Source organism: Pseudophryne corroboree, chromosome 3 (genome assembly GCF_028390025.1).
Source record: "Pseudophryne corroboree isolate aPseCor3 chromosome 3, aPseCor3.hap2, whole genome shotgun sequence".
Lineage (NCBI taxonomy): Eukaryota > Metazoa > Chordata > Amphibia > Anura > Myobatrachidae > Pseudophryne > Pseudophryne corroboree.
This window is the reverse complement of record NC_086446.1, coordinates 23,833,609-23,954,192: the sequence shown is the minus strand read 5'-3', so window position 1 is coordinate 23,954,192 and position 120,584 is coordinate 23,833,609. Positions and strand designations below refer to the sequence as shown.

Genomic DNA, 120,584 nt, shown 5'->3' with positions numbered 1-120,584 from the left:
AGCATATCTCCGCCAGCAGGGGATAAGAATTTTTCCATACCTCAACAATCTTTTAATCCTGGTACAGTCACAGGAGTTGCTACTATGTCATCTCCAACAGACAATAGCTTGTCTGCAGAGACATGGGTGGCTCATAAATTCTGTAAAATCGACTCTAATTCCGTCACAGCGGATGACTCACTTGGGGGCTGTACTGGATTCAGGTCTGCAGAGGGTAATTTTACCTCGGAACAAGATATCCAAGGTCCAGTCAAGGGTTCAGGACTTGCTACACAGTCAAACGGTATCCATTCAAGCAGCAATGCAAGTGATGGGTTTGATGGTGTCGACTTTCGGTATGCACAATTCCACTTGAGGCCTCTGCAGCGTCTGATTCTTGCCAAATGGAATGGATTACATCAGACAAGAAAGAAACAGACTATGGTACTTTCGGTAAAAGTAATAAGGTCATTAGACTGGTGGCTACAGACATCTAATCTGGACAAGGGGAGACACTTTTGGATATCAGATTGGGAGATTCTGACAACAGATGCAGGTCTCCAGGGCTGGGGAGCAGTGTCCAGAAGATTGTGCTTCCAGGGACAATGGACCAGAGAAGAAAGTTGCCTGCCAATAAATGTGTTGGAACTTTGGGCCATAGGCATGGCACTGATTCAGGCAAAGGACAATCTTCAAGGAAAACCAGTCCAGATCCGCTCAGACAATGTGACGGCAGTAGCGTACCTCAACCATCAGGGAGGAACTCGCAGCCAAAAAGCACTGAAGGAGGTAAGTCACATACTAAAGTGGGCAGAACTTCATCATCCATCCTTGTCCGCAGTGTTCATTCCGGGAGTCCTAAACTGGGAAGCTGACTTTCTCAGTCGACACACCATTCAGGCAAGCGAATGGGCTCTACACCCGGAGGTCTTCCAGACTCTAGTAGACAAATGGGGATTGCCAGAGATAGATCTCATGGCATCCCGCATGAACAACAAAGTGGCTGCAAGAACAAAGGACCCCAGAGCAATCATTGTGGACGCCTTGTCGGTGAGATGGGACTTTCATCTAGCTTATATGTTTTCTCCGATCCCCTTGTTACCTAGGGTGGTGAGAAAAATAAAGCAAGGAAGGGGTGCCGTGATACTAATAGCTCCGGCTTGGCCCAGAAGACATTGGTACACAGATCTGCAGAGGATGTCAGTGGAGGTTCCACTTCTGCTACCTCAACATCCAGATCTACTGATGCAGGGTCCTTGTTATCACAGACATCTGGACCGGCTGTCTTTGACGGCGTGGCCCTTGAAACCTCTATCCTGAAGTCAAGAGGATTCTCACAACAGGTAATTCAAACAATGCTCAGAGCAAAGACACCATCCTCAGCTCGTATTTATCACCGAATATGGCAAGCCTATGGGGGTCATTCCGAGTTGATCGTTCGCTAGCTACTTTTAGCAGCACTGCAAACGCTTTCCCCCCCGCCCACCGGGGAGTGTATTTTCGCTTAGCAGAAGTGCAGCAGAGCGCCTGCAAAACCTTTTTGTGCAAAACAAGTCCAGCCCTGTACTTACTCTGTGTGCGTTGAATCTAACGTTGGAGGGTTGGCTTTTGACATCACACACCCGCCCAGGTTTCACCCAGCCACACCTGCATTTTCCCTGGCACGCCTGCTTTTTTCTAAACTCCCTGTAAACGCTCAGTTGACACCCAAAAATGCCCCTTTCCTGTCAATCTTCTTGCGGCAGCCAGTGCGCATGAAAGGTTTGCTAGATCCTGTGCAAAATCACAAAGGATGTTGTGTTCAAATGTCGTGCGTGCGCATTGCGGCGCATGCACAGAAGTTCCGGTTTTTAGCCTCATCGCTGCGAACAACGGCAGCTAGCGATCAACTCGGAATGACTGCCTATATTCATTGGTGCAGTGAACGGAAAATGGACCCTAAATCTTTCAGAGTTTCCAGGGTCTTAGCATTCCTTCAGGCAGGAATGGATAAGGGTTTGAAGGTGGCTTCCTTGAAAGTGCAAGTGTCAGCATTGACTGTATGGTTCCAAAAGAAAATTGCCAACTTACAGGATGTGCGTACTTTTTTCCAGGGAATGTTGCGCATTCAACCTCCGTTTGTTCCGCCTGCAGTACCGTGGGACTTATGTGTAGTCCTGAAGGCCCTTCAAGTTGCTCCATTAGAACCACTTAATAAAGTGGATCTTAAATGGTTGACAGCTAAAGTGCTCTTTCTACTGACTATGACATCAGCTAGAAGAGTATCAGATTTAGGGGCGCTGTCATGTCGTTCCCCATTTCTGACTTTTTATCTAGATCAAGCAGTTCTTAGAACTAGATCTGGGTATCTTCATAAGGTGGTATCTAAATTCCACCTTTAATGAAGAAATTGTAGTCCCGGCTTTTCAGATATCGGGACTTTCTGCGGGAGATGCATCGCTAGGATCTACGTGGATCGTACCAGTGCCATCAGAAAGACAGACTCTCTCTTCATTCTCTATAGATTTCACGAGAGGATGGCCTGCTAGTAAACAGACGCTAGCAAGATGGCTTCGGATGATGATTTCAGAAGCATATTTTCAGGCTGATCTCCCTGTTCCGGCTAATGCCTCTGCTCACTCTACTCGTAAGGTAGGTCCTTCATGGGCAGCACAACGTGGTCCTTCAGCAGAACAGATTTGTAAGGCAGCCACATGATCTTCCATTAACACATTCATTAGACATTATGCCTTGAATACCTTTGCCTCCCATGACGCTGAATTCGGGCGAAGGGTTCTCCTGTCCAATCAGGAGCGTCCCCACCACTAAATTGCTTTTGGAAATCCCATTGTTATCCTGTGGACCCTGCCAGAGAAAATACATTATGGTAAGAACTTACCGTTGATAACGGTATTTCTCCTAAGTCCACATGTACCACAGGGGTTCCACCGTGACGCAACTGATTTGAGGATCCTTCTACTCACTAACCTCTTCCTTCTTGTATGGAAGGGTGTGCATGTGTGTTCTTCTCGCCTGATTAGGGCTCTACATGATGCTCCTGCCTAGTGCTTTGGAATACAACTGATTTGCCTGATCCAGTGGGCGGGGATATATTGACGGGCCCATTGCATCCTGGTAGGCCAGAAAGCTTTGATCGATTGGTGCCAATCCGCTGACGCTCCATCATATCCCATTGTTATCCTGTGGAACCTGTGGACTTAGGAGAAATACCGTTATCAACGGTAAGTTCTTACCATAACGTATATTTTTTTGTTGTATTGGAATGGTGGATAAATGGTGACTCACAAACCACAAAGTAGTTCTCGGTGGGTAGAAACAAATGAAAGATGCAGCAGACAAGGAGTGAGGTTTGTATAGTGCATTATGACGTGGATTGGGAAGCCCTTTCACCATGTCACACATATATACACATTTTCGGCCATTGCTAAATATAGAAACGGGTAATGTAGGGCGACTGGGGTGGAGAACGGACTTTCCAGGTCTTTCGTTACAGACAGTTCGAGCTGCAAATCTTACATTAAATAAACAATTTCTATATCCTATGCCGAGATGCATCATATTATATTGCAGAGATCTTACTTCACCCCTAGATTATAATGTCTTATAGGTGATGCACCTACTTCTAGCTGCTATAAATGTGGGACACCATACACAGATATTGTACATTGCTTGTGGACCGGCCCACAACTACAAGTATTATGGATGGAACGCCAAAATTATATTAACAATATACTGATAATTGAATGTGTTGATGAAACGTGGACCTTCTGGGGTATTTACTCCAAGACAAATTCATGGAAATTAACCAAAGGTAACGGAACACGGCTTGTAAAATTGCCAGCCAGCAGTAAGAAGACTGTATTGTCTCAATGGATCTCTCCTGATCCTATCTTTGTAACCTTATACCCCAGACCTTATGCCTTGTTTCTTATGGACTGGACTGATGTATCCCAGCAAAAAGAATAATGGTGAAAAAATTCTTCTATATATGGCTTCCTTATGTTCACACTTTGTAGTTTTCATAGAAGCGCTGAGAAAATGTTTCCAGTCTACCTCATAGTATAACCTAAAGCAGTGATGGCTAACCTTGACACTCCAGCTGTTGTTGGACTACACATCCCAGCATGCCCTGCTACAGTTTTGTTATTTGGACATGCTAAAACTGATGCAGGGCATGCTGGGATGTGTAGTTCAACAACAGCTGGAGTGTCAAGGTTAGCCATCACTGACCTAGAGGTACTTACCTCTGGTGTAGCAGTGTAATGTATGTATGAGATATACTCCATGCTTCTTTCCCTTGTCCTTGTTACTATGTTTTTTATATGTAAGAACAAGGGGGGGTCATTCCGAGTTGTTCGCTCGTTATTTTTTTTCGCAACGGAGCGATTAGTCGCTACTGCGCATGCGCAATGTCCGCAGTGCGACTGCGCCAAGTAAATTTGCTATGCAGTTAGGAATTTTACTCATGGCATTACGAGGTTTTTTCTTCATTATGGTGTTCGTAATGTGATTGACAGGAAGTGGGTGTTTCTGGGCGGAAACTGGCCATTTTATGGGTGTGTGTGAAAAAACGCTACCGTTTCTGGGAAAAACGCGGGAGTGGCTGGAGAAACGGAGGAGTGTCTGGGCGAACGCTGGGTGTGTTTGTGACGTCAAACCAGGAACGACAAGCACTGAACTGATCGCACTGGCAGAGTAAAGGTGCATACACACGGAGAGATTTTGACTATGAGAGATTTTGACTAACTTTTCCCTTGAACTGGCAGTAGGAGATTTTGACTAACTTTACCAGAGATTTTGTCTAACTATGCAAGAGATTTTGGCTATGGGAGATTTTGGCTATGGGAGATTTTGACTATCTCATTTAAATAAGGGGATGAGTGTCATATATAGGACGATTTTACAGGGTGGCTGGTATTTAAATAGCTAAAAGTTAAAAAAAATAATTTGCGTGGGGTCCCCCCTCCTATGTAAAACCAGCCTCGGGCTCTTTGAGCCAGTCCTGGTTGTTAAAATACAGAGGAAAAAATGAGTAGGGTTCCCCCATATTTAGACAACCAGCACCGGGCTCTGCGTCCGGTCCTGGTTTAAAAAATACGGGGGACAAAAGACATAGCGGTCCCCCATATTTTCCAAACCAGCACCGGGCTCCACTAGCCAGGGAGATAATGCCACAGCCGGGGGACACTTTTATATTGGTCCCTGCGGCCGTGCCATTACCCCCCCAACTAGTCACCCCTGGCCGGGGTACACTGGAGGAGTGAGGACCCCTTAAATCAAGGGGTCCCCCCCTCCAGCCACCCAAGGGCCAGGGGTGAAGCCCGAGGCTGTCCCCCCCATCCGTGGGCGGTGGATGGGAGGCTGATAGCCTTTCAATAGTAATATTGTTCTTTACAGGTGGCCTACAGGTCCCAGCAAGCCTGCCCCAGCATGCTGGCACTTGGAGAACCACAAGTGCCAGCATGCCCGGACATAAAGGGCCCGCTGGCACCTGTAGTCCACCTGTAAAGAAAATATTGGGAAAAAAACACGACACATTCTTTAAAAAATCCTTTATTAAACTGGGTCTTCACCTGGGAGGCGGCGGCCTTTAAGCTCTTTCGCATGGCCGCCGCCTTCCCAGGACTTCCAGCATCTTCACCTGGTGGGCGGCGGCTGCTAAGCTCTTTTGCATAGCCGCCGCCCATCCAGGACTTCCACGGCGTCTTCAGTCTTCAGGAGCTCTTCTCCGCTCCTCCTCCGCCGTCGGACTGAAAGCCGCTGCCTCGCGCTGACTTATATAAGTCAGCGGGAGGGGGCGGGGCGATGACGCGACGAGCCGTGATTGGCTCGCGGCGGCCATCTTGAATTTCAAAAATGACGCTGAGGCGCCATTTTTGAAACTGGTACCGCTCCGCTGCCAAACTCTGCAAGATAAAGGTAAATTTCCCCCGCCCGCACCGCAACCCGCCGCCGCCCGCACCGCCGCCGCAACCCGCCGCCGCCCGCACCGCCGCCACAACCCGCCGCCGCCCGCACCACCGCCGCCTGCAACATCGCTATCGCTGGGAAAAATCGCTGGCCTCTTAAAGTATTAGCGATTTTGACTAACTTTTGCAGCGACATAGCCAAAATTGACTTGCCTGCACTGACTATTTTTCCCAGCGATAGCGACCTAGCGGGGACGCGCATCGCTATCGCTGCCTGTATACACACGGAGCGATCTGCACTAACTTTCTGAGCGATTTTGACTATATAGTCAAAATCGCTCAGTTATATCGCTCCGTGTGTATGCACCTTAAGTCTCGAGCTACTCAGAAACTGCACAGAGAAGTATTTTCGCAATATTGCGAATCTTTCGTTCGCAATTTTGATAAGCTAAGATTCACTCCCAGTAGGCGGCGGCTTAGCGTGTGCAATGCTGCTAAAAGCAGCTTGCGAGCGAACAACTCGGAATGACCCCCAAGACCAGTATTGTTACATCTTTTTGAATTGCCCAATGTTATGGTACTGGGGATACTGTAAATGTTTGTATCTTCCTTTCTTATACATAACTTTTCTTCTGTGTTATTGTCAAGATTATTGCTATATTCTTGTTGCTCAGATGTATATCTTTTGTTTTTATTGTATGAATTTGTCAAAAAGAAACAACAAAACTATTTACTTTCTTTACCGTCTCTTGCTATTTAAAGAAAAATAAAAAATAAATTTTTCTTGGGGAGATTGTCTTTGTCTTTTTAAGATAAATAAGCAACTAATGGAATTTTCTTCAGGAAAAAAACCAAGGTATTGTCTGGACACTGCATAGATAATACAAAATAAAGACATTTTCTGTCGGCACTTGTCACCACCACTGCAAGTCAGTATGTATCTAGCAAATGACAGAATGTTCATATTTGTTCAAAACATTTATAGCTTGGAGGCCAGCGTCCAGGGTTCTTTATCTGCAAGTTCCTACTATGTGAAATTTGCTTCATATCTGTTCCCGGTGGAACTAGGATCTTAGACATCAAGGTGTTAATATTTGAACATGAAAGAGTCATCACACCAAAAACCCAATACAACACAGTTTTATTAACAAAGGTTCAGTATATACTCAGGTTTGAAAATGGTTTTAGCATTCTGACATGATCAGATCCGAGAATATAATATTTCTCATATTGTATGTGTGGTAAAATGTTATTTTCTGTGTACTGTATGCCATTACCCTGTGCTAGGTTGTAAATACTGTGGACTTAACCCCAGGGGGCCTAGGAGGTTATCGCTCTGAGTGAATCTGACCAGGCTACTAGGTCCTGAAGCCATAAATGTGTTTAGTAGGTACAATAAAATGGAAGAAGAAATTAATGTTCGGCAACAGTGATTTTTCATCCTGTGCCAGTCATAAATGTTTGAGGGGTGGAAGACTGTATCATTCAGTCCCCATCTTTAAACAAACTGTGCAGGACAGCATTGAGCTGGTTAAAAACCCCAAGGCTGGGGGGAAGTGAGGGCAGCTGAGGGTAAGCTTGCATCATATCCCCTTTCTGGAAGAGATCTGTTCCTTCTGCTGCCACGGCTCCTGCAGAGTGTTGTTCCTGCAGCCACCTCTATGAGACAGAGAAACCCGCATCACATCCCCTTGCTGGGAGAGAGCGGTGCCTTCTGCTGCCACAGCTCCTCCATTGTTGTTCCTACAGCACCCAAAATCCAGAATCTCCCTCCTGTGGTGGTTACATACTTCTCACCTGGTAAAGGGTCGAAGGTTCGGGATATAGAATTGGATTCTGTTAACCACAGACGCAAGCCTCAGAGGTTGGGGAACAGTAACCCAGGAGGTGCAGTTTCAAGGATGATGGTCAAGTCAGGAAGTTGGCCTTCCGATTAAATATTCTGGAGCTCTGGGCAATCTACAACGCCCTTCTGCAGGCCTCATCTCTTCTTCAGAATCAGGCCATTCAAGGTCAGTCGGACAATGTGACGGCGGTGACGTACAGAGGGGCAAAAAAGTATTTGGACAGCCACCGATTGTGCAAGTTGACCCACTTAAAAAGATGAGAGAGGTCTGTAATTTCCATCATATGTACACTTCAACTGTGAGAGACAGAATCTGAAAAAAAAAAAAACCAGGAAATCACATTGTATGATTTTTAAACTATTTGTATATTCTTGTGGAAAATAAATATTTGGACACCTACCAAGCAGCAAGATTTCTGGCTCTCTCAGACCTGTTACTTCTTCTTAAAGAAGCTCTTCTATCCTCCACTCATAACCAGTTCAAACAGGTGCCATTAATACAGGTAATCTGTATAAAAGACACCTGTCCACACCCTCAAACAGTCAGACTGCTACCTCTCCACCATGGCCAAGACCAGAGAGCAAAATTGTAGAGCTGCACAAGGCTGGGATGAGCTACTCGACAATAGGCAAGCAGCTTGGTGAGATCAACTGTTCACGCAATTATAAAAAAAATGGAAGAAATACAAGATTACTAACAATCTCCCTCGACCTGGGGCTCCATGCAAGATCTCACCTCGTGGGGTATCAATGATCTTGAGAACGGTGGAGAATCAGCCCAGAACTACATGGGGGGACCTGGTCAATGACCTCAAGAGAGCTGGTCACAAAGTCACAGTCACAAAGGTTACCATTAGTAACACACTACGTCGTCATGTATTGAAATCCTGCAGCACCCGAAAGGTCCCTCTGCTTAAGCCAGCACATGTCCAGGCCTGTCTAAAGTTTTCCAATGACCATCTGGAGGATCTAGAGGAGAATTGGGAGAATGTAATGTGGTCAGATGAGAGCAAAATCGAACTTTTTGGTATAAACTCCACTCGCCGTGTTTGGAGGGAGAAGAATGATGAATGGCATCCCAAGAACACCATACCCACTGTGAAGCATGGGGGTGGAAACATCATGCTTTGGGGCTGCTTTTCTGCAAAGGGGACAGGACGACTGATCCGTATTAAGGAGAGGATGAATGGGGCCATGTATCGTGAGATTTTGTGCAAAAATCTCCTTCCCTCAGTAAGAGCATTGAAGATGGAATATGGCTGAGTCTTCCAGCATGACAATGACCCCAAACACACCGCCCGGGCAACTAAGGAGTGGCTCCGTAAGAAACATTTCAAGGTCCTGGAGTGGCCTAGCTAGTCTCCAGACCTCAACCCAATAGAAAATCTGTGGAGGGAGTTGAAAGTCCATGTTACCTGGCGACAGCCCCAAAACATGACAGATCTAGAGAAGATCTGCATGGAAGAGTAGGCCAAAATACCTGCTACAGTGTGTGCAAACCTGGTTAAGAACTATAGGAAACGTTTGACATCTGTAATTGCCAACCGAGGTTATAATACAAAGTATTGAGTTAAGGCCCATACACATTAGACGATGTCGCTCTGTGAGCGACATCGTCTAATGTTTCCCCCTCCCGGGCCGGCCGGCGGCCGACTATGCACACTGAGCGATATGACAGCTCATATCGCTCAGTGACGTCACGCCCCCGCCAGACCTGCATGAAGGTCGTGGACGACAGTCCACATCCTTCATGCATGCCCTACCGACAGCGACGATCATTGCCGACCCGCGGGGCCGCGCATCGTTCGTCGTTGGCGGCATACACACTTAACGATAAAATGAGCGACGTCGCTCAAGGAGGGGGAAAATGAGCGACGTCGCTCATTTAATCGTTAAGTGTGTACGGACCTTTAAACTTTTTGATTGTCCAAATATTTATTTTCTGCAAGAATATACAAATAAGTTGTTTAAAAATCATACAATGCGATTTCCTAGGTTTTTTTTCAGATTCTGTCTCTCACAGTTGAATTGTAACTATTATGGAAATTACAGACCTCTCATCTTTTTAAATGGGTAAACTTGCACATTCGGTGGCTGTCCAAATACTTTTTTGCCCCACTGTACATAAACCGACAAGGCAGAACGAAAAGTAGAGCCGCAATGTCAGAGGTGTCAAAGATTCTCCTCTGGGCGGAAAATCACGCGATCTTCTTTCCGGGAGTAGACAACTGGAAAGCAGATTTCCTAAGCAGACACGACCTGCACCCGGGGGAATGGGGCTTCCACCCATAGGTGTTCCATTGGCTGACGCATCGGTGGGGTTATCCACAAATCGACATGATGGCCTCTCGACTCAACAAGAAGCTCAAGCGGTATTATTCCAGGTCGAGGGTCCCACAGGCTGTAGCGGTCGATGCCCTGACAACTCCGTGGGTCTACTAACTGGTGTACTTGTCTCCTCCAATTCCTCTGATCCCAAGAGTTCTCAAAAGAATAAAAAGGGAAAGAGTTCAGGCAATCCTGATTGCTCCATACTGGCCACGAAGGGCCTGGTATGTGGATCTTCTTGATATGCTACTCAAAGATCTGTGGCCTCTGCCTCTTCGAGAGGATCTTCTGCAACAGAGCCCATTCATTTATCAAGACTTACCACGGCTACGTTTGACGGCATGGAAGTTGAAAGGCTGATTCTAGCCAGGAGAGGGATCCCTGACAAGGTCATCCTGACTATGAGCCAAACCAGGAAGAGGGTGTGACGGATGCAGCCACACCAGCGTCACGTATTTTTTGGCCAGCCTGTTCCTACATTCAGTATGTAAGTCCAAGATGCAGGATATAACTGAGTGTGACCCTCTACGGCCCACTGCCCGCATGCTCACTGGAGTGGTGTATCCCCTACTATTGTGGACATTGACAGGACAATATATGGTTAAATGCTGAACCTGTCATCTACTATATGTATTTAGTTAATTGTACCTCTTTTTATATGGTTGTGCCTTTCATGGAATATCTTTCTAGCCCTGATTTGCTCCCTACAAAATGCCTATGAAATGTATATGTGTGATTGTATTGTATTGTGCTTGTTGTCAGGTGTGTGCCCAGCCAGGTAAGCTGTCTATGACATCTGGCTGTGTGACGTACAGGAAGTGCAGGGCTGACCCCCTCTGTCGCCGCCCCCACCTTCACAGGAAACCTCAGTCAGCTGAAGGGCTTGTGACATCACAAATGACTACAAGGGGTTAATCGTGACTGATTATATTACACTAATGTGAACTCCCCCCTTATCAGCATAATTAGCTGGCTTTGTTCTACAAGGGCCCTTTCTAGACTCCCAGGCACCAGCCCAGCAGGGAGCCAAGCTGCTCAAGGGACGTTTTACATTTCTTGGATTCAAGAGCCAGCCAATCCCTGCACAGAACTCAGTGGACATGTACATTCTGGGATTCAAGAGCCAACCAATCCCAGAGAGAGAGAGAATTGTCTCCTATCTCCACCAGCATCAGAGGTTTTAAAAGGTCACGCGGAAGGGCTTTTGGAGTCAGTTGAGTGAAGCTCCCGCCTTGTGAGGAGTTTTGGAACGAGGCTGTTGCCAGGAGTCGAGAGATCCTGTCAGCCCGTTTGTGTGGAGACCTGGCACGGCGGAGAGGGTCCAGTATACGCAGCTAAGAGTTTGCTCCATCTGGAGCTGTCCCAGGTGTGTGACTGGTGTGCTGGCTGGAGCCAGGTGACTAGTCAGCATGCCCTACCTCTGCAGGGTAGAGGACCATCAGGCCAAAAGCGGCCAGGATCAGCAAGACAGACACCATCGCCCCTTCCAGGAGCCAGTATCCGCCAGGTGTCGCCAAACGCAAGTATTCCCATTATTAATGCTACCTGTAAATAATGTATAAAGTGTGGTTACGGATTTTCCTGTATAATTAGTAAGGTGCGTTTTGTACTTTGCTATGGTGTCCTTACTGTGTGATTCCTGACCCATACCGGGCACTGGGGTAACCGCACTGAGCTGTAAAGAGGACAACCTTTCTGAAGGCTGCTCCCATAGTAAGTGCACATAAACCCAGTGTCCTCACAGGGGGTAATGTCAAGACATTACCATCGTATCTGGAAGAAATATGTCTCTTGGTGTGAAAGCAGACAATGTTCTACGGTGGAATTTCATCTGGGACGTTTCCTGCTTTTTCTGCAGTCAGGAGTTGATGTGGGCGTATGCCTAGGCTCCATAAAAGTTCAGATTTCGGCCTTGTCTATTTTCTTTCAGAAACAAATTGGCTTCTCTGCCTGAAGTCCAGATGTTCTTGAAGGGTGTCCTTCATATCCAACCTCCCTTTGTGCCTCCCACGGCACCCTGGGATCTCAAGTTGGTTCTACGATTTTCCAATCAGACTGGTTTGAACCGTTACCGGAGGTAGACGTAAAGTACCTTACTTGGAAGACTGTCACACTGTTGGCCTTGGCTTCAGCAAGATGCATATCGGAACTTGGGGCGTTGTCTCACAAGAGCCCCTACTTGATTTTCCATGAGGACAGAGCTAAACTCAGGACTCGTCAGCAATTCCTTCCTAAGGTGATGTCGGCGTTCACTTCAACCAGCCGATGGAGGTTCCGGTTGTTACAGACACCTCTACTGTTTCAAAGTCCTTGGATGTTGTACGGGCTTTGAAGGTATATGTGAAGCAAACGGCTTGTACCAGGAAATTGGACTCGCTGTTCCTTCTCTATGATGCCAAGAAGATTGGGTGTCCTGTCTCAAAGCAGTCGATTGCACGCTGGATCAGGCTCACTATCCAACATGCTTATTCCACAGCAAGTTTGCCGATTTGAAACTCTGTTCAGGCCCACTCTACTAGGTCGGTGGGTTCCTCTTGGGCAGCTGCCCGGGGTGTCTCGGCATTACAGCTCTGCCGAGCAGCTACTTGGTCAGGTTCGAACACGTTTGCCAAGTTTTACAAGTTTGATACCTTGGCTTCTGAGGACCTTCAGTTTGGTAAATCAGTTCTGCAGGAACCTCAGCACTCTCCCACCCGGTTTGGGAGCTTTGGTACATCACCATGGTACTAAGGATTTCCCAGTATCCCCTAGGACGTAAAAGAAAATAGGATTTTAATTACCTACCGGTAAATCCTTTTCTCGTAGTCCGTAGTGGATACTGGCCGCCCACCCAGTACTTTGATTTTCCTGCACGGTTGCTTGTTAACTGTTGTTTGGTTCAGCTGTTGCTGTCCCTGTTTTCAAGCTATGGTTAGCATGGCTATCCTCTTGTTCTGGTTGTGCTGGTTCGAAATCTCACCACTTTACTCAACTATTTTCCTTCTCTCAAAGTATGTCCGTCTCCTCGGGCACAGTTTCCTAGACTGAGTCTGGTAGGAGGGGCATAGAGGGAGGAGCCAGCACACGTTATTAAACTTCTATAGTGCAAATGGCTCCAAGTGGACCCGTCTATACTCCATGGTACTAAGCTTTTCCCAGTATCCCCTAGGACATAAGAGAAAAATGTGTAAGATGGTGATGCCCCAAAGTGGCCCAGCCAGAGCAATCCTAGGAGCCCCATGCCCCAAAAGTATAATAATTCAGAAATCAATATAAGAGGGATGGTTTTCCACCCAAGAAAATACATTGGTGGTGACCTCCGTCCTTTTTCTTAGTGAAGAAGAATCCAGCGCCGGCTAGAGAGGTGGAAGTTGGATGAAACCCTTTCCAGGTTCTTTAACGTAGGAAAAAAGAGAAAAATAGGGAGAGCAAAATAGTTACAAATGTAAATGTACATAAATAGAATACAATAAGATACATGTACAACATAGATCAGAATATGACCACATTGTCTCCGATAATGATATAAAATCAGCACTGGGGGGTGACGGAAATATCCACTGACAGGTTCCAGACAATGTATCAGTCTCCACACTGACTACTTTACAAGAAGAGATTTGTATCAGGATAATAGCGGATGTTACAATGTATCAGTCCAGCTGCTGCCAGTAATCAGGATTCCCCTTTACCAGCACTGTAGCAGACAGATGTGACAGTATAGGAGGTATCAGAGCCTATTTATATCATTACTGGAGACAGGATTGTCGAGTGTGGATCATAGGGTGGGCAGTCTTTAGGTCGACCACTATTAGTCGACAGTGACTAGGTCGTCACGGTCATTAGGTCGGCATGAACAAGGTCGACATGAGGAGGTTTTTGTGTCATTTTCTTCGGAAAGTGACTGGGAACCCAATTACTGCACCGTGTTCCCTCGCTTCGCTCGACATGCTTTGGGCAAGGTGCCTTTCTCCGCTACTGCTGCGCTTGGCACAGGTTACTATTCCCGTGGATCGTAAAGTATGTAAAAGTAAAAAAAACAAAAAAAAGTGAAAAAACTGGATTTTGGTACTCACTGATAAATTATTTTCTCGTAGTCCATAGAGGACGCTGGGGATGGATATTACAGTGGGGTTGTCACGATCCTGACTGTAGTTCTCATATTTGGTGACTTACCTCTGCCATCTGTCCTGGATCCTGCATCTTTTCTGCTCACTGGGATAAACAGCTTGCCTGCAGTACCATGAGTTTCCTGAGTGGAGTTCTTTGCCTGGAAGGTAAGAGTTAATGAGCTCCACCTGTGGTGATTAACCTTCTGTGTGAATTCAGCAAGTCTCTGTATGCTGTGCCTACACAGCAATGATGTCATTATACTATATGCCTCTCTGACTCCAGTGGTCGCCAGATACATTCTCCACTGTGCTCAGCAATCTGTAGTTTAGGCCTAAAAGTCAACATCCTCTGTTCATTTGTAGAAGTTCAGGCTTCAGTGTTTTTTCGGCCTGCTAGGCCTCATTCCATATCAGTGCCTAACCTGGAATACTCATGTGACAGGGTCTGATCACCTGACCTGGAGTTATCCCATCCTGTGCCAGCCTGAGACTGTCTGAATCACCTGACTCTGTTCACCAATCACCACGGACCAGGAAGTATAAGTAAAGAGACTTGTGTTACAGAATCTGCCAGTTCTTTGTGTCACACAGCTCTGTGTGAGCGTCGCAGCTGAGCTCCCTAAAAGGTAACACTTTTACTTTGGTTCCTGTAAAACTCTGCTCCTTTGTTACCCAGTCTGGATTACAGTTGTGCTACCAGTTATATCCAGTATCAGTCTTGTTTTAAAGCCACAGTCGCAGTATTCATCAGTCTCGTCTTAAGGCCACAGCAGCAGTATTCATCAGTCTCATCTTAAAGCCACAGCTGCCATATACCTCAGTCTCGTCTTAAAGCCATAGCCGCAGTATCCTTCAGCTTCGTCTTAAAGTCACAGCTACAGTCTTCAGTGTCGTCTTAAAGTCACAGCTACAGTCATTGTTCTGCTTACAGTTGTGTTTCCAATTATATCCAGTACTAGCCCAGATTACAGTTGCGTTCCAGTATACCAGTAACCAGCCCGGTTCTCAGTCTCTCCGGTAACCAGTTTGGTTCAACATCTTCAGCTCTCCTACTAGTTCTGCGCAACTCCAGAGAACCTATTTCATAGTAGCCTTGAGTACACAAACACCTACTCCAGTGACAGTATATCCAGTTCATTCTCACCAATACATTCACCATCCTGCTATCAACACCAAGTCCCTGGTGATCCAGTGGTCAGGATACGGCTCCCTCTGCCGAGGCCCAGGTTCAATCCCAGGTCGGGGATTGCTCCTTACTACTTCTTCTCTCTGGTTCCTACAGACCAGCCAAACATACACATAGTCCTCCAGTTGCCCGCATGGAATTCACTAACACGCCGGGTTCACAAAAACCACAGTCATGACAGGGGTATAGACGGGGTCCACAAGCAGGGTGCGATATACATTTTTTAGTGCATGGCAGGCTCCTCCCCTCTATGCCCCCTCCCCCTGACCAGTTTAGAAACTGTGCTCAAAGATGGAGAGAAACATACAGAAATAGGGAAGAAGCCAAACCAACAGAGAAAGTCTAACCAGAACAGTAAAACTGGAAACACAACTGTAATTGATAACACCACCAAGAGAACCAAACAAGAGAACACAGCACGGGGCGGGCACCCGGCTTCCCCTATGGACTACGAGAAAAGGATTTATCAGTGAGTACCAAAATCCTATTTTCTCTAACATCCATAGGGGACGCTGGGGATGAATATTACAGTGGGAACGTATCAAAGCTCCCATCCTGGGTGGGACAGTGCTGTGGGTCCTGTAAGACAGAACGACCAAACTGAGAAGCAGATTCTGCAAAGTTTTCGAACCTATAAAATTTGATAAAAGTATGTCTACCCGCCCAGGTAGCAGCACGACACAACTGTAAGGCTGAGACTCCCCGGGCCGCCACCTAGGAAGATCCCACCGGACGGGTAGAATTGTGCTAATTTATTTTTATAATTATTCTGTAAATGTATGCACATATGCATGCTTTTTTATATATTTTTTATATATACATATGTGCGGAGTCTTTTACTGTTGGATATACATTTGTCTGTATGTCCCTTCTAATGTCCTTGCGAGGGACAAGAAAATTGTAAAATATATTACTCTTAAGATATAAACATCATTGTTAAATCAATGTTATATTAGTAGGTTTGAAACATTGCATCTATCCTTGAAAAGGACTATAATGTTGTTATATATACGATCTACGAGCAACACTCAGTCTATTAACTTAGCTTCCTATAAGAAACTTGTGAAAACAGTAAATATTCTTACCTATAAACAAAGGATATAAATGGTTTATGTATCTATACAGCCCTCTACACTGTGCGCTCATGTGCTCGAATACAGTAATTACACTAGAAACTATATATACTATACCTATAGAATAGAGCAGTCTATCTATGCTCATATATATATACATATATATATATATATTATATAAAATACATTTGTTAACACTCAAAAATAATAAATGAATAGATAACAGTTAAATGAACAAAAAAGCAGTAATAAAATATACTGTGAAACCACTCAAGTTTGGATGACAATCGTGGGGTTTGAACTTGTGTTGGTGCGCTCCTATTTGGGCTAGTTTGAGGGTTTATCCCATTGAGCCACGAGCGACACAGCTAGGAGAGCTGTCCTTTTATAACTTATATTTTGGACTACTGTATATCCCAATTTCAGCAGCGCCTCCAACTGATGCCTTTAGAAACTATGTGTTCTTTTTATATAGTATACTTATTTATGCACATCCAGAATCTGTTTAAATTTAAATGTATTAACAAACGCTCTCTCTCTATATATATATATATATATATATATATATTGTTTATCCTTATAGGTGGATTGTCTGTGGATTACACTGATGTGATCTACCAACTGCAACTAGAAATAGTAATTACATCTAGATACCTCTTATTGATTCCACCTGAAAACTATTCTACATCTCTCACCCTATTGGATGCTTTCCATTTAAATTGTGGACTTTCTGGTTACTTGGAACTTCCTTCTGATGAAACCGCTCGTACCTAGTAGCGGAGAAACACGTTAAGGACTCAGTGGGTTTCTTGCAGGACGCTGAATTGAGGACACAATTAAAACAGCAAAGTTCCTTGGCTACACGGCTCTTATCCACAGCCCTGATAGTGGCGCCCACCTCTTTCACCTGTACCGCAGTTATCCGTGAGCACCGGTGATCCTTCAGCATTTGCAGTGTGTGCCGAAATACGTTATTCAACCGTTAACTACACACAGATCCCCGTATTCATTTTAATGCTCAGATCAAAACAGCAGCGGTGAGACCTCATTCTCTGGTGAGAGATACACCCTAGGGCGATATGTTCTTCATTTGAGCCTTTTAAATCATATCTATAAGGAACTGTGAACTGTGTTATACTCTTAAGCTGGCCAGCTGAAAAAATAAATTCCTCGTGTCCACCATCAGCGGACTGCATTCTAAATACCCATTTAACTGTATATACCTAATCACCTTTTATGGTATTTTATTCCGATTATTTAAATAAATGTGAGATATATATTTTTATATTTGGGTGAAATTGCGCTCTCTGTTTATTGATTAGTTTTTAGTGTATTTTGTGATAACCACAGATTACCATATGGGAGCTGCATATATATTGTTTCAATAAGTGATGTGAATTCCTACCACTCTATTAGTAATACATTAATTGATTGCGCCTAAATTCTTACCCTGATCTCATTAGTGGTATATTTAGGATGAAGTTCTTGCCTGCTGAGGAAATCTGCCTCCCAATTGTCTACTCCAGGAATGAAAATAGCCAAGATTGCCTCCAGATGTTGTTCCACCCAGCGAAGAACTTTGGATACTTCTCTCATCGCCGCCCTGCTCTTCATCCCTCCTTGCCAATTTATGTACGCCACAGCAGTGGCATTGTCGGATTGAACTTGAACCGCCTGGCCCCTGAGCATAGGGAAGGCCTGAAGCAGGGCATTGTATATCACTCGTATCTCCAAGATATTGATGGAAAGAGAAGACTCCTGAGTAGTCCAACGACCCTGAAACTGACAATTCAGGGTCACTGCCCCCCAACCGCAAAGACTCGCGTCTGTAGATAGCAGCACCCAGTTCCATGTTCTGAAAGAATGGCCTGCCAGCAGATGAGGAGTGTGTAACCACCACAGGAGCGCTATCCTGGACTGAGGGGAGAGGCGAACCACCCTGTGCATCTGGAGGTGAGATCCCGACCATTTTGAGAGTAGATCCAACTGGAACGGCCTGGAGTGAAATATTCCGTATTTAATCGTCTCGAAGGAGGCCACCATCTTGCCTAGAAGACGAATACACAGATGGATGGAAACCCTGTGAGGCTGTAACACTTGTCTCACTAGAGCTTGCAGTGTTTGGGCCTTGTTCAATTGGAGAATTACCTGTTGTTCCACCGTGTCTAGGATCATGCTGAGGAATTGGAGTCTCTGAGTAGGTATCGAGTGAGATTTTTGAAAATTCGAAATCCAACCGTGCTGGATTAGTAAATTCTGAGTCAAGGCAATACTGTTTAGAAGTAGTTCCTGTGACTGGGCTCTTATCAGTAAATCGTCCAAATAGGGAACAATATTTACTCCCTGCGTCCGGAGCTGTCTCATCATCTCTGCCATTACTTTCGTAAATACCTGCAGGGCTGAAGATAGGTCGAATGGCAGGGCCTGAAATTGATAATGAGAATCCCGAAAAGCAAAATGTAGAAAAGCTTGATGTGGTGTCCAGACCGGAATATGAAGGTATGTGTCCTTGATGTCCAAGGACACTAGGAACTCTTTTGGTTCCAGTCCGGCAATCACAGCTCTCAGAGATTCCATCTTGAACTTGAAGACTCTTCGGTACAGATTTAGGGACTTCAAGTTGAGAATCGTTGAAAGGTGTGGGAGAACTTATTGGGTGCTAGAAAGGAAATGGGCAGCCTTAGATGCACCTACGGGGTTTTCCCTCTTCCCCAAAAAAATAGAAACGTAAATAAAGGTGTATAGTGGTGTATCTGGGGCGCCCTCTTTCTGTGGTTACGTGGGAAGACCAAAGCAATGGTTTCTTTATCAAACAGATGAATATAGGAGTCCGATAATGGGTGTGATAACAATTAATAACGAAGAACTTCAATATAAAAGCAAAATATTACACAAATGTAATATACAATGACATACATATAACAACTGAATAAAAGTGTACCAATGAGGTAGCTAAGGAGCCGCAGGTGTTATATAAGGCAGGATGGTCCAAGCTTCACCCTGCTATGGCTCCCAAGCTTAACGACTGGTCATATCCACTGAATAAATGATGGTATCGCAAAAGTGTTCAATATTCAAGAAACTCAAAATGTACTTTTTGAAAGGTATAAAAGGAAAGCATACCAGAGAGGTAGCTAAGGAGCCGCAGGTGTTATAAATGGCAGGGTGGTCCAGACTTCACCCTGCTCTGGCTCCCAAGCTTACCAACAAGGTCGGTGTCCTGTTGATGAATGATGGTGATTCCAAATATGTCCAATAACCAACGCGTTTCGAGATCTATAATCTCTTCCTCAGGGCATAGAAGAGATTATAGATCTCGAAACGCGTTGGATATTGGACATATTTGGAATCACCATCATTCATCAACAGGACACCGACCTTGTTGGTAAGCTTGGAAGTTCAGAATCGGCCTGACCAAGCCATCTGGTTTAGGGACCACAAACAAGTTTGAATAGAATCCCTTCCTTTGTTGCTGATAAGGAACTTGAACGATTATGTTTGCCTGAAGCAACCTGTGAACTGCTTCCTGTAAAATTATCTGTTTTTCTGTGAAAGCTGGTAAACTGGAGATGAAAAACCGAAGTAGGGGTTGTATCTCGAAGTCGATTGTGTATCCTCAAACAATGAGATCCCCGACCCAGGTGTCTTGACATGTCTGTTCCCAAATACACCTGAAATTCCTGAGACGCGCTACCACTCTGGGGTCCCCCAGGTAAGAGGATAGACCGTCATGTAACAGGTTTGGTGGTAGGTTTAGGATCCTGTTGGGAGGTAGTCATGGTAGAACGACCACGCCCTCTTGCACCTCTGTTAATGGAAGAGGCTGTTCTTGCATGACCCCTGAACTTTACAGGGCGATGAAAAGATTGAAAGGACGGCCCTGTGTAGGGAAGTCGCTGCGGAGGCGCTGCAGAAGGAAGATAAGTGGACTTACCTCCTGTAGCCTTAGAAATCTATTTATCCAGCGCCTCACCGAAAAGGGATACTCCATCATAAGGTAGACCTTCAACCCATCTCTTGGATTCAGTATCCGCCAACCACTGTCGTAACCACAGAGCTCTGTGTGCTGAAACTGCCATAGACTAAATTTTGGAAGACAGCATCCCTATCTCCTTCACAGAGATATACAGCTGACTCCTAAATTTGTTGCACCAGTATTACTAGTTCCTCCGCTGGGAGATCCTCCTGAATTCCTGACACCAACTTCTGTGCCCAGGCCTCAATTGCCCTATTCACCCAGCAGCTAACTATAGCTGGTCTAAGGGTTACTCTGGCTGCTGTATAAATAGATTTGAGAGTATTTTCCAGTTTCCGGTCCGATGGCTCCTTAAGAGCGGTGGCCCCTGGAACTGGGAGGACGATTTTCATAGATAAACGAGAAACAGACGGGTCTACTGTCGGTGGGTTTTCCCATTTCCCTCTGTTATCAGCAGGAAAAGGATAAGAAGATAAATTTCTCTTAGAAATCTGAAACTTCCTATCCGGATGAACCCAAATCTCCTGAAGAAGGGTGTCCAGTTTTTGCGCTACCGGAAAAGTCACTGAAGACTTTTGCCTAGGTCCGAAAAAGGAAGGCTACACAGGAGCTGGATCCGAATCAGGAATTTTTAAGATATCTCTTACCGCCAAGATAAGTGCATTGATTCCTTGCGAACTCGAATCGGACTCCTCCTGAGGGTATTCATCTACCGACTCCTGGACGAACTCGCCTTCTTCCAGTGTTGGCATATCATCATCCAATACCTCTGATTGTAGCACCAGCAGGTAACTGGCGTATCTTAGATACCTGCTTAGAGGGAATGGAGACTTTTTGTGAAGAACCCACAGCAGAAGCTCAGTTTTCCACAGCTTTACCTAAATTCTGAGCCCACACTGGCTCAGGTGCTTGTTTCAAAGCTTCTCTATCTTTTCTTGCTGCGTCAAGTTCCGAAGATAAGGCGGACATTACCCCAGTTAAAAGAGATAACCAAACCGGCGCCGTCTCCTGAACATTTGAAGCGGGCTGTGATGCTGACTCCTCTGCACATTGATCACAATATAAGGAATTTTCAGAAGAGCACTGAGTAAATTTGTTTCCACAGCCTTTACAAGTAAATAATTTCTGTGAGCCCTTAGATACAGCTCCTCTTCCAGTCATGTTTCCAGTCTCACTGCACCACAGACTTAGGTGTAACAAGAAAAAACTAATTAGGAGGAGAGAGAGAGAGAGGAGAGCCCTAGAGGGAAGAGTTACCACCTATAGTACTGGTCTATGCACCCAGACAGTATTAATATAATGTATCTAACAGCAGGATATTATATATTATAATAAGCAGTATATATCTCCCCCTCAGCAACCCCACTATAATGGAACCTGGGGTTGTGCCTGCAGAGTCCCGTGCACCTGCTACACGCTGCTTTCAGGCCCGTGGAGCGCTAAGATGGCGCTCCGGCGTCTAGTGTGCAGATGCTGGGTTGCGCCTAAGCTCCACCCCCTACCGTCATGGCGCCTTTTTACCTCCATCCTGCTCCTTTAACTGAAGCACTGTGGGGACTGTGGAGCCGCCATTGAGTGCTCCGCTCTGCTGCTCTCCTCGCCGCCGTCACTTCATACAAAGCCGCCGTCTTATTCCTCCGAGCCGGTGGCGGCGGACTGCGGGGGGCTCTCATTGCCAGTTCTTATGCAGCTGCAATGGAGACTCCCCAGGACAGAGGTCCAGCAGTCGGAGACCCAGGCGCCGACTCCCTGCTCCATCGGTGCAGGGAGTCAGGGGCCAGCTGGCTCCCTGTTGTATCAAAATAAATTAAAATGAAATGAAAAGCAGCTGCAGAGAGTGCCTGGCTCTAAGGGGGGAGGGGCCATAGAGGGGAGGAGCCTGCCCCAGACTAAATTTTTTTAGAGTGCCCCCTTCTATACCCCAGTATAATATCCATCCCCAGCGTCCCCTATGGATGTTAGAGAAAATCATGTTGACCTTTTTACATGTCGAACTATAGACCGGACACCATATTGTCATAGCTTGATATCACAGTCTGTATTACAGTAACAGCGGGGTCTGCGCCACCTGTATTACGGTAACGGCGGGTCTGCGCCACCTGTATTATGGTAACGCCGTGGTCTGCGCCACCTGTATTACGGTAACGGCGGGGTCTGCGCCACCTGTATTACGGTAACGGTGGGGTCTGCGCCACCTGTATTACGGTAACGGCAGGGTCTGCGCCACCTGTATTATGGTAACGCCGTGGTCTGCGCCACCTGTATTACAGAAATAGGACACTAGAGTCTCAGCCACCCGTACAGGGATAATACAGCACCAGAGGCTGCTCCAGCTGCACTATAACAAGGCACCAGAGGCTGCTCCCCCTGTAGTACAGCAACCTGACTGACACCAGAGCTGCTCAGCCTATAGAATAATAATAATAATATTATCATAACCTGCTGCCAGACACAGCAATGGCTGCTCTCTGCTCCAGCAGCCTTGTGGGAATGATATAAGGAAAGCGGAGCTCAGACCTGGGGAAATGGCCGCCGCTCCTGACGTCACTACTCCTGCTGCCGGAATGGTCTACAAGAAAATGGCCGCCGGTCTCCCGCACTGAGGACATGCATTGTAATAGGCGGGGCTGTGGCCGTGGTTTGGGAGGGGAGGGGCCAGTCACCAGGAATCGGCCAGCGCCAATCATGCCCGTGTTCCACCTTACTTCCGGCCCGTGCGTTCCACACACAGGAAGTGAGTTTTCATCGCCTGCTGCAGCCTCTCAGTGTCCGTCGAGATCAGGTAATAGCGTCTTACTATACAGGGGCAGCAGCCTGTGGTGTCCTGTTATTATACTGGCGGAGATGCCTGTGGTGTCCTGTTACTATTAATAGACGGTGGAGCTGCATGTGGTGTCCTGTTGTTGTTGTTATTATTATTTTTATACAGGGGTAGCAGCCTGTGGTGTCCTGTTGTTGTTATTATTATTATTATTATTATTATTATACAGGGGGAGCAGCCTGTGGTGTCCTGTTGTTGTTATTATTTTTATACAGGGGGAGCAGCCTGTAGTGTGTTGTAGTTGTCATTATTCTTATACAGGGGGAGCAGCCTGTGGTGTCCTGTTGTTGTTGTTGTTGTTATTATTTTTATACAGGGGGAGCAACCTGTGGTGTCCTGTTGTTGTTTTTATTATTATTTTTATACAGGGGGAGCAGCCTGTGGTGTCCTGTTGTTGTTGTTGTTATTATTTTTATACAGGGGAAGCAGCCTGTGGTGTCCTGTTGTTATTATTCTTATACAGGGAGAGCAGCCTGTGATGTCCTGTTGTTGTTGTTGTTGTTATTATTATTATTATTATTATTATTATTATACAGGGGGAGAAGCCTGTGGTGTCCTGTTGTTGTTGTTGTTGTTGTTGTTGTTGTTGTTATTATTTCTCTTACGTCCTAGAGGATGCTGGGGACTCCGTAAGGACCATGGGGTATAGACGGGCTCCGCAGGAGACGTGGGCACTCTAAAGACTTTAGATGGGTGTGCACTGGCTCCTCCCTCTATGCCCCTCCTCCAGACCTCAGTTAGTTCCTGTGCCCAGAGGAGACTGGGTGCACTACAGGGGAGCTCTATTGAGTTTCTCTGAAAAAGACTTTTGTTAGGTTTTTTATTTCAGGGAGCACTGCTGGCAACAGGCTCCCTACATCGTGGGACTGAGGGGAGAGAAGCAGACCTACTTAACTGATAGGCTCTGCTTCTTAGGCTACTGGACACCATTAGCTCCAGAGGGTCGGAACACAGGTCTCATCCTCGCTGTTCGTCCCGGAGCCGCGCCGCCATCCTCCTCACAAAGCCGGAAGATAGAAGCCGGGTGAGTATAAGAAGAAAGAAGACTTCAAAGGCGGCAGAAGACTTCTGATCTTCACTGAGGTACCGCGCAGCGGTAACGCTGCGTGCCATTGCTCCCACATTCACACACACTGACGGCACAGTAAGGGTGCAGGGCGCAGGGGGGGCGCCCTGGGCAGCAATTATAAACCTCTAGGGACACTGGCATAGATATATATATATATATATATATATATATATACTGCGGAGGCAGTATATTACAGAACCCCCGCCAGTATAAAGATTTGAGCGGGACCGAAGCCCGCCGTTGAGGGGGCGGAGCTTGATCCTCCAGCTCTAACCAGCGCCATTTTCTCCACAGCACGCTGCAGAGAAGCTGGCTCCCCGGACTCTCCCCTGCTGAACACAAGTACAGAGGGCAAAAAAGAGGGGGGGGGGGGGCACATTTATTTGGCGCAGTGAGTGTAATATATATATATATATATATATATATATATATCAAATGTCGTTCTAATAGAGAGGGGTATGCATCCATCCACTCATCATGTATATGTTTTGTGTATATATATATATATATATATATATATATAAAAAGCGCTGTACTGACCGGGATTTTATTCCAGCGTCCGGTGGCGCTGGGTGTGTGCTGGCATACTCTCTCTTTGTCTCTGCAAAGGGCCTTATTGGGGGACTGTCTCCATATAAATATATATCCCTGAGTGTGTGGGGGTGTCGGTACGTGTGTGTCGGCATGTCTGAAGCGAAAGGCTCATCTAAGGAGGAGGTAGAGCAGATGATTGTGGTGTCTCCGTCAGCGACGCCGACACCTGATTGGTTGGATATGTGGAATGTTTAAAACGCAAATGTGTCTTTATTACATAAGAGATTGGACAAAGCAGAGTCCAGGGAAAAAACAGGGAGTCAATCCATGGCTTTGACTGTGTCACAGGGCCCTTCAGGGTCTCAGAAACGCCCCCTGTTCCACGTAGCAGACACTGATACAGACACGGATTCTGACTCCAGTGTCGACTACAATGATGCAAGGTTACACCCAAGGGTGGCCAAAAGTATTCATTATATGATTATTGCAATAAAATATGTTTTGCATATCTCAGATGACCCCTCTGTCCCTAACAAGAGGGTATGCATGTTTAAGGAAAAGAAACCTGAGGTAACCTTTCCCCCATCTCATGAGCTGAACGCTTTATTTGAAAAGGCTTGGGAAAATCCAGACAAGAAACTGCAGATTCCCAAGAGAATTCTTATGGCGTACCCTTTCCCCGCGCAGGACAGGTTACGGTGGGAATCCTCGCCCCAGGGTGGACAAGGTTTGACGCGCTTGTCCAAAAAGGTGGCGCTACCATCTCCAGACACGGCAACCCTCAAGGATCCTGCTGATCGCAGACAGGAAACTACCTTAAAATCAATGTATACACAAACGGGTGCCTTGCTCAGACCGGCAGTAGCGTCGGCATGGGTATGTAGCGCAGTAGCAGCATGGGCAGATAACTTGTCATCTGACATTGACACCCTAGATAGGGATAGCATTTTATTGACCTTGGGTCACATTAAAGACGCAGCCTTATATATGAGAGACACTGCGAGAGACGTTGGGTTGTTAGGTTCAAGAGCCAACGCCATGGCAATTTTTGCTAGGCGAGCCCTGTGGACCCACCAATGGACGGGTGATGCCGACTCCAAGAGACATATGGAAAATTTGCCTTACAAGGGTGAGGTTTTATTTAGAGAGGGTTTTGCGGACCTGGTTTCCACAGCTACCACGGTTAAATCTTCTTTTTTGCCTTATGTTCCCCCACAGCAAAAGAAAACACCTCAATATCAGATGCAGTCCTTTCGGTCGCATAAGTCCAGAAGAGGTCGGGGCTCTTTCTTCCTCGCCAGAGGTAAGGGTAAAGGGAAAAGAATGCCTGCTACGGCTAGTTCCCAGGAGCAGAAGTCCTCCCCGGCTTCTACTAAATCCACCGCATGACGCTGGGGCTCCACTGAGGGAGTCCGCGCCGGTGGGGGCACGTCTTCGACTCTTCAGTCAGGTCTGGGTTCTGTCAGGCATGGATCCTTGGGCGATGGAAATTGTATCCCAAGGCTACAAACTGGAATTCGAAGAGGTGCCTCCTCGCCGTTTTTTCAAGCCGGCTTTGCCAGGTTCTCCCCAGAGAGGGAAATAGGTTTAGCTTCAATTCAAAAGCTGTGTCAACAGCAAGTGATCATCAAGGTTCCCATAGTCCAACAGGGGAAAGGGTACTATTCAACCCTGTTTGTGGTCCCGAAACCGGATGGCTCGGTAAGACCCATTCTGAATCTAAAATCCCTAAACCTGTACTTGCAAAAAGTTCAAATTCAAGATGGTATCGCTCCGGGCAGTTATCTCCAGCCTGGAAGGGGGGGATTTTATGGTGTCGCTAGACATAAAGGATGCATACCTTCATGTCCCCATATATCCTCCTCATCAGGCGTACCTGAGATTCGCTGTACAGGACTGTCATTACCAGTTTCAGACGTTGCCGTTTGGGCTTTCCACGGCCCCGAGGATTTTCACCAAGGTAATGGCAGAAATAATGGTGCTCCTGCGCAGGCAGGGAGTCACAATTATCCCGTACTTGGACGATCTCCTGATAAAAGCGAGATCGAGAGATCAATTGCTGAAAAGCGTGTCGCTCTCCCTGAGAGTGCTGCAGCAGCACGGCTGGATTTTAAATCTACCAAAGTCACAGTTGATTCCAACGACTCGGCTATCATTCTTAGGCATGATTCTGGACACGGAACAGAAGAGTGTTTTTTCTCCCAATGGAAAAAGCCCAGAAACTCCAGAACATGGTCAGAGACCTGCTAAAACCAAAGAGAGTGTCAGTTCATCAATGCACTCGAGTACTGGGAAAAATGGTGGCGGCCTACAAGGCCATCCCCTTTGGCAGGTTCCATACGAGGACATTTCAGTGGGACCTTCTGGACAAGTGGTCGGGGTCCCATCTACAAATACATCAGAAAATAAGCCTGTCCCTCAGGGCCAGGGTGTCTCTCCTGTGGTGGCTGCAGAGTGCTCACCTTCTCGAGGGTCACAGGTTCGGCATTCAAGACTGGGTTCTGGTGACCACGGACGCGAGCCTCCGAGGATGGGGAGCAGTCACACAAGGAAGTAATTTTCAGGGACTATGGTCAAGCCAGGAGGCTTGTCTACACATCAACGTACTGGAATTGAGGGCCATATACAACGGCCTACGACAAGCGGAGAATCTTCTTCGCGACCTACCGGTTCTGATTCAATCAGACAATGTCACAGCCGTGGCTCATGTAAACCGCCAAGGCGGGACAAGGAGCAGAGTGGCAATGGCGGAAGCCACCAGGATTCTTTGCTGGGCGGGAAATCATGTAAGCGCTCTGTCAGCAGTCTTCATTCCAGGAGTGGACAACTAGGAAGCAGACTTCCTCAGCAGACACGATCTCCATCCAGGAGGGTGTGGACTTCATCAGGAAGTTTTTGCAGAGATAACAAGTCATTGGGGACTTCCTCAAATAAACATGATGGCGTCACGCCTCAACAAGAAGCTTCAGAGGTATTGTGCCAGGTCAAGGGACCCTCAGGCAGTAGCGGTGGACGCCCTGGTGACACCATGGGTGTTTCAGTCGGTCTATGTGTTCCCTCCTCTTCCGCTCACCTCAAAAATATTGAGAATCATAAGATGAAAAAGAGTGCAGACAATACTCATTGTTCCAGATTGGCCTCGAAGGGCCTGGTATTCAGATCTTCAGGAAATGCTCACAGAAGATCCGTGGCCGCCTCCTCTCAGGGAGTACCTGTTGCAGCAGGGGGTCTGCGTGTTCCAAGACTTACCGCGGTTACGTTTGACGGCATGGCGGTTGAACACCAAATTCTAGCTGGGAAAGGTATTCCGGAGGAAGTCATCCCTACTCTGATAAAGGCTAGGAAGGAGGTGACGGCGAAACATTATCACCGTAACCGGTAGGAAGTATGTATCTTGGTGTGAAGCCAAGAAAGCTCCTACGGAAGATTTCCCTCTGGGCCGTTTTCTCCACTTTCTACAGACAGGAGTGGCTCCATTAAGGTACAGATTTCGGCCCTATCAATTTTCTTTCAGAAGGAATTGGCTTCTCTCCCAGAAGTCCAGAATTTTGTAAAGGGAGTGCTGCACATCCAGCCTCCTTTTGTGCCCCCAGTGGCACCATGGGACCTTAACGTGGTGTTACGGTTCCTAAAATCTCACTGGTTTGAACCTCTTCAAACGGTTGAATTAAAATTTCTCACTTGGAAGGTGGTCATGTTGCTGTCCTTGGCATCTGCAGGGCGGATGTCCGGAATTGGCGGCTTTGTCTCGCAAAAGCCCCTATCTGATTGTCCATGTGGATAGAACAGAGTTGAGGACTCGTCCTCAGTTTTTGCCTAAGTTGGTTTCATCGTTTCATATGAACCAACCTATTGTGGTGCCTGTGGCTACGGGTGACTTGGAGGATTCCAAGTCCCTTGATGTAGTCAGGGTCTTAAAAATTTATGTAGCCAGGACGGCTCGGGTTAGGAAAACAGAGGCACTGTTTGTCCTGTATGCAGCCAACAAGGTTGGTGCTCCTGCTTCTAAGCAGACTATTGCTTGCTGGATCTGTAACACGATTCAGCAGGCTCCTTCTACGGCTGGATTGCCGTTACCAAATTCGGTAAAGGCCCATTCCACTAGGAAGGTGGGCTCTTCTTGGGCGGCTGCCCGAGGCGTCTCGGCTTTACAGCTTTGCCGAGCAGCTACTTGGTCGGGTTCAAACACTTTGGAAAGTTCTACAAGTTTGATACCCTGGCTGATGAGGACCTCGTGTTTGCTCATCGGTGCTGCAGAGTCATCCGCACTCTCCCGCCCGGTCTGGGGCTTTGGTATAATCCCCATGGTCCTTACGGAGTCCCCAGCATCCTCTAGGACGTAAGAGAAAATAAGATTTTAATCCTACCGGTAAATCTTTTTCTCCTAGTCCGTAGAGGATGCTGGGCGCCCGTCCCAGTGCGGACATATTTCTGCAAGGCTTGTATAAAGTTATTGCTTTCATAAGGGTTATGTTACAGTTAAGATCAGTCTTTGGCTGATGCTGTTTTGTTCATACTGTTAACTGGTTGTATATATTCCATGTTATACGGTGTGGATGGTGTGGGCTGGTATGAATCTTGCTCTTATATTAACAAAAATACTTTCCTCGTACTGTCCGTCTCCTCTGGGCACAGTTCTTTAACTGAGGTCTGGAGGAGGGGCATAGAGGGAGGAGCCAGTGCACACCCATCTAAAGTCTTTAGAGTGCCCACGACTCCTGCGAAGCCCGTCTATACCCCATGGTCCTTACGGAGTCCCCAGCATCCTCTACGGACTAGGAGAAAAAGATTTACCGGTAGGTTTAAAATCTTATTTTTTATACAGGGGGAGCAGCCTGTGGTGTTCTGTTGTTATTATTATTATACAGGGGGAGCAGGCTGTGGTGTCCTGTTGTTGTTGTTGTTGTTGTTGTTGTTGTTATTATTTTTATACAGGGGGAGCAGCCTGTGGTGTCCTGTTGTTATTATTCTTATACAGGGGGAGCAGCCTGTGGTGTCCTGTTGTTGTTGTTGTTGTTGTTGTTGTTATTGTTATACAGGGGGAGCAGCCTGTAATGTCTTGTTGTTATATAGGGGGAGGAGCCTGTGTTGTCCTATTATTAGTATACGGTGTGAGTCGTATACGAAGTGGTGTTCAGTAATTATTATTATTATTATTATTATAAAGAGGGATCAGGCTGTGGTGTCATTAGTATTATTATACAGGAGGAGCAGCCTTCAGTGTACTGTTATAATTATTATATGGGTGGAGCAGTCTTTAGTGTCCTGTTAGTTTATGCTACTGTGGGGATCTTCTAAGACCAAAATATCTGCAATCTCCCTATATTAGGCCTTTGTAACATATCGTGATTGGTGCAATTTGAAGCAAATGTGAGTGACAGGACCCAGACTCCTGTGTAATCTTATAACTATACTGATGCTCCTCACTTAACAACATAGGGGTGAGGAGGGTTTATTGGTTACTTATTGCTTTATTTCTACAGTATGTTACTTGTGTACTCCGGTGTTTCTTATAATTATACTTCTAGATCACTGAGTGTTTACTAGACGTCACATGAGGATGAGATGCCTCACTGATTCCCTGAGGATTATTATTATTATTTTCTCTATCGTCCTAGTGGATGCTGGGGTTCCTGAAAGGACCATGGGGAATAGCGGCTCCGCAGGAGACAGGGCACAAAAAGTAAAGCTTTAGGATCAGGTGGTGTGCACTGGCTCCTCCCCCTATGACCCTCCTCCAAGCCTCAGTTAGATTTTTGTGCCCGGCCGAGAAGGGTGCAATCTAGGTGGCTCTCCTAAAGAGCTGCTTAGAAAAGTTTAGCTTAGGTTTTTTATTTTACAGTGAGTCCTGCTGGCAACAGGATCACTGCAACGAGGGACTTAGGGGAGAAGAAGTGAACTCACCTGCATGCAGGATGGATTGGCTTCTTGGCTACTGGACATTAGCTCCAGAGGGACGATCACAGGTACAGCCTGGATGGTCACCGGAGCCTCGCCGCCGGCCCCCTTGCAGATGCTGAAACGAGAAGAGGTCCAGAATCGGCGGCAGAAGACTCCTCAGTCTTCTTAAGGTAGCGCACAGCACTGCAGCTGTGCGCCATTTTCCTCTCAGCACACTTCACACGGCAGTCACTGAGGGTGCAGGGCGCTGGGAGGGGGGCGCCCTGGGAGGCAAATGAAAACCTTTTTTGGCTAAAAATACCTCACATATAGCCTCCGGGGGCTATATGGAGATATTTAACCCCTGCCAGAATCCGTTAAGAGCGGGAGACGAGGCCGCCGAAAAAGGGGCGGGGCCTATCTCCTCAGCACACAGCGCCATTTTCCCTCACAGAAAGGCTGGAGGGAAGGCTCCCAGGCTCTCCCCTGCACTGCACTACAGAAACAGGGTTAAAACAGAGAGGGGGGGCACTAATTTGGCGTTAGAAATATATAAAAAAGATGCTATAAGGGAAAACACTTATATAAGGTTGTCCCTATATAATTATAGCGTTTTTGGTGTGTGCTGGCAAACTCTCCCTCTGTCTCTCCAAAGGGCTAGTAGGTCCTGTCCTCTATCAGAGCATTCCCTGTGTGTGTGCTGTGTGTCGGTACGTGTGTGTCGACATGTATGAGGACGATGTTGGTGAGGAGGCGGAGCAAATTGCCTGTATGGGTGATGTCACTCTCTAGGGAGTCGACACCGGAATGGATGGCTTATTTAGGGAATTACGTGATAATGTCAACACGCGCCAAGGTCGGTTGACGACATGAGACGGCCGACAAACAATTAGTACCGGTCCAGACGTCTCAAAAACACCGTCAGGGGTTTTAAAACGCCCGTTTACTTTAGTCGGTCGACACAGACACAGACAGGGACACTGAATCCAGTGTCGACGGTGAATAAACAAACGTATTCCTTATTAGGGCCACACGTTAAGGGCAATGAAGGAGGTGTTACATATTTCTGATACTACAAGTACCACAAAAGAGGGTATTATGTGGGATGTGAAAAAACTACCGTAGTTTTTCCTGAATCAGATAAATTAAATGAAGTGTGTGATGATGCGTGGGTTCCCCCCGATAGAAAATATGGGCGGTATACCCTTTCCCGCCAGAAGTTAGGGCGCGTTGGGAAACACCCCTTAGGGTGGATAAGGCGCTCACACGCTTATCAGAACAAGTGGCGGTACCGTCTATAGATAGGGCCGTCCTCAAGGAGCCAGCTGACAGGAGGCTGGAAAAATATCATAAAAAGTATATACACACATACTGGTGTTATACTGCGACCAGCGATCGCCTCAGCCTGGATGTGCAGAGCTGGGGTGGCTTGGTCGGATTCCCTGACTAAAAATATTGATACCCTTGACAGGGACAGTATTTTATTGACTATAGAGCATTTAAAGGTTGTATTTCTATATATGCGAGATGCACAGAGGGATATTTGCACTCTGGCATCAAGAGTAAGTGCGATGTCCATATCTGCCAGAAGATGTTTATGGACAGTGGTCAGGTGATGCAGATTCCAAACGGCACAAAGGTGTATTGCCGTATAAAGGAAGAGGAGTTATTTGGGGTCGGTCCATCGGACCTGGTGGCCACGGCAACTGCTGGAAAATCCACCGTTTTTACCCTAAGTCACATCTCTGCAGAAAAAGACACCGTCTTTTCAGCTTCAGTCCTTTCGTCCCTATAAGAGTCATATCTGCCCAGGGATAGAGGAAAGGGAAGAAGACTGCAGCAGGCAGCCCATTCCCAGGAACAGAAGCGTTCCACCGCTTCTGACAAGCTCTCAGCATGACGCTGAGACCGTACAGGACCCCTGGATCCTACAAGTAGTATCCCAGGGGTACAGTTTGGAATGTCGAGACGTTTCCCCTGCGCAGGCTCCTGAAGTCTGCTTTACCAAGGTCTCCCTCCGACAAGGAGGCAGTATGGGAAAAAAATCACGAGCTGTATTCCCAGCAGGTGATAATTAAATTACCCCTCCTACAACAAGAAAAGGGGGTATTATTCCACACTATATTGTGGTACTGAAGCCAGAAGGCTAGGTGAGACCTATTCTAAATCTAAAAAAATTTGAACACTTACAAAGGTTCAAATCAAGATGGAGTCACTCAGAGCAGTGATAACGAACCGGGAAGAAGGGGACTATCTGGTGTCCCAAGACATCAGGGATGCTTACCTCCATGTCCCAAATTTGCCCTTATCACTAAGGGTACCTCAGGTTCGTGGTACAGAACTGTCACTATCAGTTTCAGACGCTGCCGTTTGGATTGTCTACGGCACCCCGGGTCTTTACCAAGGTAATGGCCGAAATGATGGTTCTTCTTCGAAGAAAAGGCGTCTTAATTATCCCTTACTTGGACGATCTCCTGATAAGGGCAAAGTCCAGGGAACAGTTGGAGGTCGGAGTAGCACTATCTCGGATACTGTTACAACAGCAGGGGTGGATTCTAAATATTCCAAAATCGCAGCTGATCCCGACAACAAGTCTCCTGTGCTTAGGGATGATTCTGGACACAGTCCAGAAAAAGGTGTTTCTCCCGGAAGAGAAAGCCAGGGAGTTATCCGAGCTAGTCAGGAACCTCCTAAAATCAGTGCATCATTGCACAAGGGCCATGGTAAAAAAATGGTGACTTCCTTCGAAGCAATTCCAGTCGGCAGATTTCATGCAAGAACTTTTCAGTGGGATCTGCTGGACAAATGGTCCGGATCGCATCTTCAGATGCATCAGCGGATAACCCTATATCCAAGGACAAGGGTGTCTCTCCTGTGGTGGTTACAGAGTGCTCATCTTCTAGAGGGCCGCAGATTCGGCATTCAGTTTTGGATGTTGGTGACCACGGAGGCCAGCCCGAGAGGCTGGGGAGCAGTCACACAAGGAAAAAATTTCCAGGGAGTGTGATCAAGTCTGGAGATTTTTCTCCACATAAATATAGCTAAGGGTAAATTTATAATGCTCTAAGCTTAGCAAGACCTCTGCTTCAAGGTCAGCCGGTATTGATCCAGTGGGATAAAACATCACGGCAGTCGCCCACGTAAATAGACAGGGCGGCACAAGAAGCAGGAGGGCAGTGGCAAAAACTGCAAGGACTTTTCGCTGGGCGGAAAATCATGTGATAGCACTGTCAGCAGTGTTTCATTCCGGGAATGGAAACTGGGAAGCAGACTTCCTCAGTAGGCACGACCTCCACCCGGCAGAGTGGGAACTTCATGGGGAAGTTTTCCACATAATTGTAAACCGTTGGGAATTACCAAAGGTGGACATGATGGCGTCCCGTCTGAACAAAAAACGGGACAGGTATTGCGCCAGGTTAAGAGACCCTCAGGCAATAGCTGTGGACGTTCTGGTAACACCGTGGGTGTACCAGTCGGTGTATGTGTTCCATCCTCTGCTTTTCATACCTAAGGTACTGAGAATTATAAGACGTAGAGGAGTAAGAACTATACTCATGGCTCCGGATTGGCCAAGAAGGACTTGGTACCCGGAACTTCAAGAGATGCTCACAGAGGACTTATGGCCTCTGCCGCTAAGAAGGGACTTGTTTCAGCAAGTACCATGTCTGTTCCAAGACTTACCGCAGCTGCGTTTGACGGCATGGCGGTGGAACGCTGGATCCTAAGGGAAAAGGCATTTAGGAAGAGGTCATTCCTACCCTGGTCAAAGCCAGAAAGGAGGTGACCGCACAACATTATCACCACATGTGGCGAAAATATGTTGCGTGTTGTGAGGCCAGGAAGGCCCCACGAAGAAATTTCAACTCGGTCGATTCCTGCATTTCTTGCAAACAGGAGTGTCTATGGGCCTCAAATTGGGGTCCATTAAGGTTCAAATTTCGGCCCTGTCGATTTTTCTTCCAGAAAGAATTGGCTTCAGTTCCTGAAGTCCAGAAGTTTGTCAAGGGAGTATTGCATATACAACCCCCTTTTGTGCCTCCAGTGGCACTGTGAGATCTCAACGTAGTTCTGGGATTCCTCAAAACACATTGGTTTAAAACCAGTCAAATCTGTGGATTTGAAGCATCTCACATGAAAAGTGAACATGCTCTTGGACCTGGCCTGGACCAGGCGAGTGTCAAATTGGTGGTTTTTTTCTCAAAAAAGCCCATATCTGTTTGTCCATTCGGACAGGGCAGAGCTGCGGACTCGTCCACAGTTCTCTCCCTAAGGTGGTGTCAGTGTTTCACCTGAACCAGCTTATTGTGGTGTCTTGCGCCTACTAGGGACTTGGAGGACTCCAAGTTGCTAGATGTGGTCAGGGCCCTGAAAATATAGGTTCCAGGACGGCTGGAGTCAGGAAAACTGACTTGCTGTTATCCTGTATGCACCCAACAAACTGGGTGCTCTTGCTTTTAAGCAGACTTTTGCTAGTTGGATGTGTAATACAATTCAGCTTGCACATTCTGTGGCAGGCCTGCCACAGCCAAAATATGTAAATGCCCATTCCACAAGGAAGGTGGGCTCATCTTGGGCGGCTGCCCGAGGGGTCTCGGCTTTACAACTTTGCCGAGCGGCTATTTAGTCAGGGGCAAACACGTTTGTAAAATCCTACAAATTTGATACCCTGGCTAAGGAGGACCTGGAGTTCTCTCATTCGGTGCTGCAGAGTCATCCGCACTCTCCCGCCCGTTTGGGAGCTTTGGTATAATCCCCATGGTCCTTTCAGGAACCCCAGCATCCACTAGGACGATAGAGAAAATAAGAATTTACTTACCGATAATTCTATTTCTCGGAGTCCGTAGTGGATGCTGGGCGCCCATCCCAAGTGCGGATTATCTGCATTACTTGTACATAGTTACAAAAATCGGGTTATTATTGTTGTGAGCCATCTTTTCAGAGGCTCCGCTGTTATCATACTGTTAACTGGGTTCAGATCACAGGTTGTACAGTGTGATTGGTGTGGCTGGTATGAGTCTTACCCGGGATTCATAAATCCTTCCTTATTGTGTACGCTCGTCCGGGCACAGTACCTAACTGAGGCTTGGAGGAGGGTCATAGGGGGAGGAGCCAGTGCACACCACCTGATCCTAAAGCTTTACTTTTTGTGCCCTGTCTCCTGCGGAGCCGCTATTCCCCATGGTCCTTTCAGGAACCCCAGCATCCACTACGGACTCCGAGAAATAGAATTATCGGTAAGTAAATTCTTATTTTCTCTAACGTCCTAGAGGATGCTGGGACTCCGTAAGGACCATGGGGATAGACGGGCTCCGCAGGAGACATGGGCACTCTAAGAAAGACTTTGACTCTGGGTGTGCACTGGCTCCTCCCTCTATGCCCCTCCTCCAGACCCCAGTTTGATACTGTGCCCAGAGGAGACTGGGTGCATTTCAGGAGCTCTCCTGAGTTTCCTGTAAGAAAGCATTTCTGTTAGGTTTTTTATTTTCAGGGAGCCTGCTGGCAACAGACTCCCTGCATCGAGGGACTGAGGAGAGAGAAACAGACCCACTTCTCTGAGTTCAGGGCTCTGTTTCTTAGGCTACTGGACACCATTAGCTCCAGAGGGATTGGTACGCAGGTCTCACCCTTGCCGTCCGTCCCAGAGCTGCGCCGCCGTCCTCCTCGCAGACCCGGAAGAAAGAAGCCGGGTGAGTATGTGAGGAAAAGACCCATCTGAGGCGGCAGAAGACACTTGGATCTTCACTGAGGTAACGCACAGCACTGCAGCTGTGCGCCATTGCTCCCCTTCACCTCACACTCTCCGGTCACTGTAAGGGTGCAGGGCACGGGGGGGGGGGGGGGGCACCCTGGGCAGCAATATAAACCTCTCTTATGGCACAGATGTATATATACATGTACAGCTGGGCACTGTACATGTATAAAAAGAGCCCCCGCCATGTATTGAAAAAATTGAGTGGGACAGAAGCCAGCCGCCGAGGGGTGAGGCTTCTCCCTCAGCACTCACCAGCGCCATTTTTTCTCCACAGCACCGCTGAGAGGAAGCTCCCCGGACTCTCCCCTGCTTGACACACGGTGACAGAGGGTTTTAAAGTAGAGGGGGGGCACATAATTGGCGCAGATACATAAAACAGCGCTGCTGGGTAAACATTAATTTACTGTGTTATTCCTGGGTCATATAGCGCTGGGGTGTGTGCTGGCATACTCTCTCTCTGTCTCTCCAAAGGGCCTGGTGGGGAACCTGTCTTCAGAAAAGAGCTTCCCTGTGTATGTGTGGTGTGTCGGTACATGTGTGTCGACATGGCTGAGGGCTCACCTAAGGAGGAGGGGAAGTTTATGAAAGTTAGGTCTCCGGCGGTGCCGGCGCCGGACTGGATGGATATGTGGAATGTTTTAAGTGCAAATGTTAATTTATTGCACAAAAGGCTAGACAAAGCCGAAGCTGGGGCACAGTCAGGGAGTCAACCCATGCCTGTCCCAATGTCGCCTGGACCTTCAGGGTCTCGGAAGCGCCCACTATCCCAAATAGTTGACACAGATACCGACACGGATTCAGACTCCAGTGTCGATTACGATGATACAAAATTACAGCCAAAGGTGGCTAAAGGTATTCGATATATGATTATCGCAATAAAAGATGTGTTGCATATCACTGAGGAGCCCCCTGTCCCTGACACGAGGGTACACATGTATAAAGGAAAGAAACCTGAGGTCTCCTTTCCCTCCTCACATGAGCTGAACGAAGTATGTGAAAAAGCGTGGGAAACTCCAGACAAAAAACCTCAGATTCCCAAAAGGATCCTAACAGCGTTTCCTTTCCCGTCGCAGGACAGGATACGGTGGGAATCCTCCCCTAGGGTGGACAAGGCCTTGACGCGCTTATCAAAAAAGATAACGCTTCCATCCCAAGATACGGCTACCCTCAAGGATCCTGCTGACCGCAAGCAGGAGGTTACCCTGAAGTCCATTTACACACATTCTGGTACGTTACTCAGACCGGCTATTGCGTCGGCCTGGGTTTGTAGTGCTGTAGCAGCATGGACAGATTCCTTATCAACGGATATTGAGACTCTTGATAAGGATACCATTTTATTGACCCTAGGGCATATAAAAGATGCGGTCTTGTATATGAGGGATGCTCAAAGAGACATTAGTTTACTGGGTTCCAGGATAAACGCTGTCTATTTCTGCTAGGCGTGTCTTATGGACCCGACAGTGGACTGGTGATGCCGACTCCAAGAGACATATGGAGTTGTTGCCTTACAAGGGTGAGGAATTGTTTGGAGAGGGACTCTCGGACCTCGTCTCCACGGCTACGGCAGGTAAATCAAAATTTTTGCCATATATTCCCTCACAATCTAAGAAAGCGCCTCATTATCAAATGCAGTCCTTTCGTTCCAATAAAAGCAAGAGAGCATGTGGATCGTCCTTTTTTGCCAGAGGTAAGGGCAGAGGGAAAAAGCTGCATAACACAGCTAGTTCCCAGGAACAGAAGTCCTCCCCAGCCTCTGCAAAATCCACCGCATGACGCTGGGGCTCCCCTGAGGGAGTCAGCTCCTGTGGGGGCACGTCTTCGACTGTTCAGCCACGTCTGGGTCCACTCAGAGGTGGATCCATGGGCAATAGAAATAGTTTCCCAGGGTTACAAGCTGGAATTCGAAGAAGTGCCTCCTCGCCGGTTTTTCAAATCGGCCCTACCGAAACAACCCCTGGAAAGGGAGATAGTGTTACATGCGATTCACAAATTGTGTCTTCAACAAGTGGTGGTAGAGGTTCCCCCGCTTCAAAGAGGGCAGGGGTACTACTCAACTCTGTTTGTGGTTCCGAAACCGGACGGTTCGGTCAGACCCATTTTAAATTTAAAATCCCTGAACCTTTACATAAAACGGTTCAAGTTCAAAATGGAATCGCTCAGGGCGGTCATCGCCAGCCTAGGAGGGGGAGATTTTTTGGTATCTCTGGACATAAAGGATGCATACCTGCATGTCCCCATATATCCTCCTCATCAGGCGTACCTGAGATTTGCGGTACAGGATTGTCATTACCAATTTTAGACGTTGGCGTTTGGGCTTTCCACGGCCCCGAGAATTTTCACCAAGGTAATGGCGGAAATGATGGCGTTCCTGCGCAAGCAGGGTGTCACAATTATCCCGTACTTGGACGATCTCCTCATAAAAGCGAGATCACGGGAGAAGTTGCTGAACAGCGTATCACTTTCACTGAATGTGTTACAGCGACACGGCTGGATTCTCAATATTCCAAAGTCGCAGCTGAATCCTACAACTCGTCTGCCCTTCTTGGGCATGATTCTGGACACAGACCAGAAAAGGGTTTCTCTAACGTCCTAAGTGGATGCTGGGGACTCCGTCAGGACCATGGGGTTTAGCGGCTCCGCAGGAGACAGTGCACAATAATAAAAGCTTTGGGATCAGGTGGTGTGCACTGGCTCCTCCCCCTATGACCCTCCTCCAAGCCTCAGTTAGATTTTTGTGCCCGGCCGAGAAGGGTGCAATCTAGGTGGCTCTCCTGAGCTGCTTAGAATAAAAAAAAAAAAAATTCACAGGCTGTATTCCCAGCAGGTGATAATCAAAGTACCCCTCCTACAACAAGGGAAGGGGTATTATTCCACACTATATTGTGGTACTGAAGCCAAACGGCTCGGTGAGATCTAAAAGATTTGAACAATTACATACAAGGGTTCAAATCAAGATGGAGTCACTCAGAGCAGTGATAGCGAACCAGGACGATATGGTGTCACTGGATATCAGGGACGCTTACCTACATGTCCAAATTTTGCCCTTCTCACCAAGGGTATCTCAGGTTCGTGGTACAGAACTGTCACTATCAGTTCAGACGCTGCCGTTTGGATTGTCCACGGCACCCCGGGTCTTTACCATGGTAATGGCCGAAATGATGATTCTTCCTAAAAGAAATATGGACGCTTTCCTGATAAGGGCAAGGTCCAGAGAACAGTTGGCGGTCGGAGTAGCACTATCTCAAGTAGTTCTACGACAGCACGAGTGGATTCTAAATATTCCAAAATCGCAGCTTTTTCCGACGACACGTCTAATGTTCCTAGGAATGATTCTGGACACAGTCCAGAAAAGGATGTTTTCTCCCGGAGAAGAAGACCAGGGAGTTATCCGAGCTAGTCAGGAACCTCCTAAAACCAGGAAAAGTATCAGTGCATCATTGCACAAGGGTCCTGTGAAAAATGGTGGTTTCTTACAAAGCGATCCCATTCGGTAGATTTCACGCAAGAACCTTTCAGTGGAATCTGCTGGGAAAATGGTCCGGATCGCATCTTCAGATGCATCAGCGGATAACCCTGTCTCCAAGGACAAGGGTGTTTTCTTCTGCGGTGGCTGCAGAGTGCTCATCTATGAAAGGGCCGCAGATTCGACATTCAGGACTGGGTCCTGGTGACCACGGATGCCAGCCTGAGTGGCTGGGGAGCAGTCACACAAGGAAAAAATTTCCAGGGAGTGTGATCAAGTCTGGAGACTTCTCTCCACATAAATATACTGGAGCTAAGGGCAATTTACAAGGCTCTAAGCTTAGCAAGACCTCTGCTTCAAGGTCAGCCGGTATTGATCCAGTGGGACAACATCACGGCAGTCGCCCACGTAAACAGACAGGGCGGCACATGAAGCAGGAGGGAAATGGCAGAAACTGCAAGGATTCTTCGCTGGGCGAAAAATCATGTGATAACACTCTCAGCAGTGTTAATTCCGGGAGTGGAAAACTGGGAAGCAAACTTCCTCAGCAGGCATAACCTCCACCCGGGAGAGTGGGGACTTCAGCGGGAAGTCTTCCACATGATTGTAAACCGTTGGGAAAAACCAAAGGTGGACATGATGGCGTCCCGCCTGAACAAAAAACTAGACAAATATTGCGCCAGGTCAAGGGACCCTCAGGCAATAGCGGTGGACGCTCTGGTAACACTGTGGGTGTACCAGTCAGGGTATGTGTTCCCTCCTATGCATCTCATACCAAAAGTACTGAGAATCATAAGAAGGAGATGAGTAAGAACGATACTCGTGGTTCCGGATGGGTCAAGAAGGACTTGGTACCCGGAACTTCAAGAGATGCTCACGGAAGAACCGTGGCCTCTACCTTTAAGAAAGGACCTGCTCCAGCAGGGGCCTTGTCTGTTCCAAGACTTACCGCGGCTGCGTTTGACGGCATGGCAGTTGAACGCCGGATCCTGAAAGGGCATTCCAGATGAAGTCATCCCTACCCTGGTCGAAGCCAGGAAGGATGTAACCGCAAAACATTTTCACCGCATTTGGCGAAAATATGTTGCGTGGTGTGAGGCCAAGAAGGTCCCTACAGAGGAATTCCAACTGGGTCGTTTCCTACATTTCCTGAAAACAGGACTGTCTATGGGCCTAAAATTAGGGTCCATTAAGGTTCAAATTTCGACCCTGTCAAATTTCTTCCAGAAAGAACTGGCTTCAGTACCTGAAGTTCAGACGTTTGTAAAAGGGGTACTGCATATACAGCCTCCTTTTGTGCCCCCAGTGGCACCTTGGGATCTCAATGTTGTTTTGAGTTTCCTAAAGTCACATTGGTTTGATCCACTCACCACTGTGGAATTAAAATATTTCACATGGAAGGTGAAGATTCTATTAGCCCTGGCTTCAGCCAGGCGTGTGTCAGAATGGGCGGCTTTATCATATAAAAGCCCTTACTTAATTTTTCATTCTGACAGGGCAGAATTGAGGACTCGTCCTCAATTTCTCCTTAAGGTGTTTTCTGTTTTTCACATGAACCAACCTATTGTGGTACCTGCGGCTACTAGGGACTTGGAGGACTCCAAGTTACTTGACGTTGTCAGGGCCCTGAAAATATATGTTTCCAGGACGACTGGAGTCAGAAAATCTGACTCGCTGTTTAGCCTGTATGCACCCAACAAGATGGGTGTTCCTGCTTCTAAGCAGACGATTGCTCGCTGGATTTGTAGTACAATTCAGCTTGCACATTCTGTGGCAGGCTTGCCACAGCCAAAATCAGTAAAAGCCCATTCCACAAGGAAGTGGGCTCATCTTGGGCGGCTGCCCGAGGGGTCTCGGTTTTACAACTTTGCCGAGCTGCTACTTGGTCAGGGGCACACCCTGACTGAGGAGGACCTGGAGTTCTCTCATTCGGTGCTGCAGAGTCATCCGCACTCTCCCGCCCGTTTGGGAGCTTTGGTATAATCCCCATGGTCCTGACGGAGTCCCCAGCATCCACTTAGGACGTTAGAGAAAATAAGAATTTACTTACCGATAATTCTATTTCTCGTAGTCCGTAGTGGATGCTGGGCGCCCATCCCAAGTGCGGATTGTCTGCAATACTTGTACATAGTTATTGTTACAAAAATCGGGTTATTCTTGTTGTGAGCCATCTTTTCAGAGGCTCCTTCGTTGTTATCATACTGTTAACTGGGTTCAGATCACAGGTTGTACGGTGTGATTGGTGTGGCTGGTATGAGTCTTACCCGGGATTCAATATCCTTCCTTATTATGCACGCTCGTCCGGGCACAGTATCCTAACTGAGGCTTGGAGGAGGGTCATAGGGGGAGGAGCCAGTGCACACCACCTGATCCTAAAGCTTTTATTATTGTGCCTTGTCTCCTGCGGAGCCGCTAAACCCCATGGTCCTGACGGAGTCCCCAGCATCCACTACGGACTACGAGAAATAGAATTATCGGTAAGTAAATTCTTATTTTTTCTTCTGACGGAAAAAGCGCAGGAACTCATGACTCTAGTCATGAACCTGTTGAAACCAAAACAAGTGTCAGTACATCATTGCACTCAAGTTCTGGGAAAGATGGTGGCAACATACGAAGCCATTCCATACGGCAGATTCCATGCAAGGACTTTCCAATGGGACCTATTGGACAAATAGTCCAGGTCGCATCTGCAATTGCATCAGTGGATCACCCTGTCCCCCAGGGCCAGAGTATCTCTCCTGTGGTGGCTAAACAGTGCTCACCTTCTAGAGGGCCGCAGGTTCGGCATTCAGGACTGGATCCTGGTGACCACGGACGCGAGCCTCCGAGGTTGGGGAGCAGTCACACAGGGAAGAAATTTCCAAGGATTTTGGTCAAGTCAAGAGACTTGTCTTCACATCAACATCCTGGAACTAAGGGCCATATACAACGCCCTACGTCAAGCGGAGATCTTACTTCGCAATCGACCAGTTCTGATCCAGTCAGACAACATCACCGCGGTAGCTCATGTAAACCGCCAAGGCGGCACAAGGAGCAGAGTGGCAATGGCGGAAGCCACCAGAATTCTTCGCTAGGCAGAGAATCATGTAAGCGCTCTGTCAGCAGTGTTCATTCCGGGAGTGGACAACTGGGAAGCAGACTTCCTCAGCAGACACGATCTGCATCCGGGAGAGTGGGGACTTCATCAGGAAGTCTTCGCGCAGATTGCAAGTCGGGGACTACCCCAAAAAGACATGATGGCATCTCGTCTCAACAAAAAGCTACAAAGGTATTGCACCAGGTCAAGAGACCCTCAGGCGGTAGCTGTGGACGCCCTAGTGACACCATGGGTGTTCCAGTCAGTATATGTGTTTCCTCCTCTTCCTCTCATACCCAAGGTGTTGAGGATAATAAGAAAAAGAGGAGTGAGAACAATTATCATTGTTCCAAATTGGCCACGAAGGACCTGGTATCCGGATCTGCAAGAAATGCTCACAGGAGATCTGTGGCCTCTTTCTCTAAGGCAGGACCTGTTACAACAAGGTCCCTGTCTGTTCCAAGACTTACCGCGGCTGCGTTTGATGGCATGGCGGTTGAACGCCGGATCCTAGCGGAAAAAGGTATTCCGGATGAGGTCATTCCTACGCTAATAAAGGCTAGGAAGGACGTGACGTCTAAACATTATCACCGAATATGGCGAAAATATGTTTCTTGGTGTGAGGCCAGGAAGGCTCCTACGGAAGAATTCCATCTAGGCCGTTTTCTTCACTTCCTATAAACTGGAGTGAATTTGGGCCTAAAATTAGGCTCCATTAAAGTTCAGATTTCGGCTTTATCCATTTTCTTTCAAAAGGAATTGGCCTCTTTACCTAAAGTACAGACTTTTGTGAAGGGATTACTGCATATGCAGCCTCCTTTTGTACCTCCGGTGGCGCCTTGGGACCTTAACGTGGTGTTAAGTTTCCTTAAGTCACATTGGTTTGAACCACTTAAAACAGTGGAGTTGAAATATCTCACTTGGAAGGTGGTCATGTTGTTAGCCTTGGCTTTGGCTAGGCGAGTTTCGGAATTGGCGGCTTTATCACATAAAAGCCCCTATCTGGTTTTCCATATGGATAGAGCGGAGTTGCGGACCAGTCCTCATTTCCTACCTAAGGTGGTCTCATCCTTTCATATGAACCAACCTATTGTGGTGCCTGTGGCTACACGTGACTTGGAGGATTCCGAGTCCCTTGATGTGGTCAGGGCTTTGAAAATTTACGTGCCCAGAACGGCTAGGATCAGAAAAACAGAAGCACTGTTTGTCCTGTATGCAGCCAACAAGGTTGGCGGCCCTGCTTCAAAGCAGACTATTGCTCGCTGGATCTGTAACACGATTCAGCAGGCGCATTCTACGGCAGGATTGCCGTTACCGAAATCGGTTAAGGTCCATTCCACTAGGAAGGTGGGCTCGACTTGGGCGGCTGCCCGAGGGGTGTCGGCACTACAGCTGTGCCGAGCTGCTACTTGGTCGGGGTCAAACACCTTTGCAAAGTTCTATAAATTTGATACCCTGGCTGAGGAGGACCTCCTGTTTGCTCAATCGGTGCTGCAGAGTCATCCGCACTCTCCCACCCGTTGGGGAGCTTTGGTATAATCCCCATGGTCCTTACGGAGTTCCAGCATCCTCTAGGACGTTAGAGAAAATAAGATTTTAAACCTACCGGTAAATCTTTTTCTCGTAGTCCGTAGAGGATGCTGGGCGCCCGTCCCAAGTGCGGACTACTTCTGCAAGACTTGTATATAGTTATTGCTTACATAAGGGTTATGTTATAGTTTAATCGGTTTTGGGCCGATGATATGTTGTTCTTCATACTGTTAACTAGATAGTATATCACAAGTTATACAGTGTGATTGGTGTGGCTGGTATGAATCTTGCCCTTGGATTACAAAAATCCTTTCCTTGTACTGTCCGTCTCCTCTGGGCACAGTTTCTCTAACTGAGGTCTGGAGGAGGGGCATAGAGGGAGGAGCCAGTGTACACCCATAGTCAAAGTCTTTCTTAAAGTGCCCATGTCTCCTGCAAAACCCGTCTATCCCCATGGTCCTTACGGAGTCCCAGCATCCTCTACGGACTACGAGAAAAAGATTTACCGGTAGGTTTCAAATCTTCTTCTTATTATTATCCTTTATTTATATGGCGCCACAAGGTTTCCGTTTCGACCAATTACAGAGTACATAAACAAATAATCAAGCAGGAAAACAGCAACTTACAGTTGACGACAATATAGGACAAGTACAGGGTAAATAAACATAGCTACATCAGCAGATGACACTGGAATAAGTATCAGGTGGCAGAAGACTGCTGGATTTGGTGCAGTTGAATATTATTAGAGTAATAAAAGTATGAACACATGAGGGAAGAGGGCCCTGCTCATGAGAGCTTACATTCTAAAGGGGAGGGGTAGACAGACAGGGGTGAGACAGATGGGGTACATAGAGAGCATGGAACAGAGGTTTAGGATGAGATTTGGCTGGGTTTGGTGAAGAAGTGGGTCTTGAGAGCCCGTTTGAAGTTTTGTAGAGAGGTGGAGAGTCTGAGGGGGAGAGGTAGGGAATTCCAGAGAAGTGGTGCAGCACGTGAAAAATCTTGGAGGTAGGAGTGGGAGGAAGTAATCCGTAGGCAGGAGAGTCTGCGTGCATTAGCAGAGCGAAGAGGACGTGTGGGAGTGTAAAGGGAGATAAGGTCAGAGATGTAGATGGGAGAGGAGTGGGTGAGGGCTTTGTAAGCAAGTGTGAGAAGCTTGAAATGGATTCTGGAAGGGAAGGGGAGCCAATGAAGGTCTAGTAAGAGAGGAGAGGTGGACGTAGTGCGTTTGGTGAGGATAATGAGCCGGGCAGCTGCATTGAGGATAGATTGGAGTGGAGAGAGGTGTTTGTCAGGAATGCCAGTCAGGAGGAGATTACAGTAATCCAGTCTGGAGATGACCAGTGAGTGGATAAGAGTCTTATTAGCATCCTGTGTCTGATCCTGGAAATATTTTTTATATGAAAACGGCAGGTTTGTGAGAGGTGCTGAATGTGTGGTTTGAAGGAGAGGGAGGAGTCAAGGATTACTCCAAGACAGCGTACTTGGGGGCTAGAGGAGATAGTAGTGCCATCAATAGATAATGAGCTTGTAGGAGGTGAGGTTATGCGGGAGGGAGGGAAGATGACGAGCTCGGTCTTAGACATGTTAAGTTTAAGAAAGCGCTGGGACATCCAGGAAGAGGTAGCAGAGAGACAGTTGGAGATACGAGTGAGGAGAGCAGGGGAGAGGTCTGGAGAGGAAAGATAGATTTGAGTGTCATCAGCATAGAGATGATATTGGAAACCAAAAGAACTAATGAGCTTACTTAGTGAGGATGTATAGAGAGAGAAGAGAAGAGGACCAATGACAGAACCTTGGGGTACCCCTACAGTTAGTGGAAGTGAGGGGGGGGGGGTCATGAGAGGAGACAGAGAATGAACGGTCAGAAAGGTAGGAAGACAGCCAAGAGAGGGCAGTGTCACGCAGACCAATGGAGTGAAGGATTTGCAGTAGGAGAGGATGGTCCACAGTGTCAAAAGCAGCAGAGAGATCAAGTAGAGAGTAGTGTCCCTTAGATTTAGCAACATGGAGGTCATTGCATACATTTGTAAGGGCAGTTTCAGTGGAGTGGAGAGGACGGAAGCCAGACTGGAATGTGTCAAGCAGTGAGTGTGAGGAAAGAAAGGAAGTAAGGCGGTTGTAGACAATACGCTCAAGGAGTTTGGAGGCAAAAGGGAGGAGAGAGATGGTTCGGTAGTTGAAGAGGGTGTTTGGATCAAGGGTAGGTTTTTTAAGAATAGGAGAGATGAGTGCATGCTTGAAGGCAGAGGGGACAGTGCCTGATGAGAGGGATAGATTGAGAAGGTGGGAAAGATGGGAACAAGCAGAAGGAGAGAGGTAGAAGAGGAGGCGAGAGGGGATAGGGTCAAGTGGGGAGGTGGTGAGGGGAGAGGAACGAATGAGGGCCATGACTTCCTCTCCAGATGCATGGGAGAAAGGATGGGGAGGGTTGGTAAGGGATCGGAGAAGGCTGGTTACTGATGGTCTGGTGTGATGTGATGTCCTGAAGTATGGAGTCAATTTTGGATGTGAAGTACGTGGCAAAGTCAAGAGCAGAGAGTGAGCAAGGGAGACGAGGTGGAGGTGGGCAGAGGAGTGAGTTGAGAGTGGCAAAGAGGCGCCGGGGGTTGGAAGACTGGGAGGAGATGAGGTTATTGAAGTATGACTGTTTAGCAAGAGAAAGGGCAGCACTGAAGGATGAGAGCATAAGTTTGAAATGGAGGAAGTCTGCCTTAGAGCGTGATTTCCTCCAGTGTCGCTCAGCAGTACGTGAGAATTTTTGCAGATAACTGGTGCATTTGGTGTGCCAGGGTTGAGGTGTTAATTTGCGAGGGTGAATAGTGGTTGGTGGAGCAACAGAGTCAAGAGCAGAAGGAAGGGATGCATTGTATGTGGATGGAGAACAACAGCAGTCACATGACTGAGAGGATACTAAATCTCACCCTGGAGATCATCTACCTGCTGACTGGGGAGGTGAGGGGATCTGGGAGTGTCACAGTGACATCACCTATATCTATAGTAATAATACAGGGACATGACTGGGGAGGTGAGGGGATCTGGGAGCGTCACAGTGACATCACCTATATCTATAGTAATAATACAGAGACATGACTGGGGAGGTGAGGGGATCTGTGAGCATCACAGTGACATCACCTATATCTATAGTAATAATACAGAGACATGACTGGGGAGGTGAGAGGATCTGGGAGCGTCACAGTGACATCACCTATATCTATAGTAATAATACAGAGACATGACTGGGGAGGTGAGGGGATCTGGGAGCGTCACAGTGACATCACTTGTATCTATAGTAATAATACAGAGACATGACTGGGGAAGTGAGGGGATCTGGGAGCGTCACAGTGACATCGCCTATATCGATAGTAATAATACAGGGACATGACTGGGGAGGTGAGGGGATCTGGGAGCATCACAGTGACATCACTTATATCTATAGTAATAATACAGGGACAAGACTGGGGAGGTGAGGGGATCTGGGATTCTATGCAGTAATTGTGTAATTTATCTTTTTGTTGTTTTTCACAATACACAGGGTTACACAGTAGTGAAGAAGACATACGGTGAATGTAAGTCACCCAGCAGCCGCCCCTGTGTGTCAGGAGGACTGAGCAGGACCCAGTGCCCCATCACGGTGCCTCCACCTCACTCACTGATACATGAGAGGCACAATGACCAGAGGATCCTGGAACTCACCAACAAGATCATTCAGCTGCTGACTGGAGAGGTGACTGCTGGGAATGGGACATTATACAGTAACACCAGGGGACGTGTTTAGGTGATGACTGGAGAGGTAACTGCTGGGAATGGGACATTATACAGTAACCCCGGGGGACGTGTCTGGGTGATGACTGGAGAGGTGACTGCTGGGAATGGGACATTATACAGTAACACCAGGGGACGTGTCTAGGTGATGACTGGAGAGGTGACTGCTGGGAATGGGACATTATACAGTAACCCCGGGGGACGTGTCTGGGTGATGACTGGAGAGGTGACTGCCGGGAATGGGGTATTATACAGTAACACCAGGGGATGTGTCTGGGTGATGACTGTATCGCTGTGTGTGTCAGGTGCCTATAAGGTGTCAGGATGTCACTGTCTATGTCTCCATGCAGGAGGGGGAGTATATAGAGGAACACAGGGGTCTGTACAAGGACGTGATGATGGAGAATCAACGGCCCCTCACATCACTGGGTAAGAGGAGACTGTCATGTATTGTACAGGGGAGAGCAGGTATGGGGGCCCCCTATATACACACATCATCTGATAATCACATATATACACTGTACTCAGTCACTGTGTGTCTCCTACAGATGGACCCAGTAACAGAGATACCCCAGAGAGATGTCCCCGTCGTCTGTATTCCCAGGACTGTACAGAGGAGAATCACAGGATCCCACAGGAGGATCAGGTAGGTGGGATTTAGGGTATCATTAAATACCAAAGTAACGTTACACTATATCAGGGGTACTTATTGTTCTGTAGTGATGGGACTGGTGCAGGATATCCGGGTGATAATGAGACACACAGGGAAAGCAGTGTAATTGGGGTCTCTGGCCCCATGCACCACAGTAGGACCCTGATAATAACATGAAAACATCTATTCCTGTATAACAAAGCAGATGGGGTTATAGTTTTAGGGGTCCGTCCTATTAGGGCTCCGAGCAATTTCGTGTGAATTCAGCCTGAAATCAGCCCGTGACGAGTGCGAGATTGGGCGCTGTTGCTGGCGATAAAACGCCGTGGCAACAGCACAACGCACCCTTCACGGCTAATAGGATTGACCTGTTATTGTGCATTTTGCATTTTTCACAAATTGTGATAAGTAAGAAATATATATGGGCTGTCATGTTTTTTTATATATAACAACACCTAAATATTTTATTGAATTATATTCATTCCAATGTATTGCTTCACAAATGTCAGGGGTACAAATAAGTCAAATGGACCGGAAAGGGGGTACCCAGAGGGATATGACTGAGAACCATTACACTATATGGTCTGTACAGAGCTGTGTGTCTAATACTCTGATAGTCTCCTGATTACTCTGAGTAATGATGTCCAGCATTAATAAAGCATTCATTTCTATATGTGTGATTTAGGGTGAAGATCTTACAAATATAAATGTAGAACAGACATATGTGACTGATATGAAGGCAGAAGATATAGAGGGAGAAGAAGAGACGTATGTGACTGATATGAAGGCAGAAGATATAGAGGGAGAAGAAGAGAGGTATGTGACTGATATGAAGGTAGAAGATATAGAGGGAGAAGGCGAGACGTATGTGACTGATATGAAGGCAGAAGATATAGAGGGAGAAGAAGAGACGTATGTGACTGATATGAAGGCAGAAGATATAGAGGGAGAAGGCGAGACGTATGTGACTGATATGAAGGCAGAAGATATAGAGGGAGAAGAAGAGACGTATGTGACTGATATGAAGGCAGAAGATATAGAGGGAGAAGAAGAGACGTATGTGACTGATATGAAGGTAGAAGATAAAGAGGGAGAAGGCGAGACGTATGTGACTGATATGAAGGCAGAAGATATAGAGGGAGAAGACGAGACGTATGTGACTGATATAAAGGCAGAGGATACAGAGGGAGAAGAAGAGACGTATGTGACTGATATGAAGGCAGAAGATACAGAGGGAGAAGAAGAGATATATGTGACTGATATGAAGGCGGAAGATATAGAGGGAGAAGAAGAGACGTATGTGACTGATATGAAGGTAGAAGATATAGAGGGAGAAGGCGAGACGTATGTGACTGATATGAAGGCAGAAGATATAGAGGGAGAAGAAGAGACGTATGTGACTGATATGAAGGCAGAAGATATAGAGGGAGAAGAAGAGACGTATGTGACTGATATGAAGACAGAAGATACAGAGGGAGAAGAAGAGACGTATGTGACTGATATGAAGGTAGAAGATATAGAGGGAGAAGACGAGACGTATGTGACTGATATAAAGGCAGAAGATACAGAGGGAGAAGAAGAGACGTATGTGACTGATATGAAGACAGAAGATACAGAGAGAGAAGAAGAGACGTATGTGAGGGGTGATCAGCAGTGTAAGGAGGAGGAAATCCCTACAGATAGCAGCACAGGTGAGTAATAAACACTTTTCTCTGACGTCCTAGTGGATGCTGGGGACTCCGTAAGGACCATGGGGAATAGACTGGCTCCGCAGGAGACTGGGCACTCTAAAAGAAAGATTAGGTACTATCTGGTGTGCACTGGCTCCTCCCTCTATGCCCCTCCTCCAGACCTCAGTTAGAATCTGTGCCCGGCCAGAGCTGGGTGCTCCTAGTGGGCTCTCCTGAGCCTGCTAGTTAAAGAAAGTATTTGTTAGGTTTTTTATTTTCAGTGAGCTTCTGCTGGCAACAGACTCGCTGCTATGTGGGACCGAGGTAAGAGAAGCAAACGTACCTGTTCACAGCTAGGTTGCGCTTCTAAGGCTACTGGACACCATTAGCTCCAGAGGGTTCGAACACAGGCAGCTGTCCTCGATCGTATATGTGAAAAATCCCCCGCCATTTTCCTGTCACAGACAGCGGGAGAAGCCTGCCGCTGAGGGGGCGGGGCCTTCTTCCTCAGCACACCAGCGCCATTTTTCTTCACAGCTCCGCTGGAAGGACGCTCCCCAGGCTCTCCCCTGCAGTCTCCTGGAAGCTAGAAGGGTAAAAAGAGAGGGGGGGCACATAAATTTAGGCACAAAAGGTGTTTATTAAGCAGCTATTGGGAAATCACTTCTTGTGGTGTTTATCCCTGAGTTATATAGCGCTGTGGTGTGTGCTGGCATACTCTTTCTCTGTCTCCCCAAACTTATCACCACCTCTCCAATTGTTCCTGATCTTTTTGATACCCACAAATTTCAAACCTGCAGGATCACTGTTATGGAAGTTTTTAAAGTGTACTGGGACACTATGTGTTTCCACGTTCTTTCTTATATTTCGTATATGCTCTGCCATGCGGGTTTTTAAGGGTCTGATAGTTCTCCCGATATATTGTAGCCCACATGGGCATTCCAGCAGATAGATGATTCCCTTAGCGTCACACGTGACAAAATCTTCAATTTTGAATTCTTTTTTGTTAGTATTTGAACAGAAGGTCCGAACACTCCTTGTGCTAGTTTGATTTGAGTTTTTACAGTTCTGGCATCGTAAACAGTAATGGAAACCCTTTCTTTCCCCACTGTTCATCCAGGTCTGCAAAAGTCATATAATTGGAAGCTATTGGGTAGTCACTTATTATAGTGAATATCCCTGTGTTATATAGCACTGTGGTGTGTGCTGGCATACTCTCTCTCTGTCTCCCCAAAGGCCTTTGTGGGGTCCTGTCCTCAGTCAGAGCATTCCCTGTGTGTGTGCTGTGTGTCGGTACGGCTGTGTCGACATGTTTGATGAGGAGGGTTACGTGGAGACGGAGCAAGTGCAGATAAATGTGGTGTCGCCGCCGTCGGTGCCGACTCCTGATTGGATGGATATGTGGAAGGTCTTAAATGACAATGTAAACTCATTACACAAAAGGTTTGATGATGTTGCTGCCGGGGGACAGCCGGGCTCTCAACCCGGGCCTGCCCAGGCGCCTCAGAGGCCGGCAGGGTCTCAAAAACGCCCACTATCTCAGTTGGTTGACACGGATGCCGACACGGAGTCCGACTCCAGTGTCGACGATGATGAGGCACAATTACAGCCTAAAATGACCAAGGCCATCCGATACATGATTATTGCAATGAAAAATGTATTACACATTTCAGAGGTTGACCCTGTCCCTGACAAGAGGGTAAATATGTTTGGGGAGAAAAAGCAGCCAGTGACTTTTCCCCCGTCACATGAATTAAATGAGTTATGTGAAGAAGCGTGGTCTTCCCCTGATAAGAAAGTGGTGATTCTCAAAAGAATACTAATGGCGTACCCTTTCCCGCCAACGGATAGGTTACGTTGGGAAACCTCCCCTAGGGTAGAGAAGGCCTTGACGCGCTTATCTAAGACGGTGGCCTTGCCGTCTCAGGATACGGCCGCCTTAAAAGAGCCTGCGGATAGGAAGCAGGAAGGTATCCTGAAGTCAGTGTATACACACTCTGGTAATCTACTGAGACCGGCTATTGCTTCAGCCTGGATGTGCAGTGCTGTAGCAGCATGGACAGATACTCTGTCGGACGGGTTAGATACCCTGGACAGGGATACTGTATTGCTAACCCTTGACCATATTAAAGACGTTGTCTTGTATATGCGGGATGCCCAGAGGGACATTTGCCTGCTGGGCTCTAGAATAAATGCAATGTCCATTTCTGCCAGGCGGGTCTTATGGACTCGGCAATGGACAGGGGATGCCGACTCTAAAAAACACATGGAGGTTTTGCCTTATAAGGGTGAGGAGTTGTTTGGGGACGGTCTCTCGGACCTCGTATCCACAGCAACAGCTGGAAAGTCAACTTTCTTGCCACAGGTTTCCTCACAGCCTAAGAAAGCACCGTATTACCAAATGCAGTCCTTTCGTTCTCAAAAGAGCAAGAAAGTCAGAGGGGCGTCCTTTCTTGCTAGAGGCAGGGGTAGAGGAAAGAAGCTGCACCATGCAGCCAGTTCCCAGGAACAAAAGTCCTCCCCGGCTTCCACTAAGTCCACCGCATGACGCTGGGGCTCCACAGGCGGAGCCAGGAGCGGTGGGGGCGCGTCTCCGACACTTCAGCAATCAGTGGGTTCGCTCACAGGTAGATCCTTGGGCTATACAGATTGTATCGCAGGGATACAAGCTGGAGTTCGAGGTGACCCCCCCCCCCCTCACCGTTACCTAAAATCTGCCTTGCCAGCTTCTCCCACGGAGAGGGAGCTAGTCCTGGCGGCAATTCACAAGCTGTACCTCCAGCAAGTGATAATAATGGTACCCCCCCTTCAGCAAGGGAAGGGTTACTATTCCACACTGTTCGAGGTACCGAAACCGGACGGTTCGGTAAGACCCATTCTAAATTTAAAATCCTTGAACATTTACATGAAAAAGTTCAAGTTCAAAATGGAATCGCTCAGAGCGGTCATTGCGAGCCTGGAAGAGGGGGATTTTATGGTATCTCTGGACATCAAGGATGCGTACTTGCATGTCCCCATTTATCCACCTCACCAGGAGTACCTCAGGTTTGTGGTACGGGACTGTCATTTCCAATTCCAGACGTTGCCGTTTGGTCTGTACACGGCACCGAGAGTTTTTACCAAGGTAATGGCGGAAATGATGGTACTCCTTCGGAAGCAAGGAGTTACAGTTATCCCGTTCTTGGACGATCTCCTCATAAAGGCGAGGTCCCGGGAGCAGTTGTTGATCAGCGTAGCATACTCAGGAAGTGTTGCTACGGCACGGCTGGATTCTGAATATTCCAAAGTCGCAGCTGTGTCCTACGACGCGTCTGCCCTTTCTGGGTATGATTCTGGACACAGAACAGAAGAAGGTGTTTCTCCCAGAGGAAAAGGCTCAGGAGTTAGTGACTCTGGTCAGAGACCTCCTGAAACCAAAACAGGTATCGGTGCACCACTGCACGCGAGTAATGGGAAAGATGGTGGCGTCATACGAAGCCATTCCCTTCGGCAGGTTCCATGCCAGGATCTTTCAGTGGGATCTGTTGGACAAGTGGTCCGGATCGCATCTTCAGATGCATCGGCTGATCACCCTGTCCCAGAGGGCCAGGGTGTCTCTTCTGTGGTGGCTGCAGAGTGCTCATCTTTTTCAGGGCCGCAGGTTCGGCTACAGGACTGGGTCCTGGTGACCACGGATGCAAGCCTCCGCGGATGGGGGGCAGTCACTCAAGGAAGAAACTTCCAGGGCCCGTGGTCAAGTCAGGAGACTTGTCTGCACATAAACATACTGGAATTAAGAGCCATATACAATGCCCTGAGTCAAGCGGAGCCCCTGCTTCGAGACCAACCAGTGCTGATTCAGTCAGACAACATCACGGCAGTCGCCCATGTAAACCGCCAGGGCGGCACAAGAAGCAGGGTGGCAATGGCGGAAGCCGCAAGGATTCTGCGTTGGGCGGAGAATCACGTGCAAGCACTGTCAGCGGTGTTCATTCCGGGAGTGGACAACTGGGAAGCAGACTTCCTCAGCAGGCACGACCTCCACCCGGGAGAGTGGGGACTTCATCAAGAAGTCTTCGAGCAGATTGCAAATCAGTGGGAACGGCCACAGGTGGACATGATGGCGTCCCGCTTAAACAAAAAACTAAAAAAATATTGCGCCAGGTCAAGGGACCCTCAGGCGATAGCTGTGGACGCACTAGTAACACCGTGGGTGTTCCAGTCGGTATATGTGTTTCCTCCTCTTCCTCTCATACCCAAGGTGCTGAGAATAGTAAGAAAAAGAGGAGTGAGAACGATACTCATCGTTCCGGATTGGCCAAGACGGACTTGGTACCCAGAGCTACAAGAGTTGATCACAGAGGACCCATGGCCTCTGCCTCTCAGACGGGACCTGTTGCAACAGGGACCCTGTCTGTTTCAAGACTTACCGCGGCTGCGTTTGACGGCATGGCGGTTGAACGCCGGATCCTAGTGGAAAAGGGTATACCGGATGAAGTAATTCCTACTCTGATAAGAGCTAGGAAGGATGTGACAGCAAAGCATTATCACCGCATATGGCGGAAATATGTTGCTTGGTGTGAGGCCAGGAAGGCCCCTACAGAGGAATTCCAGTTGGGTCGTTTTCTGCATTTCCTACAGTCAGGTGTGACTATGGGCCTCAAATTAGGGTCCATAAAGGTTCAGATCTCGGCCCTATCCATTTTCTTTCAAAAAGAACTGGCTTCACTGCCTGAGGTTCAGACGTTTGTAAAGGGAGTGCTGCATATTCAGCCTCCTTTTGTGCCACCAGTGGCACCTTGGGATCTTAACGTTGTGTTGGATTTCCTGACATCCCACTGGTTTGAGCCACTTAAGACCGTGGAGCTAAAATATCTCACGTGGAAAGTGGTCATGCTATTGGCCTTAGCTTTGGCTAGACGTGTGTCAGAATTGGCGGCTTTGTCATGTAAAAGCCCTTATCTGATCTTCCATATGGACAGGGCAGAATTGAGGACTCGTCCCCAATTTCTCCCTAAGGTGGTATCATCGTTTCATTTGAACCAACCTATTGTGGTGCCTGCGGCTACTAGGGACTTGGAGGATTCCAACTTGCTGGACGTAGTCCGGGCTTTGAAAATTTATGTTTCCAGAACGGCGGGAGTCAGAAAGTCTGACTCGCTGTTTATTCTGTATGCAGCCAACAAGGTTGGCGCTCTTGCTTCGAAGCAGACTATTGCTCGCTGGATCTGTAGCACGATTCAGCTGGCTCACTCTGCGGCTGGCTTTCTGCATCCAAAATCAGTAAAAGGCCATTCCACAAGGAAGGAGGGCTCTTCTTGGGCGGCTGCCCGAGGGGTCTCGGCTTTACAGCTTTGCCGAGCTGCTACTTGGTCGGGTTCAAACACATTTGCTAAGTTCTACAAGTTTGATACCATGGCTGAGGAGGACCTTGAGTTTGCTCATTCGGTGCTGCAGAGTCATTCGCACTCTCCCGCCCGTTTGGGAGCTTTGGTATAATCCCCATGGTCCTTATGGAGTCCCCAGCATCCACTAGGACGTCAGAGAAAATAAGAATTTACTCACCGGTAATTCTATTTCTCGTAGTCCGTAGTGGATGCTGGGCGCCCGTCCCAAGTGCGGACTTCTTCTGCAATACGTGTATATAGTTATTGCTTACTAAAGGGTTATTGTTATGAGCCATCCGTTGATTGAGGCTCAGTTGTTGTTCATACTGTTAACTGGGTATAGTTATCACAAGTTGTACGGTGTGATTGGTGTGGCTGGTATGAGTCTTACCCTGGATTCCAAATCCTTTCCTAGTAATGTCAGCTCTTCAGGGCACAGTTTCCCTAACTGAGGTCTGGAGGAGGGGCATAGAGGGAGGAGCCAGTGCACACCAGATAGTACCTAATCTTTCTTTTAGAGTGCCCAGTCTCCTGCGGAGCCCGTCTATTGCCCATGGTCCTTACGGAGTCCCCAGCATGCACTACGGACTACGAGAAATAGAATTACCGGTGAGTAAATTCTTATTATTACAGGAAAGAGTCACATATTCTCCTTGCTCAGTCACTACAGTAATCTCTTATCCTACACCCTCCTCTGCCAGTACAGACTAATGAGGAAAATTTAGTTTAATTGTATATACAAGTGAAATCACATAGACATGAAACAACCTCTTCACAATCTACACGTTTCGGAATCAGAGGACACTAAAGATGAGGACGCTGGTTCATCCCATTCTGAATCTGCATCTAGAGATGAGGAATATCTTACGTCAGTAGATATACCTGAGTTAATTCATGCAGTGAATTCCATTCTGTCTTTAGAGGAGGCAGTAGAGCCCATGTTAAAATCTAAGGCTCCTGTGTTTAAATGTCCAAAAACTGTTAAAGCAGAATTTCTGGATTCAGAGCAGTTGACGTAAATAATGTAAGAGGCATGGGTTACACACAGTAAGAAATGTAAGATTCCTAAGAAATGGGGTTAATATTATCCTCTACCCTCTGTGGACTGTTTGAATAATCTACGTTACCTCGGCCTTCAACAGCATTAAAAATTATGTAACAGAAAGAAAGATTGATGGTTTTCTTTAAACTATTTTCTCCTTGACGGGGGCAGTTTCTAGTCCAGCTATGGCCACAGCTTGGGTGGCTAAAGCAGTGGCAGGCTGGGTAGAAGCTTTGGAAGATGATTTTTCAATGGCAATAAAAGAACAGTTATCCCATATAGCAAATATAAAGCAGGCAGCTGTTTTTATGGAAGAAGCAGCCCTGGATATTGGTACAGTTGCTTCCCAGGCATCAGTTTCCACAGTAGCAGCTCGCAGAGCTGTTTGGCTACGTACATGGAAGGTTTGCAATTTGCTGGAAATATTCTGTTTGGTACAGAATTAGACAACATTCTTGTGTATGAAGCAGACTCCAAAAAAGTGACGTTTCCTTCGATATATAAAGCTAAACCCAGATTTCGGGCTTTCTGGTTCTTTTTGATCCAAGGTAACGCAAAGGGAAAGATTTATGGCAAACAGTCTCAGTGAGATAAATCTGGAAAGACTAAGAAACTTTGGGCAACCAGATGCCCGGTGTCTAAACCAGAAGACAATCCTTCAGCTTGATGGTACGGGCCTCCACCTGGGGGACCCCAGGATGGAAGGCTGACTTCTATTTTTACAGGCTTGACAGCAGTCCACCACAGTTACCTGGGAACAAGAAGCAGTGTCTCACGGTTACACTTTTTCCTTCAAGAAACACCCGCCTCAAAAATTCTTCTGTACCAGCCCGTCTCCAGTGGAAACGAAGACCAGGGCACTACAAGAGGCAGCACAGAAGTTACTACAATCAGGAGTAGTACCGGTTCCCTCAGCACAATGGGTATGCGGTTTCTATTCCAACCTGTTTCTAGCTCAGAAACCAAATGGGTCCTACCAGGCCATTCTGAATCTCAAAGCTCTGAACAAACATATTTGGGTGCCTCGATTCCTTATGGAAACCTTATGTCCCATTATCTTGGCAATAGAGTCGGGGGATTTTATGGTGTCCCTAGATATTCAGGATTCTTACCTACATGTACCTATTGCACCTTCCCATCAGTGCTATCTCAGGTTCACTATCCTCCGGCAACATTTCCAGTTTCAGGCTCTACCCTTTGGACTGGCTACAGCTCCAAGAGTATTTACCAAGATTATGGTGGTGATGGGTGCTTATCTTCGTCGTCAGGGAATAAGGATTTTCTCCAGCAGGGTCCACAGGTTATCCTCAGGATAACAATGGGATATGATGAAGCGACAGCGAATTGACATCCAAATGCTCACAACCTTTCAGGCCTTTAAGGATGCAATGGGCTCGTCCATATATATCCCCGCCCAGTTTTTTGTTTGGTGCGGCAGGAGTCGGACCATGGTCACAGGGCTGCTGTGTTTGGCAGCCCTAAGCTTTTTTAATTTTATTTTTATAGTCTTACTACATTGTTTTTGAGTGATCTTTCCTAACAGCGTCTTACACGCATATTGGAAAGAGTCGCTCCAACAACTCTCCGCCGGGTCGCAACAACGCTTACCCACGGTACAACTGCTGTCTCGTCGGGTGTCTGTGTCGGATATACTAGCAGCAGGTCCAGCAGACTTTACCAGGCTGTGGTCGGAGCATGGGGAGAAGGTAAGGCATCAGTTCCGCTTAGAAGGGGAATACGGACACAGCTGCACTGTTTTGGGAGGAGACTACCAAATAGTAGCTGGCGCACCACCACCACGGATGCTCCAGCGCTAGTCTTTTGGGATCATAAGGCACCAGGATTAGTTTGAGGCTGCGATCCCTAGGGATAATGTCAGCGGTGGGGAGTCAGACACTTTCCTTGTCGCCCCTCCCCCCAGTTCATGACCAGTTTCCGCGCGTCTCCCGCCATGAACTGATTGCCTCACTTCCGTCTCAGACGCTACCACAAGGAGTCTCTGTCGCAGCATAGGCCGCTGCGTCTGTGTACACTAAGATTACCGCTAGGAGACCGGGTCGCAGACGGGTGCGTCTGCATGCACTTGCGTTCACTGAGTGTCTGTGTCCACTAAAAAGTTCCCGGAGCGGCAGTGTACACTAGTAGCGTTTGGATCCACTCAGCGTTCGCTAACGTATTGATCGATCCTGAGAGTGGGGTGAGTCTCCCTGTATGCCACTCTACGGAGTAAGGGTTATACAGCACTAAAATTCTATCTACTATGTTAGTATGAATAGTTAACTTTAGTGCCTATTGCATATGAGTCTGTGCACATTACTGTGGTTTTCTTCGCAATGCGTCTGAATACGTTAAAGATCTGTATAGTACAGAATTCAGTAAATGTACTCGTACATACTTGAAATGTGTTCGTAGTTGATAATATGCTCATATGAATAATATATAACATGTGACTGACTGCTAGTGTGATTGCTGATTTTATATATGTTTGTCAGTGTTTCTTCTGAGCCTCAATGCTGGTGCTTGTGTTGGGGTCAGATTGATATCACTTTAATACATGTAAAGTGATTACAGTCACAGATTGTGTAGTATACTGTGTAAAGATGATTATCATGTCTAAGAGCAGCAAAGGTGACGAGGTTACATTAACAGTAACACCAACACTTCTAACATGTTTATCCTGCAAGGTGGGGTTATCAACTCAGCATCTGGCACATGATGAGTCATGTGCAAATTGTTTTGCGTTTCAGCAGATTGCAAGGCCGATCCCTGTTCAACGACAAATAGATCCACCTTGGCTATGTTTGCACAAAACATATCCAGTATAGCTGAGAGTTTGGTCCCTACAGCTTCAACCTCAGGATTAGGGTACACTATTAACCCATACATGCAGCTCCCATCTTATGGTATAGCCCCAACAGCTTCTACCAATCAACAAGCTGATAAACCAAGGGTAAATCTATCATCAAATTCACAGGCTACACAGGATGATACATCAGATGAGGATAGCTCCATTTACTCTACTTCACCATATGAAGAACAGGTAGAAGGTTTCAGCTCAGAGGATATAGCTGAGTTAATTGGAGCAATGAAGGCTATTCTGTCTCTAGAGGATTCAGCAGAGCCAATAATAAAAACTAAAGCACCCGTGTTTAAACATCCCATCCAGGAGAGTGGGCCCTTCATCAAGAGGTATTTGCAGAAGTGACAAGGCCTTGGGGAGTTCCTCAAATAGACATGATGGCGTCTCGCCTCAACAAGAAGCTTCCGAGGTATTGTTCCAGGTCAAGGGACCCCCAAGCCAGTGCAGTGGACGCCCTGGGAAGTCCGTGGATGTTTCAGTCGGTGTATGTGTTCCCTCCACTTCCTCTCATTCCAAGAGTGTTGAGGATCATAAGACGAACAAGGGTTCAGGCGGTACTCGTCATTCCAGATTGGCCACGGAGGGCCTTGTATCCGGATCTTCAGGAATTGCTCATAGAAGATCCTTGGCCACTTCCTCTCAGAGAGGGCCTGTTACTGCAGGGGCAATGCATATTTCCGGATTTACCGCGGCTGCGTTTGACGGAGTGGAGGTTGAACGCCAAATCCTAGCTCGTAAAGGTATTCCCAGGGAGGTCATCCCCACTCTCCTTAAGACTAGAAAGGAGGTCACGGTGAAGCATTATCACCGTATTTGGAGAAAATATGTGTCGTGGTGTGAAGCCAAAACAGCTCCTGCGGAGGAGTGTCACTTGGGTCGTTTCCTCCATTTTTTGCAGGCAGGCGTGGATGCAGGCCTGAAATTGGGTTCCATCAAAGTGCAGATTTCGGCTTTATCTATTTTCTTTTAAAAAGAATTGGCCGCCCTTTCTGAGGTTCAGACTTTCGTGAAGAAAGTGCTGCATATCCATCCTCCGTTTGTGCCACCCGTGGCACCATGGGATCTTGAAGTGGTATTACAATTTCTTATGTCTCACTGGTTTGCGAAAGGTTGAGTTAAAGTTTCTCACTTGGAAAGTGGTCATGCTTTTGGCCTTGGCGTCTGCCAGACGAGTGTAAGAATTGGCGGCTTTGTCTCACAAGAGCCCATATTTGATTTTTCATGTGGATAGAGCGGAATTGAGGACTCGTCAACAATTTCGGCCGAAGGTGGTTTCTTTGTTTCACATAAATCAACCTATTGTGGTACCTGTGGCTACGGATGCTGTGGCAGTGCCAAAATCTCTTGATGTCATAAGAGCTTTAAAAATTTATGTCGCCAGAATGGCTCTTGTTAGGAAAACGGAGGCTCTGTTTGTCCTGTATGCTTCCGACAAGATTGGAAATCCTGCTTCCAAGCAGACTATTGCACTCTGGATTTGTAATACGATTCAGCACGCTCATTCTTCGGCTGGGTTGCCGTTGCCAAAGTCAGTAAAGGCCCATTCTACCAGAAAGGTGGGCTCTTCTTGGGCGGCTGCCCGAGGGGTCTCGGCTTTACAACTTTGCCGAGCTGCTACTTGGTCGGGTTCAAACACATTTGCAAAATTCTACAAGTTTGATACCCTGGCTGAGGAGGACCTTGAGTTTGCCCATTCGGTGCTGCAGAGTTATCCGCACTCTCCCGCCCGTTTGGGAGCTTTGGTATAATCCCCATGGTCCTTACGGAGTACCCAGCATCCACTAGGACGTCAGAGAAAATAAGAATTTACTCACCGGTAATTCTATTTCTCGTAGTCCGTAGTGGATGCTGGGAGCCCGTCCCAAGTGCGGACTCTCTGCAATACATGTATATAGTTATTGCGTAACTAAAGGGTTATTGTTATGAGCCATCTGTTAATGAGGCTCATTTGTTGTTTCATAGTGTTAACTGGGTATAGTTATCACAAGTTGTACGGTGTGGCTGGTATGAGTCTTACCCTGGATTCCAAATCCTTTCCTAGTAATGTCAGCTCTTCCGGGCACAGTTTCCCTAACTGAGGTCTGGAGGAGGGGCATAGAGGGAGGAGCCAGTGCACACCAGATAGTACCTAATCTTTCTTTAGAGTGCCCAGTCTCCTGCGGAGCCGCTATTCCCCATGGTCCTTACGGAGTACCCAGCATCCACTACGGACTACAAGAAATAGAATTACCGGTGAGTAAATTCTTATTTTCCCTCTGATGACAGGGAAAAATGGGAGACATCTCCAACCGTTGACAAAGCTCTATCCCGTTTGTCTAAGAAGGTGGCCCTTCCGTCTCCTGACACGGCAGCTCTCAAGGATCCGGCGGATCGCAAGTTGGAGACGTGTCTGAAGTCCATTTTCGCTAATACGGGTGCATTGCTCGGACCTGCTGTGGCGTCGGTATGGGTGAGTAGTGCTATTGCTAAATGGGCGGAGAATTTAGCTAGTGACATGGATACATGGATACTCTTGATAAAGATAATGTCCTTCTAACTCTCGGTTATATTAAGGACGCTGCGGATTACCTGAAGGACGCGGCAAGGGACGTCTGTCTCTTGGGATCAAGGACCAATGCCATGTCGATATCTGCCAGGAGGGCCCTGTGGATCCATCAATGGAATGCTGAGGCCGACTCCAAGAGGTCTATGGAAGCTCTACCCTTTAAAGGTACGGTCTTGTTTGGGGACGGCCTGGCAGACCTAGTCTCGACCGCGACTGCGGGTAAGTCCTCTTTTCTTCCTTATGTTCCCACACAACAGAAGAAGGCTCCACATCAGCAAATGCAGTCCTCTTGTCACGATAAATACAGGCGTGGAAAGGTTTAATCTTTCCTCGCCTCAAAGGGTAGAGGACGGGGAAGAAAAATTCCTGCAACCTCAGGTGCACAGGACCAGAAGTCCTCCCCGGCTGCTACCAAGTTCAGCGCATGACGCTGGGGCTTCCCTGGGGGAGTCCGGACCGGTGGGGGGCCGTCTTCAGGTTTTCAGCCAGGTCTGGATTCAATCAGACCTGGATCCTTGGGTGTTAGAAATAGTGTCTCAAGGATACAAACTGGAGTTTCAGGAGATGCCCCCTCACCGGTTCTTTATTTCGGCATTACCAGTGGTTCTTCCGGACAGGGAGGTGGTCCGGGCGGCCATTCAAAAATTGTGTCTACAGAGGGTCATTGTTCCCGTCCCTCTGTCCCAGCGGGGGGAGGGGTTCTACTCGAGCCTCTTTGTGGAACTGAAACCGGACGGTTCGGTCAGACCAATTCTAAATCTAAAATCCCTCAATCCATACTTGAAAGTCTTCAAGTTCAAGATGGAATCCCTTCGAGCAGTAATTGCCAGCCTGGTGGGGGGGTATTTTATGGCGTCAGTCAACATAAAGGATGCCTACTTACATGTGCTGATATATCCTCCGCATCAGGCTTTCCTCAGGTTTGCGATACAGGATTCTCATTACCAATTTCAGACGTTGCTGTTTGGGCTTTCCATGGCTCCGAGGATTTTCACCAAGGTCATGGCGGAAATTATGGTTCTTCTTCGCAAACAAGGGGTTTCAATTATCCCGTACTTGGATGATCTCCTGATAAAGGTGAGGTCCAAGGAACGATTGCTGAAAAGTGTAGAGTTGTCTCTATCGGTTCTGCGACAACACGGATGGGTCCTCAATTTGCCGAAACCCCAGTTGATTCCGACCACTCGGCTTCCTTTTCTGGGCATGATTCTGGACACGGAGTTACAGAAGGTATTCCTTCCAGAAGAAAAGGCTCTGAAATTGCAGACGATGGTCAGAGAACTTCTGAAGCCGACGAGTGTGTCGATCCATCATTGTACTCGGGTTCTGGGGAAGATGGTTGCGGCGTACGAAGCCATTCCATACGGCAGATTTCACGCCCGCGTGTTTCAGTGGGACTTCCTGAGCAAATGGTCCGGGTCTCATCTACACATTCACCGGAAGATAAGTCTATCTCCCAGAGCCAGAATTTCTCTCCTGTGGTGGCTACAAGCTCATCACCTCCTGGGGGGGACGCCGATTCGGTATCCAGGATTGGGTACTTCTGACAACAGATGCAAGTCTCCGGGGCTGGGGCGCTGTCACCCAAGGAAGAAATTTCCAGGGAAAATGGTCGCTCCAGGAAGCCTGTCTCCACATAAATGTTCTAGAGTTAAGAGCCATTTACAACGGCCTGCTCCAAGCAAGAAGTCTTCTTCAGGGTCGACCGGTCCTGGTACAGTCAGACAACATCACAGCGGTGGCCCATATAAACCAGCAAGGCGGGACGAGGAGCAGAGCAGCAATGGCGGAGGCCACAAAGATACTTCGCTGGGCGGAACAGCACGTCAACGCACTGTCAGCAGTTTTCCTACCGGGGGTGGACAACTGGGAAGCGGATTTCCTCAGCAGACACGACCTCCATACGGGAGAGTGGGCTCTGCACCAAGAGGTATTTGCAGAAGTGACAAGACGCTGGGGAATTCCGTTGATAGACATGATGGCGTCTCGGCTCAACAAGAAGCTCCCGAGGTATTGTTCCAGGTCAAGGGACCCACAAGCCACGGCGGTGGACGCCCTGGTGTCTCCGTGGGTCTTCCAGTCGGTGTGTGTGTTCCCTCTTCCTCTCATTCCAAAGGTGCTGGGGATCATTCGTCGAGCAAGGGTTCAGGCGATTCTCGTCGTCCCAGACTGGCCAAGAAGGGCCTGGTACCCGGATCTTCAGGACTTACTGGTAGAAGATCCTTGGCCGCTTCCTCTAAGAGAGGATCTGTTGTTACAGGGTCCATGCGTGTTTCCGGACTTGCTGCGTTTGACGGAATGGAGGTTGAGTACCAGATCTTAGCTCGTAAGGGTATTCCCAGGGAGGTCATTCCAACTCTCATTAAGGCTAGGAAAGAGGTTATGGCGAAACACTATCACCGTATCTGGAGGAAATATGTTTCCTGGTGTGAGCTTAAAAAGGCTCCTGCGGAGGATTTTCACTTGGGCCATTTTCTCCACTTTTTACAGTCGGGTGTAGATGCAGGCCTGAAATTGGGTTCCATCAAAGTGCAAATTTCGGCTTTGTCTATTTTATTTAAAAAAGAGTTAGCTGCCATCCCAGAGGTTCAGACTTTTGTGAAGGGTGTAATGCATATCAATCCACCATTTGTACCGCCTGTAGCGCCATGGGACCTTGATGTCGTCTTACGGTTCCTCATGTCTTCCTGGTTTGAACCTTTGCGGACGGTTGAATTAAAATTTCTCACTTGGAAGGTAGTTATGCTTTTGGCGCTGGCATCTGCCAGGCGAGTATCGGAATTGGCAGCTTTCTCTCATAAGAGTCCGTACTTGATTTTTCATAAGGATAGGGCGGAATTGAGGACTCGTCAACAATTTCTACCAAAGGTGGTTTCGTCATTTCACATTAACCAACCTATTGTGGTTCCGGTAGCTACGGAAGAAGTGGCGATTCCAAAATCTCTGGATGTTGTAAGAGCGTTAAAAGTTTACGTTTCTAGGACAGCTGTTACTAGGAAAACTGAAGCGTTGTTTGTTTTGTATGCGGCCAACAAGGTTGGTCATCCCGCGTCAAAACAGACTATTGCACGCTGGATTTGTAGTACGATCCAGCAAGCTCATTCTTCGGTGGGGTTGCCGGTGCCGAAGTCGGTTAAAGCCCATTCTACCAGAAAGGTGGGCTCATCTTGGGCGGCTGCCCGAGGTGTTTCGGCACTACAGCTTTGCTGAGCGGCTACTTGGTCGGGTTCAAACACTTTTGCTAAATTCTATAAGTTCAATATCCTAGCCGAGGAGGACCTGGCGTTTGCTCAGTCGGTGCTGCAGAGTCGTCCGCACTCTCCCGCCCATTCTGGAGCTTTGGTATAATCCCCATGGTCCTTTTGGAGTCCCCAGCATCCTCTAGGACGTAAGAGAAAATACGATTTTGGTACTCACCGTTAAATCCTTTTCTCATAGTCCGTAGAGGATGCTGGGCGCCCGTCCCTGTGCGGACTAGTACTTGCATTATATATTTTCTTACTGGTTAAGTTAGTTTATACACGACTTGTGTATTGGTTTGTTGCAGCTGATTGCTGGAGTTTTATGCATACTGTTATCTGGTTTGGTGTTATTCCGGTTGTACGGTATGTTTATGGTGTGGGCTGGTAATTTGGTAGCCCTTAGTTAAGACAAAAATCTTTCCTTGTAATGTCCGTTTCTCCTTGGCACAGTTCCTATAACTGGAGTCTGGAGGAGGGGCATAGAGGGAGGAGCTAGTTCACACCCAGTCTTAAGTCTTTTTAGTGTGCCCAAGCTCCTGCGGATCCCGTCTATACCCCATGGTCCTTTTGGAGTCCCCAGCATCCTCTACGGACTAGGAGAAAAGGATTTAACGGTGAGTACCAAAATCCTATTATTTCTCTAACGTCCTAGTGGATGCTGGTAACTCCGAAGGGACCATGGGGAATAGCGGCTCCGCAGGAGACTGGGCACAACTAAAGAAAGCTTTAGGTCACCTGGTGTGCACTGGCTCCTCCCACTATGACCCTCCTCCAAGCCTCAGTTAGATTTTTGTGCCCGGCCGAGCTGGAGGCACACTAGGGGCTCTCCTGAGCTTCTAGAAAGAAAGTAAATGTTAGGTTTTTTATTTTACAGTGAGACCTGCTGGCAACAGGCTCACTGCACCGAGGGACTAAGGGGAGAAGAAGCGAACCTACCTGCTTGCAGCTAGCTTGGGCTTCTTAGGCTACTGGACACCATTAGCTCCAGAGGGATCGACCGCATGGAACTGGCCTTGGTGTTCGTTCCCGGAGCCGCGCCGCCGTCCCCCTTACAGAGCCAGAAGCAAGAAGGTCCGGAAAATCGGCGGCAGAAGACTTCAGTCTTCACCAAGGTAGCGTACAGCACTGCAGCTGTGCGCCATTGCTCCTCATACACACTTCACACTCCGGTCACTGAGGGTGCAGGGCGATGGGGGGGGGGGCGCCCTGAGAAGCAATAAAAACACCTTGGCTGGCAAATATATCACAATATATAGCCCCAGAGGCTATATATGTGATAAATACCCCTGCCAGAATCCATTAAAAAGCGGGAGAAAAGTCTGCGAAAAAGGGGCGGAGCTATCTCCCTCAGCACACTGGTGCCATTTCTCCCTCACAGCTCCGCTGGAAGGAAGCTCCCTGGCTCTCCCCTGCACTACAGAAAAGGGTTAAAAAGAGAGGGGGGGCACTAAATTTAGGCGCAGTAAATATAATAGCAGCTATAGGGGACATAATTCAGTTAGTCCCTGCATTATATAGCGCTCTGGTGTGTGCTGGCATACTCTCACTCTGTCTCCCCAAAGGGCTTTTGTGGGGTCCTGTCCTCTGTTAGAGCATTCCCTGTGTGTGTGCGGTGTGTCGGTACGGCTGTGTCGACATGTTTGAGGAGGAAAATGATGTGGAGGCGGAGCAGATGCCTATAGAAGTGAAGTCACCCCCTGTGGGGAAGACACCTGAGTGGATGGTTTTATGGAAGGAATTACGTGCAAGTGTCGACTCCTTACACAAAAAATTTGACGACATGCCAAATGCGGGACAGCCGGCTTCTCAGCTCGTGCCTGCCCAGGCGTCTCAAAGGCCATCAAGGGCTCTAAAACGCCCGCTACCTCAGATGGCAGACGCAGATGTCGACACGGATACTGATACCAGTGTCGACGACGATGAGTCAAATCTAATGTCCACTAAGGCCATTCGTTGCATCATTGAGGCAATGAAAGAGGTGTTACACATTTCTGATATAAACCCAGGTACCACTAAAAAGGGTATTATGTTTGGGGAGAAAAAACTACCCGTAGTTTTTCCCCCATCGGAAGAATTAAATGAAGTGTGTGAAGAAGCGTGGGCTTTCCCCGATAAAAGATTGGTAATCTCTAAAAAGTTACTAATGGTGTTCCCTTTCCCGCCAGAGGATAGGGCACGTTGGGAAACACCTCCTAGGGTGGATAAAGCGCTCACGTTTGTCAAAAAAGGTGGCACTACCGTCTCCGGATACGGCCGCCCTCAAGGAGCCTGCAGATAGGAAGCAGGAGGCGATCCTGAAGTCTGTATACACACACTCAGGCATTATACTTAGACCAGCTATTGCGTCAGCATGGATGTGCAGTGGTGCCGCTGCATGGTCAGATTACCTGTCAGAAAATATTGACACCCTAGACAGGGACACTATTCTGCTAACCATAGAGCATATAAAAGACTCAGTCTTATACATGGGAGATGCACAGAGGGAGATCTGCCAGCTGGCATCTAAAATAAGTGCATTGTCCATTTCTGCTAGGAGAGGCTTATGGACTCGGCAGTGGACAGGGGATGCAGATTCTAAAAGGCACATGGAAGTTTTGCCTTATAAGGGTGAGGAGTTATTCGGGGATGGTCTCTCGGACCTAGTTTCCACAGCAACAGCTGGGAAGTCAGCATTTTTACCCCATGTTCCCTCACAGCCTAAGAAGGCGCCGTTTTATCAGGTACAGTCCTTTCGGACCCAGAAAAACAGGCGAGGAAAAGGCGGGTCCTTTCTGTCCAGAGGCAGAGGTAGGGGAAAAAGGCTGCAACAAACAGCAGGTTCCCAGGAGCAAAAGCCCTCCCCCGCTTCCTCTTCCAAGTCCGCCGCATGACGGTGGGGCTCCACAGGCGGAGCCAGGTACGGTGGGGGGGCCGCCTCAAAAATTTCAGCGATCAGTGGGCTCGCTCACAGGTGGAACCCTGGATCCTTCAAATAGTATCTCAGGGGTACAAACTGGAATTCGAGGCGTCTCCACCCCTCCGGTTCCTAAAATCTGCCTTGCCGATTACTCCCTCAGACAGGGAGGCTGTGCTAGCGGCAATTCACAAGCTGTATTCCCAGCAGGTGATAATCAAGGTGCCCCTACTTCAACAAGGACGGGGATACTATTCCACACTGTTTGTGGTACCGAAACCGGACGGTTCGGTGAGACCCATTTTAAATTTGAAATCCTTGAACACATACATAAAAAAATTAAAGTTCAAGATGGAATCGCTCAGGTTATTGCAAGCCTGGACGAGGGGGATTACATGGTATCCCTGGACATCAAGGATGCTTACCTGCATGTCCCCATTTACCATCCTCACCAGGAGTACCTCAGATTTGTGGTACAGGATTGCCATTATCAGTTCCAGACGCTGCCGTTTGGACTGTCCACGGCACCGAGGGTGTTTACCAAGGTAATGGCGGAAATTATGATACTCCTTCGAAAAAAGGGAGTTTTAATTATCCCGTACTTGGACGATCTCCTAATAAAGGCGAGATCCAGGGAGCAGTTGTTGATAGGAGTAGCATTATCTCAGGAGGTGCTACACCAGCACGGTTGGATTCTGAATATTCCAAAGTCACAGCTGGTTCCGACGACACGTCTACTGTTCCTGGGTATGATTCTGGACACAGTCCAGAAAAAAGTGTTTCTCCTGGAGGAGAAAGCCAAGGAGTTGTCATCTCTAGTCAGAGACCTCCTGAAACCAAAACAGGTCTCGGTGCATCACTGCACGCGAGTCCTGGGAAAGATGGTGGCTTCTTACGAAGCAATTCCTTTTGGCAGGTTCCATGCCAGAATCTTTCAGTGGGACCTGTTGGACCAATGGTCCGGATCGCATCTTCAGATGCATCGCCTAATAACCCTGTCTCCAAGAACCAGGGTGTCTCTGCTGTGGTGGCTGCAGAGTGCTCATCTTCTAGAGGGCCGCAGGTTCGGCATACAGGACTGGGTCCTGGTGACCACGGATGCCAGCCTTCGAGGCTGGGGGGCAGTCACACAGGGAAGAAACTTCCAAGAACTATGGTCGAGTCAGGAGACTTCCCCACACATAAATATTTTGGAACGAAGTGCCATTTACAATGCCCTAAGTCAGGCAAAACCCCTGCTTCTACACCAGCCGGTACTGATCCAGTCAGACAACATCACGGCAGTCGCCCATGTAAACCGACAGGGCGGCACAAGAAGCAGGATGGCAATGGCAGAAGCCACAAGGATTCTCCGATGGGCGGAAAATCACGTACTAGCACTGTCAGCAGTGTTCATTCCGGGAGTGGACAACTGGGAAGCAGACTTTCTCAGCAGGCACGACCTCCACCCGGGAGAGTGGGGACTTCATCCAGAAGTCTTCACACTGATTGTAAATTGTTGGGAACGGCCACAGGTGGACATGATGGCATCCCGCCAAAACAAAAAACTAGAGAGATATTGCGCCAGGTCAAGGGACTCTCAGACGATAGCTGTGGACGCTCTAGTGACACCGTGGGTGTACCAGTCAGTTTATGTGTTCCCTCCTCTGCCTCTCATACCAAAGGTACTGAGAATAATAAGAAAACGAGGAGTAAGAACAATACTCGTGGTTCCGGATCGGCTAAGACGAGCGTGGTACCCGGAACTTCAAGAGATGATCTCAGAGGACCCATAACTGCAAGACATTATCACCGCATATGGCGGAAATATGTTGCTTGGTGTGAGGCCAGAAAGGCCCCAACAGAGGAATTTCAGCTGGGTCGATTTCTGCACTTCCTACAGTCAGGAGTGACTATGGACCTAAAGTTAGGCTCCATTAAGGTACAGATCTCGGCTCTGTCGACTTTCTTCCAAAAAGAACTAGCTTCACTACCTGAAGTTCAGACATTTGTTAAAGGAGTGCTGCATATTCAGCCCCCTTTTGTGCCTCCAGTGGCACCTTGGGATCTCAACGTGGTGTTGAGTTTCCTAAAATTACATTGGTTTGAGCCACTAAAAACCGTGGATCTAAAATATCTCACGTGGAAAGTGGTCATGTTATTGGCCTTGGCTTCGGCCAGGCGTTTATCAGAATTGGCGGCTTTGTCATGTAAAAGCCCTTATCTGATTTTCCATATGGATAGGGCAGAATTGAGGACTCGTCCCCAGTTTCTCCCTAAGGTGGTATCAGCCTTTCACTTGAACCAACCTATTGTGGTGCCTGCGGCTACAAGGGACTTGGAGGATTCCAAGTTACTGGACGTAGTCAGGGCCTTGAAAATTTATGTTTCCAGGACGGCTAGAGTCAGGAAAACTGACTCGCTATTTATCCTGTATGCACCCAACAAACTGGGTGCTCCTGCTTCTAAGCAGACTATTGCTCGCTGGATTGGTAGCACAATTCAGCTGGCGCATTCTGCGGCTGGACTGCCGCATCCTAAATCAGTAAAAGCCCATTCCACAAGGAAGGTGGGCTCATCTTGGGCGGCTGCCCGAGGGGTCTCGGCTTTACAACTTTGCCGAGCTGCTACTTGGTCAGGGGCAAACACGTTTGCAAAATTCTACAAATTTGATACCCTGGCTGAGGAGGACCTTGAGTTCTCTCATTCGGTGCTGCAGAATCATCCGCACTCTCCCGCCCGTTTGGGAGCTTTGGTATAATCCTCATGGTCCTTACGGAGTCCCCAGCATCCACTAGGACGTTAGAGAAAATAAGATTTTACTCACCGGTAAATCTATTTCTCGTAGTCCGTAGTGGATGATGGGCGCCCATCCCAAGTGCGGATTGTCTGCAATACTTGTACATAGTTATTGTTATCAAAAAGGGTTATTGTTGAGCCATCTGTTGAGAGTCTCAGTGTTTTCATACTGTTAACTGGGTATAGTATCACGAGTTATACGGTGTGATTGGTGTGGCTGGTATGAGTCTTACCCGGGATTCAAAATCCTTCCTTATTGTGTCAGCTCTTCCGGGCACAGTATCCTAACTGAGGCTTGGAGGAGGGTCATAGTGGGAGGAGCCAGTGCACACCAGGTGACCTAAAGCTTTCTTTAGTTGTGCCCAGTCTCCTGCGGAGCCGCTATTCCCCATGGTCCTTTCGGAGTTCCCAGCATCCACTACGGACTACGAGAAATAGATTTACCGGTGAGTAAAATCTTATATATTTTTTTTATAGTAAATTAATTGTAAATCACAGTATTTTAGATCTATAAACATGAGTTTTAAACGGATACTTTTGGTAGGCGTGTCTCAATTGCTAAGTGATATATTTCTTCTTCTGCTCAAGTACATATTCATCAGTACCTTATCAAATTATAATTTGGTACATATTCCTAGCGTTACTCATTATATTTTCACATGCCATGGTCAGTGTGGGGAACATACTATGGGGTATATTCAATAAGAGTCGGGTCCATTGCAACATGCAGTTGTCGGAATGGACCCGACAACCCCTATTCAAAAGAGCGGCCAAATCCGACTGTCAGATTTGGTCGCTCCCGTTGTTATGGCCTGCTGCTGTCAGCGGCGCCTGGGGGAGGGAGCTATCTGCGGCGCCGGGAGGAGCGCCAGGAGGAGGTGGTTACAGCCCGCCGGAGGAGGTACCAACAGCCCGCCTTACTTGTTTCTCTACGTCATTACCATTTCCCAGATGTACTCTTCTAATAATAGTAGTGTAGTCCATTCTGAAGATGTAATTTTCCAGTTCCTATTCCTGTTCCTATAGTTAGTAGAAGTCCCCATATCCTCCTGTTCTGTATTGCATATATCAGTTGTATCTTCCAGCCCTGCAAGAGCAGCATATGAGTTTTGCAGTGTCACATCTTATGGGAGATATCTGTGTCCATCTGGAAATCTCTGCCTTTCAGAGCCCACAGTAGTCCAGGCAAAATGTCTTCTGGTGGCTCTCTGAGGTAGTGGTGGCCTCAAGGACACAGACATCCTACATATCCCAGCATGCAGTTTAGCTATCTCCTCCTGCATCAGAGAAAATTGCTCACAGATTGGACAGCGGCTGAGTCTCCAGATTCTCTCTCGCAAACCAAATGAATCACATCCCCTGCACGGCACTAGCCCAAACATTGTATCAGATGCTAATGGTATTGCCAATATGTGTATTATATCTTACCTGATCCATATTATATCTCACCTGCTGCTGTTTCACACTCACAATTCACATAAGAATTCAAGCTTCACTTTAGTATGCAAGCTAGGGTTAATTCTGATACAAATTACCCCTAGTACCTGTCCATTTGGTAGGGAATATAGAGTGTAAGCTCCCTAGTGGGACTGATGTGAATGACTAAATTTCTACTACTTGCTAGAGGATGCTGGGGACTCCAAAAGGACCATGGGGGTATAGACAGGATCCGCAGGAGACATGGGCACTATAAGACTTTAAATGGGTGTGAACTGGCTCCTCCCTCTATGCCCCTCCTCCAGACCTCAGTTAGAGTCTGTGCCCAGAGAGACTGGACACACACTAGGGGAGCTCTACAGAGTTTCTCTAGAAAAGACTCTCTGTTAGGTTTATTGTTTTCAGGGAGCACTGCTGGCAACAGGCTTACTGCTTCGTGGGACTGAGCGGAGAGAAGCAGACCTACTTCTGTGAGTTAAAGGCTCTGCTTCTTAGGCTACTGGACACCTTTAGCTCCAGAGGGTCTGATCACTTGGTAAGCCTAGCTGCTCGTTCCCGGTGCCGCGCCGCCGTCCCCCTCACAGAACCAGAAGAGAGAAGCCGGGTGAGATACCGAAGCAAAGAAGACTTCAGTGAAGGCGGCAGAAGACATCAATCTCAGAGGTACCGCGCAGCGGTTGCGCTGTGCACCATTGCTCCCGCTCACAAACGGCACTACACGGGTGCAGGGCGCAGGGGGGGGGCGCTCTGGGCAGCAATAAAAGATATAAGATCTGGCACAGCGATATACAGTGCGCAGGCACTGTCTACAGACCCCCGCCAGTATAAAAACACACAAGCGCCATTTATGGGGGCGGGGCTTCATCCTTCCAGCTCTTATCAGCGCCATCTTTTCTCTTCACAGCAAGCTGCAGAGACACTGGTCCTGGCGCTTCACTTCTGTCACAAGTAACAGGGTGCAAAAACAGGGGGGGGGGGCACAGCATATTTGGTGTTGAATAAATATATTCAACACCAAAGTCTGGGGCATTGTATATTCCTCCAGACTGGGTGAGACGTTGGGTGTGAGCTGGCAAACTCCCTCTCTGTCTCTCTGAAGGGCCTTACTGTGGGTCTGTACCCTATAGCCCAGTGTGATAGTGGGTGTCGGTACGCGTGTGTCAACATGTCTGAGCCTGAATGCTCTCCCCAAGAGGAGGCTGGTGTGGGGGCAGAACAGAATGTGGGAGTGACTCTGTCGGCACCGCCGACTGCTGATTGGGTAGATATGTGGAGTGTCTTAAATGCAAGTGTGGTTTCGTTGCATAAGAGATTAGACAAATCTGAGTCTCGGAACCAAGCATGGAGACAATCCATGGAAGATGTTTTGTCACAAACTCAGACCCCCTCAGGGTCACAGAAACGTTTACCCAAATAGCAGACACAGATACCGACACGGATTCGTACTCCAGTGTCGACTATAGTGATGCCAAATTGAAACCTAAACTGGCTAAGAGCATTCAGAACATGATTGGCAATTAAGGACCTGTTACATATCACGGCAGACCCTGCTATTCCTGACAAGGGTCTGTATGTATAAGGGAAAGAAACCTATGGTAACGTTTCCTTCCTCATGAACTGACCACTCTTTTTGAAAAGGCTTGGGATACTCCTGCAAGAGGTTGCTGATTCCCAAGAGAATTTCTATGGCATATCCGTTTCCCTCTGAGGATAGGGTAAAGTGGGAGTTGACGCCCACGGTGGACGGCAGCCCTAAAGGATTCTGCGGATCGTAAGCAGGAAACTACCTTGAAATCTATTTGTCACTATAAGTACGCTGCTCAGACCTGCCGTGGCAGCGGCATGGGTAAGTAGCCCTATTGAAAAGTCGGCAGATAACTTGTCATCTGAAATTGACACCCTGGATAGAGATAGCGTGCTTTTGACGCTGGGTCATATCAGGGACGCTGCAGTCTATCTAAAGGAGGCTGCGAGAGATATTGGCCTCTTGGGATCAAGGGCCAATGCCATGGCAATCTCGAATAGGAGAGCGTTGTGGACTCGTCAATGGAATGGTGATGCTGACTCTAAGAAGGCTATGGAGGCTCTGCCCTACAAAGGTGGCATTTTGTTTGGTGAAGGCCTCGCGGACCTGGTATCTTCAGCTACCGTGGGTAAGTCATTTTTTCTACCTTTTGTCCCTCCACAGCAAAAGAAAATGCCTCCGTATCAGATGCAGTCCTTTCGGTCTAATAAATAATAAAAAAAAAAGGACGAGCGTCCTCCTTCCTTGCTGCTAGAGGTAAGGGAAGGGGAAAAAGATCGCCGGTTGTGGAAAGCTCCCAGGAGCAGAAGTCCTCCCCGGCTTCTACCAAGTCCACCGCATGACACTGGGGCTCCGCTGCTGGAGTCCGCACCGGTGGGGGCACGTCTTCAGCTCTTCAGTCGGGTCTGGGTTCTCTCAAGCCTGGATCCTTGGGTGCTGGAAATTTTGGCCCAAGGATACAAACTGGAGTTTCAAGACATGCCCCCCCGACCCCACCGTTTTTTCAAATCGGCCTTGCCAGCTTCTCTTCCAGAAAGAGAAGTAGTTGGCGCTGCAATACAAAAACTGTGTCAACAACAAGTCATTGTCATGGAACCCCCGTCACAACGGGGAGAAGGGTTTTATTCAAGCCTGTTCGTGGTGCCGAAGCCGGATGGCTCAGTCAGACCGATTCTGAACTTAAAATCTCTCAATCTATATTTGAAAAGATTTAAATTCAAGATGGAATCTCTCCAAGCAGTGATCTCCAGTTTGGAAGGGGGGGATTTTATGGTGTCAGTCGACATAAAGGATGCTTACCTCCATGTCCCTATATATCCTCCACATCAGGCTTACCTGAGGTTTGCGGTTCAGGATTGTCATTACCAATTTCAGACGTTACCGTTTGGTCTTTCCACGGCCCTGAGGATTTTCACCAAAGTAATGGCGGAAATGATGGTGCTCCTGCGCAAGCAGGGTGTCACAATTATCCCGTTTTTGGACGATCTCCTGATGAAGGCGAGATCAAAGGAGCAGTTACTAAAAAACTTTGCGCTCTCCCTGACAGTTCTGCAACAACATGGTTGGCTCCTAAATTTGCCAAAGTCAAGGGGATTCTGAAACCGGTAAGAGTGTCAATTCATCAATGCACTCGGGTGCTGGGGAAGATGATGGCGGCCTACGAGGCCTTCCCATTTGGCAGGTTCCATGCCAGGGTTTTTCAGTGGGACCTGTTGGATAAGTGGTCCGGGTCTCACCTACACATGCAGTGAAAGATAACCCTGTCTCCCAGGGCCAGGATTTCTCTCCTGTGGTGGCTTCAAAGTTCTCACCTTCTAGAGGGACGCAGGTTCGGGATCCAAGATTGGATCCTAGTAACCACGGATGCAAGTCTCCGAGGTTGGGAAGCAGTCACACAGGGACAAGATTTCCAGGGAAAATGGTCAAGCCAGGAAGCTTGTCTGCACATAAGCATTCTGGAATTGAGGGCCATCTACAACGGCCTTTTACAAGCAGAACATCTTCTTCGCGGCCTGCCCGTCCTGAATTCAGTCGGACAACATAACAGCAGTGGCGCACATAAACCGACAGGGCGGAACAAGGAGCAGAGCAGCGATGGCGGAGGCCACAAAAAAGTTCTTTGCTGGGCGGAAAAACATGCAAGCGCTCTGTCGGCGGTCTTCATTCCAGGCGTGGACAACTGGGAAGCAGACTTCCTCAGCAGACACGATCTCCATCCAGGAGAGTGGGGTCTTCATCAAGAGGTCTTTGCAGAAGTGACAAGTCGTTGGGTAATTCCCAAATAGACATGATGGCGTCTCGCCTCAACAAGAAACTTCAGACATACTGTTCCAGGTTGAGGGACCTTCAAGCAGTAGCAGTGGACGCCCTAGTGACACCGTGGGTGTTTCAGTCGGTCTATGTGTTCCCTCCACTTCCACTCATCCCAAAGGTGATACGGATCATAAGAAGAACAAGGGTTCAGGCGATACTCGTTCCACATTGGCCACGGAGGGCCTGGTATCCAGATCTTCAGGAATTACTCATAGGAGATCCCTGGCCTCTTCCTCTAAGAGAGGATCTGTTACAGCAAGGTCCATGCGTGTTCCAAGACTTACCGCGGTTGCGTTTGACAGCGTGGTGGTTGAACGCAAAATCCTAGCGCGAAAGGGTATTCCCGGTGAGGTCATCCCCACTTTACTGAAAGCTAGAAAGGAGATAACGGCGAAGCATTACCACCGTATTTGGAGAAAATATGTGTCTTGGTGTGAATCCAAGAAGGCTCCTACGGATGAGTTTCAGTTGGGTCGGTTTCTCCATTTTTTACAAGCAGGTGTGGATGCGGGCCTGAAGTTAGGCTCCATTAAAGTGCAGATTTTGGCCTTATCAATTATCTTTCAAAGGGAATTGGCCTCGCTTTCAGAGGTACTGACTTTTGTGAAAGGCGTGCTGCACATCCAACCTCCATTTGTGCTCCCAGTGACACCATGGGACCTTAACGTGGTGTTACAGTTCCTTATGTCACATTGGTTTGAACCTTTACAAACGGTTGAGTTGAAATTTCTCACTTCAAAAGTGGTCATGCTATTGGCCTTGGTGTCCGAAAGGCGGGTGTCAGAATTGGCGGCTTTGTCTCACAAAAGCCCCTATTTGATTAGATAGGATAGAGCGGCGTTGAGAACTCGTCAACAATTTCTACCAAAGGTGGTTTCTTCGTTTCACATAAACCCAACCTATTGTGGTACCTGTGGCTACTGAAGCCTTGGCTGATTCAAAGTCTCTCGATGTGGTCAGAGCTTTGAAAATTTATGTAGCCAGAACGGCTCGTATTAAGAAAACGTAGGCTCTGTTTGTCCTGTATGCTTCCAACAAGATTGGGGCTCCTGCTTCTAAGTAGACTATTGCACGCTGGATCTGTAATGCGATTCAGCATGCTCATTCTATGGCTGGATTGCCGTTATCGAAATCAGTGAAGGCCCATTCTACCAGGAAGGTGGGCTCATCTTGGGCGGCTGCCCGGGGAATCTCGGCGGTACAACTTTGCCGCGCAGCTACTTGGTCGGTCTCAACCACTTTTGCAAAATTCTACCGAGTTTGATACCCTGGCTGATGAGGACCTCATGTTTGCTTAATCGGTGCTGCAGAGTAATCCGCACTCTCCCGCCCGGTCTGTAGCTTTGGTATAAACCCCATGGTCCATTTGGAGTCCCCAGCATCCTCTAGGACGAAGGAGAAAATAGGATTTTAATACCTACCGGTAAATCCTTTTCTCTTAGTCCGTAGGGGATGCTGGGCGCCCGTCCCAGTGCGGACTCTATCTGCAGTACTTGTTCATAGCTATTGCTTTTGTTACACAAAGGTTGTGTTTTTGGTTTCGATCAGCCTGTTGCTGATTTTTTTTTGTTTATGCTGTTAACTGGTTTTAGTTAAATGCCATGTTGTACGGTGTGCTGTGGTGTGAGCTGGTATGTATCTCACCCTTGGTTAACAAAAATCCTCGAAATGTCCGTCTCCCTGGGCACAGTTCCTATAACTGAGGTCTGGAGGAGGGGCATAGAGGGAGGAGCCAATTTACACCCATATAAAGTCTTAAAGTGCCCATGTCTCCTGCGGATCCAGTCTATACCCCAATGGTCCTTTTGGAGTCCCCAGCATCCTCTACAGACTAAGAGAAAAGGATTTACCGGTAGGTATTAAAATCCTATTATTCTCTGTACAGTGTGGAGTAATATGTGTGCGCTATATAAAGATCTGTGAATAATAATAGTTATTTTATCTCCAGCAGATGGCGGCACAAGCAGGAATGCCTTGGAAGGAAATCTTATCTTGCCTGCAGATACTGACATAGAAGATAACATCGCACGGGATACTCCAGGAGACAGCCCCGTTATGCTAAATATACATCCAGTACCTCTCAGTGCAGATATATCATCTGATCCCCCTAACTGCGAGGACTGTTCTCCTAATACCTCAGATTTTGTTACACATCGTGCAGCTTATACACCTGATAAAGTATTTCCCTGTTCCGAGTGTGGGAAATGTTTCACAAAGAAATCAAAACTAGTTGCACATCAGAGAAGTCACACAGGAGACAAACCATTTCCATGCTCTGAGTGTGGGAAATGTTTCCCACATAAATCAACTTTAATTATACATCAGAGACATCACACAGGTGAGAGGCCTTTTCTATGCCGTGAGTGTGGTAAATGTTTTACACTGAAATCAAATCTTGTTAGACATCAGAAAAGTCACACAGATGAGAGGCCATTTCCGTGTTCTGAGTGTGGAAAATGTTTCATACATAAATCAGATCTTATTAAACATCAGAGAAGTCACACAGGTGAGCAACCATTTCCGTGCTCTGATTGTGGGAAATGTTTTACACTGAAACAAAATCTTGTTGCACATTTGAGCTCTCACACAGGTGAGAAACCATTTCCATGCTCTGAGTGTGGGAAATGTTTCGCACATAAATCAGCTCTAGTTATACATCAGAGACGTCACACAGGTGAGCAACAATTTCCGTGCTCTGAGTGTGGGAAAAATTTTTCACGCAAATCAGATCTAGTTAGACATCAGAGAAGTCACACAGGTGAGAAACCATTTACATGCTCTGAGTGTGGGAAATGTTTTACACTGAAACATAGTCTTGTTGTACATTTGAGGTGTCACACAGGTGAGAAATCATTTCCATGCTCTGAGTGTGGGAAATGTTTCGCACACAAATCAGCTCTAGTTATACATCAGAGACGTCACACAGGTGAGCAACCATTTCCGTGCTCTGAGTGTGGGAAATGTTTTACACTGAAACAAAATCTTGTTGCACATTTGAGCTATCACACAGGTGAGAAACCATATCCATGCTCTGAGTGTGGGAAATGTTTCGCACATAAATCAGCTATAGTTATACATCAGAGACGTCACGCAGGTGAGCAACCCTTTCTGTGCTCCGAGTGTGGGAAATGTTTTACACTCAAATCAGATCTAGTTAGACATCAGAGACGTCATGCAGGTGAGCAACCATTTCCGTGCTCTCAGTGTGGGAAATGTTTTACACTCAAATCAGATCTAGTTAGACATCAGAGAAGTCACACAGGTGAGAAACCATTTACATGCTCTGAGTGTGGGAAATGTTTTACACTGAAATCAAATCTTGTTGCACATTTGAGATGTCACACAGGTGAGAAACCATTTCCATGCTCTGAGTGTGGGAAATGTTTTACAAATAAATCCGATCTTGTTAAACATCAGAGAATCCACACAGGTGAGAAGCCATTTCCATGTTCCGAGTGTGGGAAATGTTTTACACACAAATCAGATCTTGTTAAACATCAGAGAATCCACACAGGTGAGAGGCCATTTCCATGCTCTGAGTGTGGGAAATGTTTTACACAGAAATCAGCTCTTGTTATACATCAGAGAACTCACACAGGAGAATAGCCATTTCCATGTCCTGAGTGTTGGAAATGTTTTACACACAAATCACATCTTTTTAGACATCAGATTTAACACAGTAGAAAAGCATTTCTATGAGCTGATACAAAACAGGGTTGTAGCACAGCTCCCGTCACACAGTATTTGAACAAATTAAGTTAACCATCCGCAGACAATTGGAATGGATGTCATATAAGACTGGAGTAGATCACTCGGGTTAAACTAAAGTGTAATAACAGACCACATTATTGTTTTGTAGCATCTACATCTTGTGCATTTCAGTTAAACACGTAACAAGATAAATTTGCATTATTTTTTAAAACAGATTTTATTATGGAAACTCAGTAAAATCCAACTTTCTCCGGCAGGGTCCACAGGATAACAATGGGATATCATGGAGCGTCAGCAGATTGGCACCAATCACTCAAAGCTTTCTGGCCTCCAAGGATGCAATGGGCCCGTCCATATATCCCTGCCCACTGGCTCAGGCAAATCATTTTTTTGTTTGGTGCGGCAGGAGCCGGACCATGTTCAGAAGGCTGCTGCTCTTTGCAGCCCTAAGCTTTGTTATTTTATTTTTATAGTCTTGCTATGTTTTTTTGAGTGATCTTTCTAAACAGAGTCTTATACACATATTGGAAAGAGTCCCTCCAACAACTCTCCGCCAGGTCGCAACAACGCTTACCTACGAGTACAGTGCTGTTTCGGCAGGTGTCTGTGTCGGATATGCTAGCAAGTCCATCAGACCTTACCAGGCTGTGGCCGGAGCACGGGGAGAAGGTAAGACATCGGTTCCCCTTAGCTAGATGGAATACGGACACAGCCGCACTGTTTTGGGAGGAGACTACCAAACAGTAGCTGATGCACCACCACCCCGGGTGTTCTAGCGCTAGGACTTAGGGATCATAGGCTGCAGGATTAGTGTGAGGCCGCGATCCCTAGGGTTGATGTCAGTAGGGGGAGTCAGACGATCTCCTGGTCGCCCCTCTCCCAGGTTCATGACCAGTTTCCGCCGAGTCTCCCGCCATGAACTGTTTCCTCGCTTTTGCCCAGATGCTATCACGAGGGGATCTGGTCGCAGCTTAGGCGGCTGTGTGACCGGTGCGTCTGTGTTCACTGATTGCTACCAGGAGTGGACCCGGTTGCAGCATAGGCGGCTGTATAACTGGTGCGTCTGTATTCACTCAGCGTCTGTGTTCACTATAGGTTCGTGGAGCGGCAGTGTACACTAGTAGCGCTGGATCCACTCAGCGTTCGCTAACGTATTGATCGATCCTGGAAGTGAGGCGAGTCTCCCTGTATCCCACTCTGCTGAGTACGGGTTATACAGCACTAAAATCTCTTTTTTTTTAGTACGTAAAGTTAGATAAGTGCCTATTGCATATGAGTCTGTTACATTTACTGTTGTTTCTCCATTGCGTCTGAATACGCTAGATCAGTTAAACATCATCAGTAACTTATTCTCCTACATACTTAAAAGATATGTTTGTAGTTGATGTTATGATCATACTGCTAATTATAATAATGTATAACATGTGACTGACTACTAGTGTATATAGATTCTATATATTGTAAGCTTGCGAGCAGGGACTTCCTACCTCTGACTGTTTGTTATCACCCATTTTGTTAGTGTTATTTCAAATTGTAAAGCGCAACGGAATTTGCTACGCTATATAAGAAACTTAATAAATAAATAATAAAATAATAGTGTGATTGCTGACTTTATTATATGTCTGTAATTGTCCTTTCTAATCCTCAATGCTGGTGCATGGGTAGGGGCAGATTGTAGGTCACTTTAAATATTTTAAAGTGATTAGTCACAAATTGTGTAGACACTGTGAAAGTGCTGATTATTTATCATGTCTAAGAGCGGCAAGGGTGAGGAAGGTACACTCACAGCAACACCAACACTCACTTCATGTTTATCTTGAAAAAATGTTTTATCCTCTCAGGATCTGCTTCAGGATGGTTTGTGTGCAAATTGTTATAGTTTTCATCAAAATATAATGCATATCCCCGACGCAAATGGATCCACCTTGGGCTATGTTTGCACAGACCTTGTCCAGTATAGCTGAACGGATAATTCCTACCCCATCTGTACCAGATAAAGGTTACACTATTAACCCTTACATGCAGCTCCCTACCTACGGTATATCATTCCCACCAGCACCTTCTCAAGGGAAACAGGTGGATAAGCCGAGGGTAAGTAAATCTTCACCTTCACAGGCTACACAGGAGGCAGACGAAGATTCATCAGAAGATGAAAGCTCAGATAATGCTACTTCGGCATACGAAGAAGAGGAGGAAGGTCTCAACTCAGTCGATATAGCTGAGTTAATTAGAGCTATAAAAGCCATTCTATCCCTAGAGGATTCAGCAGAGCCTGTGTTAAAAACTATGGCACCTGTGTTTAAATGTCCTAAAACAGTTAAAACTGAGCGTTTCCCAGGGTCAGATCAACTGACGGAAATCATGGAAGAGACTTGGGCAACGCCCAATAAGAGATTTTAGAATTCCAAAGAAATGGGATTCCAATTATCCTCTTCCAGCTGGGGATTGTGAAAAAAGGGAGGTGGCTCCTAAAGTAGATCCGCATGTAATTCAATTAGTGCGGAAATCTATTTTACCTTTGCCTTCAACATCATTAAATGATGTCATGGATAGGAGAGTAGATGGGTTTCTAAAAACAATTGTTTCCCCTGTCTGGGGCAGTCATAAGGCCAGCCATGGCTTCAGCTTGGATGGCAAAGGCAGTGGCTGCCTGGGCTGATGCATTGGAGGGGGATTTTCAATAGCTTCTAGAGAGCAATAATCCCATATAGCTCATATAAAACAGGCTGCAATGTTTCTGGAAGAAGCAGCGTTGGATATGGGTACTATTGCCTCCAGGGCATCGGCTTCAACAATAGCTGCTCGCAGAGCACTTTGGTAACGTACGTGGAAAGCTGATTCAGAATCTAAGAAGGTTTTGGAATCTTTGCCTTTTTCTGGAAATATTCTTTTTGGCAAAGAATTGACAGATATTTTGGAGTCAGAAGCAGACTCCAAAAAGGTAAAGTTTCTTTCCACATTATACAAACCTAAAACTCGGATTTTTCTGCCTTTTCAGTCTCAAAGAAAGGGTAAGGGAAAAAGTAATCGCAAGCCCCAATATAAGAAGTCTGGTAAGACTAAAAGCGTCCAAATCAGAGGATAAGCCATCAGCCTGATGGTGTGAGCCTCCACCTGGGGGACCCCAGGGTAGGGGGCCGACTTCTGCAGTTTACACAGATTTGGCAACAGTCTACAACAGATGCCTGGGTGCAGGAAGTGGTGTATCTAGGTTATGCTTTTCCCTCCAAGAAGCATCCTCAAAGGTTTTTCTGTACCAGTCCATCTCGGGTCGAAGCAAAGGCCAGGGCTTTGCAAGAAGCGGTTCAGAAATTGCTTCAGTCAGGAGTAATTATTTCAGTTCCCCTTGCACAGCGAGGACAGGTTTTTTACGCCAACCTATTTTTGGTTCAGAAGCCACATGGGTCATCTCGGCCCATTCTCAATCTCAAAATGCTGAACAAATACAGTTGGGTACCTCGGTTTCACATGGAGATGTTAAGTTCCATAATCTTGGCCATGGAGCCAGGAGATTATATGGAATCCATGGATATACAGGATGCTTACCTACATGTTCCTATAGCACTGTCCCATCAGTGTTATCTCAGGTTTGTTATCCTCCAACAGCATTTTCAATTCCAGGCTCTATCCTTTGGGTTAGCCACAACTCCCAGAGTATTTACCAAAATTATGGTGGTTATGGCAGCATATCTCCGCCAGCAGGGGATAAGAATTTTTCCATACGTCGACGATCTTTTAATCCTGGCACAGTCACAGGAGTTGCTCCTATGTCATCTCCAATAGACAATAGCTTGTCTGCAGAGACATGGATCGCTCATAAATTGGGCAAAATCGTCTCTAGTTCCGTCACAGTGGATGACTCACATGGGGGCTGTACTGGATTCAGGTCTGCAGCGGGTAATTTTACCTCAGAACAAGATATCCAAGATCCAGTCAAGGGTTCAGGACTTGCTACACAGTCAAACGGTATCCATTCACGCAGCAATGCAAGTGATGGGTTTGATGGTGTCAACTTTCGACATGGTGGAGCATGCACAATTATAATCGAGGCCTCTGCAGCATCTGATTCTTGCCAAATGGAATGGATTACATCAGACAATAAAGAAACAGACTATGGTACTTTCGGTAAAAGTAAAAAGGTCATTAGCCTGGTGGCTACAGACATCTAATCTGGACAAGGGGAGACCCTTTTGGATATCAGATTGGGAGATTCTGACAACAGATGCAGGTCTCCAGGGCTGGGGAGCAGTGTCCAGAAGATTGTGCTTCCAGGGACAGTGGATCAGAGAAGAAAGTTGCCTACCAATAAATGTGTTGGAACTTCAGGCAATAGGCATGGCACTGATTCAGGCAAAGGACAATCTTCAAGGAAAACCAATCCAGATCCGCTCAGACAATGTGACGGCAGTAGCGTACCTCAACCATCAGGGAGGAACTCGCAGCCAAAAAGCAATGAAGGAGGTAAGTTGCATACTAAAGTGGGCAGAACTTCATCATCCATCCTTGTCCGCAGTGTTCATTCCAGGAGTCCTAAACTGGGAAGCGGACTTTCTCAGTCGACACACCATTCAGGCAAGCGATGGGCTCTACACCCGGAGGTCTTCCAGACTCTAGTAGACAAATGGGGGTTGCCAGAGATAGATCTCATGGCGTCCCGCATGAACAACAAAGTGGCCGCTTACGGGTCAAGAACAAAGGACCCCAGAGCAATCATTGTGGACGCCTTGTCAGTGAGATGGGACTTTCATCTAGCTTATGTGTTTCCTCCGATCCCCTTGTTACCCAGTGTGGTGAGAAAAATAAAGCAAGGAAGGGGTGCTGTGATACTAATAGCTCCGGCTTGGCCCAGAAGACATTGGTACACAGTTCTGCAGAGGATGTCAGTGGAGGTTCCACTTCTGCTGCCTCATTGTCCAGATCTACTGATGCAGGGTCCTTGTTATCACAGACATCTGGAACGGCTGTCTTTGATGGTGTGGCTCTTGAAACCTCTATCCTGAAGTCAAGAGGATTCTCTAAACAGGTAATTCAAACAATGCACAGAGCAAGGAAACCTTCCTCAGCTCGTATTTATCACCGAATATGGCAAGCCTATATTCATTGGTGCAGTGGATGGAAAATGGACCATAAAACTTTCAGAGTTTCCAGGTTCTTAGCATTCCTTCAGGAAGGAATGGATAAGGGTTTGAAGGTAGCTTCCTTGAGAGTGCAAGTATCAGCATTGACTGTATGGTTCCAAAAGAAAATTGCCAACTTACAGGATGTGCGTACTTTTTTCCAGGGAATGTTGCGCATTCAACCTCCATTTGTTCCGCCTGCAGTACCGTGGGACTTATGTGTAGTCCTGAAGGCCCTTCAAGTTGCTCCATTTGAACCACTTAATAAAGTGGATCTTAAATGGTTGACAGCTAAAGTGTTCTTTCTACTGACTATGGCATCAGCTAGAAAAGTATCAGACTTAGGGGCGCTGTCATGTCGTTCCCCATTTCTGACTTTTTATCCAGATAAAGCAGTTCTTAGAACTAGATCTGGGTATCTTCCTAAGGTGCTATCTAAATTCCACCTTAATGAAGGAATTGTAGTCCCGGCTTTTACAGGTATCAGGACTTTCTGCGGGAGATGCATCGCTGGACGTGGTCCATGCGTTAAGGATCTACGTGGATCGTACCAGTGCCATCAGAAAGACAAAATCGCTCTACATTCTCTACAGATTTCACGAGAGGATGGCCTGCTAGTAAACAGACGCTGACAAGATGGCTTCGGATGACTATTTCAGAAGCATATTTTCAGGCTGATCTCGCTGTTCCGGCTAATGTCTCTGCTCACTCTACTCGTAAGGAAGGTCCTTCATGGGCAGCACAACGTGGTGCTTCAGCAGAACAGAATTGTAAGGCAGCCACATGGTCTTCCATTAACACATTCATTAGACATTATGCCTTGGATACCTTTGCCTCTCATGATGCTGAATTCAGGCGAAGGGTTCAGCGTTCCCACCACTAAATTGCTTTGGGAAATCCCATTGTTATCCTGTGGATAACCTGTGGACCCTGCCAGAGAAATATGCGTTCTGGTAAGAACTTACCGTTGATAACGGTATTTCTCCTAAGTCCACAGGGATTCCACCATGACGCACCTGATTTGAGGATCTTTCTACTCCCTAACCTCTTCCCTCTTGTATGGAAGTGTGTGCATGTGTGTTCTTCTCGCCTGATTAGGGCTCTACATGATGCTCCTGCCTAGTGCTTTGGAATACAACTGATTTGCCTGATCCAGAGGGCGGGGATATATGGACGGGCCCGTTGCATCCTGGGAGGCCAGAAAGCTTTGATCAATTGGTGCCAATCCGCTCCATCATATCCCATTGTTATCCTGTGGAATTTGTGGACTTAGGATAAATACCGTTATCAACGGTAAGTTTTTACCATAACGTATATTTTTTGTTGTATTGGAATGGTGTATAAATGGTGACTCACAAACCACAAAGTAATTCTCGGTGGGTAGAAACAAATGAAAGATGCAGCAGACAAGGAGTGTGGTTTGTATAGTGCATTATACACATCATATATACACATTTTCGCCCATTGCTAAATATAGAAACGGGTAAGGGCGACTGGAGTGGAGAACGGACTTTCCAGGTCTTTCATTACAGACAATTCTAGCTGCAAATCTTACATTAAATAAACAATTCTATCTCCTATGCCGAGATGCATCATATTATATTGCAGATATCTTACTTCACCCCTAGATTATATTGTCTTATAGGTGATGCACCTACTTCTAGCTGCTATAAATGTGGGACACCATAAACAGATATTGTACGTTGCTTGTGGACCGGCCCACAAGTACAAGTATGGATGGAACGCCCAAATTATATTACTAATACTGATGATTGAATTTGTTGATGAAACGTGTACATTCTGGGGTATTTACTACAAGACAAATTCATGGAAATTAACCAAAGGTAACGGAACACGGCTTGTAAAATCGCCAGCCGGCATCAAGAAGATTGTATTGTCTCAATGGATCTCTCCTGATCCTATCTCTGTAACCTTATACCCCAGAATATATTCCTTATTTATTATGGACTGGACTGATGTATCCCTGCAAAAATAAAAATGGTGGCAAAATTCTTCTGTATATGGCTTCCTTATGTTCACACTTTGCAGTTTTCATAGAAGGACTGAGAAAATGTTTCCAGTCTACCTCATAGTATAACCTAGAGGTACTTCCCTCTGGTGTAGCAGTGTAATGTATGTATGAGATATAGGGGGTAATTCCAAGTTGATCGCAGCAGGACATTTTTTAGCAGTTGTGCAAAACCATGTGCAGTGCAGGTGAGGCAGATATTACATGTGCAAAGAGAGTCCTGAAGCAATAAATGTGTTTAGTAGGGACAATAAAATGGAAGAAGAAATTTATGTTCGGCAACAGTGATTTCTCATCCTGTGCCAGTCATAAATGTTTGAGGGGTGGTAGACTGCATCATTCAGTCGCCCTCTTTAAACAAACACTGATCTTCAAGCAAACTGTGCAAGACAGCATTGAGCTGGTTAAAAACCCCAAGGCTGGGGGGAAGTGAGGGCAGCTGAGGGTATATCTATCCCTTTCACTGTAATATGTGTGTTCATTCTCATGGGGGGCAGCTGCGGCTAGAAGTGAACAGATAAACTTACCTGTGTCATTCCCACAGCCAGATGCTAAATTTGTGTGTAAGTTTAGGCTTCTGAATTATTACCTCTTTAAATTTTTGTTTGATTGTACCGTACACCTGTGAGTATTCTTAAAATGTTCATAATAATCTTTGTAAAGTATTCTTGGAATTAAAATTACAAATCAAGTTCCTGATTCTGTGCTTCTTAAAACCCAAGTCCTCGTGTGGCCCACGTCTACCTATTTTTTCTAAGTATTGTAGTGTGTGTGACAGGTAGAAGGGAAGGCTACCTTGCGTTTAGATGCTAGATCCCTCTTGCTGGTGGCAGCGAATGTGCTTGCTAAATTTATTCTACCTTTTGACCCTCCACAGCAAAAGAAAACGCCTCAGTATCAGATGCAGTCCTGAATAATAAAAAGGACGAGGGTCCTCCTTCCTTGCTGCTAGAGATAAGGGAAGGGGAAAAAAATCGCCGGTTGTTGCAAGCTCCCAGGAGCAGAAGTCTTCCCCGGCTTCTACCAAGTCCACCGCATGACACTGGGGCTCCGCTGCGGGAGTCCGCACCGGTGGGGGCACGTCTTCAGTCGGATCTGGGTTCTCTCAGGCCTGGATCCTTGGGTGCTGGAAATTGTGGCCCAAGGATACAAACTTGAGTTTCAAGACATGCCCCCCCACCGTTTTTTCAAATCGGCCTTGCCAGCTCCTCTTCCGGAAAGAGAAGTAGTGTGCGCTGCAATACAAAAACTGTGTCAACAACAAGTCATTGTCACGGTACCCCCCCCGTCACAATGGGGAGAAGGGTTTTATTCAAGCCTGTTCGTGGTGCCGAAGCCGGATGGCTCAGTCAGACCGATTCTGAACTTAAAATTCCTTAATCTATATTTGAAAAGATTCAAATTCAAGATGGAATCTCTCCGAGCAGTGATCTCCAGTCTGGAAGGGGGGGAAGGATTTTATGGTGTCAGTCGACATAAAGGATGCTTACCTCCATGTCCCTATATATCCTCCACATCGGGCTTACCTGAGGTTTGCGGTTCAGGATTGTCATTACCAATTTCAGATGTTCCCGTTGGTCTTTCCACAGCCCCGAGGATTTTCACCAAAGTAATGGCGGAAATGATGGTGCTCCTGCGCAAGCAGGGTGTCACAATTATCCCGTACTTGGACGATCTCCTGATGAAGGCGAGATCAAAGGAGCAGTTACTAAAAAACTTTGCGCTCTCCCTGACAGTTCTGCAACAACATGGTTGGCTCCTAAATTTGCCAAAGTCGAGGGGATTCTGAAACCGGTAAGAGTGTCAATTCATCAATGCACTCGGGTGCTGGGGATGATGGTGGCGGCCTACGAGGCCTTCCCGTTTGGCAGGTTCCATGCCAGAGTTTTTCAGTGGAACCTGTTGGATAAGTGGTCCGGGTCTCACCTACACATGCAGCGGAAGATAACCCTATCTCCCAGGGCCAGGATTTCTCTCCTGTGGTGGCTCCAAAGTTCTCACCTTCTAGAGGGACGCAGGTTCGGGATCCAAGATTGGATCCTAGTAACCACGGATGCGGGTCTCCGAGGTTGGGGAGCAGTCACACAGGGACAAGATTTCCAGGGAAAATGGTCAAGCCAGGAAGCTTGTCTGCACATAAGTATTCAGGAATTGAGGGCCATCTACAACGGCCTTTTACAAGCAGAACATCTTCGCGGCCTGCCCGTCCTGATTCAGTCGGACAACATAGCAGTGGCGCACATAAACCGCCAGGGCGGAACAAGGAGCAGAGGAGCGATGGCCACAAAGGTTCTTCGCTGGGCAAAAAAACATGCAAGCGCTCTGTCGGCGGTCTTCATTCCAGGCGTGGACAACTGGGAAGCAGACACTATCTCCATCCAGGAGAGTGGGGTCTTCATCAAGAGGTCTTTGCAGAAGTGACAAGTCGTTGGGGAATTCCCAAATAGACATTATGGCGTCTCGCCTCAACAAGAAGCTTCAGACATATTGTTCCAGGTCGAGGGACCTTCAAGCAGTAGCAGTGGACGCCCCACTTCCACTCATCCCAAAGGTGATACGGATCATAAGAAGAACAAGGGTTCAGGCGATACTCGTTCCACATTGGCCACGGAGGGCCTGGTATCCGGATCTTCAGGGATTATTCATAGGAGATCCCTGGCCTCTTCCTCTAAGAGAGGATCTGTTACAGCAAGGGCCATGCGTGTTCCAAGACTTACCGCGGTTGCGTTTGACAGCGTGGCGGTTGAACTCAAAATCCTAGCGCGAAAGGGTATTCCCGGTGAGGTCATCCCCACTTTACTGAAAGCTAGAAAGGAGATAACGGCGAAGCATTACCACCGTATTTGGAGAAAATATGTGTCTTGGTGTGAATCCAAGAAGGCTCCTACGGAAGAATTTCAGTTGGGTCGGTTTCTCCATTTTTTACAAGCAGGTGTGGATGCGGTCCTGAAGTTAGGCTCCATTAAAGTGCAGATTTTGGCCTTATCAATTTTCTTTCAAAGGGAATTGGCCTCGCTTCCAGAGGTACTGACTTGTGTGAAAGGCGTGCTGCACATCCAACCTCCATTTGTGCCCCCAGTGACACCATGGGACCTTAACGTGGTGTTACAGTTCCTTATGTCACATTGGTTTGAACCTTTACAAACGGTTGAGTTGAAATTTCTCACTTCGAAAGTGGTCATGCTATTGGCCTTGGCGTCCGCAAAGCGGGTGTCGGAATTGGCGGCTTTGTCTCACAAAAGCCCCTATTTGATTTTCCACGAGGATAGAGCGGAGTTGAGAACTCGTCAACAATTTCTACCAAATGTGGTTTCTTCATTTCACATGCACCAACCTATTGTGGTACTTGTGGCTACTTAAGCCTTGGCTGATTCAAAGTCTCTCGATGTGGTCAGAGCTTTGAAAACTTATGTAGCCAGAACGGCTCGTATTAAGAAAACGGAGGCTCTGTTTGTCCTGTATGCTTCTGACAAGATTGGGGCTCCTGCTTCTAAGTAGACTATTGCACGCTGGATCTGTAATGCAATTCAGCATGCTCATTCTACGGCTGGATTGCCGTTATCGAAATCAGTGAAGGCCCATTCTACCAGGAAGGTGGGCTCATCTTGGGCGGCTGCCCATGGAGTTTCGGCGGTACAACTTTGCCGAGCAGCTACTTGGTCGGTCTCAACCTCTTTTGCAAAATTCTACCGAGTTTGATACCCTGGCTGATGAGGACCTCATGTTTGCTCAATCGGTGCTGCAGAGTAATCCGCACTCTCCCGCCCGGTCTGTAGCTTTGGTATAAACCCCATGGTCCTTTTGGAGTCCCCAGCATCCTCTAGGACGAAGGAGAAAATAGGATTTTAATACCTACCGGTAAATCCTTTTCTCTTAGTCCGTAGAGGATGCTGGGCGCCCGTCCCAGTACGGACTCTATCTGCAGTAATTGTTCTTAGTTATTGCTTTTGTTACACAAAGGTTGTGTTTTTGGTTTTGATCAGCCTGTTGCTGATTTTTTTGGTTCATGCTGTTAACTGGTTTTAGTTAAATGCCATGTTGTACGGTGTGCTGTGGTGTGAGCTGGTATGTATCTCACCCTTGGTTAACAAAAATCCTCGAAATGTCCGTCTCCCTGGGCACAGTTCCTATAACTGAGGTCTGGAGGAGGGGCATAGAGGGAGGAGCCAGTTCACACCCATATAAAGTCTTAAAGTGCCCATGTCTCCTGCGGATCCAGTCTATACCCCAATGGTCCTTTTGAAGTCCCCAGCATCCTCTAAGGACTAAAAGAAAAGGATTTACTGGTAGGTATTAAAATCCTATTATTCTCTGTACAGTGTGGAGTAATATGTGTGCGCTATATAAAGATCTGTGAATAATAATACAGTTATTTTATCTCCAGCAGATGGCGGCACAAGCAGGAATGCCTTGGAGGGATATCTTATCTTGCCTGCAGATACTGACATAGAAGATAACATCACACAGGATACTCCAGGATACAGCCCCGTTAGGCTAAATATACATCCAGTACCTCTCAGTGCAGATATATCATCTGATCCCCCTAACTGCGAGGACTGTTCTCCTAATACCTCAGATTTTGTTACACATCGTGCAGCTTATACACCTGATAAAGTATTTCCCTGTTCCGAGTGTGGGAAATGTTTCACAAAGAAATCAAAACTAGTTGCACATCAGAGAAGTCACACAGGAGACAAACCATTTCCATGCTCTGAGTGTGGGAAATGTTTCGCACATAAATCGGCTCTAGTTATACATCAGAGACGTCACACAGGTGAGCAACAATTTCCGTGCTCTGAGTGTGGGAAATATTTTTCACGCAAATCAGATCTAGTTAGACATCAGAGAAGTCACACAGGTGAGAAACCATTTACATGCTCTGAGTGTGGGAAATGTTTTTCACTGAAATCAAATCTTGTTGCACATTTGAGCTATCACACAGGTGAGAAACCATTTCCATGCTCCGAGTGTGGTAAATGTTTTACACACAAATCAGATCTTGTTAAACATCAGAGACTCCACACAGGTGAGAGGCCATTTCCATGCTCTGAGTGTGGGAAATGTTTAACACAGACATCAGCTCTTGTTATACATCAGAGAACTCACACAGGAGAATAACCATTTCCATGTCCTGAGTGTTGGAAATGTTTTACACACAAATCACATCTTTTTAGACATCAGATTTAACACAGTAGAAAAGCATTTCTATGAGCTGATACAAAACAGGTTTGTAGCACAGCTCCCGTCACACAGTACTTGAACAATTTAAGTTAACCATCCGCAGAAAAATGGAATGAATGTCATATAAGACTGGAGTAGATTACTTGGGTTAAACTAAAGTGTAATAACAGACCACATTATTGTTTTGTAGCATCTACATCTTGTGCATTTCAGTTAAACACGTAACAAGATAAATTTGCATTATTTTTTAAAACAGATTTTTTTATGGAAACTCGGGTAAAATCCAACTTTCTCCGGCAGGGTTCACAGGATAACAATGGGATATCATGGAGCGTCAGCAGATGGGCACCATTCAATCAAAGCTTTCTGGCCTCCCAGGATGCAATGGGCCCGTCAATATATCCCCGCCCACTGGCTCAGGCAAATCATTTTTTTTGTTTGGTGCGGCAGGAGCCGGACCATGTTCAGGGGGCTGCTGCTCTTTGCAGCCCTAAGCTTTCTTATTTTATTTTTAGAGTCTTACTATGTTTTTTTGAGTGATCTTTCTAAACAGTCTTATACACATATTGGAAAGAGTCGCTCCAACAACTCTCCGCCGGGTCGCAACAACGCTTACCCACGAGTACAGTGCTGTTTCGGCGGGCGTCTGTGTCGAATATACTAGCAGGTCCATCAGACGTTACCAGGCTGTGGCCGGAGCATGGGGAGAAGGTAAGGCATCGGTTCCCCTTAGCTAGATGGAATACGGACACAGCTGCACTGTTTTGGGAGGAGACTACCAAACAGTAGCTGACGCACCGCCACCGCGGGTGTTCTAGCGCTAGGCCTTAGGGATCATAGGCTGCAGAATTAGTGTGAGGCCGCGATCCCTAGGGTTGATGTCAGTAGGGGGAGTCAGACGCTCTCCTGGTCGCCCCTTCCCCCGGCTCATGACCAGTTTCCGCCGAGTCTCCCGCCATTAACTGTTTCCTCGCTTTTGCCCAGACGATCTCACGAGGGGATCTGGTCGCAGCTTAGGCGGCTGTGTGACCGGTGCGTCTGTGTTCACTGATTGCTACCAGGAGTGGACCCGGTTGCAGCATAGGTGGCAGTATAACCGGTGCGTGTGTTCACTATAGGTTCGTGGAGCGGCAGTATACATTAGTAGCGTCTGGATCCACTCAGCGTTCGCTTTCGTATTGATCGATCCTGGAAGCGAGGCGAGTCTCCCTGTATCCCACTCTACTGAGTATGGGTTATACAGCACTAAAATCTCTATTTTTAGTACGTAAAGTTAGATAAGTGCCTATTGCATATGAGTCTGTTACATTTACTGTTGTTTCTCCATTGCGTCTGAATACGCTAGATCAGTTAAACATCATCAGTAACTTATTCTCCTACATACTTAAAAGATATGTTTGTAGTTGATGTTATGATCATACTGCTAATTATAATAATGTATAACATGTGACTGACTACTAGTGTATATAGATTCTATATATTGTAAGCTTGTGAGCAGGGACTTCCTACCTCTGACTGTTTGTTATCACCCATTTTGTTAGTGTTATTTCAAATTGTAAAGCGCAACGGAATTTGCTACGCTATATAAGAAACTGTTAATAAATAAATAATAAATAATAGTGTGATTGCTGACTTTATTATATGTGTGTAATTGTCCTTTCTGATCCTCAATGCTGGTGCATGGGTAGGGGCAGATTGTAGGTCACTTTAAATATTTTAAAGTGATTACAGTCACAAATTGTGTAGACACTGAAAGTGCTGATTATTTATCATGTCTAAGAGCGGCAAGGGGGAGGAAGGTACACTCACAGCAACACCAACACTCGCATCATGTTTCTCTTGCAAAAATGTATTATCCTCTCAGGAACTGCTTCAGGATGGTTTGTGTGCAAATTGTTATAGTTTTCAGCAAAATATAAGGCAGATTCCGACGCAAATGGATCCACCTTGGGCTATGTTTGCACAGACCTTGTCCAGTATAGCTGAATGGATAATTCCTACCCCATCTGTACCAGGTAAAGGTTACACTATTAACCCTTACATGCAGCTCCCTACCTACGGTATATCATTCCCACCAGCACCTTCTCAAGGGAAACAGGTGGATAAGCCGAGGGTAAGTAAATCTTCACCTTCACAGGCTACACAGGAGGCAGACGAAGATTCATCAGAAGATGAAAGCTCAGATAATGCTACTTCGGCATACGAAGAAGAGGATGAAGGTCTCAGCTCAGTCAATATAGCTGAGTTAATTAGAGCTATAAAAGCCATTCTATCCCTAGAGGATTCAGCAGAGCCTGTGTTAAAAACAAAGGCACCTGTGTTTAAACGTCCTAAAACAGTTAAAACTGAGTGTTTCCCAGGGTCAGATCAACTGACGGAAATCATGGAAGAGACTTGGGCAACGCCCAATAAGAGGTTTAGAATTCCAAAGAAATGAGATTCCAATTATCCTCTTCCAGCTGGGGATTGTGAAAAAAGGGAGGTGGCTCCTAAAGTAGATGCGCATGTAATTCGATTAGTGCGGAAATCTATTTTACCTTTGCCTTCAACATCATTAAATGATGTCATGGATAGGAGAGTAGATGGGTTTCTTAAAACCATTTTTTCCCCTGTCTGGGGCAGTCATAAGGCCAGCCATGGCTTCAGCTTGGATGGCAAAGGCAGTGGCTGCCTGGGCTGATACATTGGAGGGGGATTTTCAATAGCATCCGAGAGCGCAAAAATCCCATATAGCTCATATAAAACAGGCTGCAATGTTCCTGGAAGAAGCAGCGTTGGATATGGGTACTATTGCCTCCAGGGCATCAGCTTCAACAATAGCTGCTCACAGAGCACTTTTTGGTAACGTACGTGGAAAGCTGATTCAGAATCTAAGAGGGTTTTGGAATCTTTGCCTTTTTCTGGAAATATTCTTTTTGGCAAATAATTGACAGATATTTTGGAGTCCGAAGCAGACTCCAAAAAGGTAAAGTTTCCTTCCACATTATACAAACCTAAAACTCTGGTTTTTCTGCCTTTTCAGTCTCAAAGAAAGGGTAAGGGAAAAAGTAATCGCAAGCCCCAATACAAGAAGTCTGGTAAGACCAAAAAACATTGGGCTACCAGAGGCCCAGCTTCCAAATCAGAGGATAAGCCATCAGCCTGATGGTGTGAGCCTCCACCTGGGGGACCCCAGGGTAGGGGGCCGACTTCTGCAGTTTACACAGATTTGGCAACAGTCTACAACAGATTCCTGGGTGCAGGAAGTGGTGTCTCTAGGTTATGCTTTTCCCTCCAAGAAGCATCCTCAAAGGTTTTTCTGTACCAGTCCATCGAAGCAAAGGCCAGGGCTTTGCAAGAAGCGGTTCAGAAATTGCTTCAGTCAGGAGTAATTATTCCAGTTCCCCTTGCACAGCGAGGACAGGTTTTTTTACGCCAACCTATTTTTGGTTCAGAAGCCAAATGGGTCATTCCGGCCCATTCTCAATCACAAAATGCTGAACAAATACATTTGGGTACCTCTGTTTCACATGGAGATGTTACGTTCCATAATCTTGGCCATGGAGCCAGGAGATTATATGGAATCCATGGATATACAGGATGCTTACCTACATGTTCCTATAGCACTGTCCCAACAGTGTTATCTCATGTTTCGCTATCCTCCAATAGCATTTTAAGTTCCAGACTCTTCCCTTTGGGTTAGCCACAACTCCCAGAGTATTTACCAAAATTATGGTGGTTATGGCAGCATATCTCCGCCAGCAGGGGATAAGAATTTTTCCATACCTCGACGATCTTTTAATCCTGGCACAGTCACAGGAGTTGCTCCTATGTCATCTCCAATAGACAATAGCTTGTCTGCAGAGACATGGGTGGCTCATAAATTGGGCAAAATCGTCTACTAGTTCCGTCACAGCGGATGACTCACTGGGGGGCTGTACTGGATTCAGGTCTGCAGAGGGTAATTTTACCTCAGAACAAGATATCCAAGGTCCAGTCAAGGGTTCAGGACTTGCTACACAGTCAAACGGTATCCATTCACGCAGCAATGCAAGTAATGGGTTTGATGGTGTCAACTTTCGACATGGTGGAGTATGCACAATTCCACTTGAGGTCTCTGCAGCGTCTGATTCTTGCCAAATGGAATGGATTACATCAGACAATAAAGAAACAGACTATGGTACTTTCTGTAAAAGTAATAAGGTCATTAGACTGGTGGCTACAGACATCTAATCTGGACAAGGGGAGACCCTTTTGGATATCAGATTGGGAGATTCTGACAACAGATGCAGGTCTCCAGGGCTGGGGAGCAGTGTCCAGAAGATTGTGCTTCCAGGGACAGTGGATCAGAGAAGAAAGTTGCCTACCAATAAATGTGTTGGAACTTCAGGCAATAGGCATGGCACTGATTCAGGCAAAGGACAATCTTCAAGGAAAACCAATCCAGATCCGCTCAGACAATGTGACGGCAGTAGCGTACCTCAACCATCAGGGAGGAACTCGCAGCCAAAAAGCAATGAAGGAGGTAAGTCGCATACTAAAGTGGACAGAACTTCATCATCCATCCTTGTCCGCAGTGTTCATTCCGGGAGTCCTAAACTGGGAAGCGGACTTTCTCAGTCGACACACTATTCAGGCAAGCGAATGGGTTTTACACCCGGAGGTCTTCCAGACTCTAGTAGACAAATGGGGGTTGCCAGAGATAGATCTCATGGCGTCCCGCATGAACAACAAAGTGGCCGCTTACGGGTCAAGAACAAAGGACCCCAGAGCAATCATTGTGGACGCCTTGTCGGTGAGATGGGACTTTCATCTAGCTTATATGTTTCTTCCGATCCCCTTGTTACCCAGGGTGGTGAGAAAAATAAAGCAAGGAAGGGGTGCTGTGATACTAATAGCTCCGGCTTGGCCCAGAAGACATTGGTACACAGTTCTGCAGAGGATGTCAGTGGAGGTTCCACTTCTGCTGCCTCAATGTCCAGATCTACTGATGCAGGGTCCTTGTTATCACAGACATCTGGAACGGCTATCTTTGATGGCGTGGCTCTTGAAACCTCTATCCTGAAGTCAAGAGGATTCTCTAAACAGGTAATTCAAACAATGCACAGAGCAAGGAAACCTTCCTCAGCTCGTATTTATCACCGAATATGGCAAGCCTATATTCATTGGTGCAGTGGATGGAAAATGGACCATAAATCTTTCAGAGTTTCCAGGGTCTTAGCATTCCTTCAGGCAGTAATGGATAAGGGTTTGAAGGTAGCTTCCTTGAGAGTGCAAGTATCAGCATTGACTGTATGGTTCCAAAAGAAAATTGCCAACTTACAGGGTGTGCGTACTTTTTTCCAGGGAATGTTCCACATTCAACCTCCATTTGTTCCGCCTGCAGTACCGTGGGATTTATGTGTAATCCTGAAGGCCCCTCAAGTTGCTCCATTTGAACCACTTAATAAAGTGGATCTTAAATGGTTGACAGCTAAAGTGCTCTTTCTACTGACTATGGAATCAGCTAGAAAAGTATCAGATTTAGGGGCGCTGTCATGTCGTTCTCCATTTGTGACTTTTTATCCAGATAAAGCAGTTCTTAGAACTAGATCTGGGTATCTTCCTAACGTGCTATCTAAATTCCACCTTAATGAAGGAATTGTAGTCCCGGCTTTTACAGGTATCAGGACTTTCTGCAGGAGATGCATCGCTGGACGTGGTCCATGCGTTAAGGATCTACGTGGATCGTACCAGTGCCATCAGAAAGACAGATTCTTTCTTCATTCTCTACAGATTTTACAAGAGAGGATGGCCTGCTACAAAACAGACGCTGGCAAGATGGCTTTATATGACGATTTCAGAAGCATATTCTCAAGCTGATCTCCCTGTTCCGGCTAATGTCTCTGCTCACTCTACATGTAAGGTAGGTTCTTCATGGGCAGCACAACATGGTGCTTCAGCAGAACAGATATGTAAGGGCAGCCACATGGTCTTCCATTAACACATTCATTAGACATTATGCCTTGGATACCTTTGCCTCTCATGATGCTGAATTCAGGCGAAGGGTTCTCCTGTTCAATCAGGAGCGTCCCCACCGCTAAATTGCTTTGGGAAATCCCATTGTTATCCTGTGGATAACCTGTGGACCCTGCCAGAGAAATATACGTTCTGGTAAGAACTTACCGTTGATAATGGTATTTCTCCTAAGTCCACAGGGATCCCACCCTGACGCACCTGATTTGAGGATCTTTCTACTCACTAACCTCTTGCTTCTTGTATGGAAGTGTGTGCATGTGTGTTCTTCTCACCTGATTAGGGCTCTACATGATGCTCCTGCCTAGTGCTTTGGAATACAACTGATTTGCCTGATCCAGAGGGCGGGGATATATGGATGGGCCCGTTGCATCCTGGGAGGCTAGAAAGCTTTGATCAATTGGTGCCAAATCCGCTCCATCATATCCCATTGTTATCCCGTGGATCTTGTGGACTTAAGAGAAATACCGTTATCAACGGTAAGTTTTTACCATAACGTATATTTTTTGTTGTATTGGAATGGTGGATAAATGGTGACTCACAAACCACAAAGTAATTCTCGGTGGGTAGAAACAAATGAAAGATGCAGCAGACAAGGAGTGTGGTTTGTATAGTGCATTATAGACATCATATATACACATTTTCGCCCATTGCTAAATATAGAAACGGGTAAGGGAGACTGGAGTGGAGAACGGACTTTCCAGGTCTTTCATTACAGACAATTCTAGCTGCAAATCTTACATTAAATAAACAATTCTATCTCCTATGCCGAGATGCATCATATTATATTGCAGATATCTTACTTCACTCCTAGATTATATTGTCTTATAGGTGATGCACCTACTTCTAGCTGCTATAAATGTGGGACACCATAAACAGATATTGTACGTTGCTTGTGGACCGGCCCACAAGTACAAGTATGGATGGAACGCCCAAATTATATTAATAATACTGATAATTGAATTTGTTGATGAAACGTGGACCTTCTGGGGTATTTACTACAAGACAAATTCATGTAAATTAACCAAAGGTAACGGAACACGGCTTGTAAAATCGCCAGCCGGCATCAAGAAGACTGTATTGTATCAATGGATCTCTCCTGATCCTATCTCTGTAACCTTATACCCCAGAATATATTCCTTGTTTATTATGGACTGGACTGATGTATCCCTGCAAAAATAAAAATGGTGGCAAAATTCTTCCATATATGGCTTCCTTATGTTCACACTTTGTCTGCAGTTTTCATAGAAGGACTGAGAAAATGTTTCCAGTCTACCTCATAGTATAACCTAGAGGTACTTACCTCTGGTGTAGCAGTGTAATGTATGTATGTATGAGATATAGGGGGTAATTCCAAGTTGATCGCAGCAGGACATTTTTTTAGCAGTTGTGCAAAACCATGTGCAGTGCAGATGAGGCAGATATAACATGTGCAAAGAGAGTCCTGAAGCAATAAATGTGTTTAGTAGGGACAATACAATGGAAGAAGAAATTTATGTTCGGCAACAGTGATTTCTCATCCTGTGCCAGTCATAAATGTTTGAGGGGTGGTAGACTGCATCATTCAGTCGCCCTCTTTAAACAAACACTGATCTTCAAGCAAACTGTGCAAGACAGCATTGAGCTGGTTAAAAACCCCAAAGCTGGGGGGAAGTGAGGGCAGCTGATGGTATATCTATCCCTTTCACTGTAATATGTGTGTTCATTCTCATGGGGGGCAGCTGCAGCTAGAAGTGAACAGATAAACTTACCTGTGTCATTCCCACAGCCAGATGCTAAATTTGTGTGTAAGTTTAGGCTTCTGAATTATTACCTCTTTAAATTTTTGTTTGAGATTGTACCGTACACCTGTGAGTATTCTTAAAATGTTCATAATAATCTTTGTAAAGTATTCTTGGAATTAAAATTACAAATCATGTTCCTGATTCTGTGCTTCTTAAAACCCAAGTACTCGTGTGGCCCACGTCTACCTATTTTTTCTAAGTATTGTAGTGTGTGTGACAGGTAGAAGGGAAGGCTACCTTGCGTTTAGATGCTAGATCCCTCTTGCTGGTGGCAGCGAATGTGCTTGCATAACCCTATGTGTCCAAAGTGACTCGCACGTCACAGGCGGCGCTTCTCAGATTGGCGTATCTGGAGAAGCGACCAGCAGATCCGTGACACATTCAAGGGAGCCCCATCGTCTCAAGTGCTGCCTATACAGTTTTGGAGTGAGCTGGACTGGACACCATGAAATCAATTGGTTCCTGTCATAGTTACAGAATTCTGTTTATCCGTATCTGGACCCTTGGGTATAACTGACATAAAGATGAAATGAGATGTCAGATAGTTCTAGCTCATAGAGTGAACACAGGTATGGCCTATAGCTGACAAGCTCAGATGCCTGGGGCAATCACAACCACACAGTGTCACTCTGGACTGGAATCTGTACAAAGATACAGAACTGAAACCCCAGCCATGAGAGCCTGGAACTGGTCATACAGAACTCAACCCCAGGCCCTGATACAGGAGCTAAAGGCTGGGACCCACCTCTGGGAACTGAGATAAACACAACAGGAGAAACATAGAAGTGCATAATACTGAACCTGGAGCACAGAACCTCAGAACTCTTAAGGAATCAGAGTCTAACATCTACAAGATTTTATCTATCACCTTGAACTGCTCTGATCCAAACCTGGAACTGGAATCAGACCCAGGAAGAGTACAGTGCAGAAACTCAGAAAAGGAGAAAAAACAAACCCCAGTACCAACCTATGGAAATAAGCAAAAAGGATGGAACAAAAGTCCAGTGTTGTTCCTACAACTCTCTCTCTGAGACAGCACCCTGCATCACATCCCATTTCTGGGAGAGTAGTACCTTCTGCAGCCCTAGCTCCTCCAGTGTTGTTCCTACAGCCCCATCTGAGACAGAGAAGCTTGCATCATATCCTCTTTCTGGAAGAGATCTGTTCCTTCTGCTGCCACAGCTCCTGCAGAGTGTTGTTCCTGCAGCCACCACTATGAGACAGAGAAACCTGCATCACATTCCCTTGCTGGGAGAGAGCTGTGCCTTCTGCTGCCACTGCTCCTTCATTGTTGTTCCTACAGCACCCAAAATCCAGAATCTCCCTCCTGTGGTGGTTACAAACTTCTCACATGGTGAAAGGTTGAAGGTTAGCCACAGACGGAAGCCTCAGAGGTTGGGGAACAGTAACCCAGGAGGTGCAGTTTCAAGGATGATGGTCAAGTCAGGAAGTTGTCCTTCTGATAAATATTCTGGAGCTCAGGGCAATCTACAACGCCCTTCTGCAGGCCTCATCTCTTCTTCAGAATCAGGCCATTCAAGTTCAGCCGGATAATGTGACGGCGGTGATGTACATAAACCAACAAGGCAGAACGAAAAGTAGAGCCGCAATGTCAGAGGTGTCAAGGATTCTCCTCTGGGTGGAAAAGCACGCCGAGGCATTGTCGGCGATCTTCATTCCAGGAGTAAACAACCGGAAAGCAGATTTCCTAAGCAGACACGACCTGCACCCGGGCAATGGGGCCTCCACCCAGAGGTGTTTCAGTGGCTGACGTATTGGTGGGGTTATCCACAAATCGACATGATGGCCTCTCGACTCAACAAGAAGCTCAAGTGGTATTGTTCCAGGTCGATGCCCTGACAACTCTGTGGGTCTACTAACTGGTGTACTTGTCTCCTCCAATTCCTCTGATCACAAGAGAAAAAGGAAATGAATTCAGGCAATCCTGATTGCTCCGTACTGGCCACGAAGGGGCCTGGTATGTGGATCTTCTTGATATGCTACTCAAAGATCCGTGGCCTCTGCCTCTTCGAGAGGATCTTCTGCAACAGGGCCCATTCATTTATCAAGACTTACCACAGCTACGTTTGACGGCATGGAAGTTGAAAGGCTGATTCTAGCCAGGAGAGGAATTCCTGACAAGGTCATTCTGACTATGAGCTAAACCAGGAAGAGGGTGTGACGGATACAGCCACGCCAACGTCACATATTTTTTGGCCAGCCTGTTCCTACATTCAGTATGTAAGTCCAAGATGCAGGATATAACTGAGTGTGACCCTCTACGGCCCACTGCCTGCATGCTCACTGGAGTGGTGTATCCCCTACTATTGTGGACATTGACAGGACAATATATGGTTAAATGCTGAACCTGTCACCTACTATATGTATTTAGTTAATTGTCCCTCTTTTTATATGGTTGTGCCTTTCATGGAATATCTTTCAAGCCCTGATTTGCTCCCTACAAAATGCCTATGAAATGTATATGTGTGATTGTATTGTAATGCACTGGTGGGTGTAAGTGCTTGTTGTCAGGTGTGTGCCCAGCCAGGTAAGCTGTCTAGGACATCTGGCTGTGTAACGTACAGGAAGTGCAGGGCTGACCCCCCCCTCTGTCGCCGCCCCCACTTTCACAGGAAACCTCAGTCAGCTGAAGGGCTTGTGACATCACAAATGACTTCACTAATCGTGACTGATTTTATTATACTAATGTGAACTCCCCCCCTTATCAGCATAATTAGCTGGCTTTGTTCTACAAGGCCCTTTCTAGACTCCCAGGCACCAGCCCAGCAGGGAGCCAAGCTGCTCAAGGGACGTTTTACATTTCTTGGATTCAAGAGCCAGCCAATCCCTGCACAGAACTCAGTGGACATGTACATTCTGGGATTCAAGAGCCAACCAATCCCAGAGAGAGAATTGTCTCCTATCTCCACCAGCATCAGAGGTTTTAAAAGGTCACACGTAAGGGCTTTTGGAGTCCGTTGAGTGAAGCTCCCGCCTTGTGAGGAGTTTTGGAACGAGGCTGTTGCCAGGAATCGAGAGATCCTGTCAGCCCGTTTGTGTGGAGACCTGGCACGGCGGAGAGGGTCCAGTATACGCAGCTAAGCGTTTGCTCCATCGGGAGCTGTCCCAGGTGTGTGACTGGTGTGCCAGCTGGAGCTGGGTGACTAGTCAGCATGCCCTACCTCTGCAGGGTAGAGGACCATCAGGTCAAAAGCGGCCAGGATCAGCAAGACAGACACCATCACCCCTTCCAGGAGCCAGTATCCGCCAGGAGTCACCAAATGCAAGTATTCCCATTATTAATGCTACCTGTAAATAATGTATAAAGTGTGGTTATGGATTTTCCTGTATAATTAGTGTGTATGAAAATAAAGGTGCATTTTGTACCTTGCTATGGTGTCCTTACTGTATGATTCCTGACCCATACCGGGCACTGGGGTAACCAGCACTGGACTGTAAAGGACAACCTTTCTGAAGGCTGCTCCCATAGTAAAAAATGGATGTATTAAATATTCTCAATTGCACTTGCAAAACAGAGGCAGCCCGTGTGGACACAAAGAAGAGCTTTCACCAAACCCCTAAGTGCAACAGTATATTGAGATTATAAAAGGAGCTTTTTTCTATCTTCTGTCCATTAGAAATACTTGGTCATTTTTATTGAGGTATATGTATGGTAAAAAACTGTACCTTATTTTTGCATATGCATTATTTTTATACTGTATATCTATGTTTGTATTTTATGTGGGATGTGACATGATTGGCTGCCTGACCGCTATATATATATTATGGAAACATACTTCCTAATTGAAAAAGTGACTTCACAATCAAAACCGCCGCATTACAGAGCCACTTCCTGACTTTAGAACGCAAACAGGAAGTTCGGGAGGTAGCTGTGGAACGCATTGCGCGTCACTTCCGGTGACGTAGTTCTGTTTTCGGCAGCCGGACTCGCGCGGTTCCACAAGTGTTCCTGAACAGTATATGATGCTGTGGTAAGTATAAAAGGTGGGATACGCGTCCTATTGCCCCATGCTTCTGAGGAAGGATTTCTATTTCCGAAAACGCGTTTAAGCAAGACAAAGGGGACTTTGGGATAACCGGACCTTGCAGCCACACAGCACCAGGAGTACTTTCATTGATCTGCCCAGCACTGGGGACTGGAGTGTGCCATCTGATCTTCTGAAGGACTCCAATTACATCTGGACTGACGTGACTGTTGGGGACAATAACCAGGGAACTGGTGTATTTTTTTTTCATATGAGTGCATTGTTATATTAAATATTTATTTTTTATAAACTAGATTGCACTATATTGCTCTTTTTAAGCTCTAGTTACATGAAGATTTGCATCCTGTTGACCCTATGAGGGTGATATACGCTGATTCATCTGTATTTATGTGAGTGGGACCAATAAATCAACTTTTTCTTCATGGTGCCATCTCTTATTTGCACTATTGGATTCTTTCTTAAGTTTTAGGAATTAAGATCTACAGTATGATGGAATTCTAAATTGATTTGAGAATATCGCTATTTATTAAAGTGTAAGCAATTCTTTTTATAAGAGTTTTTTAACGGTAGCGCCACGAGTGGCCACTCTTTTGAATATACTGCTCCCATAGTAAGTGCGCATAGACCCAGTGTCCTCACAGGGGGTAATGCCAAGACATTACTATCGTATCTGGAAGAAATATGTCTCTTGGTGTGAAAGCAGACAATATTCTATGGTGGTATTTCATCTGGGACGTTTCCTGCTTTTTCTGCAGTCGGGAGTGGATGTGAGCGTACGCCTAGGGTCCATAAAAGTTCAGATTTCGGCCTTGTCTATTTTCTTTCAGAAACAATTGGCTTCTCTGCCTGAAGTCCAGATGTTCTTGAAAAGTGTCCTTCATATCCAACCTCCCTTTGTGCCTCCCACGGCACCCTGGGATCTCAAGTTGATTCTACGATTCCTCCAATCGGACTGGTTTGAACCGTTACCAGAGGTAGACGTAAAGTACCTTACGTGGAAGACCGTCACACTGTTGGCCTTGGCTTCAGCAAGATGCGTATCGGAACTTGGGGCGTTGTCTCACAAGAGCCCCTACTTGATTTTCCATGAGGACAGAGCTAAACTCAGGACTCGTCAGCAATTCCTTCCTAAGGTGATGTCGGCGTTCACATCAACCAGCCGATGGTGGTTCCGGTTGTTACAGACACCTCTACTGTTTCAAAGTCCTTGGATGTTGTACGGGCTTTGAAGGTATATGTGAAGCAAACGGCTCGTACCTGGAAATTCGACTCGCTGTTCGTTCTCTATGATGCCAACATGATTGGGTGTCCTGCTTCAAAGCAGTCAATTGCACACTGGATCAGGCTCACTATCCAACATTCTTATTCCACAGCAGGTTTGCCGATTCGAAACTCTGTTCAGGCCCACTCTACTAGGTCGGTGGGTGCTTCCTGGGCGGCTACCCGGGGTGTTTAGGCATTACAGCTCAGCCGAGCAGCTACTTGGTCAGGTTCGAACATGTTTGCCAAGTTTTACAAGTTTGATACCTTGGCTTCTGAGGACCTTCAGTTTGGTCAATCAGTTCTGCAGGAACGTCAGCACTCTCGCACCTGGTTTGGGAGCTTTGGTACATCCCCATGGTACTAAGGATTTCCCAGTATCCCCTAGGACGTAAAAGAAAATAGGATTTTAATTACCTACCGGTAAATCCTTTTCTCGTAGTCCGTAGGGGATACTGGCTGCCCGCCCGGTACTTCGATTTTCCTGCGCGGTTGCTTGTTAACTGTTGTTTGGTTCAGCTGTTGCTGTCCCTGTTTTCAAGCTATGGTTAGCATGGCTATCCTCTTGTTCTGGTTGTGCTGGTTCGAAATCTCACCAATTACTCAACTATTTTCCTTCTCTCAAAGTATGTCCGTCTCCTTGGGCACAGTTTCCTAGATTGAGTCTGGTAGGAGGGGCATAGACGGAGGAGCCAGCCCACGTTATCAAACTTCTATAGTGCAAATGGCTCCAAGTGGACCCATCTATGCCCAATGGTACTAAGGATTTCCCAGTATCCCCTAGGACGTAAGAGAAAAATGTGTAAGATGGTGAAGCCTCAAAGTGGCCCTGCCAGAGCAACCCTAGGAGCCCCACACCCCAAAAGTATAATAATTCAGAAATCAATATAAGAGGGATGGTTTTCCACCCAAGATAATACATTGGCGGTGACCTCCGTCCTTTTTCTTAGTGAAGAAGAATCCAGAGCCGGCTGGAGAGGTGGAAGGTGGATGAAACCCTTTCCAGATGTTCTTTATTGTAGGAAAAAAGAGAAAAATAGGGAGTGGAAAATAGTTACATATGTAAATGTAGTTAATAGAATACAATAACATACATGTACAATATAGATCAGAATATGACCACATTGTCTCCGATAATGATATAAAATCAGCACTGGGAGGGGTGACGGAAATATCCACTGACAGGTTCCAGACAATGTATCACTCTCCACACTGACAACTTTACAAGAAGAGATTTGTATCCGGATAATAGCGGATGTTACAATGTATCAGTCCAGCTGCTGCCAGTAATCAGGATTCCCCTTTACCAGCACTGTAGCAGACACATGTGACAGTATAGGATGTATCAGGATAATAGCGGATGTTACAATGTATCAGTCCAGCTGCTGCCAGTAATCAGGATTCCCCTTTACCAGCACTGTAGCAGACACATGTGACAGTATAGGATGTATCAGGATAATAGCGGATGTTACACTGTATCAGTCCAGCTGCTGCCAGTAATCAGGATTCCCCTTTACCAGCACTGTAGCAGACACATGTGACAGTATAGGATGTATCAGGATAATAGCGGATGTTACACTGTATCAGTCCAGCTGCTGCCAGTAATCAGGATTCCTCTTTACCAGCACTGTAGCAGACACATGTGACCGTATAGGATGTATCAGGATAATAGCGGATGTTACACTGTATCAGTCCAGCTGCTGCCAGTAATCAGGATTCCCCTTTACCAGCACTGTAGCAGACACATGTGACAGTATAGGATGTATCAGGATAATAGCGGATGTTACAATGTATCAGTCCAGCTGCTGCCAGTAATCAGGATTCCCCTTTACCAGCACTGTAGCAGACACATGTGACAGTATAGGATGTATCAGGATAATAGCGGATGTTACAATGTATCAGTCCAGCTGCTGCCAGTAATCAGGATTCCCCTTTACCAGCACTGTAGCAGACACATGTGACAGTATAGGATGTATCAGGATAATAGCGGATGTTACAATGTATCAGTCCAGCTGCTGCCAGTAATCAGGATTCCTCTTTACCAGCACTGTAGCAGACACATGTGACAGTATAGGATGTATCAGAGCCGTATTATATCATTACTGGAGACAGGATTGTCATGTGTGGATCATAGGGTCAACTGTAACTAGGTCGAACACTATTGGTCAACAGTGACTAGGTCGACACCTCAAATAGGCCGACACGGTCATTAGGTCGACATGAACAAGGGCAACATGAGGGTTTTTTGTGTCATTTTCTTCGGAAAGTGGCCGGGAACCCAATTACTGCACCGTGTCCCCTCGCATGGCTTGCTTCGCTCGCCATACTTCGGGCAAGGTGCCTCACTGCACTCGGCAGAGGTTACTATTCCCAATCGTAGTCCACGTGGATCGTAAAGGATGAAAAAGTAAAAAAAAAGTGAAAAAACTGGTTACTATAAATTCTTTTCTCGTAGTCCATAGGGGATGCTGGGGATGGATATTACAGTGTGGTATAAACGGGATCCACGAGCCGGGTGCAATATAATTTTTTTTAGTGTGTGGCAGGCTCCTCCCCTCTATGCCCCTCACCCTGACCAGTTCAGTTACTGTGCTCCAAGAGAGAGAAACATATAGAAATAGGGAAGACGCCAAACCAACAGAGAAAATCTAACCAGAACAGTAAAACTAGAAACACAACTGTAATTGATAACACCAACAAGAGAACCAAACAAAAGACCACAGCACTGGGCGGGCACCCGGCATCCACTATGGACTACGAGAAAAGGATTTATCAGTGAGTACCAAAATCCCATTTTCTCTAACATCCATAGGGGACACTGGGGATGGATATTACAGTGGGGACGTATCAAAGCTCCCATCCTGGGTGGGACAGTGCTGTGGGTCCTGTACGACAGAATGACCAAACTGAGAATCAGATTCTGCAAAGGTTTCACACCTATAAAATTTGATAAAAGTATGTCTACCCGCCCAGGTATACCATTCATACCATGTTCTGTGTGACCAATCTGGAGCCACCAGGATTATCCTTACATCCTCGCATTTTATTCGCTTGAGGAGACATGGGGGTAGAGGGAATGGCGGGAACAGATACACCATCTGAAAATGCCAGGGAGCAGTCAGCGCATCTACCGCCATTGCCGCGGGATCTCTGGTTCTGGAAGAGTAGCACTGAAGATTCTTGTTGTGACGGGACACCATGAGATCTATCCGAGGCTGCCCCCAGTGGGATACCAGAAGCTGGAAGACCTGTGGATGAAGAGCCCATTCTCCCGAATGTAGTTCTTGCCTGCTGAGGAAATCTGCCTCCCAATTGTCTACTCCTGGAATGAAAATAGCCGAGATTGCCTCCAGATGTTGTTCCACCCAGCGAAGAACTTTGAATACTTCTCTCATTGCCGCCCTGCTCTTCATCCCTCCTTGCCAATTTATGTATGCCACAGCAGTGGCATTGTCATATTGAATTTGAATCACCTGGCCCCTAAGCATAGGGAAGGCCTTAAGCAGGGCATTGTAGATCGCTCGTATCTCCAAGATATTGATGGGAAGAGAAGACTCCTGAGTAGGCCAACGACCCTGAAACTGACAATTCAGGGTCACTGCCCCCCAACCGCAAAGACATGTGTCTGTAGTTAGCAACACCCAGTTCCATGTTCCGAAAGAACGGCCTGCCAGCAGAGGAGGAGTGTTTAACCACCACAGGAGCGCTATCCTGGACTGAGGGGAGACGCGTAGCAGCCTGTGCATATGGAGATGAGATCCCGACCATTTTGATAGTAGATCCAACTGGAACGGCCTGGAGTGAAATCTTCCATATTGAATCAGCATCTTGCCTAGAAGATGAATACATGGATGGATGGAAACCCTACGAGGCTGTAACACTTGTCTCACTAGAGCTTGCAGTGTTTGGGCCTTGTGTCCAATGGGAGAATTACCAGATGTTCCACCATGTCCAGGATCATGCCGAGGAATTGGAATCTCTGAGTAGTAGATTTTTGAAAATGCAAAATCCAACCGTGCTGGATTAATAAAATTCTGAGTCAAGGCAATACTGTTTAGAAGTAGTTCCTGTGACTGGGCTCTTATCAGTAAATCGTCCAAATGGGGAACAATAGTTACTCACTGCACCCAGAGCGGTCTCATCATCTCTGCCATTACTTTGGTAAATACCTGCGGGGCTGAAGATAGGTGGAATGGTAGGGCCTGAAATTGATAATGAGAATGCCGAAAAGCAAAACGTAGAAAAGCTTGATGTGGTGTCCAGACCGGAATATGAAGTTATGTGTCCTTGATGTCCAAGGACACTAGGAACTCCTTTGGTTCCAGTCCGGCAATCACTGCTCTCAGAGATTCCATCTTGAACTTGAAGACTCTTAGGTACGGATTTAGGGACTTCAAGTTCAAAATCAGCCAGACCGAGCCATCTGGTTTAGGGACCATAAACAAGTTTGAATAGAATCCCTTCTTTTGTTGCTGATAAGGAACTTGAATGATTACATTTGCCTGAAGCAACCTGTGAACTGCTTCCTGTAAAATGATCTGTTTTCCTGTGGATGCTGGTAAACTGGAGATGAAAAAGGTTTGGGATCCTGTTGGGTGGTAGTTGTGGTGGAACGACCACGCCCTCTTGCACCTCTGTTAATGGAAGAGGCTCTTCTTGCATGACCCCTGAACTTTGCAGGGGGACGAAAAAATCTAAAGGACGACCCTGTGTAGGGACGTCGCTGCGGAGGTGCTGCAGAAGGAAGATAAGTGGACTTACCTCCTGTAGCCTTAGAATCCATTTATCCAGCTCCTCACTGAAAAGGTAGACCTTGAACCCATCTCTTGGATTCAGTATCCGCCAACCACTGTCGTAACCACAGAGCTCTGCGTGCTGAAACTGCCATAGACTAAATTTTAGAAGACAGCATCCCTATCTCCCTGCCTACTTCACAGTGATATACAGTCGACTCCTGAATGTGTTGCACCAGTATTACTAGTTCCTTCGCGGGGAGATACTCCTGAATTCCTGACACCAACTTCTGTGCCCAGGCCTCAATTGCCCTATTCACCCAGCATCTAACTATAGCTGGTCTAAGGGTTTCTCTGGCTGCTGTATAAATAGATTTGAGAGTATTTTCCAGTTTCCAGGCTGGCGGCTCCTTAAGAGCGGTGGCCCCTGGAACTGGGAGGACGATTTTCTTAGATAAACAAGAAACAGACGGGTCTACTGTCGGTGGGTTTTCACAATTTCCGTCTGTTATCAGCAGGAAAAGGATAAGAAGATAAATTTCTCTTTGGAATCTGAAACTTCCTATCCAGATGAGCCCAAGCCTCCTGAAGAAGGATGTCAAGTTCTTGCGCTACCGGAAAAGTCACTAAAGACTTTTGCCTAGGTCCAAAAAAGGAAGGCTACACAGGAGCTGGATCCGAATCAGGAATTTTTAAGATATCTCTTACCGCCAAGATATGTGCATCGATTGCTTGTGAACTTGAATCGGACTCCTCCTGAGGGTATTCATCTACCGACTCCTGGACGAACTTGCCCTCCTCCAGTGTTGGCATATCATCATCCGATTCCTCTGATTGTAGCACCACTGGTAAATGGCGTATCTTAGATACCTGCTTAGAGGGAATGGAGAATTTTTGTGAAGAACCCACAGCTGAAGCTCAGTTTTCCACAGCTTTACCTAAATTCTGAGCCCACACTGGCTCAGGTGCTTGTTACAAAGCTTCTCTATCTTTTCTTGCTGCGTCATGTTCCGAAGATAAGTCGGACACTGTAATGGAACCTGGGGTTGTGCCTGCAGAGTCCCGTGCACCTGCTACACGCTGCTGTCAGGTCCTTGTAGTGCTAAGATGGCGCTCCGGCGTCTAGTGTGCAGATGCCGGGTCGCGCCTAAGCTCCCTGCCGTCATGTCACCTTTTCACCTCCATCGCGCTCCTTTAACTGAAGCACTGTGGGGACTGTGGAGCCGCCATTGAGTGCTCCGCTCTGCTGCTCTCCCCGCCGCCCGTCACACCATACAACCAGCTGTCTTCTGCCTGCTAGACAGTGGCGGCGGACTGCGGGGGGCTCTCACTGCCAGCTCTTATGCAGCTGCAATGGAAACTCCCCAGGACGGAGGTCCAGCAGTCGGAGACCCAGGCACTGACCCTGCAGGGTGGGAACGGGTCCCCCCCGGTAGTGCCATCGGTGCAGGACGACAGGGGCCAGCTGTCTCCCTGTTGCTGTATCAATATAAATGAAAATGAAATGAAAAGCAGCTGCAGAGTGTGCCCGGCTCTAAGGGGGGAGGGGTCATAGAGGGGAGGAGAATGTCACACACTGAAAAAATGTAACGTGCCCTCTTCTATACCCCACTATAATATCCATCCCCTATGGATGTTAGAGAAACTCATGTCAACCTTTTTTATATGTCGAACTATAGACCGGATACCATATTGTCATAGCTTAATATTACAGCCTGTATAACAGTAACAGCGGGGTCTGAGCCACCTGTATTACAGCAAAATATGTGCCACCTCTATTAGGATAACGGCGGGGATTGTGCCACCTGTATTAAAGGTGGAGTCGGCGCCACCTGTAATATGGCAACAGCGGGGTCTGCATCACCTGTATTACAGTAATGGCGGAGTCTGCCCCACCTGCATTACAGTAACATTAGGGTCTGCTCTACCTGTATTATGATAAAGGCGGGGTCTTCGCCACCTGTATTACGGTAACGGTGGGGTCTGCGCCATCTTTATTACGGTAACGGTGGGTCTGCGCCACCTGTATTACGGTAACGGCAAGGTCTGCGCCACCTGTATTACGGTAACGGCGGGGTCTGCGCCACCTGTATTACGGTAAGGGCGGGGTCTGTGCCACCTGTATTATGGTAACGGCGTGGTCTGCGCCACCTGTATTACGGTAACGGCGGGGTCTGCGCTACCTGTATTATGGTAACGGCGGGGTCTTCGCCACCTGTATTACGGTAACGGCGGGGTCTGCGCCATCTTTATTACGGTAACGGTGGGTCTGCGCCACCTTTATTACGGTAACGGCAAGGTCTGCGCCACCTGTATTACGGTAACGGCGGGGTCTGCGCCACCTGTATTACGGTAAGGGCGGGGTCTGTGCCACCTGTATTATGGTAACGACGTGGTCTGCGCCACCTGTATTACGCTAACGGCGGGGTCTGCGCTACCTGTATTACGGTAACGGCGGGGTCTGCGCTACCTGTATTACGGTAACGGCATGGTTTGCGCCACCTATATTACGGTAACGGCGCAGTCTGCGCCACCTGTATTACAGTAATACAACACTAGAGTGTCAGCCACCTGTACAGGGATAAAGCAGCACCAGAGGCTGCTCCAGCTGCACTATAACAAGGCACCAGAGGCTGCTCCCCCTGTAGTACAGCAACCAGAGCTGCTCAGCGTATAGAATCATAATAATAATAATATCATTACCTGCTGCCAGACACAGCAATGGCTGCTCTCTGCTCCTGCTGCCTTGTGGGAATGATAGAAGGAAGGCGGAGCTCAGACCAGGGGAAAATGGCCGCCTCTCCTGACGTCACTACACGGCCAGGAAACCTATTGCTGCTGCCGAACAGGTCTAAAAGAAAATGGCCGCCGGCCTCCTGCACTGAGGACATGTATGGTAATAGTATTTAAAGATGGCGGGGATGTTGTAGGGGGAGCAGCCGGGGAGGGGCCAGTCACCGGAAAACAACTAATGCCAATTTTACCCTATTTCCGGCTATGCGTTCCACTTTACTTCTGGCCTATGCGTTCCACACGCAGGAAGTGAGTTTTCATCGGTTCCTGCAGCCACCCAGTGTTCATGGTGATCAGGTAATGGTCGTGGATAGTGGAGGAACTATCCCGCTGGCCTAGCTCCTCCCCCTTGTGTTGTGACTCAACCCCCAGATGGAAAAGGTCCCTTAGCCCACTTGATTCTAGCATCTACCATCAGGTAATGGCGTCTTACTATACAGGGAGAGCAGCTTGTGGTGTCCTGTTATTATTATACAGGGGGAGCAGCCTGTGGTGTCCTGTTAGTATTATACTGGTGGAGCAGGCTGTGGTGTCCTGTTATTGTTATACAGTGGGAGCAGGCTGTGGTGTCCTGTTATTGTTATACAGTGGGAGCAGGCTGTGGTGTCCTGTTGTTATTAAACAGGGGGAGCGGCCTGTGGTGTCCTGGTATTATTATTATACAGGGGGAGCAGCCTGTGTTGTCCTGGTATTATAATACAGGGGGTAGGTATATGTGGGGTAGGTGTGTGCACAGGTGTGATCCCTTATATAGTAGGTGATTGGAAAATGATGAATTGGTAACACGTCCACAGGAAACTCATAATGGTGGGAATGATGTGTGGGAGAGTAATAGGGGTGTGAAGGGCGTGAGAGTCCAGAGTAGATAAATATAGGGATTAGAGGAACGCTGCCTAGTGATCTTCTCATTCAGTTCTTTAGGAGCATTAGTTATATCCCCCCCCCGTCCCCCAAATCCCCTCCCCCCGTCCGCCCTAATGTCACTTCATCTAGACGGAACGCCGTGTGCACATTACTCTGCCATTGTGTTTCGTGTGGACACGTCTGGCATTACTCTGCCATTGTGTTTCGCGTGGACACGTCTGGCCGATGTCGGGAACTGATGCATTCTGGGTAGGTCAGATCGGGCGTTTCTGATGGTTCCAGAGTTTCTAATATAAGTTAAGTTTTATCATTCTATAAGCGTGCCCCCAGAGAGAGACTTCTTTTCTCCTTTAATATAGTATACAGAGGGAGCGGCCTGTGGTGTCCTGTTAATATAATACGGGAGGAGTGTCCGGTTTATTCCTATAATTATTATACGGCGTGAGTCGTATATGGAGTGGTGTCCAGTTATTATTATTATAAAGACGGATCAGGCTGTGGTGTCATTAGTATTATTATAGAGGAGGAGCAGCCTACAGTGTACTGTAATAATTATTATATGGGAGGAGCAGTATTTAGTGTCCTTTTAGTTTATGTTACTGTGGGGATCTTCTAAGACCAAAATATCTGCAATCTCCCTGTATCAGGCCTTTGTAACATATCGTGATTGGTGCAATTTGAAGCAAATGTGAGTGACAGGACCCAGACTCCTGTGTAATCTTATAACAATACTGATGCTCCTCACTTAACAACATAGGGGTGAGGAGGGTTTATTGGTTACTTATTGCTTTATTTCTACAGTATGTTACTTGTGTACTCTGGTGTTTCTTATAATTATTATACTTCTAGACCACTGAGTGTTTACTAGACGTCACATGAGGATGAGATGCGTCACTGATTCCCTGAGGATGGAGAACGACAGCAGTCACGTGACTGAGAGGATACTAAATCTCACCCTGGAGATCATCTACCTACTGACTGGGGAGGTGAGGGGATCTGAGAGCGTCACAGTGACATCACTTATATCTATAGTAATAATACAGGGACATGACTGGGGAGGTGAGGGGATCTGGGAGTGTCCCAGTGACATCACTTATAACTACAGTAATAATACAGGGACATGACTGGGGAGATGAGGGGATCTGGGAGTGTCACAATGATGTCACTTATATCTGTAGTAATAATACAGGGACATGACTGGGGAGATGAGGGGATCTGGGAGTGTGACAATGATGTCACTTATATCTATAGTAATAATACAGGGACATGAGTGGGGGGGTGAGAGGATCTGGGAGCGTCACAGTGACATCACTTATATCGATAGTAATAATACAGGGGCATGATTGGGGAGGTGAGGGAATCTGGTATTCTATGCAGTAATTGTGTAATTTACCTTTTATTTGTTTCTCACAATATACAGGGTCACACACTAGTGAAGAAGACATCCAGTGAGTGTGAGGCACCCAGCAGCCATCCCTGTGTGTCAGGAAGACTGAGCAGGACTCAGAGCCCCATCACGGTGCCTCCATCTCACTCACTGATACATGAGAGACACAATGACCAGAAGATCCTTGAACTCACCCAAAAAATCATTCAGCTGCTGACTGGAGAGGTGACTGCTGGGAATGGGACATTATACAGTAACACCAGGGGATGTGTCTGGGTGATGACTGGAGAGGTGACTGCTGGGAATGGGACATTATACAGTAACACCAGGGGATGTGTCTGGGTGATGACTGGAGAGGTGACTGCTGGGAATGGGACATTATACAGTAACACCAGGGTATGTGTCTGGGTGATGACTGGAGAGGTGACTGCTGGGAATGGGGCATTATACAGTAACACCAGGGGATGTGTCTGGGCTATGGCTGGAGAAGTGACTGGTGGGAATGGGACATTATACAGTAAGACCAGGGACGTGTCCGGGTGATTACTGGAGAGGTGACTGCTGGGAATGGGACATTATACAGTAACACCAGGGGACGTGTCTGGGTGATGACTGGAGAGGTGACTGCTGGGAGTGGGACATTATACAGTAACACCAGGGGGACGTGTCTGGGTGATGACTGGAGAGGTGACTGCTGGGAATGGGGCATTATACAGTAACACCAGGGGATGTGTCTGGGTGATGACTGGAGAGGTGACTGCTGGGAATGGGACATTATACAGTAACACCGGGGGATGTGTCTGGGTGATGACTGGAGAGGTGACTGCTGGGAATGGGACATTATACAGTAACACCGGGGGATGTGTCTGGGTGATGACTGGAGAGGTGACTGCTGGGAATGGGACATTATACTGTAACACCAGGAGATGTGTCTGGGTGATGACTGGAGAGGTGACTGCTGGGAATGGGGCATTATACAGTAACACCAGGGGATGTGTCTGGGTGATGACTGTATCATTGTGTGTGTCAGGTTCCTATAAGGTGTCAGGATGTCACTATCTATGTCTCCATGCAGGAGGGAGAGTATATAGAGGAACACAGGGATCTGTACAAGGACGTGATGGTGGAGAATCACCGGCCCCTCACATCACTGGGTAAGAGGAGACTGTCATATATTGTACAGGGGAGAGCATGTATGGGGGCACCCTATATACACACATCACCTGTTAATCACATATATACACTGTACTCAGTCACTGTGTGTCTCCTACAGATGGGCCCAGTAACAGAGATACCCCAGAGAGATGTCCCTGTCCTCTGTATTCCCAGGATTGTACAGAGGAGAATCGCAGGATCCCACAGGAGGATCAGGTAGGTGGGATTTAGGGTATCATTAAATACCAAAGTAACGTTACACTATATCGGTCATTCCCAACTTGGGGCTCTAGTACCCCAGGGGGTATTCACTGTGATGTACAGGGGTACTTATTGTTCTATAGTGATGGGGCTGGGGCAGGATATCCGGGTGATAATGAGACACACAGGGAAAGCAGTGTAATTGGGGGTCTCTAGCCCCATGCACCACAGTAGAACCCTGATAACAACATGAGAACATCTATCCCTGTATAAGAAGGCAGATGGGTTATAGTTTTAGGAGTCATTCCTATTAGCTGGGATGATCTCGCAGGTTTTCTGCCCCATTGCACTATATGGTCTGTACAGATCAATGTGTCTAATAATCTGATAGTCTCCTGATTGCTCTGAGTAATGAGGTCCAGCATTAATAAAGCATTCATTTATATATGGGTTATTTAGGGTGAAGATCTTACAAATATAGAGGGAGGAGAAGAGACGTATGTGACTGATATGAAGGCAGAAGATATAGAGGGAGAAGAAGAGACGTATGTGACTGATATGAAGGCAGAAGATATAGAGGAAGAAGAGACGTATGTGACTGATATGAAGGCAGAAGATATAGAGGGAGAAGAAGAGACGTATGTGACTGATATGAAGGCAGAAGATATAGAGGGAGAAGAAGAGACGTATGTCACTGATATGAAGGCAGAAGATATAGAGGGAGAAGAAGAGACGTATGTGACTGATATGAAGGCAGAAGATATAGAGGGAGAAGAAGAGACGTATGTGACTGATATGAAGGCAGAAGATATAGAGGGAGAAGAAGAGACGTATGTGACTGATATGAAGGCAGAAGATACAGAGGGAGAAGAAGAGACGTATGTGACTGATATGAAGGCAGAATATATAGAGGGAGAAGATGAGACGTATGTGACTGATATGAAGGCAGTAGATATAGAGGGAGAAGAAGTGACGTATATGAGGGGTGATCAGCAGTGTAAGGAGGAGGAAATCCCTACAGATATCAGCACAGGTGAGTAATAAACACTTGTTACAGAAAAGTGTCACATGTTCTCCTTGCTCAGTCACTACAGTAATCTCTTCTCCTACAACCTCCTCCGTCAGTACAGACTATTGAGGGAAATTGACATCAATTGTATACAATGGCGCTAGACTAAACAACACTTCCCTTTATGATGTCTTTTGTGGAGAATCCCTTCTCTTCAATACCGTAAAGGTCATATGTAAGGAAAGGAAAAAACACAATATGTCCCCCCTGTGTAATACAATGACAATAAATGGTCACTAAGTGTTTCTCATACGTCCTAGAGGATGCTGGGGATGCTTCAAGAACCATGGGCTTAGACTGGATCCGCAGGAGACATGGGCACTTTAAGACTTTAAAAGGGGTGTGAACTGGCTCCTCCGTCTATGCCCCTTCTCCAGACTCCAGTTAGATTCTGTGCCCAGTGAGACTGGATGCACACTGAGGAGCTCTCCAGAGTTTCTCAGAAAAAAAGACTTTGTTAGGTTTATTATTTTCAGGGAGACTTGCTGGCAACAGGCTCCCTGCATCGTGGGACTGAGGGGAGAGAAGCAGACCTACTTCTGTGAGTTTCAAGGCTCTGCTTCTTAGGCTACTGGACACCATTAGCTCCAGAGGGTCTGATCGCTAGGTACGCCTAGATGCTCGTTCCCGGAGCCACGCAGTCACCCCCCTTGCAGAGCCGGAAGACAGAAGCCAGGTGAATAGAAGAAGATCAGAAGACTTTAGTGACGGCAGAAGATTTCAGTGACAGCTTTTGAGGTACCGCGCAGTGGCCGCGCTGCGCGCCATGCTCCCACATACAAATTGGCAGTGCAGGGCGCAGGGGGGGGGGCGCCCTGGGCAGCATAAAACCTCAATAGCAACTGGCATAAGCGTATACAGTGCCTGGGCACTAAATACAGACCCCCGCCAGTATAAATATATTAAAATAAGCGGGACTGAAGCGTGACATTTAGGGGGCGTGGCTCAGCCCTCACAGCTCTGACCAGCGCCATTTTCTCTTCACAGATGCAGAGACGCTGAGCCTGGCCTCCCACACTGCTGTACAAGTAACGGTGCAAAACGGGGGTGCACAGTTGATTTGGTGCTATTTTATTGAATTTAAAAGCGCTAACAGGTCTGGGCAGAATATTACATGCTTCAGAACCGGGATAGGCGCTGGGTTGTGAGCTGGCAAAACTCCCTTTGTGTTCCTCTAACAGGCTTTGCTGTGGGTCTGTCCCCTATAATCCCAGTGTGTTGTGGGTGTCTGTGGAGTGGGGACAGAAAGGCTGTGGGAGTGACCGTGTCGGCACCGCCGACGGCTGTTTGGGTAAATGTTTTGAGTGTATTGAATGCAAATGTGGCTCGGTTGACTAAGAGATTAAATAAATCTGAGTCTAAGAACCAGACATGGAGAAAATCCATGGAAGATGCATTGTCACAAGCTCAGACTCCTTCGGGGTCACAGAAACGTGCATTTACCCAGATAACAGATACAGATACCGACACGGATTCTGATTCCAGTGTCGACTATAGTGATGCCAGATTGAATCCTAAACTGGCTAAGAGTATTCAGTACATGATTGTGGCGATAAAAGACGTATTACATATCACGGAGGACCCTGCTGTCCCTGATACTAGGGTCTGTATGTTTAAAGGAAAGAAACCTGAGGTAACGTTTCCTCCCTCTCATGAACTGAACGCTCTTTTTGAAAAAGCTTGGGAAAATCCTGACAAGAAGATACAGGTTCCCAAGAGAATTCCGGTGGCATATCCGTTCCCCTCTGTGGACAGGGAAAAGTGGGAGTCAACCCTCACGGTGGACAAAGCTGTATCGCATCTGTCGAAAAAGGTGGCGCTTCCGTCTCCTGACACGGCAACCCTAAAGGATCCTGCGGATCGTAAGCAGGAAAATACACTAAAATCCATTTCTGTTACTACAGGTTCGCTACTCAGGCCTGCCGTTGCTTCGGCATGGGTGAGTAGCGCTATTGAAAAGTGGGCAGATAACTTGTCATCTGATATAGATTCCCTGGACAGGGATAGCGTGCTTTTGACCCTGGGTCATATCAGAGGTGCTGCAGCCTATCTAAAAGAAGCTGTGAGGGATATTGGCCTTTTGGGATCAAGGGCCAATGCCATGGCAGTCTCGGCTAGGAGGGCATTGTGGATTCATCAATGGAATGCTGACTCTAAGAAGACTATGGAGTCTCTGCCGTTTAACGGTAGTGTCTTGTTTGGTGACGGCCTCGCTGACCTGGTATCTACGGCTACCGCGGGTAAGTCATCATTTTTACCTTATGTTCCTGCACAACAAAAGAAAACGCCCCACTATCAGATGCAGTCTTTTCGGCCCAATAAATACAAAAAAGGACGAGGGTCTTCCTTCCTTGCTATGAGAGGAAGAGGAAGGGGAAAAAGGTCACAGGCTGTGGCAAGTTCCCAAGAGCAGAAGTCCTCCCCGGCTTCTACCAAATCCACCGCATGACGCTGGGGCTCCTCTGCGGGAGTCCGCACCGGTGGGGGCACGTCTACAACTCTTCAGTCAGGTCTGGGTTCACTCGGCCCTGGATCCTTGGGTATTAGAAAAAGTAGCCCAAGGGTACAAATTGGAGTTTCAAGATGTGCCCCCTCACCGATTTTTCAAATCGGCCTTGCCAGCTTCTCTTCCAGAAAGGGAGGTAATATGCGCTGCAATACTAAAGCTGTGTCAAAATCAAGTCATTGTCAAGGTACCCCC

General features: G+C 47.0%; 2 protein-coding genes across 2 annotated transcripts; both read left to right on the top strand.

The window, feature by feature from the left end:
• Positions 1 to 23,108: 23,108 nt before the first annotated feature.
• On the top strand, positions 23,109 to 81,903 carry LOC135054565 (zinc finger protein 271-like). Its single transcript, XM_063957719.1, has 6 exons — positions 23,109 to 23,167; positions 48,046 to 48,237; positions 48,626 to 48,704; positions 48,824 to 48,921; positions 49,613 to 50,618; positions 78,550 to 81,903. Exons 3-6 carry the CDS (start codon positions 48,671 to 48,673, stop codon positions 80,202 to 80,204), a joined length of 2,793 nt encoding a protein of 930 aa, XP_063813789.1. The 5' UTR covers positions 23,109 to 23,167; positions 48,046 to 48,237; positions 48,626 to 48,670; the 3' UTR covers positions 80,205 to 81,903.
• Positions 81,904 to 84,955: 3,052 nt separating this feature from the next.
• On the top strand, positions 84,956 to 93,047 carry LOC135057087 (gastrula zinc finger protein XlCGF17.1-like). The gene is made up of 3 exons (XM_063962986.1): positions 84,956 to 85,099; positions 87,072 to 87,124; positions 91,805 to 93,047. The coding sequence occupies exons 1-3, from the start codon at positions 84,956 to 84,958 to the stop codon at positions 92,571 to 92,573; spliced, it is 966 nt and encodes a 321-aa protein (XP_063819056.1). The 3' UTR covers positions 92,574 to 93,047.
• Positions 93,048 to 120,584: the final 27,537 nt, after the last annotated feature.

Bases quoted from the DNA above. Each gene is read 5' to 3' on its own strand.
- LOC135054565 (XM_063957719.1), top strand. From the start codon at position 48,671: ATGATGGAGAATCAACGGCCCCTCACATCACTGG. The intron at 48,705-48,823 runs GTAAGAGGAGAC...TGTCTCCTACAG, and splicing joins ACGGCCCCTCACATCACTGG to ATGGACCCAGTAACAGAGAT. The intron at 48,922-49,612 runs GTAGGTGGGATT...TGTGTGATTTAG, and splicing joins GGATCCCACAGGAGGATCAG to GGTGAAGATCTTACAAATAT.
- LOC135057087 (XM_063962986.1), top strand. From the start codon at position 84,956: ATGGCGTCCCGCATGAACAACAAAGTGGCCGCTTACGGGTCAAGAACA. The intron at 85,100-87,071 runs GTGAGAAAAATA...ATTGTCTTATAG, and splicing joins TCCCCTTGTTACCCAGTGTG to GTGATGCACCTACTTCTAGC. The intron at 87,125-91,804 runs GTACGTTGCTTG...CGCTATATAAAG, and splicing joins GGACACCATAAACAGATATT to ATCTGTGAATAATAATACAG.